Source organism: Anabrus simplex, chromosome 13 (assembly GCF_040414725.1).
Source record: "Anabrus simplex isolate iqAnaSimp1 chromosome 13, ASM4041472v1, whole genome shotgun sequence".
Taxonomy (NCBI): domain Eukaryota; kingdom Metazoa; phylum Arthropoda; class Insecta; order Orthoptera; family Tettigoniidae; genus Anabrus; species Anabrus simplex.
The window spans coordinates 68,471,482-68,615,660 of NC_090277.1; the positions used below are offsets into that span (position 1 = coordinate 68,471,482).

The following is a 144,179-nucleotide window of genomic DNA, read 5'->3' on the forward strand; positions in this document are numbered from 1 at the left end:
CCGATGACACGTTGTCTCAGACACGAGGTACAAGTAGAAGTTCCAATACAAGGAAAATATAGAAAATACGGACGAAATATCCTACCATTAAATCTATCAGACATAAATTAATTCATATTCGTGACGAAATTTACTCAAGAAGCAAAGATGGTGTCGATAACACATGGATAACTCTATCAGAACCCTTCACTGTCAAATTCATGGCCACATGGTCGTTAAGTAAGCACATGTGTCAGTTTTACGACGTATTCGAGCAAAGAAACAACCATAAAATGTGTCAAAATAGCTTACTAAGAAGAAAGAAAGAAAGAACAAAACTACATAGAACAGATATAAATGAGACGTAATCGACTTAACTTATAGAGAAATCTTCATGTCTGGAAGTCTGGGTTCTCAATCAGCCATGCCAGGAAGAAAGAATCTGCATCCCGACGCCGCTGACGATGGTCAAAGGTTTAGAACTTCATGGCGAAGCACTGGTAATCCATGATGTGAGATTCCGTCCTCTTCTGGAAATATTCACGTCCCCGTCTTCCGCGTCCACTCGTAAGAAAGCTGAAACTTACACAAAATGTTTTAGAGTAGGCTCCAAGCACACACGTAACAGTATTTTGGAAATGACACGTACTTAAGGGATTACTATCTGCACATTCGACGTCTGATCACAGCACTGTCCTAAATTATATCCAATTATCGGAGGTGTAGAGCACAGGAGTGAAGCCAGTATTCACGACGTTCCACGCTGAGCGACTGAAGGTGATAGTCCAAGACACGCCAGAGGGTGTGTGAGAACGAGTATTCGTATCACATGACTTAAATATCATGTCTGGTGCACATGCACGGAAGTAAAGTCAATTGAGGGGCTAAATTCTTCTGCTATACGAATCTACAACTTCATCACCATTTTAGCCACAAGGTCGTGCAAATTATTTCAAAATTTCAATTTTTAATTTATATCCTCCAAATGTGCTATTCTTTTATCCAGTTTATTTTACTTTAGTCCTTGAGCCTTCCGTAATTATGCACGTCGCCACCAAAGATATTACAAATATTTCATTCATATCATTCCTCGCAATTACAGGTGACACGCGCTGGCCTCCTTCTTTCACTCGCCAACCTTCATTTTTTTATTTTTATTCCGTTAGCCAGTCGGCCGCTCTCTGCACACAAAAAAACTCGTTCTCGCCCCTGTCCAAGGTCGCGCGCACCCCATCTCGCCGACAAGCAAACACAAGCCGCCCCAACACCTGTTCACTCTGTGGCCTCACGGTCACATCCACCTCTTACTGGGACAAAAATTTTTAAACAAGGTTAAAATTTTTTAGATCGTTTTCATTCCTTAAAATGTGGTCCGTATGCTGTCTACTTCACTGTTTAATTTTTCATGGTATTAATAATTTTCAGGCATCTGTCAGTTGTCTGAATGGTAATCATTCTGCACGACACAAACTGGTATTTCTTCGACAGCCGACCTGGGTCTCTTCTTTTTCCTTTCTTCACTCTTCTGCTTTACGGTAGAGTCTTAGGTTCGAGGCATTGAATATAAATTCCTGTCGTCCATCGAGACTTTGGACTCGGTAGGCGTTGTTGTTATACGACCTTATAACTTTAAATGGTCCAGTATACAAGTCCGCAAACTTGCCGTAAAATCGTTCTGTAGGGCTGGAGACCATCGGTTTTCTCACTAAGACCAGTTCGTTCACTTGTAAAGGTCTGTGGAATCTTTTCCTCGCAACTCTGCGTAATCTGCGGTCAGCCTGTTTACGCAGGTGCTCTGCTGTTATTTCAATGCGCCTTGCTGGAGTCGGTTGTACGTCAGGCGGACATTGTACGATGTTTTCCCAAGGTCGAGAGGGAAACTGCCCGTGTTGAATAAGAACGGGTATCTGGCCTGTAGATTCATGAATGGTATTGTTATGGCAATCCATAAGAATAGGCAGTACTTTTATCCAGTTCCAGTGACATTGTCCAGAGTATATTCTGCAAAACTTAGCGATTTCGGGCATGACCCGCTCGGCTGGGTTACCGGCTGGATATCTGATTGAATTTAAGACGTGTTTGATATCAAGCTGTCTCATGGCTTGTTGGAATTCCTGAGATGTAAATTGAGGACCATGGTCCGATAATAAGAACTCTGGTTTGCCCATCGTAGGTATCACGTTACGTGTAATGCGTCTCAAAATTGACTTGGTGTTACTCTTCTGTATGGCGAAAAGCGACAAGAATTTGGAAAAGACATCTATGGTCACTACTACATGTTTGTTTCCATGGGTAGACCTGGGAAGTGGTCCGAATAGGTCGATTGCGAATACCTTCCTGGGCTGTTCAGGCAATAACGGAATGGGATATTGTTTTAGCAGGCGGTTGTTCGGTTTTACACGTTGGCATGTGTCGCAGGTTCCGATTGTTACTCGTACCATCTCTCTCATCTTCGCCCATGTGAATGTTTCTTGTACAGCAGCCACCACCTTATCTGTCCCAGCATGACCTGTAGTTCGGTGTGTTAACCAAATAATTCCCTTCTGCAATTTTGCAGGAACCACAATCCTTAATTTTGTGTGGTCCGCGTCCACATATTTATGTAGCAGTTTATTGAACATCAGGTAATGAGGTGCTAACTTGTGGATAGCTTCATAGTCTAGATCACCAGCTACCAGCTTCCTTTCAAAGTAATCAATTAGTTTACGAGTAAAGGTGTCTCGTCTCTGCGCCTGTCGAAGATATCCGAGCCTTCTTAGTATTTCTTGATCCTCGTTTATTAGGTCTACATATTGTACAGAAGCGTTATTTTCTTCTGGATTCCGGCTCAGGGCGTCAGCTATGACATTATTTCGTCCATGACAGTGTTCGAATTCAATGTCGAATTGTTGGACAAAGAGAGACCACCGTGAAACACGTTCGTTCGCTATTGTGGTTTTTAACATGAACGTTAAAACCTTATGGTCGGTTCTTAATATCACAGGGTATCCGAAAACAATTTTCTGCCAGTGTCGCAGAGCACAAACTATGGACAGCATCTCTAGCTCAGTAGTGTTATAGTGCAGTTCATGGCTCCGTAGTTTCCTACTATAAAAAGCTAAATACACTTTATTCGTAGGATTGGTAACCTCTTCTTGGAAAAGAACAGCTCCTATTCCTATTGTGGATGCATCCGTCTGGATTATGAATTTAGAATTAAAATCTGGGTAACCCAATTTTATGCTTTCATTGAGTAAAGATTTTATTTTTCTAAAGGCCTCTTCACATTCGTGGTTCCAGCACCATCTGTTGTTTTTATGTAGCAATTTTTGTAATGGCGCTACGGTATCAGTATAGTTAGGACAATGTTCCGAAAAAAATCCACATAAGCCCAGGAATTGCCTTACATGTTTGACCCGTCGCGGCCGCGGAAAATTACTAATGGCCTGAATCTTCGCAGGATTAGGTCTTATCCCTGTACCGTCCACAACGTGACCTAAAAATAAGATCTCAGGTTGGCAAAAGTTAGACTTTTCCAAGTTGATTTTAAAATCAGCGTCTTGCAAGTTGACCAACAGTTTCTCCAACTGTTCCAGATGTTCTTCAATATTTTTACTTGGAAGGATGATATCATCCATGTACCTCACGGTCTGTTCTTTCACCTCATCTGTGAGATTTCTATCTAAGGCCCTCAGCAAAACACATCCTGATGTCTTGATTCCAAATGGAAGTCTGACGAAGACGTAGGTTTGCTGGTCAAAGAGGAAACCTGTTAATAGTTGTGATTTATCATCCAACACTATGTGATGGTATGAAGAAACTATATCAACTCCGGTCAGGTACGAACTACCCTTAAATCGTCGGATCAGGTCTTTCAGGGGCGTAACTTGATTGTGTTCGGGTATGATACGGCCATTTAATAAACGCGCGTCGAGGCACAATCTCAAAGACCCGTTCGGTTTACGAACCACGGCCAGTGGATTAACGAATGGAGTGGTAGCCTTTCGAATAATTCCATTAGCTTCCATTTCTTGAATAATTTTCTTCACTTCCGTGAAGTACTTCTCAGCTATAGGATAAGGTTTACGCTTGTACGGTGTCCAGTCATTGACTAGGAGTGAGTACTTGAAATTTGGGATCTTTCCCGGCTTGTCACTGAAAACACTCTCATATTTTGTCAATAATTCGAGTAATTTTCCCTGATTTTCCTTGGAACATTTGGCTTCGCAGACCTTTCTCCTTACTAGGCTAACGAAATCCTCCTTCGTTTCATCCTCTGCCATTTTCTCCGGTGAGGTAAAAATCCCTTGTTCTATTTCAGTGTTTTCCTCCTGAATTACCTCAGCAACTGAGCTAGCTGGGCTATCTTCGTCTTGATCCGCCTCTATCTCCCTGGCTTTCAGTATATCGTGATGATCAGACAGAAGTGACGTTCGTTCTACTGTATTGGCGTTATATAGATAAATTTCATTTTTTTGCATGTTGATAACGGCATTGTACTCTTTCATAAAGTCAGCTCCCAATATAAGATTAAAATTAATTTTGTTCATGACAACAAATATGTGTGGAAATACAGTGTTACCTAGCTGGAGATCAATGTACACCTGTTCTTTGCATGTAGTGGTTTTGTCCGGAATTATTCCCTTCACTTTAACATTTGAGACCGGTATAGTGTGTATGGCATGTTTGTTTTTCAGTTCCTCACACAAAGCTTTAGAAATGATACTAATGGACGCGCCTGTATCTACGAGAGAGTACACCCTAAGACCGTATAATCGGGTGACTATAATTGGTAGCCCTTTAGACTTATCAAGTTGACATGGTTGTTTTTCCTCGATTAGGTCTTCCGGTTTCACGAACCATGAATCTATTTGAGCAACTGTCCATTCCTTCATATAAGATAAATCGTTAAAGGAGAGTGAAAAAGTCGGTCTTAAATTGACGTTTTTTTTTTCTTGACACTCCGGCGCGTATTGCGGCGCGGAAGGATTTAGCTCCCTAGCCCCCAGCTGTTGATTCCTATGTCGTTGGAACTCTAGGCTCTCGGCTCCCGTCACATCTGGATCGGTGTCTTGATTATGAATGGCGTCTTTCCATTTTGAGCCTTTTTCAGTTTCCTTCCTTAATTCTTCAATGTACCTCATGCTTTCTCGATGACGGTTCTCCATTTCATCTCTGAAATTCCGGTAGTTACGATCCGAATAATATCTAGGTCTATCATAGGGCCTATTCCGTCTGTAGTCCTGTGGTCGATCCCGTATCCTGTAATTTCCCCTTCTTCGGACGTTCTTCGGATCTTCCATCCTGTCCTCTCTGGGTCTCGTTCTTCTCTCTTCCCATCGACGGTCGTACACTCTGGGATGGTTTTTGTACTCTTTAGGTCCACTCTGATTTCCGTTTTCAGGCATTGGAGTCGAATTTCGGTTTTTCGGAGTGTCTATTACGTTGACCTGATACGTATTGCTCCTTTGAGTTTTCGGTAGTGTTGAGACATTCATAGTATGGTCGAGTTGTCTGAGGATAGCCTCAGCCTGCACCGCAGTCTGAACATTGGCAGCAATGAGTAAACGCTGTACTTCCACAGGAAACTGCTTTGTTATCGCTTGGACCAACTCATTTTCAGATGGTGGAGTGTCGAGGTCTTTCATTCGTCGTACTTGATTACAGAAGTAATTAGCGTACTGCGTCTGCCCATCTGTGGAATATTTTCGTGAATACAAATCCAACCGTAGTGCCTGTTGCAAATCCGCTCCCCAGTATCTCTGTAGGAATAAGCGCTTGAAACCTTCATAGTCTTCAAACGTATAACGGAAAGCATGGTACCAGTTGAGCACGTCTCCCTCTAAAAATTTCTCCGCTGTTCGCAGATGTTTTTCAGTAGGGATCTTCTGTTCACGAATATATTCATCAAGGTCCCTAATGAAATTTTTAGGTGTGACCCCGTTTAAATTGTTGAATTTTCTAGGCCTGTCCTCGCTCATTCGGATAAAATTAATGATTTGAGGTACACTTTGTGCCGGTGTAGTACTGAGATTTACTGTAGGTTGTTCAATATGGGTAATATTCTGAGACGATTCAGCTACTGGCGATATTCCTTCTGTTACAGTAGATTTAGCCTGTACGACCTCTTCGACATTACTCTGTCGGTCCATTAATGATGTCACTAAGACCCTAGTGCTCCTATCCTGCAACTTCAAGAATCCTACTTCTTTTTCTAATTTTTGGAGGGCGTCCATATTTTCCTCCATCTTCTGTTTCCCGGACTTGACATCTCCGGCAAGACTAATAATTTGTTCGAGTATCTCCGACTTGTCCTTGTCAATCATGCTCTTGATATCATCGAACTGGAGTGAAATATCTTGTATCTCCATTTGGTTGACTGAGATACTGTCCTTTACGGAACGGAGATCATCGTCGACCTTCTCTTTTATTTTCTTTAAGTCTTCTGTGACCTCTCCTCTAAGATTTTTCACTTGTTCTGACATCTCTTCTTGTGCCGTAGAAATCTCTACCTTTATAACATCTATCTCCTTCCTCACAGATTCAATGTTATTTCTGACTAGGACTACGTCACTCTGAAGAGCGGTGACCTTCCCGGTGATAACCTTATTATCCTCTTTAATCTGGCTCGTCAAAGTAACTACTTGTTCCAGGGTTTTTTTCTGATTTTCCCTGCACTCTAACACGATATTGTCAATCCGACAACTAGTTTCCTCCAGTTTTGCATATAGTTCGTCACGACCCTTTTTCGCCTCTTCCTGTGCCTTCCTATTCTCTTCCTGTATCGCAGCACCCATAATGTTCATTTTTTGACTTATTCGCTCATTACTATCTTCCTGTATTTTCCTACTCTCTTCCTGCATCTTCCTAAATTCCTCTTTATTCTCTCCCTGTGCTCTCCTACACTCTTCCTGTGCTCTCCTACTCTCTTCCTGCATTTTTCTGAGTTCCTCTTTATTCTCCTCCTGTGCTCTCCTACTCTCTACTGTCATAGTCTCTAATAACTTCCTAATCTCCTCGAGATCCATTCTATTATTCATAAAGTGACCTGTGTCAGCAAACGCCGAAATGCAGAAACTTTCCCCCCCAGACATGTTGATTGTGATAAGGCAAATTCAAGTTTCATGAAGAAAATTCCTAACCCTCATTTTTCCATGTGAAACACATAATCTTAAGTAAAATACTCTGAAAATTCCGCGTACTCTGTTAGAATTCTACCTAACTGGGATGGCATTAAATTTGAAATGAACCTGCCGAACCTTGAATAATTAATAATTTGAGCAAGTCAATTTAAACCACGTGGAGAAGCAATTAATCAAGTTCCACGATGGATTAAGCCACTTTTTAAGCCACAAATCGAGCCCCACGGAAGGGACTAGCCACTAAGATGTGCCCGTCATAGTCAGTCGCGAACACGAGACACCCCAGGGGTGCTCAGTTCGGTGGCTGTAGGCTTATAAAATAAATAAATGTGGCAGGATTATCATCGGGTTCATCAAATAAGTGCGTTCCAAGTATAGAACAAATGTGACACTTTTATTCAATTAAATGCAGTATTGGCCATCCTGAAATCTATGATTATGATTATGATCGTTACGTTATGGAATTTAATATGGCTCTTGATGTAACAAACCTAGGCACAAACAAATGGGATGGTACACGGCAGTTGTTTCCCTGACATTCTAACAGAGTATTTACATTGTGAAAAAATTTTTTTCGTCTTTAAAGTTATTAAGTTATTTGCTTAAAGTTGAATTAAACATTTTCATTCAGAAAAATGAGGTCTGGGCCAAGCCTTCATCGACAATCTGGAAAAAATGCAGTAATTGTAAGAACGATTATAATAAAGAAATATCCAAGATTCAAAAGTTAACACTCATAGCAAAAATGAAATTTACAGTCGTTATCTTAACAATAAAATGAAAAGTTGAATTTGCCTTGGTTTTCTCTAAGTTAATCCGAGACGTCGGATATACCTGTTCACGTCGTCTCACATCTCCTTTCGTGAGAATTTATACTGAACGTTAAATATTTTACCAATGATTAAACTAAATAAAACGCCTCCTGGGCTTGCAAACGTAAGTAAATGGGGATAATACCATCCATGTGGAGATCCTGTCCACTATCAATCGATAATATCAGTGTCACATGTTTCAGAATAGAACACATAAAAATAATCCTCTAAATACCAATAAATCACTACTTCTACAGCTAACTACGGAAATTGGTAAGAAGACTGTGAGTACTAAGAAGAAAATATTTACACTATGTACATGTCGACGAGTGTCGATCAACCGTTTTACTCTCCTGTTAACGAACTTATTGAGTTACAGCAAGATTGAGTTATCACATGAGAGCAACAAATTGCATCAACGAATGAGTTGGTATAGTCACGAATCAGATATTATTTAGATATTTCGTCGAAGACCTGTTCTTTAGACCTAAGGCCTTCTCGAACATTCATCTGTACCTTGAGATTGAAATTACTGGATTACTTGAGAAAATCTGGGATATTCCCACGAGTTAAAAAGTACATCGATAAACATGGACTTTCATTTTCTTCATCTGAAGACACTAACATTAGACTACACTGCATTTATCGCGAATAATCCATAAACATGTGAAAAGCTCAGTTTCACGAAGATTCATGCCAATTATTCCATATACTCTACACGTACAGTGTACCACAATGACGACCCTAACTTGTCGCATCCTAATCTCAAATATGTGTAGCCGTGACATATCAGGACCTACCAACGTCTTACAAATACGTAATATCCACTTAAAAGTGTCTCGATGATTAATTACTCCAACTACTTATCACATGCTCCCAATGCACATGTTCACATTAAATTCGTACATAGAATTCGGACTCAATATCCCGATGACACGTTGTCTCAGACACGAGGTACAAGTAGAAGTTCCAATACAAGGAAAATATAGAAAATACGGACGAAATATCCTACCATTAAATCTATCAGACATAAATTAATTCATATTCGTGACGAAATTTACTCAAGAAGCAAAGATGGTGTCGATAACACATGGATAACTCTATCAGAACCCTTCACTGTCAAATTCATGGCCACATGGTCGTTAAGTAAGCACATGTGTCAGTTTTACGACGTATTCGAGCAAAGAAACAACCATAAAATGTGTCAAAATAGCTTACTAAGAAGAAAGAAAGAAAGAACAAAACTACATAGAACAGATATAAATGAGACGTAATCGACTTAACTTATAGAGAAATCTTCATGTCTGGAAGTCTGGGTTCTCAATCAGCCATGCCAGGAAGAAAGAATCTGCATCCCGACGCCGCTGACGATGGTCAAAGGTTTAGAACTTCATGGCGAAGCACTGGTAATCCATGATGTGAGATTCCGTCCTCTTCTGGAAATATTCACGTCCCCGTCTTCCGCGTCCACTCGTAAGAAAGCTGAAACTTACACAAAATGTTTTAGAGTAGGCTCCAAGCACACACGTAACAGTATTTTGGAAATGACACGTACTTAAGGGATTACTATCTGCACATTCGACGTCTGATCACAGCACTGTCCTAAATTATATCCAATTATCGGAGGTGTAGAGCACAGGAGTGAAGCCAGTATTCACGACGTTCCACGCTGAGCGACTGAAGGTGATAGTCCAAGACACGCCAGAGGGTGTGTGAGAACGAGTATTCGTATCACATGACTTAAATATCATGTCTGGTGCACATGCACGGAAGTAAAGTCAATTGAGGGGCTAAATTCTTCTGCTATACGAATCTACAACTTCATCACCATTTTAGCCACAAGGTCGTGCAAATTATTTCAAAATTTCAATTTTTAATTTATATCCTCCAAATGTGCTATTCTTTTATCCAGTTTATTTTACTTTAGTCCTTGAGCCTTCCGTAATTATGCACGTCGCCACCAAAGATATTACAAATATTTCATTCATATCATTCCTCGCAATTACAGGTGACACGCGCTGGCCTCCTTCTTTCACTCGCCAACCTTCATTTTTTTATTTTTATTCCGTTAGCCAGTCGGCCGCTCTCTGCACACACAAAAACTCGTTCTCGCCCCTGTCCAAGGTCGCGCGCACCCCATCTCGCCGACAAGCAAACACAAGCCGCCCCAACACCTGTTCACTCTGTGGCCTCACGGTCACAATACCAACGTCTTCTTTCCATGTTGGGAAGACAGCGAATGTCCGGCTTCGCTTCCCTTGGTCTCTGGAGTCAGAGTCTATTCCAAAATGGCCGACACAAGGCGCTGATGGGCCGGAGCAAGACCAAGGGGAAAGGCGACAAATAGTTCCCACAGTAGCGGTAAGATAGCAGTAACAATCAGAGCTTACATGCCCTCGCAGAATTAAACATTACAAATAATTGTAAGAACACCGTTTAAGCTGTAGGAAAATAATGCCACTGGTTTCTATGCCATAACAGGCTATCCCAAAACGTAGATGGAGGGGAGACTAATGCGAAACCTTGGTTTCAGAAGTAATTCATTCTTTTTATTTCGCATCAACTGACCAAGTGACAATTTTGTCCCTTGGTCATGTGATCCATATTAATGTTATGCTTTTACTTCCGTTTTACATTGGGGATTGTTACTAAGAAAGGGTAATAATCTGGGTAAACAGACGTATAATCAGTTTTATGAGTAATGTTGAACAAAACTTCTGTTTATTATTCTACAATACCATTACCATATATACAAAGAAACATATTATCCATACTATTACTGTACATACTGACATTTTACAGATGGGGGTCACTTATGCCGGTGTATCTACTTGATATCACTAATAACAGAAATTGAAATAAACTTCAGAATGTTCAGTCTGATACAGGAATGGGAAGTATCATCAGCTCCATCTAAGTTCCATCTTCAACAATGAAATCAAGTTGCTGGCAATCGAATCCATCAATGTAGTCTTCAATACCCGGATGACTGCAGAGTTTACGATAAAAATCAGCGACATCTTTTGGAATAACTGACATCAAAGAGCGTATGTCGCTGAGCTTCACTTCTGAAATGGGTTTTCCATTCGGCCACAGAGGTGATAACACATTGCCAAAATAGTGGGTCACACTATTTTGTGAAGGACGACCAACAGCTTTCTTCTTCTCAATGTTTATTTCAACTGGATGTCCTTTATATTCCTTCTTGAAGAAGATGCTAAATGGTTTGCCTTTTTGTAGCTCTATCTCTTTTACTTTCAGCCAGTTTATCTTCTTTCTCAAATTATTTGTCTTCCGAATCACGATATGTTTCTCAAGTAAATCTGTACTTTTAAAATCCTCAGACTTCATTCTGTGAACAATTAAGGGATTCCTCTTCCTACACAATGTCATCACATTGATGTAGTCCTCTGCTGTATACAACCTTTGCTGATGTCCCCGAAATCACTGTCAGTGGGGAGAAAGCTATGTCCTGGAACAAAGAAACGTTGAGTGATTTTTTTTCACTGTGGGATGCTGTTCTAAGACAGCTTTTAACAGCAAAACCATTTTTATATTTCGGTTCTGTCCTCCACAGGAATCTGACCACAAGATGACTTTTCTCAACAGCTGGTAGCTGTTCCATTAAATATTTCATCAGGCATGAGGATACCTCCTGTGACCGTCAGCATGCCTCATCCTCTAACCAGACATAGCAGTGTCCTCTTTTATCCTTACCGCTGCGTATTCCTAAGTTATAAAGCCATAACTGCCTTTTATAAAAGACTGTATTTGTAGGAATTCTAGGCAATGGCAAGGTTTTCTCTAGGTCAAAGCAAAGAACTTCCAGGGTGCCATCTTGTTTTGCCTTCGACATGTCCGATGATCTCATACCCTGCGCAATTTTGGCTTGTGCAAGATGATTTTTAAATTCTCTGCCTCACATCCAGTTGTGTTTTGGATCTGAACTTCCAAGGTGTCACAAACATTACATGTGTCCTTTTTCAGTGGTTTCTTTTTGATGTTGAACTTCGTGAGGAATATCTTCTTATAACTTGCTTTTGATAAAGGATTTGAAACCTCGGCCTTGCACATATCATACATGACATTGACCGTTATTCCAGGGGCAAGAAATTCTGCTTGTGTCTCGCTTCTCCTATAGTGAGATTTGTAACATGGAAACTTCTTTATGTGCTCTATGACTTCATTTAGTTTATTTTTAGGGAGTTTGTTCCTTCCACCAGCCAATCCACAACGATCCACAATGCCCCTTGGTCATTGTATCTTCTTAATTGCCAGATGAACATTTCCACTGGTGATCCTAAATGTTTGCAAGAAGAAACTTTTGCATACTTTGACACTGCGGATGGCGTAAGTTCTTGTGGCTGTTCTTTTGTTGGAGTCCCTTCACTCTCTTCCATTTGACATCTTTTGTTGTTACCATGGCACAAATAAGAGCTGTTTGTGCATCGTGTGATGTAGTTGTATAGAAGCTTTTAAACTCTTCTTTCAATGCATCAATTCCTATCATGTTCAGACATTTACATGAACAAGTGTATTCTCTAAATTCTTTGGGTTCTTTAAGATATCCCCCTGTGTGATTTAGGTTTCATTTTGAACACATTTCATCTTCCTAATTCTTTGATTCTGAAACAGAGATTTTTTTTGCCGACCTTTTCTTGGTCTCCCTTCTCCCAGAGAATCATTGTTTTCAGCTTCCAATATCTGAGATGCTGCATTCATCGGCTGAGGAGTTAACAACGGGTCTGGCTAGCTGCATAATTAGAGATCCTAGAGCCTAAAACATCATGTTCATTAGTAGCATTACTATCATCAGAACTAACGTCTGTATGGGAATGAGAGAAGTGATGTTCGTCCAGTAATACAGGAATGGACTGCTGCTGATCATCAGACTGTGTATTTTCCTGTAAAACAGAAATACTATATTGTGGAGTAAGAATGTATTTCTTCCAAGAAAAACCTTACCCAACTCTGATCTGTCTGTCTGTCAATGCTGTAGGATATGATGGTGTTTCCTGTAAATGAATATTTGCCCCAGTTTGTCCTCTTGAATTTCAGCTTTATCTTCATATTGTGATCTTTCCTACTTTTATAAACGCCACTCAAACTTATTCGTCTACTAATGTCATTCCACGCAATCTCTCCGCTGACAGCTCGGAACATACCACTTATTGCAGGTTATAAACTTCATTTTCCTCGTCCGTATTGAAGATCTACTTGTGATACAATTCCTATAGTTTTGCCAATTGCCAGCTTTTCAATACAATAAAAATATGTTACAAACATACATATTTATTATGATGTTTATATGGTGCATGTTTCGCTCCTTTTCGTGACCATCATCGGCCAAACTATCATTAATCCAAGATTGTTTAAGTCCATAAAACAATTCTTTGGTTCAAAATTACTCTTATAAAACTAATTGACAATCTTATAATATTTTAAAAGTCACACTATAATAAAATTATGTCTTAAGTTAACACTTTTTGTCATGACATGACAATTATCAACTGCAGAAGATATTCAATACTGTCATGAAGCTTTAAGCAACGGGAATCAACAAGACTAGCCAGATTTCAAAGTTTTTTATTTTTAATTTTTATTTTATTCTCATTTTAAACAATTTTTAAAAGATGTTCACCGGATAAGTTTCGGCGATAAAATGTTTAGACTGAAGAAGATTTTAGACAAAAAGTGTTAACTTAAGACATAATTTTATTATAGTGTGACTTTTAAAATATTATAAGATTGTCAATTCGTTTTATAAGAGTAATTTTGAACCAAAGAATTGTTTTATGGACTTACACAATCTTAGATTAATGATAGTTTGGCTGATGATGCTCACGAAAAGGAGCGAAACATGTACCATGTAAACATCATAAATATGTAAGTTTGTAACATATTTTTATTGCATTGAAGAGGTAGCAATTGGCAAAACTATAGGAATTGTATCTCATACCACTTAGTCGAGCGGCTCTTCTTCTTTCTCTCAGTTCTTCCCAGCCCAAAATTTGCAACATTTTTGTAATGGTACTCTTTTGTCGGAAAATCACCAGAACAAATCGAGCTGCTTTTATTTGGATTTTTTTCCAGTTCCTGAATCTGGTAATCCTGGCGAGGGTCCCATACACTGGAACCGTACTCTAGTTGGGTTTTTTTACAGAGATTTATATGACCTTCCCTTTACATCCTTACTATAACCCCTAAATACCCTCATAACCATGTGCAGAGATCGGTACCAGTAGTATAATAGGACAGTTCTGCCGCCGCCTCCTCCTCCGGGCTCCCAGGGGCCCCTCCGCCTCACGGGAGGCCCTCCCAGAGGACCCCTCCGCCTCCGCCTCACGGGTGGCCCTCTCAGAGGCATCCTCCGCCTCCCGAGGAGCCTTCCCAGAGGCCTCCTAAGCCTCCCGAGGGAAATTTGCATTGGTAAACAAAGCCACGTGCTTTTTGACAGCTGTCATCGACAACAACGCATCGCTAACCTCACTGCTGCCATCTTGACGGGCCTAAACCTCAGTGGTACCAACTTAACCTAACTAGCGCGAGATTTGAATTGGTAAACAAATCCACGTGTTTTTGACAGCCACGTGCTTTTTGACAGACAACAACGCATCGCTAACCTCAGTACTGCCATCTTGACGGGCCTAAACCTCAATAATACCAACTTAACCTAACTAGCGCGAGATAAACAAATCCACGTGTTTTTTGACAGCCACGTGCTTTTTTGACAGCTGTCATCCGCCATCTTTAAACTACAGAGCACCGCGCTGCCCTCTTTATCGCAGTAGCTGTAAATTCGTCACCTGTCATCGGCAGTGCTGCCATCTTGGCGGGCCTAAACCTTAGTGCTACCAACTTAACCTCACTAGCGCGAGATAAACAAATCCACGTGCTTTTCTGACAGCTGTCATCCGCCATCTTCAATCTATAGAGCACAGTGCTGCCCTCTTTAGCTGAAATGTGGTGGCGGATAATTTGAAAAATGCTTTTTGACAGCGGCCATCTTTGAGCACCGAGCTGCCCTCTTTAGCTAGATACCTTTGAAATGTGGTGGCAGGCAATTCCACGTGACAGCAGCCATCTTTGAGCACCGTGCTGCCCACTTTGTGGTGGCGGGAAATTCCACGTACTCTACAAACTCACGTGTTTTTTTCTGACAGCTGTCATCCGCCATCTTGCATCACAAACCTCAGTGCTGTACTCTTTAGCTAGATACCTTTGAAATGTGGTGGCGGCAAATTCTACATTCTCTTGTTTGGAAACAAACCTATGCGCTTTTTTGACAGCTACCATCCGCCATCTTTAATCCAGAGAGCACCGTGCTGCCCTCTTTAGCTACTTACCTTTGAAATGTGGTGGCGGCAAATTCTACGCGCTTTACAAACCCATGTGCTTTTCTGACAGCTGACATCCACCATTTTTAATCCAGAGAGAACAGTGTTGCACTCTTTAGTTGAAATGTGGTGGCGGCAAATTCCATGTGCTCTTGTTTGGAAACAAAATTCTACGTGCTCTTCAGCTGTCATCCACCATCTTTAATCAAGAGAGCACCGTGCTGCCCTCTTTGTGGTGGCGGATAATTTGAAAAATTCTTTTTTTTTTTGACAAGCAGCCATCTTTAATCCAGAGAGAACAGTGCTGCCCTCTTTAGCTACTTACCTTTGAGGCGATTAATTTGAAAAATTCTATTTGACAAGCTGCCATCTTTAATGAAAAGAGCATCGTGCTGCTATCTTGCGGGTAATTTTTACGTCACAGCTGTCATCCACCATCTTGCATTGCTAACCTTAGTGCTGCCCTCTTTAGCTACTTACCTTTGAGGCGGACTATTTGAAAAAAATCTATTTGACAAGTTGTCACCCGAAATCTTGCATCGCAAACCTCAGTGCTGCACTCTTTAGTTGAAATGTGGTGGCGGATAATTTGAAATAATCCTTTGGACAAGCAGCCATCTTTAATCAAGAGAGCACCGTGCTGCTATCTTTATTGTAGTAGCGAGCAATTTAAAATATAGATGCTTTTTCTAACAGCTGTCATCCGCCATCTTTAATCTAGAGAGCACCGTGCTGCCCTCTTTGTAGTGGTAGTAAATTCCACGTGCTTTACAAACCCACGTGCTATTTTGACAGCTTTCATCCGCTATCTTTAATCAAGAGAGCGCAGTGCCTCACGCTATGTGGTGGCGGATAATTTGAAAAATTATTTTTGATAAACAGCCATCTTTATTCAACACAGTTACCGCTATCTTACATCGCTTACCTCGGTGCTCCACTCTTTAGTTGAAATGTGGTGGCGGTAAATTCGAACAAGTTTAATCATACATCGGGGGAGCTAGAGTAAGCACGTGCTGCAGTGATGATGTCATCATGCATGTTTAGACTTGTCTGTTTTCTTAAGAGTAAGTCGGTGTAAAGGAATGCAATAAGTACGCATCATAAAAACAAGAGTTTGCATGTGCTGCAGCGATGACGTTATTGTAGGTGCGCATGTTTAAACCCGTTCGTTGACTAAAGGCTTTAGTCTTCGAGAAACAGTGATAGAGAGTAGAGTGCAAACATGACGAAAACATTAAAAGTTGATGTGCAAGGCTTTAAAGTAAACGGAAACAAAGTTGTGTTTAAAGAGGTGGCTGTGTTAGATTGCAGTGTGTTGTGGGCACCAAAACTTGTTAGTTTAGTATTTAGCCCACCGTTCCCTTACTGTTTGCAAACAGATGAAGATAAAAAGCAGACTCAGTGGATTGAAAACAATTTAGGTTTGAAGTGGAAAGAAAAAGGAATACCTTATCGTTTTCTACCTTTAATGATGAATGCACATTTGTCAAGAGCAGATCTTGTTCTTTTAAAGGGTTGTGAAAAGAAAGAATGGTTGCGTGATTTTCTACCATCATCGTGTGAAATTATCGACATGCACGAATTGGGGTGCCCATCATTTAAAACTCTTCCGAAAGAGCATAGTAGAGAAACAAGTAAACAGTCTTTACAACATGTATGCATGCTCTTTGATTGGTTGTGTCGCAGTGCATGCCGGGAAGTGAACAACATATGTAAACTGCAGTGTCGAAATAACCTTAGTGTAAAAGAAACATTTGTAGAGTGAAGACATCATGTCATTTCTAACAGATACTAAGTGTAACGCAGTTGAAAAGGCGATCGTAAAGTTTTATGCATGCAAAAAGAAACTAAACACTTTTACTGAAGAAGAGTTAAATGCATTACCACAGGCATTTTTGGTTAATGTAGCTGCGAATGCTGTAAAGAAGATTTGGGAAAAGGTGCCTCGTGAGTGGACTCAAGATCCTGTTTTGTCAGAGCTTCAAACGTGTAGTTTACATCATGAACACGTGAGTTTAGGTAGAAGACCTTCTGTGAGACAGTGCCGTACATGTCAACTAATTAAACTGTATCACGGACCTAAAACTAACGAGTTGTCTTCGCTTATAAACACTTATCATGGTTGTGGAGAGAGTAAACAAGGAAAAGGTGAAGAAACGTGCTGGGAAAAAGATGAGGAAACATGTTGGGCGTGGACTCATCAATAGAGTGATTGATCTTCTTTTCTTCGTGCTTCATCTCCCCTGCGGCCCTAGAACACGTTCACCTGACACGTAGTTACATGCTGCCTGCGTAGAGTATGTCGTGTAGCTGTTAAAAACTGCTTCGTAAAGTTATGCTGTGTGTGTGTTATTACCTAGTGCTTTAGCTGCTCAGAAGATAGCAGCACTTGTCGTTGTTGGTGCAATAAAACGAAAACTGAGTGACAAAGACCGTAAAATAAACAAAGGATAAAAATGTATATATATATTCTAAAATAAATATGAATTGTCAAAACATATTACAGGTGTTGTTTAATCCTACAGCATGTCCTAGTGACTTAGAAGAAAGGAAACGTAGAGGATTAAAAGAAAACACACACAAGATTTAAAGTACATTCTCTTTATTAATCCATGAATTAAAGCTGTTACTAAAACCAAGCCATTTAACATACAGTTTATTGCCACGACGTCGAATAACACATGCAACTAAATAGTGATCAGGATATTTTGTTTTCTGCAGTTCTTCGATGTAGAATCCTCCTTCAATAGGCTGTCCTCTGAGATCGCGAAGTAAATACGTAACTGGATTAGTAAGCTTAACACTTCTGATTTGAAAAAATTCAGTGCTCCAGTTAGGTGTGTATCCTTTTGCAAAGATAGACTTGTGTTTGCTGAGGCGAACAAAATCACCTTCTTTAAAACGATGGCGATTTGGATCAGCTGTTTTAATTACAAGATGAAAAGCATTTATACGAGGTGTATTCTTTGTAACAAGACGTGGCTTTGTTCCGATAGTGCGATGAGATGTATCGTTGTAGGTAGATAAAAGTCTAGGTAGCAGATCAATCCAACGATATGAACCTTGCGCTGTAAATTCTCGCCACATCATTGTTTTGAGTGTACGATTAAAGCGTTCTACAACACTTGCCTTGAGATTGCTGAACGTAGAGTAGTGTTGAATGTCAAGTAACTTGAGGTAAGAAGAAAAATCCTTGTTGTAAAACTCTTTACCTTGATCAGTTTGAAGAAGCCTTGGGCAGCGTTTCGATTCTTCAACAATATGTTTAAATGTTTCTTTAACTTGAGCTGCTGTTTTAGAACGCACGGGTTGTGCAAAAGCAAACTTCGAGTACACATCGATAACAGTAAGTAGATACTTATACCCCTTATTACTAGAGGCATATGGAATCATTTCTACTAAGTTTGCTTGCCAGAGATCATCTTTTCCTCGTGTAATAACGCGTCTGCGACAGTAGGTGCGACGTGCTGGTTTATGTAACTCATGTGCGATGTTTACCTTTACAGGTGAGATCTTCTCTTGACGAGCCATTACAAAATAATACCGGCATAACGTAGTTCTCTTTCTATTTCTAGAATTTCTGATCCGTGACCAGTGTGACCAGCCTCTTGCGATGCTCTTAAAAGTTGTAATCGTTCAACGAGTAAGTTTGGGTCATTCCAATATCTTACATCCACATACGGCAACAAAGGCTTGTAGATAACATCAAGACGACGTGCAGTCGGAAACAGCTTAGAAATAAACTCACGATACTTGTAACTCTTATTCGCATTTACAGCTTCTGTTCTCTTGTAATTACGTCGTGTTGCGTCAGTAGCAAAAAGTATTGCTTTATATATTTTAAGATCATCTTGTAAAATTATATCCTTGTCAGGTATTCGTGAGAAAAGAAGTTCTAAGAGTCCTTTCGTAGGTTTATAGGTAACACCTTTTACAATGAGTTTGTTGTTATTAATCTTAACATTTGAATTTCCTATCCAGAAACAGTCATCTTCGTAGCGAATACCATAGGTAGTGTCAGTTTGTCCTGTAAAAAGTTTTTCTATATAACGCGCAAAGAGAGATCCATAGGTATCTTGAATAAAAGTTCTAAACTGATTGCGATACTCTGGTGTAATCATAACCTCAGATAAAGATGGTAGATTTTGCGTCGATGTAGTAGGTATTTCAGCAATAACAACTGTAGTTAAAAACTCAACACGCTTAGATGGTGATGTATCATTAAGTTCTTCTTCTTCTACTTCCTTATATTCCTCTTCCTCTTCTTGATCTACATCCTGCTTCTTCTCTTCCTTATCTTGTTCATGCTTTTCTTCTTCTTCTTCTTCATGCTTCTCTTTATGATATGATGTTTGCATAGAAGCAAAACTTGAAGTAGACTGCGGTAATGAATTAGAATTAAAAATTTCTTTGAGTGGTGTACTTAGTTGTGTTCTTAAAAATAAATCCGTGTCTGCTTGAATACGTTTAAGCTCTTTAAATTTCCGTCGAATATTGTTTCGAGCTTGGATGATATGTTTTGTGATCTCCTTGCTAGATGTTAACATGATGATGGTTTTTTAATCAAGTAGTTACTGTAATTCTGTGTTAATGCATATAAAATGATCGAAACCCATGCGATATCGTCCATGCTGTACATCACTTTCTTTATCAATAACTAAAAAGCTGTAACGGTGTAATGACCAACATTTAGCACACATACGTTTAAAGTCATCGAATGTCATATCAGTGTTAACATGATCGTTATACACATGTCGCATGTTGCGCTCATCTTGCCGAAAAAGCACAATAACATTTGCGTTGTCGCATATCAACTGCTTAGGCACACGAGAATAGGTTTGGCACAAATAGATGCAATCAACATATTTATGCCGACCCATACTAAAGAATGCACGAATAACGTTTTGCTGTTCTGTTGCGACATCATCAAAGATCATAAGAGAATTAGGAAGCACATCGTCTGGTGATGGTACTTGCTCATGCCAATTAAATTTAAAATATCTTATTCCATCTTTAACTAGATCGTGCATTACAGTTTGTAGAATAGTATATAGCGGCTGATAGAGTGACTTTGAGAAAACGTAAATATTCTCGAAGCGTACACCATTTACAGAAGTAATAAGTGTGAGTAAAAGATTTGTTTTACCGCATCCCGACGGACCTGATATAATACATCGAACAGTAAAAGGAAACAACGTTCCATGACGTTTTCTTGTAGTTGTACTAGAACTAGGTAAGAGATGTGGTACAATGTCGGTAACAGGTAGTGTGTCTTGCTGCTTTATAATCTTCATGATAACTGAATCATAAAGTGCGTAATAGTAATATATATATTAAACGAAACAAGAGGCAACGGTTAGTTTATGATTTGCTCTTGACTAGTAAAGTCGTGTACAGCATGGTGAAACTACGATATCCAAACGACATGAAGAAGAAGAAGAAAGTAAAAACTGTTGGATGGAAAGATGTTATAAAGGCTGCGCAAAAAGCTATTCGAGGGGAATACAATCCTCGTGTAGCTATTACTAAGGCGTTACGCGCAGCAAGAGCGAGAATTTCTCCAAAGTGCAGAGCAATATTTAGTAAACGTGCACGAATTATTCCTGTACCAAAACGAGGAGGATTTCTTCCTGCGCTGTTTGCTGGCTTAGCAGCTTTAGGGTCATTGCTAGGTGGTGCTAGTGCTGTAGCGAGAACTGTCAAAGCTGTAGAAGAAGCGAAACAACAGTTGAAAGAGAGTGAACGTCATAACAAGACGATGGAGGCAATTGCGTTACGAGGCAAAGGTGTGAACATGAAGCTAGCGCCATACAAGAAAGGGCTTGGTATCTACATTTCTCCAAAAAACGTCTACTGAATGCACTGCCACATCGAGCTCTAACGCATGATGAAGTTTTTACGTTTGCTAAACAAGTAGGAATTCATTATCTTCGAGGAGTGTATATGCGCGATCAACTACCAGCGCGCCCACGTGAACGTGAAAGTGCCGTAATTAACTTGGACGACAGTCGTGGACCTGGAACTCATTACGTTGCTTATGTAAACCGTAAATCTAAAGTATGCTATTTTGATAGCTATGGAGACTTACCTCCTCCTTTTGAGCTCATACGTTATTTCGGAAGCAGTGCAGACATTGTTTACAATAAAAACCGTGTGCAAAACTTTAATACACGCATGTGCGGACGATTATGTCTTATGTTCTTATATCAAACCCAGACAGTAGAGAAAGTGCATTAGTGTCTACGTGATGACGAACAGTGAAAGAACGTTTGCTGTACGTGGAGAAGGACCTGAAACAACCGTCTATTTTAATCCACCAATCGAACTTGGTTATCAGCCGCATAGCCTTGGACTAGTATGGTTTGAAAGCTACAATAAAATCTATAATGTGCGTGATGGTGTAAACAAGTTCTATTACGATGAGTATGTGCTAACACTACCCTCAGGTAGTTATACAGTAGACGATATTCACGACTATATTGAAAGTACGTTAATTGATCAGTTTGGGGAAGATAGTTTTAGTAATCATAATTACAAGTTCTCAATCACTATAAGCAACATTACACATAAATGTGTTATTGAATCATCATTTAAGATTGACTTCAAATCACAACCTGATTCGATTGGACCACTGCTTGGATTTTCATCGAGGGAGCTCCTGCCGAACGTATGTTACGAGTCTGATCAACCTATAAAACTCTTCGATGATTACAATGTGAACATTACTTGTAATATTATTACAGACTTGAATAGTAATCTACAACCTTCGCACGTCCTGCGCGACTTTATTGTTACAGAGGAACGTGGATATACTATTTGTGAGAAACCAGCAGTAGTTCTTTATCATCCTGTGTCTGCAAAACACATTAGCAACATTACTCTTAGACTTGTAAATAAACATAATCAGCTTATTCATTTAGATCAGCACGCGTACGTAGCTTACAAGCTACATCTTAAACCAGTATGAAAACCATCTATAAAACACGGTGTACATTCCGAAGACATACTACATGTGTGCAGAGACTCATCGAGTTAACAGATACCCATAAGCAGATACTCTAAGATTTAGGATATACACTACTACAACAGAATGGAAGAAATGCTACACATTACGAATACAGTAGAAAGTCGTGAAGGTGTAGTACGAAGTGAGCTTCATTCCTATCAACCTTTTACGTTTGGATTAAATAACAATGATGAAATTCATTTTATTATTAATCAGCAAGATGTATACACCTTACCACACGAAAGCTACCTCTATATTGAAGGACGACTAGAAAAGTCGGATGGAAGTGGACCAAGCACTTCAAAACTAAACAACCATGCTCTAGCTTTTCTCTTTTCTGAAGCGCGATATGAAGTAAATAATGTTGAAATAGATCGAATGAAGAATGTTGGTATTACAAGTGCAATGACATTCTAACCTTCTTTCTGTGATGAAGAAAGTAATCTTTTGCGGATGGCTGGCTGGTGTCCAAAAGCTACTAACAACTGGATGATTGATGAGGATGGGACTTTTACGGGTATGTTATCACTGAAACATATTTTTGGATTCGCAGAAGACTTTACACGTATTATAATCAACGCAAAACAAGAGCTTATTCTAATCCGTGATCGAAGTGATTACAATTCTCTTAAAGCAGTAGAAACACCAGTAGAATCGAAAATAACACTGCATCGTATACTGTGGAGGATTCCACATGTAACCTTATCTTATCGTGAAAAACTTCGATTGCTCAAGATTGTAGAAAATGATACACCATTACCTATACGTTTTAGAAGTTGGGACCTGCATGAATATCCTGTGTTACCACCTACAAACAAGCATAGCTGCGCTGTTAAAACATCACGTTTTACTGAGAAGCCCTTGTACATTATTTTAGGATTTCAAACTAATCGTAAATTCAATCACGAAAAAGATAGCTCACTGTTTGATCACTGTAAATTAAGACACGTTAGACTATATCTCAACGGAATTACGTATCCCTACGAAAACATAGACATTGACTTTGAGAAAAATAAGTTTGGGATGCTCTATGACATGTTATGTATATTTTAATCATCGTATTATCAGAAAGAAGATCGTCCGCTATTTACACCTCAAGAATTTAAAAATAAAGCACCGATTGTTGTTATAGACTGCTCTTATCATGACGAATCTATAAAAGAATCTCCAGTTGATATTCGTTTAGAATTTGAAACATCTGAAAACATTCCTGCTAACACAGCAGCCTGTTGTCTTATTATTCATATGAGTGATGTTACCTACCACCCGCTAACGAATATTGCTACGAGACTATAAATAAGAATAGCTCTTTATAGCTCCGACATCATACGCTATGGAACAAAACTGCAAATGTGCATGCTGTTTGCATGCTCATACGCAACATCTTATTTATCTTACACGAGTGAGTGAGGCTATTAAGATGTTCTATAAACATAGATCGTCGATGCCGAAACATCTTATTCAATACTTACCACCAGGATTTTTATCTACGTACGCTGCCTCTTACGTACATAATTTTTGGGGCATCCTTCCTCGACACAGTAAGATGTAGATCGAAGTAGCTTTATGCAGAAATTGTCAACGACATTACAAGCATCGAGGAGGAAATGGTGATGATGATTGGGATGGACCAAATCCGAGGATTGAACACTGTACACAGTGTATGAATGAACTTTCTCTAGTACCTCATGATGATGATGATTCCGAAAAGGAATAACAACAAGGTAAGAAGTATATGATCTTCTCTGTAAAGCATAACATACTTAGTATAATATATTTCTAAATGTTTTGTTTAATTTGAATGTTGCAGGAGGCATTTCAAAAGCATACGTTGTTAAGAAGCATACCAACCTTGTCAGCAGCAAAAACGAACACTGTTGTAGTACATTTGTAAATAAATATTTGATCGCATTCAAAAATGTTGCACTTATTGCATTGCTTTACACCGACTTACTCTTAAGAAAACTATCAGGTCTAAACATGCACAATGACGTCATCACTGCAGCACGTGCTTACTCTAGCTTTCCCGATGCATGTTTAAACTTGTTCGAATTTACCGCCACGACATTTCTTTACACCGACTTATCTTTAGAAAACGGACAAGTCTAAACATGCATGATGACGTCATCACTGCAGCACGTGCTTACTCTAGCTCCCCCGATGTATGATTAAACTTGTTCGAATTTACCGCCACCACTTTTCAACTAAAGAGTGCAGCACCGAGGTAAGCGATGTAAGATAGCGGTAACTGTGTTGAATAAAGATGGCTGTTTCTCAAAAGAATTTTTTAAATTATCCGCTACTACATAGAGTGCGGCACTGCGCTCTCTTGATTAAAGATGGCGGATGACAGCTGTCAAAAAAGCACGTGGGTTTGTAAAGCACGTGGAATTTACTACCACTACAAAGAGGGCAGCACGGTGCTCTCTAGATTAAAGATGGCGGATGGCAGCTGTTAGAAAAAAAGCATCTAGATTTTAAATTGCTCGCTACTACGATAAAGATAGCAGCACGGTGTTCTGTAGTTTAAAGATGGCTGCTTGTCATAAAGGATTTTTTCAAATTATCCGCTACCACATTTCAACTAAAGAGTGCAGCACTGAGGTTTGCGATGCAAGATTTCGGGTGACAGCTTGTCAAATAGATCTTTTTTTCAAATAGTCCGCCTCAGAGGTAAGTAGCTAAAGAGGGCAGCACTAAGGTTAGCAATGCAAGATGGTGGATGACAGCTGTGACGTAAAAATTACCCGCAAGATAGCAGCACGATGCTCTTTTCATTAAAGATGGCAGCTTGTCAAATAGAATTTTTCAAATTAACCGCCTCAAAGGTAAGTAGCTAAAGAGGACAGCACTGTTCTCTCTGGATTAAAGATGGCTGCTTGTCAAAAAAAAATAATTTTTCAAATTATCCGCCACCACAAAGAGGGCAGCACGGTGCTCTCTTGATTAAAGATGGTGGATGACAGCTGAAGAGCACGTAGAATTTTGTTTCCAAACAAGAGCACATGGAATTTGCCGCCACCACATTTCAACTAAAGAGTGCAACACTGTTCTCTCTGGATTAAAGATGGTGGATGTCAGCTGTCAGAAAAGCACATGGGTTTGTAAAGCGCATAGAATTTGCCGCCACCACATTTCAAAGGTAAGTAGCTAAAGAGGGCAGCACGGTGCTCTCTGGATTAAAGATGGCGGATGATAGCTGTCAAAAAAGCGCATAGGTTTGTTTCCAAACAAGAGAATGTAGAATTTGCCGCCACCACATTTCAAAGGTATCTAGCTAAAGAGTACAGCACTGAGGTTTGTGATGCAAGATGGCGGATGACAGCTGTCAGAAAAAAGCACGTGAGTTTGTAGAGTACGTGGAATTTCCCGCCACCACAAAGAGGGCAGCACGGTTCTCAAAGCTGGCTGCTGTCACGTGGAATTGCCTGCCACCACATTTCAAAGGTATCTAGCTAAAGAGGGCAGCTCGGTGCTCAAAGTTGGCTGCTGTCAAAAAGCAGTTTTAAATTATCCGCCACCACATTTCAGCTAAAGAGGGCAGCACTGTGCTCTATAGATTGAAGATGGCGGATGACAGCTGTCAGAAAAGCACGTGGATTTGTTTATCTCGCGCTAGTGAGGTTAAGTTGGTAGCACTAAGGTTTAGGCCCGCCAAGATGGCAGCACTGCCGATGACAGGTGACGAATTTACAGCTACTGCGATAAAGAGGGCAGCGCGGTGCTCTGTAGTTTAAAGATGGCGAATGACAGCTGTCAAAAAAGCACGTGGCTGTCAAAAAACATGTGGATTTGTTTATCTCGCGCTAGTTAGGTTAAGTTGGTATTACTGAGGTTTAGGCCGTCAAGATGGCAGTACTGAGGTTAGCGATGCGTTGTTGTCTGTCAAAAAGCATGTGGCTGTCAAAAAACACGTGGATTTGTTTACCAATTCAAATCTCGTGCTAGTTAGGTTAAGTTGGTACCACTGAGGTTTAGGCCCGTCAAGATGGCAGCAGTGAGGTTAGCGATGCGTTGTTGTCGATGACAGCTGTCAAAAAGCACGTGGCTTTGTTTACCAATTCAAAATTCCCGCGGGAGGCGGAGGAGGCCTCTGGGAAGGCTCCTCGGGAGGCGGAGGAGGCCTCTGGGAGGGCCACCCGTGAGGCGGAGGCGGAGGGGGCCGCTGGGAGGGCCTCCCGTGAGGCGGAGGGGCCCCTGGGTGCCCGGAGGAGGAGGCGGCGGCAGAACTGTCCTATTATACTACTTGTACCCTTTATTTGCAATCCCATTTATGTGATTACCCCAATGAAGATCTTTCCTTATATTAACCCCTAGATACTTACAATGATCCCCAAAAGGAACTTTCACCCCATCAACGCATTAATTAAAACTGAGAGGACTTTTCCTATTTGTGAAACTCACAACCTGACTTTTAACCCCGTTTATCAACATACCATTGCCTGCCGACCATCTCATAACATTTTCGAGGTCACGTTGCAGTTGCTCACAGTCTTGTAACTTATTTATTACTCTACAGAGAATAACATCATCCGCAAAAAGCCTTACCTCTGACTCCACTCCTTTACTCATATCATTTATATATATATAAGAAAACATAAAGGTCCGATAATACTGCCTTGAGGAATTCCCCTCTTAATTATTACAGGGTCAGATAAAACTTCACCTACTCTAATTCTCTGAGTTCATTTTCTAGAAATATAGCAACCCATTCAGTCACTCTTTTGTCTAGTCCAATTGCACTCATTTTTGCCAGTAGTCTCCCATGATCCACCCTATCAAATGCTTTAGACAGGTCAATCGCGGTACAGTCCATTTGACCTCCAGAATCCAAAATATCTGCTCTATCTTGCTGGAATCCTACAAGTTGAGTTTCATTGGAATAACCTTTCCTAAAACCGAACTGCCTTTTATCGAACCAGTTATTAATTTCACAAACATGTCTAATATAATCAGAAAGAATGCCTTCCCAAAGCTTACATACAATGCATGTCAAACCTACTGGCCTGTAATTTTCAGCTTTATGTCTATCAACCCTTCCTTTATACACAGGGGCTACTATAGCAACTCTCCATTCATCTGGTATAGCACCTCCGATCAAACAATAATCAAACAAATAGTTCAGATATGGCACTATATCCCAACCCATTGTCTTTAGTATATCCCCAGAAATCTGATCAATTCCAGCCGCTTTTCTAGTTTTCAACTTTTGTATCTTATTGTAAATGTCATTGTTATCATATGAAAATTTTAATAATACTTTTGCCTTAGTCTTCTCCTCTATCTGGACATTATCCTTGTAACCAACAATCTTTACATACTGCTGACTGAATACTTCTGCCTTTTGAAAATCTTCACATACACACTCCCCTTGTTCATAAATTATTCCTGGAATATCATTCTTGGAACCTGTTTCTGCCTTAAAATACCTATACATACCCTTCCATTTTTCACTAAAATTTTTATGACTGCCAATAATGCTTGCCATCATGTTATCCTTAGCTGCCTTCTTTGCTAGATTCAATTTTCTAGTAAGTTCCTTCAATTTCTCCTTACTTCCACAGTCATTTCTAACTCTATTTCTTTCCAGTCTGCATCTCCTTCTTAGTCTCTTTATTTCTCTATTATAATAAGGTGGGTCTTTACGAATCCTTACCTCCCTTAAAGGTACAAACCTCAACTATTTCTTTAAACTCATCCCAGAGTGTGTTTATATTTTTACTTACCGTTTTCAACCGATCATACTTACTTTTTAGCAACTGCCTCATGCCTGCTTTATCAGCCATATGGTACTGCCTAATAGTCCTACTTTTAAGACCTTCCTTTCTAACACATTTATTTTTAACTATGACAAAAACAGCTTAATGATCACTAATACCATCTGTTACTTCAGTTTCTCTATAGAGCTCATCTGGTTTTTATCAGCACCACATCCAGGATATTTTTCCCTCTGGTTGGTTCCATCACTTTCTGAATCAACTGTACATCCCATATTAACTTATTTGCGATTTGTTGGTCATGCTTCCTGTCGTTCACATTTCCTTCCCAATTGACATCTGGTAAATTCAGATCTCCGGCTGCAATCACATTTCTTTCCATGGCGTTTCCTACATAGCTGATTATCTTATCAAATAATTCTGAATCCTCGTCAGTGCTACCCTTTCCCGGTCTGTACACTCCAAATATATCAAGTTGTCTATTATCTTTAGAAATGAGCCTTACACCTAGAATTTCATGTGTCTCATTTTTAACTTTTTCGTAGCTTACAAATTCTTCTTTCACCAGAATGAATACTCCCCCTCCCACCATTCCTATCCTATCTCTACGATACACACTCCAGTTCTGTGAGAAAATTTCTCAGCCATGATTCAACTCCTATTACAATATCTGGTATATATATATTTATTAAAGTACACAATTCTATTCCTTTCTTTAAAATACTTCTACAGTTCAACACTAACAATTTTATATCATCACTACTTGATTTCCAGTTCCCTGTTCCCTTATCACCACTCCCTAGGCCACCCCGTTTCCCTGAATGTACCTCAGCTGCCATGCTTTACGCGTGTATATATAAAAGAAGCTGAAAGTGTCCTCCTTCCTGGTTATACAGGCATTGTATCTGGTAACCACATTCTGGCTGATGCGGGTGAGTTCTGGTTTAATTCGTAATGTGTGAGGATTTGTTCAATGCATTTTTTCTTTCAGTTTACTCTACAAGTAAAATCACACACTGTTAGATATGGATTACAAGGGGCGGGGGGAATAGACTGGCACTGATTTCTGTCTGCAAACACTTCCGAGAATGTAAGAATGAAATCTTCAGCTGTATGAACAGGGGCTGAATCTTGTTGAAACCACCGACACAAATTTTCTTCTTCCGTTAACTGATGGAAGAATGGTGTCAAAATGTCTCTTCATTTACTGTCGTATTGGAAAAAATATGCACAGTTATTCATCCTGCACTAACAGCACACCGAACACCAATCTTTCTATCATAATGAGCGACTTCATAAACACCATTAGGATTTTTTGCACACCAATAGCGATGATTGTTCACATGACCATTAAGATGAAACCAGAACTTTTACATATGAAACTGCAGTGTTGCAATGATAACTGTCTCTCCATGTTAACAGCTGAGATTCAGAATGGCGACTGATGCTTGTAAGGTCCAGAACTGTGTGCATGTCTCCCGTACTGCAGCTGTAAGAGAGATGCTGTAATGATCCTTCCCAAATCTGGGTGCTGAATACAGTGGAAAGTACTGTTTTTCTCTGTCAAATCACATTTCCTACTTTTGACGGAGGGATCAATATACTACATTCGTAGCCGTATGCTAAATAAAACAAATCTCACAAAGGAAAAGGTGTTGCGCTATTTGAACAGTATAAACCCACAAATAACTGGGTTAAAAATCATACTGGTTAATCAATCAGTGAATGGCGTGAGGGAATAAAAGTAACTGCTGATGTATGCGCTCTTCGATTTATTCCTGCCAGGTCCCAGAACGGAAACCTCTGTCGGCACTGCCGAAGAGAGAAACCCTTCCTCGTGTCTTGGGATCTTGACCTCATGGAGAGATGCTGTGGAACGCCATAATGAGATTCGGTCCTTGACAGCAAATTCGCTCAGAAAAACAGTTATAAGATCGTCGATTAGGTATCCGAACTTGCCGATAACGGTGGGAGGTGGGAAATAAAATAGACCCCACAGTTCATATTGAAATCTCCACAGATATGAACAGACCATAAATATATAAAGATAAATTTGGATTGAAGGACATTAAAGGTACAGGATTAATAGTAGGAGCTTGAGGGACTATTCCTTGATTCATTGTGTATTTTTAGAAAGCAGTTCAATTTAGACATTCAACACTGCAGACTATTTCTTCATTAAGGCCCAGTTTCACTTACTGGAAGGAGGGCACAGAGAGAGGAAATTCTGAGAAGAATTTCTCCTGTATACACTCATACCTATTGGAAGCGAATCTTATCATTTGGACAGCTGATCGTCAAAACCTGCTCTGTCAGTTGTGTGTGAAGCATTGGCTCAGCCAAATGCAACTAATGGATCACATGTTAGCTCTTGCTCTGTTGGTTGAAAATGATGAAAAGGAAGAACAAAGACAAAATTGGAGATTCTAAGTTCATGGCATTAACTTATCTAGAAATTTAAGTTGTGAATCTTCTACATTGCTTCAGTCGTTGTTGAACCCTGAAGGTACATTAAAAACGCATTTTTGAATAAGTATTGTGAAATTTCAACTGCTCAATGGTATTGCTATATAACATAGGACATTTGTCATATAGAAAAATGTACTTTTCAAGTAATTCAGTAGTTTCTTGCAGTCCATTTTTAACACAGTCCAGTTCAAACTTCTCTCAGAAATGTGAACATCCACAGAGGGAGCAAACACAATGTACGACAGGGACTCAACGCGATTGCAAGACACCCGAATACTTTACGAACATAACCGAAATTAAATTCCGGCAGAATAAATATTCTCGCCAAGCAACTTCTCCTCTTCTTCAGCACAGTACGTTTCCCCTCCTGTAGGTATAAGCGTGAGCCACCACGTTTATTATACAGTGAAAGAATATTTTCCTACTTCCGCTCTGAGTCTTCCTTTTTTCTAAGTCAGGGCCTCTCAGGGTGCATGCGCGTGGTGCATGCACTGTGCACGGTGCAAAAGACGACTTCGCTTGGTTGACCAGAGTGCAGACCCCCCACTCCTCGATTTGGAGCAATAGCGCTTACTCTCTCTTTCCTCATGCCTGTCTCGCTCACTCCGCATGTCTCCCTCTTCCTCACTTGCTACGTAGTGCTGCAAATCCGAGTTGAGCCGAGTCGAGCCGAGCTTAGCCGAGTAGCCCAGAGACGAAGCGTTGGTCCGAGTCAAAGCGAGCGGCACCGATGCACAGTGCGCCTCAATATGCATGCATGAGATTTTGGGCGTTTGAGAGGCCCTGTTCTAAGTGTTAGCGGGCCTTTAGCTTTACAAGGTTTCATTTCATTGCTCAGAAATCATTGCTACATGCTGTAACTCTTGTAATTTAAGGACCCAAGAATAATGTAATTAACAGATTCATAATTGAGTGTGAAAGGGAGCTAGCTAACCCACATAGGCATGGAACTGAGATATTCTAAGTTTTTATTTGTCTTTATTATATGTAATTGAGCACATTAATAATCTTTTGGGTTCATAAACAATTATGTATAGCCCAAAAAATATAGAAAAATGAAAATTGTTTTCGTATATCCATTATTTATCTGAAACATGTCAGCTTCATGTTGCCAAATCTGAAAAATGATATTTAAAAACTGGGTTACTTTAAAAAAAATCCAATTTTCTTCAACTACTTTTTTAAATGCAGTTAGGTTCAAATTTACTTCAACGTGGATTTCTTTGATATATGTTGATTCCCATAGGGAATGTGAAATGATTGTCCTGAATGAGTGTAATACCAAAATACTTGGTCTGTTATTGGACATTATTCCAGCTAACTCATTCCTGGTTGAGAGCATTTTGCCCCAGTGTGCTAAGTGTGCCAGCTTGATTAATGAACTTATCACACTGGGACGAAATGCTCTCAACCAGGAATGATTTAGCTGGAAAATTTATAATGTTCAATAACGGACCGACTATATTGGTATTATACGTGAATTTTTTTTTACATTCAAGGTTTACTAATAGCGTTTGGAATTCAAGTTGCACTGACGCTAAGCAGTCATCTGTATCGAAACCTATACTCATTGATATTTGCAACTATTGTGTCTGGTTGAAGAGCACGGTACACGGTATGATGGTTTTCAGGTGGTGGTGGTGGTGATTGTTTTAAGAGGAAGTACAACTAGGCAACCATCCTCTATATAACACTAATCAGAGAGAAAAAATGGAACGGATCCGACACTTCGAAAAATTAAGATATCGGTCAAAGAAAGACAAGGGCCACGAAGGGCGTGAAAATGAAAGACTCCCTAGCCCTCGCAAACCTAATAGCGTCGGGGTCGGAAAAGAACAAGAGTTGACCAAGGGAGGTCGGATAGGATAGGTGAAAGTGTGGTTTTCAGCGATGTAAGGAAACAGGGACATCAAGTCCTTGTGTTTTGCAACAGCAATACCAGCACTCCTCATGAATAAGCTGTGGTGGCATTGAAATCCGTTGATGTTCTGTGTTTCCGAGGTCGTCCAGTACTTTTGTTCCAAACCTCAACTTCCTCCCAAACAGCCAATGGAGCATGTGACTGCAAGCACGGGTGCTATTGGCTACCAGCAGCTGACGTAAAGGCGGGTACTCACTAGGAGGCTGCAACATGCAATGCAACAGTTGCTGCAACTATATTTTTCTAATGAGTACACCTTGAGCTTCGTTGCTGCAACCGTTCGCAGCAAGGCGCGCTGTGATGCATCTGGTTGTCGGTATTCTGGCAAACACGAAGCGGCGCGCAGTGTGTTCGTTGACGTGTTCCAGGCACATTTCGTAGTCAGGGTGCGCAGAGGTCATGGAGTGAACTGAGGAATCCTGTTTAAATTTAATACAATTATATTGCAATTCTACATTAGGCCTATTATGGGACCCTTCAGTGAAATGCCAAATCATTTCAATACCAATAAATCTCACAAAAAAAAAAAAAAGAAATGAAATAAAATAAAATGAACCGTACCTCTAGGCGATCTTTTAATTCGCTGATGATTGCTTGATACACTTGTGGTACAGATTTGCATATGACTACCGAGCGAGTTGGCCGTGCGGTTAGGGGCGCGCAGCTGTGTACTTGCATCCGGGAGATAGTGGGTTCGAATCCCACTGTCGGCTGCTCTGAAGATGGTTTTCTGTGGTTTCCCATTTTCAGACCAGGCAAATGCTGGGGCTGTACCTCAATCAAGGCCACGGCTGCTTCCTTCCCAGTCCTAGCCCTTTCCTATCCCATCGTCGCCATAAGACATATCTGTATCGGTGCAATGTAAAGCGAATAGAAAAAAAATACTTATGACTTGCTTGGATATTCTGAAGAGATACTGCAAGCTGGTTGAGCTGTCACCGGTGGCTAAAAATCTAAAGTAAGTGCCAATTTATCTTGAACAGATATAGCTTTTCTAAATTTTGTGTCCCTTGTTCTTATTTTTGGTTCTATCAAATTTAATAAATGCTCAAAATTGGTCGGTGATATACGAGTGAAATTTTTAAAATATCCACTTATTTCTTGTGATTTCAAATCCAGAAGCAAATTGGAATTAGCTTTACCTTTGTAAAAGTCACCTTGCCACCAACGACAGGGATGTTTATAGTCCTCGATTAGGTAATGCAGCAGAATATACACAGAACTTATGACGATCATACTGAGTGACATTGTTGCATGTGTCACAACGAACGCTGCGTAACTACTGGTGTTTGCATTGAGGTTTGACGAACGTACACATTATACAGGGTTGCAGCAACCGTTGCGTTGCATGTTGCAGCCTCCTAGCGAGTACCCGCCTTAATGTAATCGGAAGTTGTGTTGCTAGTTAATTGCGTGTTTCTTGAACTTTACTTACCTTTCCAACTGCCGCTTGGTTTAGGATGATGATAATGATGTGTGAATTCAGCTCCAATTTTTCAATTTTAAAATTGTAAGTTATATGAACTTGATGCTTACGAGTGTATAGAATAATAGCCATCACTGAATATTGAAGGCAACTCTTCACAAAGAGATTTTTTATATTTTTGACTCACAAGGGTTATCTTTTTGTAAGTTAGAGTTTTTAAACTCAACATAAAACTGATATTAAGGAGTTAATTATATCAGTGTGTTGTACTACATTATATCGCCAAGTTTTTCTCTACCTATTATGCAGCTGATGGTGTCTAAATGAGCGCCGAAACTAGTTCTGCAATAAAATATATGTTGTAAAAACCATCTAACAACATTGTATTTGTATTGAAAAACCAGGGAGTAAAGTATACAGGGAGCTGCCCGCTACACTACTCTGTGGCTATCGCTTGAAGCGAACGGCACGCCCCCCATGGTTACCAAAACATGGCAATTCTTACGTTGTGGATATATACAAACTATAAGACATTTCCTCGGGAGTAGGGAACCTTCGAATCACTCAATTAAGTACAATAGTTTTCAAAATAACACGGCGATTAACTGTAACAAAATTTTATGGCAAACAGACCTATTAATGCTTTTTACTAAGCTCTAAGGAGGCGTTTCTCATGACCCGCAGCCTTAAATCTACTCTCTCGCTTATTGACTCTCGGTACTATTATCCAATATATTAAAACAGGAGATGCAAATCTTCACCAGATATCAGTAAAGATAAGGAGTAGGCTATTAATAACGGCATACCGCAATCTGAATGCTTTAGGGGAATGCGCAATAGATCACCGAATTGGGCTTAGCAACATTACTTACTACATATTTTGGAGTGGTGGTGGTGTTGATTATTGTTTTAATAGGAAGTAAAACCATCCTCTGAAACAAGTGGAAACAATGCAGGACTCAGCTAAGAGTCCCTTGGACTCTAACCCACACTCCGAAAGTTAAGAGCCCCTTAGGCCCTTAATCGCCTTGTACGACACGTAGTGGTGATTATTGTTTTAAGAGGGAATACAACTAGGCAACCATCCTCTATTAACAGTAATTAGGAGGAAAAATGGAAGGGATCTGACATTTCGAAAAATGAAGGTATCGGCCAAGGAAAGACAAGGGCCACGAATGGCGTGAAAATGAAAAACTCCCTAGGCCTTGAGTGCTCAACTACTTTTTTAAATGCAGTTAGGTTCAAATTTACTTCAACGTGGATTTCTTTGATATATGTTGATTCCCATAGGGAATGTGAAATGATTGTCCTGAATGAGTGTAATACCAAAATACTTGGTCTGTTATTGGACATTATTCCAGCTAACTCATTCCTGGTTGAGAGCATTTTGCCCCAGTGTGCTAAGTGTGCCAGCTTGATTAATGAACTTATCACACTGGGACGAAATGCTCTCAACCAGGAATGATTTAGCTGGAAAATTTATAATGTTCAATAACGGACCAACTATATTGGTATTATACGTGAATTTTTTTTTACATTCAAGGTTTACTAATAGCGTTTGGAATTCAAGTTGCACTGACGCTAAGCAGTCATCTGTATCGAAACCTATACTCATTGATATTTGCAACTATTATGTCTGGTTGAAGAGCACGGTACACGGTATGATGGTTTTCAGGTGGTGGTGGTGGTGATTATTGTTTTAAGAGGAAGTACAACTAGGCAACCATCCTCTATATAACACTAATCAGAGAGAAAAAATGGAAGGGATCCGACACTTCGAAAAATGAAGATATCGGTCAAAGAAAGACAAGGGCCACGAAGGGCGTGAAAATGAAAGACTCCCTAGCCCTCGCAAACCTAATAGCGTCGGGGTCGGAAAAGAACAAGAGTTGACCAAGGGAGGTCGGATAGGATAGGTGAAAGTGTGGTTTTCAGGGATGTAAGGAAACAGGGACATCAGGTCCTTGTGTTTTGCAACAGCAATACAAGCACTCCACATGAATAAGCTGTGGTGGCATTGAAATCCGTTGATGTTCTGTGTTTCCGAGGTCGTCCAGTACTTTTGTTCCAAACCTCAACTTCCTCCCAAACAGCCAATGGAGCATGTGACTGCAAGCACGGGTGCTATTGGCTACCAGCAGCTGACGTAAAGGCGGGTACTCACTAGGAGGCTGCAACATGCAATGCAACAGTTGCTGCAACTATATTTTTCTAATGAGTACACCTTGAGCTTCGTTGCTGCAACCGTTCGCAGCAAGGCGCGCTGGGATCCATCTGGTTGTCGGTATTCTGGCAAACACGAAGCGGCGCGCAGTGTGTTCGTTGACGTGTTCCAGGCACATTTCGTAGTCAGGGTGCGCAGAGGTCATGGAGTGAACTGAGGAATCCTGTTTAAATTTAATAGAATTATATTGCAATTCTACATTAGGCCTATTATGGGACCCTTCAGTGAAATGCCAAATCATTTCAATACCAATAAATCTCACAAAAAAAATAAATAATAATAATAATAATGAAATGAAATAAAATAAAATGAACCGTACCTCTAGGCGATCTTTTAATTCGCTGATGATTGCTTGATACACTTGTGGTACAGATTTGCATATGACTACCGAGCGAGTTGGCCGTGCGGTTAGGGGCGCGCAGCTGTGTACTTGCATCCGGGAGATAGTGGGTTCGAATCCCACTGTCGGCTGCTCTGAAGATGGTTTTCTGTGGTTTCCCATTTTCAGACCAGGCAAATGCTGGGGCTGTACCTCAATCAAGGCCACGGCTGCTTCCTTCCCAGTCCTAGCCCTTTCCTATCCCATCGTTGCCATAAGACATATCTGTATCGGTGCGATGTAAAGCGAATATAAAAAAAAAATACTTATGACTTGCTTGGATATTCTGAAGAGATACTGCAAGCTGGTTGAGCTGTCACCGGTGGCTAAAAATCTAAAGTAAGTGCCAATTTATCTTGAACAGATATAGCTTTTCTAAATTTTGTGTCCCTTGTTCTTATTTTTGGTTCTATCAAATTTAATAAATGCTCAAAATTGGTCGGTGATATACGAGTGAAATTTTTAAAATATCCACTTATTTCTTGTGATTTCAAATCCAGAAGCAAATTGGAATTAGCTTTACCTTTGTAGAAGTCACCTTGCCACCAACGACAGGGATGTTTATAGTCCTCGATTAGGTAATGCAGCAGAATATACACAGAACTTATGACGATCATACTGAGTGACATTGTTGCATGTGTCACAACGAACGCTGCGTAACTACTGGTGTTTGCATTGAGGTTTGACGAACGTACACATTATACAGGGTTGCAGCAACCGTTGCGTTGCATGTTGCAGCCTCCTAGCGAGTACCCGCCTTAATGTAATCGGAAGTTGTGTTGCTAGTTAATTGCGTGTTTCTTGAACTTTACTTACCTTTCCAACTGCCGCTTGGTTTAGAATGATGATAATGATGACTGAATTCAGCTCCAATTTTTCAATTTTAAAATTGTAAGTTATATGAACTTGATGCTTACGAGTGTATAGAATAATAGCCATCACTGAATATTGAAGGCAACTCTTCACAAAGATATTTTTTATATTTTTGACTCACAAGGGTTATCTTGTTGTAAGTTAGAGTTTTTAAACTCAACATAAAACTGATATTAAGGAGTTAATTATATCAGTGTGTTGTACTACATTATATCGCCAAGTTTTTCTCTACCTATTATGCAGCTGATGGTGTCTAAATGAGCGCCGAAACTAGTTCTGCAATAAAATATATGTTGTAAAAACCATCTAACAACATTGTATTTGTATTGAAAAACCAGGGAGTAAAGTATATAGGGAGCTGCCCGCTACACTACTCTGTGGCTATCGCGTGAAGCCAACGGCACGCCCCCCATGGTTACCAAAACATGGCAATTCTTACGTTGTGGATACATACAAACTAAGACATTTTCTTGGGAGTAGGGAAACTTATCGCTCAATTAAGTACAATAGTTTTCAAAATAACACGGCGATTAACTGTAACAAAATTTTATGGCAAACAGACTTATTAATGCTTTTTACTAAGCTCTAAGGAAGCGTTTCTCATGACCCGCAGCCTTAAATCTCCTCTCTCGCTTGTTGACTCTCGGTACTATTATCCAATATATTAAAACAGGAGATGCAAATCTTCACCAGATATCAGTAAAGATAAGGAGTAGGCTATTAATAACGGCATACCGCAATCTGAATGCTTTAGGGGAATGCGCAATAGATCACCGAATTGGGCTTAGCAACATTACTTACTACATATTTTGGAGTGGTGGTGGTGTTGATTATTGTTTTAATAGGAAGTAAAACCATCCTCTGAAACAAGTGAAAACAATGCAGGACTCAGCTAAGAGTCCCTTGGACTCTAACCCACACTCCGAAAGTTAAGAGCCCCTTAGGCCCTTAATCGCCTTGTACGACACGTAGTGGTGATTATTGTTTTAAGAGGGAATACAACTAGGCAACCATCCTCTATTAACAGTAATTAGGAGGAAAAATGGAAGGGATCTGACATTTCGAAAAATGAAGGTATCGGCCAAGGAAAGACAAGGGCCACGAATGGCGTGAAAATGAAAAACTCCCTAGGCCTTGAGTGCTCAACTACTTTTTTAAATGCAGTTAGGTTCAAATTTACTTCAACGTGGATTTCTTTGATATATGTTGATTCCCATAGGGAATGTGAAATGATTGTCCTGAATGAGTGTAATACCAAAATACTTGGTCTGTTATTGGACATTATTCCAGCTAACTCATTCCTGGTTGAGAGCATTTTGCCCCAGTGTGCTAAGTGTGCCAGCTTGATTAATGAACTTATCACACTGGGACGAAATGCTCTCAACCAGGAATGATTTAGCTGGAAAATTTATAATGTTCAATAACGGACCGACTATATTGGTATTATACGTGAATTTTTTTTTACATTCAAGGTTTACTAATAGCGTTTGGAATTCAAGTTGCACTGACGCTAAGCAGTCATCTGTATCGAAACCTATACTCATTGATATTTGCAACTATTGTGTCTGGTTGAAGAGCACGGTACACGGTATGATGGTTTTCAGGTGGTGGTGGTGGTGATTATTGTTTTAAGACGAAGTACAACTAGGCAACCATCCTCCATATAACACTAATCAGAGAGAAAAAATGGAAGGGATCCGACACTTCGAAAAATGAAGATATCGGTCAAAGAAAGACAAGGGCCACGAAGGGCGTGAAAATGAAAGACTCCCTAGCCTTCGCAAACCTAATAGCGTCGGGGTCGGAAAAGAACAAGAGTTGACCAAGGGAGGTCGGATAGGATAGGTGAAAGTGTGGTTTTCAGGGATGTAAGGAAACAGGGACATCAGGTCCTTGTGTTTTGCAACAGCAATACAAGCACTCCACATGAATAAGCTGTGGTGGCATTGAAATCCGTTGATGTTCTGTGTTTCCGAGGTCGTCCAGTACTTTTGTTCCAAACCTCAACTTCCTCCCAAACAGCCAATGGAGCATGTGACTGCAAGCACGGGTGCTATTGGCTACCAGCAGCTGACGTAAAGGCGGGTACTCACTAGGAGGCTGCAACATGCAATGCAACAGTTGCTGCAACTATATTTTTCTAATGAGTACACCTTGAGCTTCGTTGCTGCAACCGTTCGCAGCAAGGCGTGCTGTGATCCATCTGGTTGTCGGTATTCTGGCAAACACGAAGCGGCGCGCAGTGTGTTCGTTGACGTGTTCCAGGCACATTTCGTAGTCAGGGTGCGCAGAGGTCATGGAGTGAACTGAGGAATCCTGTTTAAATTTAATAGAATTATATTGCAATTCTACATTAGGCCTATGAAATGAAATGTCGTATGGCTTTTAGTGCCGGGATATCCCAGGACGGGTTCGGCTCGCCAGGTGCAGGTCTTTCTATTTGACACCCGTAGGTGACCTGCGCGTCGTGATGAGGATGAAATGATGATGAAGACAACACATACACCCAGCCCCCGTGCCATTGGAAGTAACCAATTAAGGTTAAAATCCCCGACCCGGCCGGGAATCGAACCCGGGACCCTCTGAACCGAAGGCCAGTACGCTGACCGTTCAGCCAACGAGTCGGACATTAGGCCTATTATGGGACCCTTCAGTGAAATGCCAAATCATTTCAATACCTATAAATCTCACAAAAAAAAAAAAAAAAAATAATAATGAAATGAAATAAAATAAAATGAACCGTACCTCTAGGCGATCTTTTAATTCGCTGATGATTGCTTGATACACTTGTGGTACAGATTTGCATATGACTACCGAGCGAGTTGGCCGTGCGGTTAGGGGCGCGCAGCTGTGTACTTGCATCCGGGAGATAGTGGGTTCGAATCCCACTGTCGGCTGCTCTGAAGATGGTTTTCTGTGGTTTCCCATTTTCAGACCAGGCAAATGCTGGGGCTGTACCTCAATCAAGGCCACGGCTGCTTCCTTCCCAGTCTTAGCCCTTTCCTATCCCATCGTTGCCATAAGACATATCTGTATCGGTGCGATGTAAAGCGAATTAAAAAAAAATACTTATGACTTGCTTGGATATTCTGAAGAGATACTGCAAGCTGGTTGAGCTGTCACCGGTGGCTAAAAATCTAAAGTAAGTGCCAATTTATCTTGAACAGATATAGCTTTTCTAAATTTTGTGTCCCTTGTTCTTATTTTTGGTTCTATCAAATTTAATAAATGCTCAAAATTGGTCGGTGATATACGAGTGAATTTTTTAAAATATCCACTTATTTCTTGTGATTTCAAATCCAGAAGCAAATTGGAATTAGCTTTACCTTTGTAAAAGTCACCTTGCCACCAACGACAGGGATGTTTGTAGTCCTCGATTGGGTAATGCAGCAGAATATACACAGAACTTATGACGATCATACTGAGTGACATTGTTGCATGTGTCACAACGAACGCTGCGTAACTACTGGTGTTTGCATTGAGGTTTGACGAACGTACACATTATACAGGGTTGCAGCAACCGTTGCGTTGCATGTTGCAGCCTCCTAGCGAGTACCCGCCTTAATGTAATCGGAAGTTGTGTTGCTAGTTAATTGCATGTTTCTTGAACTTTACTTACCTTTCCAACTGCCGCTTGGTTTAGGATGATGATAATGATGACTGAATTCAGCTCCAATTTTTCAATTTTAAAATTGTAAGTTATATGAACTCGATACTTACGAGTGTATAGAATAATAGCCATCACTGAATATTGAAGGCAACTCTTCACAAAGAGATTTTTTATATTTTTGACTCACAAGGGTTATCTTTTTGTAAGTTAGAGTTTTTAAACTCAACATAAAACTGATATTAAGGAGTTAATTATATCAGTGTGTTGTACTACATTATATCGCCAAGTTTTTCTCTACCTATTATGCAGCTGATGGTGTCTAAATGAGCGCCGAAACTAGTTCTGCAATAAAATATATGTTGTAAAAACCATCTAACAACATTGTATTTGTATTGAAAAACCAGGGAGTAAAGTATACAGGGAGCTGCCCGCTACACTACTCTGTGGCTATCGCTTGAAGCGAACGGCACGCCCCCCATGGTTACCAAAACATGGCAATTCTTACGTTGTGGATACATACAAACTAAGACATTTTCTTGGGAGTAGGGAAACTTATCGCTCAATTAAGTACAATAGTTTTCAAAATAACACGGCGATTAACTGTAACAAAATTTTATGGCAAACAGACTTATTAATGCTTTTTACTAAGCTCTAAGGAAGCGTTTCTCATGACCCGCAGCCTTAAATCTCCTCTCTCGCTTGTTGACTCTCGGTACTATTATCCAATATATTAAAACAGGAGATGCAAATCTTCACCAGATATCAGTAAAGATAAGGAGTAGGCTATTAATAACGGCATACCGCAATCTGAATGCTTTAGGGGAATGCGCAATAGATCACCGAATTGGGCTTAGCAACATTACTTACTACATATTTTGGAGTGGTGGTGGTGTTGATTATTGTTTTAACAGGAAGTAAAACCATCCTCTGAAACAAGTGAAAACAATGCAGGACTCAGCTAAGAGTCCCTTGGACTCTAACCCACACTCCGAAAGTTAAGAGCCCCTTAGGCCCTTAATCGCCTTGTACGACACGTAATGGTGATTATTGTTTTAAGAGGGAATACAACTAGGCAACCATCCTCTATTAACAGTAATTAGGAGGAAAAATGGAAGGGATCTGACATTTCGAAAAATGAAGGTATCGGCCAAGGAAAGACAAGGGCCACGAATGGCGTGAAAATGAAAAACTCCCTAGGCCTTGAGTGCTCTAATTCTGTAGGTAAAAAGGGAATGCTTCAAAAATAGTACCGTAGGTACTGCATTCTCCTTCAAAACAAATTTATTCATGGACCGAGCAAACAATTCCGGTTTGAAATGTGCTGAACATGTTCTGGTGTAAGGAGAGAGTATCCAATTTTCCATTCTAATGGCCTTAATCCACTCTGCTCTCCTTCTTTCATGAACAGGAAAGGTCAGGAAAAATTGACGATAAACAACAAGTCTAACCTAAAAATTCTTCTGAGACTCCGTAATACTAGCACAATAACAATGGAGGTAATATAATATACTGCTCTACATATCACAAGCCATACTTAGAATCTTACCTATGAAATGTTATTCCAGGAATATTTTTTGATTTCCGATTCGCACGACCGTATGCACAACACGACATTGTAAGAGCTAAAAACATCAACTAAATATTAGTAGGCCTATCTCTTTTACGTTTTAGCGTGTCGTACAGTGTTTGCATCTGAAAATTCCTGCAATTACAATTTGCGTTCACCGTATTCACGTCAATGAGCTGTGGTAGATTTCTTCTTCTTGACATTTGGTTGGGCTTGGTATTTGACTAACACCCAGTTCCAATACTTTTGAGACCGAAACGCTTCACAACACTTAACTACTAAAAATAAAAAATAAAAACCATGGCACTACAGCCCTTGAAGGGCCTTGGCTTACCAAGCGACCGCTGCTCAGCCCGAAGGCCTGCAGATTACGATGTGTTGTGTGGTCAGCACGACGAATCCTCTCGACCGTTATTCTTGGTTTTCGAGACCGGGGACGCTATCTCACCATCAGATAGCTCCTCAATTCTAATCACATAGGCTGAGTGGACCTCGAACCAACCCTCAGGTCCAGGTAAAAATCCCTGACCTGGCCAGGAATCATTTGTCATCCCCGTGGGTGGGGGCGGTAGAATAACACCCACGGTATCCCCTGCCTGTCGTAAGAGGCGACTAAAAGGTGCCCCAGGGGATCTGAACTTTGGCGCGTGGGTTGGTGACCACGGGGTCCTCAGCTGAGTCCTGGCTTTGCTTCCACTTACTTGTGCAGGCTCCACACTTTCATCTATCCTATCTGACCTCACTTGGTCAACTCTTGTTCTTTTCCGACCCCGACACTATTAGGTTTGCGAGGGCTAGGGAGTCTTTCATTTTCACGCCCTTCGTGGCCCTTGTCTTTCTTTGACCGATATCTTCATTTTTCGAAGTGTCAGTTCCCTTCCATTTTTCCCTCTGATTAGTGTTATATAGAGGATGGTTGCCTAGTTGTACTTCCTCTTAAAACAATAATCACCACCACCACCACCACTGAGAGCCAGGCACGCTACCCCTACACCACAGGGCCGGCTCTATTAACTACTATTTATGATGATTAATAAACTGTGATAGATTTGGCTATCAAAAAACAGCATGCATTCTCGTGCCTATTTACAACCACGCCCCCTATGTAGACCACTGTAATTGGGCTTCACTCTCAGAGCTCCAAGGCATCTCCCTGAATTCTTTACTCCCTGTGAAAAAAGGTGGAACGTACAAGATTTTTAATTCGATTGTGACATTACTCCTTTGTCGGAAATAGCCCGTCTGGTGGCCATGATTTTTAAGGCGTTGAAGTCTAAATGGTCTGACACCATGGTTAGCCGGTTCGAGTCCCGTTGGTCAAAAAAATGTCACCATCAGAATGTCGGCCAGCAGGATAGGGGAGTTGGTGGTATACAATTTCGAATCACTAGATTGCGTGCCAGAAGCCTGGATTAAATTCCAAACCTCTCCGCAGTGCTCGTTTGGAGCAAGGGCATATGACGGTATCAATGGTGATTCGTTTGTCGGATGGAGACGTTAAGCCTTGAGCAGACCTCTTGGTGCTATTCGACAGGAGTAGGCTATGTGCCAGCAGCAAGTTTCCCCGTCTCCCTTCCTACTATCATATATCACGTCATTCATTTCATCTCATTAACTCCAAACAACAGATCAGATGTAAGGAAAAAAATATCTAATTCCCTCCATGGGAACTTAGAATTTCCATTCTCATTAACTCCTCTAATGAGGTTGGCGTCAGGAAGGGCATCCGGTTATAAAAAACTGGGACAAGGGTTGGACAAACAACAACACTCCTTTGTCAGAAATCACAGAGAACAAATTGTGCTGCTTTCTTTTGGATCTTCTCCAGTTCTTGTAACAAATAGTCCTGGTGTAGGCCCCGTACACTGGAACCATTTGAACAACCCACTGGATGTAAATAAATCACAAAAATTGTAAACATTTCATCTAGAGTTGTGTAACTTTTATTTGACATGAAATCTGTTTATTACAACGATTTTGTACTAATTAGAGGAAAGTAAAATAGTTAATTTAAAATAAGAGCTTGAAAAACAAAACATTTGATTGTATAATATGGATTTCTTGACATTTTACTTGAAATATTTGATAAACAATTGAGAAATACAGTGAAGAAGAATGAAAGTTTTATTCGTCAGGGAGGCCATAGAAGAGTTACCAGGTTTAGTGGAGTCACCTTTTTTGAATGGGGTGTCGTCACTATTGCACTCGTCGCTTCCACAGGAGTATTCTTTACCTGGCACCGGTGTAGAATCGCTAGGTTTTGGAAGGTCACTAGGAAGCCCGCACCCACGGACTACCAATTCTTAAACAGATAAGAAAAGAACTTGGTAACCTTCAGAATCACAGCTTAAACAAATAAGAAAAAAACTTGGTAACCTTCAGAAACAAACAATATATATTAATCCTAGAAGGACGAAGCATGGGTCTGAGAGGCCTGCAACTAAAGTATGGTGATGCATCAAATATAAACCGGAATTCAGAACTAGCAGCTCTGGTAGGGAACGGAAATGGGAGGGGCCTTGAGAAGATGCTAGTGGGGATGTCTGGAGTAGGGTCTTGATGCATCACACACTACAGAGCGACTGCTTGCGGAAGGCTCTATGCACAGTTTGGGGAAGCAACTCTTTCAAAGACCAAAGTATATGAATGTCACAAACAATTTTTGGCAGGACGGAAAGTAGAGGAAAATGAGCCCCACCATTTGCATCACTGCAAACAACATTCGTACTGTACATGAATTTATTGACTAAGATCAGCACACAAAAGTTTCTGAATTTGCTTTATTCATAGGAATAAGCTTTGGAAGTGTTGAAGCCATCATGAAATATGAACACAACCTTTGGAAATTTGTTTTGTCAGATGGGTTCCTCCTCTCCTCGCTCAGGAACAAAAAATTTGCGCCAGGAAGTTTGTCAGAGTCATCTGAATTTCTACGAGGAGGAAGGATATGATTTAGACCACTGAAAGAAAAACCGGGAGGAATGTGATTTCATGATGATGCAGCAGTACGTGTGCAAACAGTAGCAGTGATTTGCGGAGGGGGGGGGGGGATTCTGCCACCCCCACACTTTGTGGAGAAAAGTCTAGGAATTATTTTTTGAAAAGCTATTTTTAAAACAATGTTGTCTATTACCTAATTCTTTCCTTTAATTTCTCAAATATTTAAAAAAATACTTAGCAGAAATATGCACAAAATGTCATCCGATCCAGCTGACCGATTTTTCAGCGCCACTCTAGCTGAGGCGGTAAAGGCATGCTCGTATCACCCGGTAGAACAAGGCTTTGATTCCCCATCAGGAAGTATAAAAATTTAAGAAGCGAGTTTTCCACTTTTGGATATGCACATGGCCCCGAGGTTCACTCAGCCTACACTGAAAATGAGTACTTCACCCCACCAAGAGCCAAGGTTATGGATAGGGGAAGCCTTTACTTTCCACCACTCCAAGGGCCTTCATGGCCGTTATGAAGATGACTTTGCTTTGTTTTTACAGCAAGTAGTACAGACTAGTGTAAAAGCATGCAGAAGCACGATTGGTATGTAGGCCTAATGGCACAAAATCTTAGTTGCACTCATGTGTAATTGTTCCTTTGGTGAAAATTTTATTGTATAGAGTTGAATCGAAATCCCCCCAGAAATATCACTGCAGTTAAGTTGATAGACTTAAGTTTTATTTCTCTGTCAAAATTTACTCAGAGAGCATAAAAACTTACCATTTTGTAGCTATTTTGTTTATATTTTGTTATCTATCCCCCACTATATTCCCCAGACCTCCATTTTTTTGTTTTCTATATATTTTTGTGCCCCCCCACTTTCTAACTCCCAATTGCAGCTACTGTGTGCAAATGGCTGCACACATGTTCTCCTTCTTTCTTTGATGACAGCATCAAAAAATTGCCAATCTGATGACAAAAATCCATGTCAGATTTGGGAAACTATGTAAAAAAAAATAATAAAAAAATGAGGTGCATGTTTTGTATTTGTTGGTGGAGACAGTGGGTCCATTTATTATAAAGAACCACCTCGTGCATCTGTTTGCATTTTGAATCCTTAAAAGTTACGCTAAAGACAAGTGGTGTAATGTTAGGTCAAAGCAGGCAGGCCTAGGCCTTCAAGGGGCCCTGCAGACTACTCACAAAAAATAATAATATACGAAGCATGCTTTTTTTAAAGTAAGTCATCATTTTCATTGCAGAGGTCCAGTTTTGTGGGTACTGTTAAAGAGCCTCTTCCACTTCTTCCTATCCATATACAAGTAGGGGCCGATGACCTAGATGTTAGGCAGGCCCCTTTAAACAACAAGCATCTCATATATAACTTGTCATGGAGAACATCATCCACTGTCCATCCTCTGGTAACTAGATCAACCTTGATCATGTCCATCCATCAGGTTTTAGGTCTTTGTGCAGGTCTTTTCCGCTTCACCTGTCTTTCCAAATTTATTCTGGCTGTTCTTGTAGGCTCCATCCTCACCACATGCCCATACCACCATAGTCTGGATGTGCCGATTTGGTCTATTCTATTCCGGCTTCTTTCCTCACCACCTCATTTCTTAACCTGTCCATTTTAGTCTTCTGGTTGGTAGATCTAAATAATTTTGTCTCTGATGCTTGCAGTCTTGATGAATCTCTATTTGTGAGGGTGCACGCTTCGACACCATAGGTTAATAATGGTATGAAATAGCTGTTCAACATCATCAGTTTGGCCGGTTTTGGAATCATGGAATCATGTCAACCCATAGAAGTGTTCTTACTTGTTCGTAAAATTCTGATCCCTTTTGCTCTCTGTTTGTAATTTCCTTTCCGACCAAATTATCACTCGAGATTACACTTCCAAGGTAAGGCAAATTATCCGCACACTCTAGCTGGTAGTCTCCTAGTTTTACACTTGCTGGATGCCCATCTCTGTTGACAGCCATTAACACTGTGTCTTGGTCTTGCTGATGTTGAGGTTATATTCCTGGAACTGGGATTTCCACATGTTAAGTCTGGCCTGTACTTCCCTCTTCTGTTTCACCCCAAATCAAGATATCAAGATATCATCAGCAAAGGCCACTGCATTCAGTTCACCTAACTTTTCCTTGACATTCTTCATTATATCGTCCATATCAGTGATGAACAGTGATTAGGACAGTGCACTTCCTTGCTGAACTCCACTCTTGGTCTCAAACCATGATGATCAACCTTCCCCAATTAATTACAGTCTTTTGTAGTCAATCCCAACTGTATTGTGTTATCTTATGGCTCTGTCTCTTCATGAACCAATTGTTTTTCACCACCAACCCATTTCTCATACAGAATGTTCACCTATATTTCTTCCACTATATCCATGAGGTCCCATTACATCCTCATATCCTGTTTTATCTGTTCCAATCTATGCATTCAGATCTCCCATAATGATTACTCTCTCTTTACTAATAACTTTTTTCCAAATCAACAAGAAACTGGTTCTTATCCTCTTGACAGCATCCAGTTTGAGGTGCATACACCTGTACCAAAGTTAGTTTTCCGTTCCCTAAATGCACAGTCACCTTTATTATTCTGTTGCTAACATACTAAAATACCGGTATCAGCGACTCCTTCTAGATCTTAACTCATGATCAAACCAACACCATTTCTCATCTCTCTGTCATTTCCATGTCAATACAGTGTATACTGTTTTTTTAACTTCTTCATTTCTTTCCCTCTCTATTTGGTTTCACTTATCGTTCCACGATGCAATTTTATTTGACGTAAATAAATATCACACGAGAACACGTTCACTTCCTTATATAACTTACTTTATTTACACTGTACGTCAAAACACACAACTATACACGGTAGCAAATGACACTATATACAACACTCAATAGTGGAGTACCCTGAAGTCGATTCTGTCAAGTACAGATATCAACAACAATGACGCGCGCACTATAACATACTCTCTCTTGAATTCCCCGCCGAGAACTCACTCACTCGAGTCCAATGGTCTGACTGACTCCGCCTCGGAGCCCAACAGTCACTCCATCACTTGCCTGAGTCCCAAGAACCAAGATCTGTAACTTAGAACTGGCACTGCCTTCGTGAAGTACAGGCCATACTGTAGCAAGCTCGGGAAAGCAATCAGCTGATCCTTCGGGGGGGGGGGGTTAGCAGGTCAGTTAGTTGAATTACATGTGAATTCTTTGCTGTTTTATTGAAATTTATAACGTTGGCTACGTGTTTACTCCAATATAAATCAGACTGAGGCGTTGTCGACTGTATTATTAAGTGAAAAGTCCTGAATTAGTGAAGAAAACTTAGTGTGAGCGTGTAATCATGCGAGGCTATAGGTTAAGAATATCGCTCTGCCGTGCTTTAATTTTGTAGTTTATTTGTGTAATGTTATATCCCTAGTGTAAGATGAATTGAGTTAGTGCATTCAGCGTTTTATCTACCTCGATGTGTATATAATTGAATTAAGGTTATCAGTGAGAGAAATCGCCATGCTATGTGCCTGGCTGCAAAGCAAATTATAAACGAGGAGAGTACTCTCCAGTATTTGTGTTTCCTTCTGATGAAGAAAGAGTTAGGTTATGGAAGAAGGCTATTCCTAGGGAAAAATTAATAGTTAATCACCAAACAGTTGTGTGCATCAACCAATTTTCTGAAGACTAAATTCTGAGGGAAATAATAGTGTCTCATCCAGATGGTGAGTTAAAATTTCTCATTATATCAAGAACATGGGTAACATTAGATATATTTTTATGTAATCAGACTTACGGCTTATTTGAAATCGGTGTATCTGTATATTTAAGTACAATTTATGCATTTTACCATTTTAGGTAGAAATGTATTGCGAAATAACTCTGCTGAGATTTTTCCTATCAATTTTCATATCATAGGCAATGGAACAGGGTTATTCCATGAAAATTGAATATGAAAATAATTGCATAGATATTATTTGCTGTTTAAAATACTACTTTTCTGAAATAGTAACTGAATTTCATGACAGTGACAGTAAATGTTTGGCTATTGTTGGAGGTTAGCTTACTCGTAACCTTTCTTGTAGGTACTGAATTGGTGGTACAGAAATAATTTACATTTGTAGCATATTATATTGGTAATTGGTTGCTTGTTGTCTATCAATGTGTATGATGTGAATGTTCCAGTTGACTAGAAAATGGATAGAAACGCAAGAATATGTCCCAAAGTGTTAGCCTGTACTCACGGAAACGAACGGATATACGCGAGAAATAGAACGTTACGTTACGTTGTATGTCAGAACTAACAAATATTTAAGAATAGTTTTTGGTTTTATAAGGTGTTATTTATAGTTTCTTAAATAATTTAAACAAGTGTGTAATTCAAGCGGAGCGGATGCGTATCGCCTCCAAGTCCCACCCAAAGCGTGACGTCATCAGAGCTACAGTACGGCCTAGAGATCACGAAGGCAGTGGAACTGAGAACTGCCTTCACTGACTGACAGCTCGATATTTATACCATTCGATCAACCATCTAGAATGATCGACCTCTGGAAGGATCCTTACAACACTCATGGAACACACTCAAAACATCGATCGACCAGCTAGTCGAATGGGTACCCGCACTTTCTCCGCTATTTAAAAATACACATGGAAATATCTACAACATTCGTAATGCTTCTACATGTATCTGGATAATAAAACCTTGCTGGATAATAAAACCTTACTTTAAGTTTCCAGAACCTTTCAGATATACCAAATATAGTACAGTAAGTCTAATATACGAACATTATGGAATTTTCTACAGCTTTCGACTCTATACATTTTTAGGTTATACAATACGTATTTGAGGTTATACAATTTTATACTACATATATACAGAGAAACCATATACTAGTCATGTTTAACATTTAATAAAAGATGATTTGGCATTAAATAAACTATGATTAAAATATATTAAACATAATAATTGAAGGTTTTACGTCAGTTACGATGTACCTACGACACACTCAGCCCCATTATCATTAATGTTCTCCTTTGCATGAGGTCCACTAGTTCTTCACATTTTCCTGTGAGACTGAGTAAGTTGATGGTCCCAATCGGTGTTAGTCTCCTCCGGGATTTTTGCATTTTTGCAAAATACTGTCTATCATCAGGCCATAAACCATCATCCCTGACATGAGTCTGCTCATGCTGGCACCTTATTTAGTTGTTAAATGCATTCCGAGGCTCTTATGTGTTTTGAAAGCAACTACAAGTAAGCTCTTTTACTGGCTTACTAGGCCTAACGTAATTGAGGATTTTCTTTTGGAGTTTACTCCCTTAGACTCTGAGGATTTCTCCTCATTCCACAAGGCAGTGGGTTCCATCTGTACTACCCCCAGAGGAATGGGTTGCCTCCTCCGCCAGCTCCACCGTACCGAATCATATTCTCCGCCTTTCCTGCTGTTGAGGTCTTTATCCTTTACCCTGAGCTGGGATCACTTACCAGATGTTACACACAGGGTCAATGTGCTCTGGGATTCACATAGGCATGGGTGCCACTCCCTCGAGCAAGGCTGCCTCTAAGAGGGTCCCTACCTGTTAAGCACGGGTGGCCCAGATTGGTTGCGCAGTAGAAGTTAGTTTTCCCTCGTCCTGCGCGTGACGTCATCACAGGAGCACCGCGACTGTGTAGCATACAACCGCACGTGTATCTCATTTCGTTGTTTATATATGTCTGTCTTACAAAGAAAGGATTTCCACGTAATAACTATACGTATTTTTTTCCCCGTATATTGCTGTTGGTTTATATAGTGGCCTGCTGTATTTTGCATAGTATGTGTGTCGTAGTTCGTTTCTGTGAGATCTCTCTTAAGTTGCTGTGTTTCGTGCAGTGAGGTGCACTTATTTTCTTTTCGTTAGTTGCGTAAACAGTGTAATAGTAGCTGGAGTGAAATCTATGTGTTCATAGTACAGTATCGTTGCGATAGAAAACCGTGCCGTTAATGATTCACCGCAATCTACAGCGACACCTGATTGTTCAGCAGAGGGATTTCGGTATCTCGCCGGCTACATCGCCTACCGTGAAAGAAAATATGATAGGTCAATGTGAAGTCCCACTGGGGAAATGCTTTCCATTTCTTCTGGTACAGCCCCTGTGGGGAGGTCTACTCGTTCCATGGTAAACCAAATAAAGGAATTTGAGTTAATTTTTACGGACACTCACGGAGGTGATGAACTGTGACGCATACCTAATATTATACGCAAAGTGTGTCAAATAATTAGCAGTAAATTCCCCACTGTACCACCAGAAATAGTAAAAATGTATGTTAAAACGAGAATATTTATACGCATAAGACAAATGAACATTCGGGCAAGAACTGAAAAATCCATAGCAGCTCATCGGTGAAAGGCACGACAGTGGATTTCATCTTCAAAAGCAACCACTTCATGACATCTAATCTCACAGGTAGGACTGTGTTCTAATGAAGTGTTCTCCTGTTCTTCCTTATTGTTTAATTTTTCAAAAGTAGACTATATATACGGAGCCTCCGTGGCTCAGACGGCAGCGCGTCGGTCGGCTTTTCACCACTGGATACCGTGGTTCAAATCCCGGTCACTCCATGTGAGTTTTGTGCTGGTCAAAACGGAGGCGGCACAGGTTTTTCTCCGAGTACTCCGGGTTTCCCTGTCATCTTTCATCCCAGCAACACTCTCCATTATCATTTCATAGCATTTATCAGTCATTAATAAATCACTTTGGGAGTGGCGACCCATTGTAATAATAATAACGTTCATTCATTACATCCCTGACCCGGTCAAAGACTGAAAAACAGGTTGTAGGTTTTCCAGGACTATCTATGCATGGTTTCGAATATGAACTTACTTCTGCTGCTGTTATGTGTTAAGCTTTAAACTCGATACCTGCGGAAGTGAGTCTGTATATCGTACGTTAGCATACGGTAGTTCTGCTGTAAAGATTTAATATTACAAACATTTCATATCTCTAAATATTTATGTTTACAGATTTGAGAGCGCGTAACCTTCTTTAAACTAAATAGAGGAACTTGGAAATGTTAATAAATTTCAAGCGTTGGTCAGTGTGCCGTCACGTTACATTTACGCCTTATTCGTAATAGAAATAATGAAAAGTTACTATGCTGTACTCTTTTTTCAATCTTATAACAGCAGTAATCTTTATGTCTGGTCTGCAATTAGTTCTGATAAACTGTAATGTTTGCTGATATGAGATTCCTACTGATTTGCGCGCTCTGGGCTCGGCTGCTTTGCTCCTACTGTGACGTCATTTCGTTAACCAATAGCAGCTCGTCTCGCGTTGGGCCCAACCTTTAGTAGTGTTTAAGAACCTTGCCTGTTAAGTAAGTACCGTTTTTGAATATGGACATTGCAGTACTTTGGTCGTCATTCACAGCATGCGCGCTCAGTACGTACATCTATAGGCTCCGTGCGCTGATGGGAGAAATGGACCACTGTGCTGCGAGTGGCAAACATCGTAAGTTAATGCGTTTCACCGCGCACATATCAGTTGTCTCACCGCGTACTGCCATAACCGACTAAATAATAACAGTGGGGTTTCAGAGTGTTTTATGCAACAACAATTGGCCACATTATTCCAAACTTGCAGAAAGTGGGCATGTAATAAATTAACAAGAAAAACAGTTTGCAGGAAATAGCAACAGAGCAATAACTGCAAATGTGATTAGAAAGAAACATTGGTTCCCTTGTCGTGTTCTATGAACAGGACAGGCTGAGGACTTGGGTTCGAATATCAGATTGACCTTGATATAAAACACTTTCTGACACCATTAATTTCTTACTCTAATTTATTTAAACAGATTATCAAATATACCCTTCCAATAATATTACATCACACCTGTAATTATTCTCTTCTCAATATTACTTTTAAATAACCAGTTTATCAGTCTCTGACTTCTTTGGAAAATGCACACACTTCTATGATTCACTATACAACATTTATAAAATTCCCTTCAGTCTTTAAAGTCTCTTAACTAGTTGATACTTATCTCGGGTTTTGAAGCTTCTTTCTTCTTGCTTCTCTCTTGAATCCTCGTTGTGGTGTTCCTCTGAATCTTCCCTGATGGTTTCCGGACACGAACACAGAACTCTAAGGTGAATGCTAACTGAAGCTACATTCTCCTTCGAACACTCAGTGAGTTCTCTATGTACTGTCTCTGTACTTTACCCTGTGGGACACTGCTAACCAGCTCTACTGCTTGACAGTTTTAATTGCTGCCTTATTTGAATAACTTCTTATACTGCTGTCTTTACTAACTGGTGGCAGGCTCAACTACTGCCTAATCTGACTAACTTCATATACTGCTATCTTCACTGACTTTATTCTACAGAGTCTCTTCTCTGCCAAGTGATCTAGTATCCGTCCCTTCCCAAGAGAACGTTCCTTTCCAATGTTAATAGAATAACTGCCTGAATGACACCAGAATTACGACCAACAGAATGACCACAGAATCACACAGAATGGCCAAGAATCACAGAATGACCCAGAATGACTGAATGATGCAGAATGACCGAATGACCTAGAGGCTCCCTTGTCACTCTCCTTTATCATTTCTCTGAGCTTCTGGAACAAGTCATCCCCTACTACTATGTTCCCTCACATCCCTGATCTGTTAGTTTTCTATTGGTTACTTCAAGTGTGGTCCCACCCGTCTCATTGATGTACATGTGACTGGTGACCTTCCAGAGATTATTTCTAGAAATAATTATTGCACCACAGCGTGCGTTCTTATTTTTACAGGGCACCTTGCTACGTGACCAACAACAGGTTTGCTTTTCCTGGTCCACCCACTAAAAGCTTCTAACTATGACCTTGTAGTCTGTTTACTTGTTTCTCTGACCAATATTCTGATTGCACAAGTTTGCCTCATTCTCAGCTCACTGAAATGTTCCAAGTTGAGACTAGCTTTAAGAAATGCTTTTAATTATAATTGTAATTCTGCACTTATTCACTGCACTGATATTTTATTACACTTAATCATTCACTTCCACTGTTTCCTGCTGTATCTTCCCTTTATATATTACACTTAAACTATTCGTGATTATTAGGGATTTCTGACTGGGAGGTCACGGATCGAATCTCGTTCGATGCGCTCGCCCCATAATTTCCCACGGAAGGACGTGTTGCGAATCAAATCCTACCATTTCACTATAGAGGCAGAACAACAAGAAAGAGAGACTTACAAAACTATAATTAAGATTTAAGGAGTGCTACAAGAAGACTTATGCGCTCTGAAACATGAAAATGGAAGCTTAAAGGACAGAATAAAGAAACTGGAAGATAAAGAAGACATTGGAGAAGAAAGATCGCCGTGGACGGAAGTGACGCGTAGCCATTTTAGGCCTAATTTTAAACATATGGGAGGAACTACGTACAACTCAAAACCGGGAAAAAACTCTTTGCAGTGCCAAAATCGATTTCAGTTATTGCAACAAGTTCCAGAAGAAGACACACCAAGTTTTCCAAATAATTTTAAATCCAGTGGAGGTAACCTACAGAAGAAGAAAACCAGCCGAAAGTCAAGATCGCCAAAGATTCATCTCTACGCAGACGGTCAAGAGCGGGGTATGGCAGAAGGCATCAATGATGAGCTGCAGAATCCAGAAACTGAGGTTTTAGGACTAATAAAACCAGGTGCCAAAACTGAAGACGTCCTTTCAAGTTGTGATCCTGTGTTAGAGAAGGACAACTACGTGGTGATTGTGAGTGGTACAAATGACATTGCTGCAAATGAAGGTGAGGAACTAATTACGATCCTCAGAGGTACTATTTCCAAACTACCTGACTCAAAAGTAATTGTAGTTAATGTGCTCGTATAAATTCTCAATTCATTGCGGTGTCTATGATGTTAACCTCTCGTTACGGCATGTGGTGCGTGGGCTCATCAGAATTTAAAGAGAATGGTATATCTGTATCATTCGTGCCCATAGTAACAAGGAAATGCATTTTTTATTTTTCCTTCATGTCTGTCTGTATGTATGTATGTATGTACGTACGTATATCATGAGAAAATGGCTGAAGAGAATTTAATGAAAATCGGTATGTAAAGCCGGGGTATTATGCACTACAATCTAGGCTACAAATCATTTTATTCATCCTGAGTGAAATGGTAGTTTAGGTGCGGCCTAAAATTTAATTCTCAAATATTCTTAATTAGTGGTTCTAATACCAATATAAATGGTCCGTTATTGGACATTATAAATCTTCCAGCTATCTAATTCCTGGTGGCCTCCAGGTATGCACTAGTCTTGGTAGGTGTGCTATTTACCAACTGATGAGCCCAACTTAGCACACTGAGGCAAAACGCTGGCAGGCAGGAATGTAAGCTACCGGTACTGAAAGTTTTTGTACATTTGCAGCCAATAAAGTCGATTGTTAAACCTGAAAGATATTCATGTACAGATTTGTCATCAGGTAATATAAATCACTTAACTTCCGCCTTCCTCAAATTATTTGATTTTCAATTTTATTTTTTTGTCTTTAAGCAATCATATCTTTGGTTCTAATTGAGGTATGGAGTTCATTTTGGCCTAAGAACACTCAGTTGATCAATCTCTTTCATTTCAGCTCTTAAATATTCTAATTGGTTGATTCTGAGGAAAGTTATGAGTGTACAACAATTTGACGTCTCATTTCTTCAACATTTTTTTTTTCATTTAAGCAATCATATCTTTCATTCTAATTGAGGTACGCAGTTCGTTTTGGTCTAAAAAAATTAGTGGATCAGGTGCTTTCTTTAGAGGTAATAACTACTTCAATGGGTAAATTCTGAGTACATTTGTCTCCATGATGAAGATCTTTGAAGGACTTTTTAACAGTTCGGCGCGTAGTGTTGTTCCAAGGAACGTTTAATTCAATTTCTTTGTGTGATGTATTTTCAAGTGTTTTGTTGACGTAATATTACATTCTATTACTGTTGTAAACAAGGTTGGGTTTACAAAACACAACTTCTTTATTTGCTTCACATGTAAAATTACAATATTTACACTAACAAAACTGAAAGTTATCTCGAAGCAAAATGAACTATGAATTTGGAGAAAGAGTCTGTCTTTTGTACATTATATACACGTTGGAGTATTCACATTCACTACTATCTCGGAAAGATAGTCCTTGTGACATGAAAAGTTCTTGATAGTCGAAAACTATCAGAAGCACTGACGTAAATATCTCAGAGAGTCCTTCCTTGTTGAAGTGTCTGAGTTAATTAACGTAAGCTCAATGACTGAAGAGTTCCTACCTAGCGAAACTAAGTTGATAATGGGAGCTTGCATTAGCTAGGGAATGATAGTGGCATATAATGGTAAGACTAGACATGGACAGCGGAACAGGCAAGAGGAGCGGTGACCCGAGGTGAGACCTCTTACTGCCAGAAATTCAGTCCACCTGGCCGAAGCACATTTTCAAGAGGAGTAGCCTCCGTGCTCGACGTAGGGTGTATTCTGGAGCTGGACACCGGGGTAAGTGGGCGTCTGGACAGGCTAGGAGCTCCTTTTTATAGCACACACGACGTTCCAGGCACGCGCACTGAGGGCTGCGCGTCGAGGCTCGAAGAATAACACACTGGCACGCGTGTAGCTGGCTGGCGGATCGAGAAGGGAGCGACGGACATACAACAATTACCACAGCAGATCATGTGATTTATTTCATTAACTCGAAATTTTGCAAATACATCCGAGAGGATAGTAACGAACAACACCATACTTTGTACATTGCGGGCGGAGTAATATAATAATGAATTTAGACACTGTTGTTGTTAACATGGAATTATTGTTTAATCATGTTAACTGGCGATACTTTTTGTCATGGTAAGGTATAAAAACATGTGGTTCCTATCGACAAGGAAAATAGTGAAGATGATTATAAAAATCAGAGAAAATAAGAATAAGAAGAATTGAAGAATAAGACAAGAGGGAGCCAAGAAAGAATGAAGAACTGCCTTTACATTAGATGCTCTAATATCCCAGAGTTGGAAGAAAACTACATGTTAAGGCCCACAATATCGAAAGCTCATAAAGCTGTTCAACATTAACATTACATTGGGCACTGTTGTGATGTGATTTGTGCCTTCTGTTGCGACTCATCTCCGATAAGATGGGATTGCTGCTGTGTCCCGAATAAAAGAGCATGCCTGATTATTGGTGGAAAGTAGCTAATGTCGCGGCCATCAAATTAGGCGGGCGAGGAAAACTGCGCTGTCGTCAGATATGGGAACGGCAAAGCGACAGATGGTCGAGAGTTGCTTACCTCCGAGCACAGATTGGCAACGCTGATCGTGCAGTGCTGTCTACCTCAAGCCCATTCACTCCAGCCACCTTACCCGAGTCATTCCCTGTCATGCAGCTGTTGAGCTCGCAGTGCAGTTAAGGATGGATAGTGAATGTGAACTGATTTGGGCTCAAATCAAGAGAGAAGTGGCAGAGAGAAACAAGACATTCAAAATAAAGGACGTAGAAAAACTCACGTCAGAAGCCATCGACCGTGTGACTGCTGCAGATTGAGAAAAGTGCTTCAACCACGCAGAAAATCCTCAAACAGATGATAGGGCCAAGGAAATAATAAGGGACGAAAGAATGGTACCATTTATCATCAGTGTAATTGCTGACTCGACAGATAGTGAGATGAGTGATGACAGTGACTGCCATGAAGCTAGAAACGGATTTTTACTTCATTGTAAATTAATTTAAACCTATTCTTCAAAGTAATGTTTTTTTCTATATTACTCAGAACAATATACAGTATTCACATATTTAAAGTTATGATGTAATAAAAGTGATACAGATTAATATGTAATACGAAAGTATTTACGGCGTCCTGCAGCCTGTGCTGGCGCGCGCACCCCGAACTGTCTCAGCAAGCGACATTTACATGATCGTTTTCCGGGCGATTTTCCAGGAAAATTAGAAGACTGACCAAAATATGTTTCAGACAAAATATGTAAGTCAGGCGATTTTTTACATTTTTCCCGCAGACACAATTTTATTGGCTGAAGAAATAAAAACTTGGTCGCTTACTGAAATTTTCAATACATGATGATATGGATTGAAATTTACTCGTTCAAGATTTTATTTTTAAGAATTATTTAAAGTGGTTTGTATGGAAAATACACTTACGAATATGGAAATTGCAACACCATGAAGACATTGGTCATTTGTATTGATTTTCAAGATATGGAACGATGCCATGTAGGTAAATAAACGATCAAAGTTTCAGACCCATTGGATTGTTGCTACAGGTCCTCCCACGTGATTGGTTGGGGAGGAATCAACTCCAGTATACAGACTCTGGTGTAGCGTAGTTGACTTGCAGTCTGTGCAGTGAAGTGTTCCCCATCAAACATGCCTCAACGACAGATGAGAGCATGCTATCAACTGTCGCCGTGTGAGAGGGCTCGGATAATTGGGCTGTGTGAGGGTGGATTATAGCTAAGGACTGTCGCTGCACGTATTGGCCGAAAGGCATCTACGGTACAACGTGTATGGCAGCAGTGGTCAAATGAAGGTGCCCACATTCGTACCCTGGCAAAGGCCCAGCGCGACAGACAACTGTGAGAGAGGATCGCTGCATCATTCGGATGGCCCGGCTGGAATGGTGGTGGTGATTTTTGTTTTAATAGGAAGTACAACGAGGTAATCATCCTCTCTGAACAAATTAGTGGAAAAGAAATTTAAAATATAAAACAAAATTATTATTCAACGAAGGAATTTTGAAACGCAGTACAAAATAAAACAAAATACAATTATAGAATTAGGCCGAAAAGATTACTAGCGTATCAAAAGGGAACGTACGTTCCCTGAGTAAAAGTACACTTGTAATTTATATACCCTTGATAAGTCCACTGTCGCACATAAAGCGGATGACGAGATCAGCAGTAGTCGCGTCATCGGCTAGTATGCGTTCGAGTGTTTCCTGCAGGCCGAGGCTCCGTCTTAGGCCAGAGAGATTGGCGCACTCTGTGAGGATGTGGGCCACGGTGAATTCGGCACCACAAGAACACACTGGGGGGTTGGGTCTTCCCTCTTCAGGAGATAAGAGTGCGTGGATCGTAAATGACCTATCCTCAGCCTGCATAGTACTATGGCCTCTCTCCGTGAAGGTCGGAAAGAGGACCGCCACACGGTAGTTGTCATCTTAATTGCTCTCAGCTTGTTGGGAGTTCTGATATCTAGCCACTCCGATTCCCAGGACGCCAAGATGGTTCGACGTAGCTGAGAACAAATATCCTTAGCAGGTACATTGACTGGTCTTGGAGGTAAAAGTACAGTTTCCTTTGCAGCTTCATCCGCAAGTTCGTTTCCCGCAATCCCAATGTGGATTAGAAGCCACGCGAAAGTGATTCTGGTGCCAGCATCCCATAACCTGGCTAGAAGGTCATGTATCTGCTGCACCAGTGGGTGTTGCGAGAAACAGGTTTCAATAGACTGCAGAGGCTTAACGAATCGGTACATATAAGAAAGTGGCTTTTATCGTCTCGCAGTGCAAACTGCAGAGCTTCTAAGATATCATAAAGCTCTGTAGTATACACGCTACATACTTTAGGGAGCGAGATCTTCGTGCTCATATCATTAACGACGAAAGAGCAACCAACATTATCTCCGATTTTAGAACCATCCGTGAAAATAAGTCTCGCAGCCGGATATTGGTGAACGAAGTCCTGGAAATACCTCCGATGAACGGAGGAATCCGTGTTCACCTTGGGTCCACGCAGCAGATCTAGACGTATATCTGGTCGCGGAACCGACCACGGAGGTACCTCGCTAAGAGTTCGTTCAAGACAACCACCGATATCAATGTTCAAGTCATGACACAAGCTATCAATCCGAAACCCAACCGGCCGTGTGGCATTCGGCCGGTCTTGGCACCGCTGGTGGTATTGAGTACGATTGATGCATTGATAGCTTGGATGTAGCAGCATTTCACGAATTTTGGCAGCGTACGTGAGAAGTAACTGCTGCCTCCTTATTCGTAAAGATGGAACTCCCGCTTCAGCGAGTAGGCTGGGAATGGGGCTAGTACGGAAAGCACCCGTTGCCAGCCTTACTCCACTATGGTGAATACTGTCTAAAAGGCTCAGCGTAGATTTTGATGCTGAGCCATAAGCCGCACTTCCATAGTCAATCCGGGAGAGGATCGTAGCCGTGTAAAATCGTAGCAGTACCGCACGGTCAGCCCCCCACGAAGTGCCGCTGAGAAACTTAAGCATGTTAAGTCTCTTCATGCAGGCAACCTTCAACTGACGGATGTGGGGCTGCCACGTAAGTCTCTTATCAAAATGGAGACCCAGGAATCTGCAGGTGTCAACCACTGGTAAGATACTGTTTCGCAAGCGGAGCTCTGGTTCGGGATGCACAGGCCGACGTCGACAGAAGTGTACAACAGAAGTTTTCGCTGCTGAAAATCGAAAACCGTGTTGCAGGGCCCATCTGTCGACTCGGTTAATAGCTTGCTGTAGCTGTCTTTCAGCAAACGCCACCCTTCCGGAGCTGTAATGTAGAGCTAAGTAGTCTACATACAGCGAAGGAACGACTGCGGGCCCAGCAGCGGCAACTATGCCGTTGATGGCGATTGCGAACAGCGTGACACTCAGTACCGATCCCTGAGGTACTACATTATCCTGAACGTGATATTGAGAAAATGCATTCCCTACTCGGACTCGAAAGAGACGGAGGGACATGAAGTTCTCAATAAACGTTGGCAAATTTCCCCGAAATCCCCACTGGTGTAGAGTGGAGAGAATCCCATATCGCCAGGAAGTTTCGTAAGCTTTCTCCAGGTCAAAAAACACGGCGACTAGGTGTTCCTTGCGGAGAAAGGCCTCCTGTATGGCGCTCTCCAGTCTGACCAGATGATCAGTGGCAGACCGATGAGAGCAAAAATCACACTGGTAGTTAGATAAGAGACCCTCCTTTTCCATGGCCCACACAAGACGCAGGTTAACCATCCTTTCAAATAGCTTACAGAGGCCATTAGTAAGGCATATTAGCCTATAACTATCCAGAAATTTTGGATCCTTACCTGGCTTGGGAATTGGTATCACAATTCCCTCGCGCCATTGAGATGGAAACACTCCCTCACTCCATATTCTGTTGAACAGGATGAGGATATCCTTGAGACATCTCTCACTCAAATGCTTAAGCATTTGATGCTTAAGCATTTGATTATGGATTTTGCCCGGTCCAGGAGCTGTATCCCTGCATAGCGCGAGTGCACTTCGCAACTCCCACTCCGTGAAGGGCACGTTGTAGTGATGCGAAGCACTGGAGGCGAAAGAGAGATGGTGTGCCTCTGCTTCGCGCTTAATTTGTAGAAATGCAGGGTCGTATCTCGCAGAGCTGGACGTATCTGCGAAATGTGACGCGATGTGGTCAGCAATGACAGAAGGAATCGTAACTAGATCTCCATTAATGGAGATTCCGGGTACTGAGGGCACTTTCTGTAAACCGACAATACGGCGGAGTTTCGTCCACACTTGTGATGACGGAGTATGTGCCGTCATAGAAGACACATACTTTTCCCACGTAGCTTTCTTACTTTCTCGAATCAAAAAACTGGCCTTCGCGCGCAGGCGCTTGAATGTGATATTATTGGCCATCGTAGGATTCCAACGATAATGCTTAAAAGCCTGTCGGCGATCACGTATTGCTGCTGCAATTTCGTCCATCCACCATGGGACCTGTTTCCGGCGACGAATGTCGGACGAGGAAGGAATTGTTTCCTCTGCAGCAGCCAAAATTCCCGTAGTAATGGAAGAGACGTGGTCGTCAACAGACTCCAGCATATCATCGGACATCACTGCGCGTTTTGAAAATTCTGGCCAGTTTGCCCGCCGAAGTAACCAGCGCTTGGGTACTTCGGACTGTCAAGTGAGATAGAATCATCGGGAAGTGGTCACTATCACAGAGGTCATCGTGTACTTGCCATCGTAACAGGGGAACTAGCGCACGGCTGCACAACGTGACATCCAGGTGTGAGAATGTGCCATGTGCGCTGCTGAAGTGTGTCGGTTCCCCTGTATTAAGCACACAAAGATCAAACAGATTGATCAGTCGCTCGAGCATCCTCCCCCTAGCACAGGAAGACGGAGAACCCCATAGTATGTTACGGGCGTTCACATCTCCCAGCATGAGGAAAGGAGGAGGCAACTGAGCGATCAAATCTTGTAGTGCATACGTTTCAAGATCGTAGTCCGGTGGAAAGTACACGTTGCACACCACTGTCATTACTGGCAACGGAGTGCGAACTGCAACTGCATCTAGCTGAGTACGGAGCGGTACTTCTTCGCTGAAGATGTCGGAGTGAACTAGGGTACAAACGCCCCCAGTTGCCCCGCCATCCACAGCTACTCTGTCTTTGGAATAAAGACGATATCCTCGCATACTCGTGTCGTGTCCAGGTCTCAAACGAGATTCCTGTAGACAGACTATGGAGGCCGCATAGACGGATATCAATTGACGTAACTCAGCTAGGCGACAGTGATAACTACTGCAGTTCCACTGCAATAGTGCCACTGTGTGGATAGGTAGCGTTAGGAAATTAGGACAATTGCTTGCCCTTCTTTCTATCAGCTACCTGCCAATTTCCGCCGTCTTTGTCGGTATCCGTTATGTCATCGTCACCATCTACAATAATAATGGCTTCAGTCTCCATTGTGTCCCCAGCTGGGGGTGACTTGGAGGCTGAGCCCTCCGTAGATGGCGTGCTCTCTGATTTTGAATGGTGGGCCTTCTTCCTGGGAGAACTGAGTTCCCCAAAAAGGGACCGAACATGAGACCGTCGGGGCCTCACGTTTTTACCCGCTGTTTCCTTATTCTTTGGAGAACCGGCAGATTGGCTGCCGGTCTTCTTCCGGATCCTGTGATCCCCGATGGGGTTGGAGAAGACTTCTCCAACTTCTTAGGGGAGCGCTGTGGCTTCCCTTTCTCCTCCTTATTGATCTGTGCTTTGGTAGGAAGGCTGGAAGAAGGTTTTCCGGCCATATTCGGGGAAGTCGTTCCCCCCGCACTTGAACTAGAGGACTTTCCACACGAAGGTGTCTGGGAAGTGTTCTTTCCAGCATTTTTTGGCAATAACTTGCTTACCGATGCTTTTGTTGGGATTTGTTCTCTCTTTTCTTGGTTACTGGTGCTGTGAGGAACTGTCTGCTTGCTAGTTGATGGTTTCTCCGGAGCGGTTGCTACAAAACTTGTTGGTGTTATTGGTACTTTCGCTGCCTTCTCAGCAAAGGAGGCGGAGAATTCAGGAGGGGCCATTGATTTAAATTTCCTCCGGGCATCTGGATAAGATAGTTTATCCAGTGTCTTAATCTCCTGGATCTTCTTTTCTTCCTTGAATATAGGATATTTCTTGGATCGCGGGGCATGCTCACCTGTGCAGTTTACACACACGGGTGGTGGTGTGCATTCTACACCGGTATGTGCCCCTTTTCCACATTCCCCACAAGTTGCTGAGCCTTGGCAGCGCGGTGATGTGTGACCAAACCGTGGCAGTTGTAACAGCGCATAGGCGCTGGAATACACGGTCGAACTGTCAGGGTAGACATTGAAACTTTAATTCGTTCGGGCAGTGTCTGTTTGTCAAAGGTGAGTATGAAAGCACCTGTGTCGTGAAGATTAGCTCCGACACGCCTCTTGAGCCTCTTGACGACGGAAACTCCCCGACGTGCAAGGCTTCGGATGAGATCATCATCAGATGCTTTGACTAAGTCCCTGTGAAAGATGACTCCTTTAATGGAGTTCAGGGACTTATACTTTTCCACTTTAACAGGTACTGGTCCGAGCATTGTAGCTTCCAGTAACCTCTTACTCTGTACAACCGTATTAGTCTTGATAAGTACGGAGCCATCTCGTAGCTTCCGCATCTCATCAACCTCTCCACCAACAATATCCTCCACAGCATTACTGATTAGAAACGGATTTTCTGGAAGGAAGCTCTGTTCCCCCTGTGGGTGGGGGGCGGTAGAATAACACCCACGGTATCCCCTGCCTGTCGTAAGAGGCGACTAAAAGGGGCCCCAGGGGTTCTGAACTTTGGAGCGTGGATTGGCGACCACGGGGCCCTTAGCTGAGTCCTGGCATTGCTTCCACTTACTTGTGCCAGGCTCCTCACTTTCATCTATCCTATCCGACCTACCTTGGTCAACTCTTGTTCTTTTCCGACCCCGACGCTATTAGGTTTGCGAGGGCTAGGGAGTCCTTCATTTTCACGCCCTTCGTGGCCCTTGTCTTCCTTTGGACGATATCTTCATTTTTCGAAGTGTCGGATCCCTTCCATTTTTCCTTCTGATTAGTGTTATATAGAGGATGGTTGCCTAGTTGTACTTCCTCTTAAAACAATAATCACCACCACCACCACCACCACCACCAGGAAGCTCTGTCCATCGACTCTGGAGGCAACCAGGAATCGAGGCAGATTTTCCTCAGACGTTTCCCTATTGAACAAATCATCAGCTCTGTTGAAGCGTTTACGTTTCTTTGCGGTACAATTTAAAGACGCAGTTTTAAGGCCTGCAGCCTTCGAAGAATTAAAACCAAAATCAAACTCAAAAGCCATACATGTCCCACGAGTACCCGGGATATAAAAGGTCGACCTTCGGCAGAGCCCTGACGTACCGAAGGCAAGGCTATATACTCCAGAGGGCGCCCGGTATCTGGAGGGGGGTCGCTAGGAACTACTCTCCCAGTAGCCATTCATCACCTCGCCACGACCCGAAACTTGTGATTGGGTTGGGCCGCTAAGAACTACTCTCCCAGTAGCCATGCATCACCTCGCCACGACCCGAAACTTGCGATTGGGGGAGGATAAAACCTCCATACTATCCTATTCTACCCGAGGCAGAGAGGTTGGCTGGACAGGAAGAGGAAAGAAATTTAAGAACGTGAGTATAGAAGGGTAGAAATAGTTATGAAATCTAAAGAGCACAGACACCTCTCAGGCAACTCGGGGAACACCTTGTTAGTCTGGCCCTACACCGAGGCCAATCCAGCATGGGTAACCCTAAGCTGGCACAGCCCTCGGGATCATCAAGCACACAAGCCCCCACACCGACGTCAAGGTCATGGTGTCCCTAGAGGGGGCCTCACCATTGATAGTGATCAACTGTCGATACGGATCCATAATGAAACTTATTACTGCCCGCGCGCGCGCGCGTGTGTGTGTGTGTGACAAAAACACGCACACACACCGGATCACTGTGCATGCATTGCCATCTTCAGCTCAGTATGTGGAACCACTGCAGTGAAACTCGCAGTTTTTAATCACTGTAACAAACTCTGAAATTTCAGAAATGTGGCTGTGATTAACCTCTCCAGGATACTTTAATAATAGCTGTACATGAAAAAAAATAATAATAATAATACTGTGTGCACTAAGTTCCAGAGTACAGTATTTACTAGCATCCAAATCTCACTTTTGGTGTTTGGGCCATTTCTGGGAGAAAATAAGTACAGTCTCCTCTTAAATCAATGACAGTGAAAATGTGTAATACTTACCTCTACCATTAGTATGTTTGAAGAGTTTAGCAGAACATTCAGTCTTGCCACTACAAGCTTTAGCTTCATTTGTACCCTTCTGGAAGGGTACGTTACACCAAGTTTCAGTATCTCCAGTGCAGGTATAACATTTCGGCTCGGTACCTGAAAATTGGAAAAACACAGAGACTTAGTAGTAGTAGTAGTGGTGGTGTTAGTAGTAGTAGGTTTTGTCTTCTATTTTGCTTAACGTCGCACCGACACAGATATGTTTTATGGCGACGATGGGATCGGAAAGGTCTAGGAAGTGGAAGGAAGCGGCCGTGGCCTTAATTAAGGTACAGCCCCGGCATTTGCCTGGCGTGAAAATGGAAAACCATCTTCAGGGCTGCCCACAGTGGGGCTCGAACCCACTATCTCCCAATTACTGGATACTGGCCGCACTTAAGCGACTGCAGCTATCGAGCTCAGTACCGGTACTAGTACTAGTAGTAGTAGTAGTAGTAGTTACATAAAAAGCTTAACCTCTTCAGATGGTGGTGGTGATGATTATTGTTTTGAGAGGCAGTACAACTGGGTAACCTCTATTAACACTAATCAGAGGAAAAAAATGGAAGGTGACCAGTACTTCTAAGACCAAAGGTATCGGCCAAAGAAAGACCAGCACCACAAAGGGCGTGAAAATGAAAGGCCCTAGGATTCGCAAACCTAATACCGTCTGGGTTGGAAAAGAACAAGATATGACAAAGGAAGATTGGATAGGGTAGATGAAAGTGAGGAACCTGGCACAATGAGTAGAAGCAGTACCAGGACTCAGCTAAGGGCCCTGTGGTCACCAAAACATGCTTCCAAATTAAAAGCACCTGGAGCCCCTTTTAGTCATCTCTTAGATTAGGCAGGGGATACCATGGATCTTATTCTACTGCCCCAACCCACAGGGGATTTGGCTAGAATATGGTGAGGCGTCGGTGAAACGAGACAATCAGTTAGGTGATGGTGGTGGTGGTGAATATATATATATATATATATATATATTTTTGCTAGTTGCTTTACGTAGCACCGCCAGAGATAGGTCTTATGGCGACGATGGGATAGGAACGGCCGAGGAGTTGGAAGGAAGCGGCCGTGGCCTTAAGGTACAGCCCTAGCATCTGCCTGGTGCGAAAATGGGAAACCACGGAAAACCATCTTCAGGGCTGCCGACAGTGGGATTCGAACCCACTATCTCCCGGATGCAAGCTCACATCCGCGTGCCCCTCACCGCACGGCCAACTCGCCCGGTGATTATTGTTTCAAGAGGAAGTAAAATTAGGCAACCATCCTCTATGTAACACTAATCAGAGAGAAAACATTAAAGAGATCTGACACTTCAAAAAACGAAGGTATCAGTATCAGCTAAAGAAAGACAAGGGCCATGAAGGGCATGAAAATGAAAGACTCTTATCTTTTTTATAATCTGTTTTCACGTCGCACAGGCACAGATCTTATGGCGACGAAGGGATAGGAAAGGCCTAATAGTGGGAAGTAAGCAGCTGTGGCCTTAATTAATGTACAGCCCCAGCATTTGCCTGGTGTGAAAATGCGAAACCATGGAAAACTATATTCAGGGCTGCTGGTAGTGGGGTTTGAACTCACTATCTCCCGGATGCAAGTTCACAGTTGCACGCCAAGTAATGATAGACTCCCTAGGCCTCCATACGTAATACCAGCAGGGTTGGAAAAGAACAAGAGTTGACCAAGGCACAGGATAGATGAAAGTTAGAAGCTTGGTACAAGTAAGTGAAAGCAATGCCAGGTCTCGGCTAAGAGCCCCGTAGTCGCCAACCCATACTCCCAAGTTGAGAGCCGCTGGAGCCTATTTTAGCCGCCTATTATGGCAGGTAGAGGATACCATGGGTGTTACTCTGCAGCCCTCACCTACAGGGGGTGACACTCAGTTCCTTCATGAACAAACAACTCTTAATTGTACCTTAATTCACCTAATGAATACTTATCAATTGTTATTCACTAGAGTTGAATAAAAATACTGTAGTGAAAATCCTCAGCCTGTTTCCAGTCATTCGACCAGGTGAGGAACGGAATGAAGGAAGCTCTCATCTAGTGGCGAGGATAGGAATAATGCCGACAGACAACGCCTGTCGCACTCCTCTGGGGCAATGATTAATGACTGACAGATGAAATGAAATGGTATTGGATAGTGTCACTGGAATGAGAGATGACAGGGAAAACTGGAGTATCTGAAGAAAATCCTATCCCATCTCTGCTTTGTCCAGCACAAAGCTCACACGGAGTGACTGGGGTTTGAACCGTGGAACCTAGCAGTGAGAGTCCAGTGCACTGCTGCCTGAGCCACAGAAGCTCAATAAAAATACTGTAGTATTTAACAAAATTAAAACAAAATTATTAAAATAACTGGTGGACTTGTGCTGCTCCGTACTATTCATTATAAATAGGTCAGATAACTCGTCTTGATATGCCTTTAGCAGTCATATTGTTTTGCCTGCTCTTTTGAATGATTTTATGAACATTTAATAAGAAGCACATTATGGTATATGCACAGTTTACAGTCAGAAATCATTCATTCTGACATCATCATGTCATCTGTTTGGAAATATCTATCCATATATTCACTTTTTTATCTTGCAGTTCTTGAAGTCAAGCTTGGTATTGTGTTGTAGAATGGTATTTTTAATTGCAGTTCTTCTATATAGAATGGTTGTCTTGTGAGCTCATAGGTTAGTCTCGAAGTAGTGTTTTTTTTTTTTTTACCAGGCAGAGAACTTTTTTATGATACATGGCTTTCACTCTTTCTAGTGTAGCTAGATTATCCTTCGATAGGTGTTCCCAGATAACGATTAAAGCATATGTCATGATGGGGTCTGTTTGTACGTAGACTTTTTTCTCGTAGGGGAATGTAAGTTATTAGGAACGTTCTGCCATCCATTTAATATATTAGGAGCTGGGAAAGGTTAGAGAATCAAAGAGTATCTAGTAGAGAATAGTATTTTTCCGTGATCAGAGGAAGTGTGTACTCTCTGGCTTGACATGAAGTAATCAAACATGGCTGCATATAATGACATTACTAATGATTAAAATCGTATATATCAGAATATTAATGAAAGTGTTAGTCGCTCAGCAACCTGCTAAGTACAGAATGTACTGTGGGTAAGGGTAGGCCTTCGCCTGCAATTAATGGAGTGATCATTTAATGATTTGATTTTATGATGACACAAAGTTGGCTGAACTTAAGAGACCTATCAGTGTCTAATGATTCACTGGTACGTAATTCCGGAGAGAATAAAACGAAAATGAGCAAATGGTCCAGTAGAACGGACGGACGGATTAGCCAAAGCTGCTTTTGGTAAACTCTTAATATATAGATATGAAACTCAATTGCATTTAACAAGTAAACCTTCCCTCCTTTGATACCGATTTGTCAGACACATACATATTTTTTGAAAGCTTATTATCACAAGTAGAAAAACATGAAATTTTATGGGCAGAAGGACAAGCATTTAAGAGCAGTAAGACTCACAAAGTATCAGTAAAGTGTTGGAAACATGACACCAAAAGTTTCTAAAATGCTTTTTTCATGTATTTATAGGAACTAATAATATGGTGAGAAGGTGATCTCAATATAAAGGAAGAAACAACTCGTTGAAAAGAAACAATAAACGTTGGGATGTTGAAAATGTGACTTCAAATGAAATCTACTGTATTATGAGAGACCATCAATGTGAGATTCATCAAATAAATAGTGAGACAGGAAAAAAAGAGTTCAGAATGGACACATTTACAAAAGCACACCCTTACACTTTGCACACCCATCATTTGTCGATTAATTATTACGGGATTATGTCTATCAATACACACTTTAATGATACGTTGTGGGTGATGATGTGATGTTGCTGTAAAGTACTAAGATATTGTATGTCTTCTTCTTACAGCGCAGATGGATCCTAAAGTCATTGTAGCTGCCTTGGTCTCCCAATTCAGAACAAGCAATCGATCTCCGAACATCCAGAAATCGGAGATGATAAAACACATAACTACTCTCCTGGAAAATGATATGGAAATTGTGGAAGAGATCCGGACATTAGGATTTGCTGGAAGCGATGGAGAGGAATGGGATGAGGAAATAGACTTTGGAGATCATACTGCCGATGTGGAACTGCAATGCTTGTTGCAGCAGTCGCTTCCCTCTACTTCGAGTTCATCGTCATCTGAGTATGTGCCTTCGCCCAAAAAGCGAAAGCATGATGGTCCAGCAAATATGACAGAAGGGAACTGGACTGCTTACAAGCAGCGCGCTTAGGTGTACTGGACCACATATCCTATGATAGGCGAACCTCGGAAGAAACGTCTGTTGCATGCGTCAGTAATGAAACAGTTCAAGAAAATTAAAAACATGAACATTCTGTACAAACGGAGAAAAAAATTAATACGCCCTCAATCCAAAAAATCAATCAGGCTGTTTTGCAGAAATTCAAAGAAAAGGAAACAGAAGGAGCAATTATTCTCAACCAGACATTGCGACTGAGGTCCATGCAACTTAAGATAGTGATGGATCCGCAAAATACAGTCGATTTTAAAGCTTCTGATTCCAGGGTATATTGCTTCAAGAAGTGGAATAACATTGTTGACAGAGCAATAACCCACAAAGTTGGCAGGAATTGGTAGGATAAGGAGGCGAACTTGTCACAGGCGAGTGATGATTTTATTGCAAAGATTCGCAACGGCATCGTTACAGAAAACTTTCCATCGACACATGTCTTCAATGCTTACCAGAGTAGATTTGACGAAGAGTTACATGGCCATTGAACCTTGCAAACCAGGGGAACAACAGTTGTTCGTACTGTTGTTGGATCAGTCTCTGGAATACAGCACAGTTTAATGATTATGCCTGTGATTAAAATGGAAGGAAAATTACTGCGGCCAACGTATGTGCTTGTATCCGAGCCATCTGGAAAATTCCCACAGTCAAACCGGCAGGTCATCTGAATATAAGGTCGTATACTGGAAAAACAGCAAACATTTTGAAAGCAGACATTAAACGGTTCTATTGTGACGTATTTTGGCCAAGTATACCTGATGACAGGAAGAAAATTCTGCTTTTAGCGGATTCATGGTGTTCTAACGAAGATCATGCATTGTCTGCTTCCGAAGTACATGATGGTAAACTCCTACAAAAAAGAACTGGTACCTGAAGGATGTACGAGGAAGATTCAGTCTCTAGATATTCATTTTTTTAGACAACACACATCTTTTGTTCGTTACAAAACGGATGCAAACATTATTGAGACACAGGAGCACATTTGGCATTGCAGTAGCTGTCTGGCTCTGCAGTCATTTTCCCTATATCAGTTCAGTGCTCCTCATTTAAAAAACTTGATTAAGTATGCTTTTTATAAGGGCGGATACTTGGACGACGAACCTAGAATGTGGACTGCGCCAATTGATTACTGCTTCGATTCAGTGACAAATGATGCATGTGCAAAATGTGCGGCTGTTGCTTTTGTAAAATGTGCCCATTGTGAACTGTCTTTCTGCCCATCTCACTGTTTATTTGATGAATTGCACTAATTGTCTCCCATAATAGATTTTGTTTGAAGTCAATAAAAAGTCACATTTTCAACATCCCAACTTTTATTGTTTCTTTTTAACGAGGTGTTTCCTCCTTTATATTGAGATCTCCACCTTCTTACCATACTGTTAGTTCATATAAATATGTGAAACGAGCATTTTACTAACTTTTGGTGTCATGTTTCCAACACTTTACTGATACATTTTGGGTCCTATAGCTCTTAAATGCTTGTCCCTCTGCCCCTAAGATTTCATATTTTTCTACTGTAACATAAGCTTTCAGAAAATATATGGGTTTCCGGCAAATTGGTATCAAATGAGTGAAGGTTTACTTGTGAGTAAAAATAACTACCACATTTGACATGGTAAAATGGTCGAAAATGTGGACAATTCTCATAGAAATGGGGACACCGAGACACCTGGTTCACTTGATCCAGAAACTGTACTCTTCAAACACAGCAACGGTACAAGTCAATGGCACCCTCTCAGATGTCTTCTCACCTTTCACTGGTGTGAGACAGGGGTGCAGTCTTCCCTTCTCCTATTCAACATCTACAGTGAGTACATTATGAGGGAAGTATTTGAAGACTGGAATGGTGGCACTATAGTTCGAGGCAGACAGGTAAGTCATCTTCGGTTTGCATGACTACACCTTCATAATTTCAAACCATCATCATGAGCTAGAGACTATGAACAGAGGATAGAAGAACATTGCAGAATGTATGTATGTCCAGTCCTTGTCCCGTTCCTCTGGGGGGTCGGGTATGAAGTGAGATGAATCTTCGTAGTGAGATTTTATGACCAGATGCCCTTCCCGATGTCAACCTCGTCAGAGGAGTTCATGGATGAGATGAAATGAATAACGTGATATATGATAGTAGGAAGGGAGAGGGTGAAACCCGGTGCCGGCACATAGCCTACTCCTGTCGAATATCACCAATTGTCCCCATCCGACGGACGAATCACCATCAACAGCGTCATATGCCCTCACTCCATATGAGCACTGCGGAGAGGTTTGGAATTTAATCCAGGCTTTTAGCACGCAATCTAGTGATTAGAAATTGTATAGGGTAAACCATATAGTAATTGGCCACCTTACAGTTATTGGCCAATACTGATTTAAAGTTCAATTACAAGGCAGTTGTAGCATTTAAAGTCTGATTTTTGTCACCAGATGGTAGACCTATCCTTTATTCTCCATGAGCATGGAACTTTTTCCCTCCATTATCTGCGAGAGTTCAAAATGGTGGCACTCAACTGGCACAGTGTTTAATATTGTGATATTTCTTGTGAATTTCTTTAGTGTCAGGACTTATTTGAAATATCTCTGATAGTGTTTTGATACTGTCCTACACTCCAGGCAAGGTTACTGAGGTGAGTTAAGTTAATAACCAATGAGTTAATGTGATAATTTATAAGAATCATTGCAGTGTGTACCATTCACGTGGGTGGCCAATAACTGTAACTGAAAAAATTGCATTACATAGCTAATGGCCACCCCGGCCAATAGCTGTGTTTTGGGAGTCTATAAAAATCGTACTTTTTATGCGGTAGACAAGCTTCTTATATGATCAGAATATCAATATTCCTTGGTTTTTGTAATAAAAGCAACCTATACAGTTAATGGCCACCCGGCCAATAACTGTTTTGGGTGTGATCCGTTACTGTAACAATTTTTGATTGGTACTTTGTAGGTAATTTCAAAAATGCCTAAACTTCCAAAATACGATCCTGCTGCTATGGAAGCAGCAATAGCGGAAATACACAATGATCCTGAAAAATCTCTGAGAGCCGTGGCGAAAAAATATGGCCTACCACGAACCAGTCTACAATTTAAATTGAAAAACCCTGCTCACAAAGATTCTTTTGGTCCATCACCAGTTCTCACGAAGGAAGAGGATACTTTAGTCAGGTTAGCCTAAGATGATTCAAAATGTGTAACATGAAGTAGAGAGATACATAGTTTGCATGCATTATTGTGATGGTTCCTAACAATGGAAAGGAAATTTAATATTTCTAGGTGGATTCTCGAAATGGAAAGGAAAGGTTTTCCGAGAAAGAGAGAAGACATAATTTCCAGCGTACAGAATTTTTTTACATTAAATCCACGGCCGAACCCTTTCAGGAACAACCACCCAGGTGAAGGCTGGCTGAAGGTAATAATATATTCGTAGAACTTTTGATTAGTATCCATGTAACTGTAAATTCTTCTGAAAATATTGAGTTCCCTTTCTTGTTTATAGGCTTTCCTGCGTCGTCATCCTCAAATAACAGAGCGAACTAGTGAGTCAGTAACAGCAGCAAGTTCACATGTCTCGGAAAGTGATGTTAGGAAGTGGTTTTCCGAAGTAAAGGAGTATATTAAAGAGAAAAATCTTGAAGAGGCTATGAAAGACCCATCTAGAGTCTTCAACGGAAATGAAACAGGTTTCCAAATATGTCCCTCAACGGGTCGAGTGCTAGTGAAGAAGGGAGCAAAAAATGTATATTCGGTACAGGAGGGACCTTCTAAGGAGAACATAACTGTTATGTCCACCTTTTCGGCCAGTGGGAAAATATGTCGCCCAATGATTGTCTATCCCTATAAAAGAATTCCTGAAAAGGTTTCGGAATCTGTTCCCAAGGAATGGGGAATCGCTCGAAGCGACAGTGGGTGGATGACTTCCGAGGTATTTTTTGAAAATATAGCAAAAGTGTTTCACCCCTTTCTTGTGTCTGAAGGTATAACACTGCCAGTAGCATTGTTTGTTGACGGACATAAATCACACCTAACTTATCAATTAAGTGTCTTGTCCCGTGATTTACAGATTGAAATAATAGCATTGTATCCAAATGCTACCCGCATCTTACAACCTGCAGATGTTGCTGTGTTTCGGCCCCTGAAAGTATGCTGGCGAAAGGCAGTGCATGATTGGTATTCTAATAATCTAGGTGAGGTTCTAAACAAATTGTCATTTGCTCCTCTGTTGAAGAAGGTACTTGAGTCTGCTGCTAAACCTGAAACCCTGGCGAAAGGTTTTGAAGTATGTGGTATTTGTCCTTTAAATCCTGATGCAGTGGATTACTCCAAATGTCTGGGGAAATCTAATGGGACAGATTCCCTGCAATGATGAAAATATCTCAAATGTAGTTATGAATTATGGGACGGTTCTGCGAGAAAGCAGCGAAGATTTTCACTCTTTGTTCCGAATATGGAAATATCTCAAGAAAGAGAAGAACTTCAGGCGAATGTCAGGCGCTGAATCAAGCAGCGCAGCAAGTGGCATGATTCATTGTAACAGCCACTCATCCAATATGAAGGATATTGATTGCCAATCCACTAGTGGGACTCCTGAGAGAAACGGGGCAGGAAATATCATTAGCAATGTGACCCCAAATAATGCCTCACAGAACAGCCAAATAAGAGCAGAAACTAGCAATATCTCCAGCAAGAGAATGTACACAGGAGAGGAGGAAAAGGGTTCAACCAGCACGACTACCTCAGTAATCAAAAGAGCCCGTTTAGACCATATGGAGGAATTTCTTGTTTGGCCTGAAACTCCTAAGCGTAAGGGAAAGAAGATCACAGACAGACAGCCATTTGCTGTGACATCAAAAAAATATCAAGACATGTTTCAGAAGAAGCGCCTTGCTAAACTTGCAGCAGAGGAAGAGAAAGAACAACGAAAAAGGAAACGTGCAGAACTGAAAGGAGAAAAGGAATGCAAGGAACGCGACAGATGCACAATTAAAAGGAAATTATTTGCATCTGCCATGGCAAAGTCAAAAATGGGAGGGAAATACGTTGTGACGATTGCCGCAGTTCATTTCACGAAAAATGTGTACCTAACAACCACAAAAATCATATTCCCCTGGCTGAGGATGGGTTCCTTTGCCATTTCTGCTACAATATGAAATCAGCCATTGAAATTGAAGATTTCACTGACAATAGTGTGCATGATGATGGTGAACTATATAACCTAGTAAAACGTGTGTTCCAAGAAAAGTACGATACACTGTTATATAGGAGTTTATAGATTGTTCAATAAACCCAAGATACAACGTCACCAGTAGAAGTATAGAGTGGCCAATTACTGTACCACATGTGGACAATTACTGTCAGAAGTGGCCAATAACTATACAATTTTACAAACTTATAAATAATTTAATGTATAAATTTGTAATATTATTTTATCACAAGAGTCTTAGTCCTCCTTGTATTAGAAATAAATATCTATCCCAAAAATTTGTTTAAAAATTTATTTACTGCCATTCATGAATTTTATTGAATAACAAACTTCAAATTATCCTTAAGTGGCCAATAACTGTATAGTTTACCCTACCACCACCTCCCCTACCCTGCGGCCAACATTCTGATGGAGAAAAGTTTTTCGACCAACGGGACTCGAACCGGCTAACCTCGGTGTCAGACTGTTTAGACTTCAGCACCTTAAAGATCATGGCCACCAGGCGGGCTAGTTAATAGCAGAGATGGAAGCGAGAAAAATTAAATTTAAAGAATATCGTAGAGGGCAAGGTACTTGGGAAGTAACAGCCATGCTGCATCATTAATGGCTAAAGGGGCTTAGCCCCACCAGATTTTCGGACATAAAAGAGTTTAGAAATTTATATTTTAGTTAATTAATTAATGAGACCAAATAAATATCTGTGTACCACTCTTTTGAAGTAATTAATGATATGAGAAAATGAAAGTATGGTTGTGTTACATGTTTTCTTGGTGCTCACAGTGAGTATTGGAAACTGTTTTGAAGATTAGTGAAACTTTGAGGGAGTGAAAGCTGTATCGACAAGGCGTAGCCCTTAGAGCAGTGTGATTAACTAATCTCATAAAAATGAGCTTCAAGGTCCGACTCCTTGGCTTCAGTTCAGAAGGCCCCAGGTTCGATTCCGGGCCGGTGGTGGTGGTGGTGGTGATTTTTGTTTTAAGAGGAAGTACAACGAGGTAATCATTCTCTCTGAACAAATAAGTGGAAAAGAAATTTAAAATATAAAACAAAATTATTTATTCAACGAAGGAATTTTGAAACGCAGTACAAAATAAAACAAAATACAATTATAGAATTAGGCCGAAAAGATACTAGCGTATCAAAAGGGAACGTATGTTCCCTGAGTAAAAGTACACTTGTAATTTATATACCCTTGATAAGTCCACTGTCGCACATAAAGCGGATGACGAGATCAGCAGTAGTCGCGTCATCGGCTAGTATGAGTTCGAGTGTTTCCTGCAGGCCAAGGCTCCATCTTAGGCCAGAGAGATCGGCGCACTCTGTGAGGATGTGGGCCACGGTGAAGTCGGCACCACAAGAACACACTGGGGGGGGGGGGGTTCCCTCTTCTGGAGATAAGAGTGCGTGGATCGTAAATGACCTATCATCAGCCCGCATAGTACTATGGCCACACGGCAGTTGTCTTCCTAATTGCTCTCAGCTTGTTCGGATATCTAGTCACTCCGATTCCCAGAACGCCAAAATGGTTCGACCTAGCTGAGAACAAATATCCTTAACAGGTACATTGACTGGTCTTGGAGGTTAAAGTACAGCTTCCTTTGCAGCTTCATCCGCATGTTTGTTTCCCGGAATCCCAACGTGGCTTGGAAGCCACGCGAAAGTGATTCTGGTGCCAGCATCCTATAACCTGGCCGGGTTGGGGATTTTTACCTATGTATAATTAATTCCTCGGGCTTGGGACTGGTTAGTCTTTACACACTCTTCTTCATATAATTATACCACTACTCAACGATATCTACATACAACCCTTCAAGGCTACATACGAACTAACAAAGGAAACTTTCTTTACAGAGGAACTCCGAATGGATCACGCTGGATCTACAAGACTATACACCAAGCTACTTCAAGAACTTACCGCAAAGGTTACGGAGGCCCCAATTGATTTCTGCGACATGATAGCAGTGACATTAGCAGGTAAGGTTGTATTCTGCCCGAAGGGAGGCCCGAACCTCCACAGAGGTGTGCCAGTTTACGTACGGTAGGGTGGCCAGTTCCTTTCAGTTCCTCCATTCCCTTATCCCCCACCAACAGCGCGTGGCAAACCATCCAAATCTTGACTGCGCCCAATGTTGCTTAACTTTGGAGATCTCACGAGATCCAGTGTTTCAACATGGCTACAGCCATTGGCATACTTACTAGGAATCATTGCTTACGTTATTATCCAAGACTGGGAAATGAGCCATGAGAAGTAGGGTCACAGAATTTAGTTTTCAGTTCTCCTGCTGGGATCGCCTTTCTAAGACAAGTTTTGAATGTCTTCTTATGTTCAGCATGAATCTTGTGACAAGTGCTTGTGAAAATTCGCTAATATATAGCTAATTATGTTACTTACGGAGAAACCACATGTTCTGAATGGTGCTTATGGTCCATTTTTGTTACAGTGAAATAATCCGTCAATATGATGTTAACATGTCTTGTTGGAAACTTGTTTACACCAGTATCTTGATGTTATGAGTCATCGTAGTGTGGATCCACAGTCAAAACGAATTTCACCCCCGGAGGCCCGGGTTCGATTCCCGGCTCTGCCACGAAATTTGAAAAGTGGTACGAGGGCTGGAACGGGGTCCACTCAGCCTCGGAACGTCAACTGAGTAGAGGTGGGCTCAGCCATCCTGGAAGTGGTTTTCTGTGGTTTCCCACTTCTCCTCCAGGCAAATGCCGGGCTAACTTAAGGCCACGGCCGCTTCTTTCTCTCTTATTTGTCCATCCCTTCCAATCTTCCCATCCCCCCCACAAGGCCCCTGCTCAGCATAGCAGGTGAGGACACCTGGGCGAGGTACTGGTCATTCTCCCCAGTTGTATCCCCTGACCTGATGTCTGACGCTCCAGGACACTGCCCTTGGTGCAGTAGAGGTGGGATCCCTCGCCGAGTCGAGGGAAAAACCAACCCTGGAGCGTAAACAGATTAAGAAAGAAAGAAAAGCTAATACTTAAAAAAGTAGTCTTTGTAATGGGTCTCCAGTTCACAGTCACCATTTGAATCTCACATCACACCCAGCCTAATTAGCTTTAACACTTTTCTGTTCAAAGGTTTGTTGTGTATAAAGTGCAACAATATAACACAGGAATCCTGTAATGTGTAGAAAGACCTTTGAAAAGAATGCAGAGCAATTTATTAGAAAGCTTGACTTCAATACCAACAGAATCTCTCTCTACAGTACATAAGCCATGCCAAGAAGCTTATCCAAATTCCTGTCATAGACCAGCTTTGATTTTATTGCCATCTCGTCTATGATGAGTGAAACAACGTTTTTCATTATCGTGCTGTAAAGAGTTATTTTCTGCAATCAAACGACCTCGTACCAAAAAAGGAATTCCTATCTCTCCTCAGGAATAGCCAATGTAAGATTCTTAAAAAATTTTGGTGTGCTAGGTGCAAAATATTAAGAGATTTTAGGAACCTGTAGCCTGTGGATGACCTGTAATATGCAAACCTTTGTAGTATTCTCTCTGAATGTACACTTCTGTTTACAAAAAGCCTGTCTGCTCAATTAAGAAATTTGCTTTCAAATCACCTTGTTCAGCTAATTCTTTAATTGTATTTATTTTACTCTCAAGTCCATGCTTATTTTTTTCATTTTTGAGTTCATTCATCCTCTCTTTTAAAGTGGCAATACTATTTGTCTGCTTCACTGTAAGTGCTATTTGTTTTCTACACTTTGTAACTATTATTTTCAGTTCCAAACCTACTTTAGTGATGTCACTGCCTTCGTAATATACAAGACGTACTGTAGAAAGTGCGCCAAGCCAATGAGCTGATCAATTGAGGCGAGCTAAGCGAATGGTACGAATTGTACTTGTGAATGTAATCCATAAGGATTGGGGGCATTCTTAGGATAATTCTGACCGTTGAGAGACAAAAATTTATATTAAAGTATATTGCATGTTTTTTCTTTAAATTTATCACATCAGAATTTACATAAACAGCTGTTATTAAGATAATGAGACCTCATAGTTTAGGTCAGGCATTGTATCTTCACGTGATGAGTAATGTAAATTAAAGGAACGTAATACTTCTCGTGTAATTTATTAATTTAGTTGTTATCGTATAGCACGTTTTTGTGGAAATATAATGTGCTACAAATTTAAATACAGTGTCTGATAGTTCGCATTTGCCACAATGCTAAGTACTTGTGCGTACCACGGTGAAAATACAACTATACAAGTAAATAGACATTAATATTTTCATTTTCTTCGTATGGGGGCAGGTTACTGTTATGAAAGTCTGGCTCCATGGCTAAATGGTTAGTGTGCTGGCCTTTGGTCACAGGGGTCCCGGTTTCAATTCCCGGCATAATCGGTTCATTTCGCTAGCACGGGGGCCATGTTTGTTTCCTTCCCACTCCCAGCACTTTTCTGCAGCTATCAGGAAAGATAGCGCTGACCAGGAGGGGAGGGGATCAAATGAGGTGGGTAGGGTTGAGGCTCTGGTCATGGGGGATTCCATCGTTAGACACGTGGGGAAAGTGTGTGGAGGAAAGGGAACCAGGGTAGAATGTTATCCAGGAATTAGGTTGAGGCAGATGTTGAGGAAAGTAGAAGAGAGGGAGGAGGGGAAGGAGAAGGTGGTAGTGTTTCACGTTGGTACCAACAACGTAAGGCAAGCTGACATAAGTACCAACATAGTTGGAGATGTGTGGGATCTGGTAAATGCAGCACGGGTGAAGTTTAAGAAAGCGGAGATTGTTATTAGTGGAATACTGTGTAGGAGGGATACTGACTGGAGGGTGATTGGGGATTTAACTGAGACTATGGAGTGGGTATGTGGGAAACTGGGAGTGAAATTTCTAGATCCTAATGGGTGGGTAGGAGATAGGGATCTGCGCTCGGATGGCCTTCATTTAAACCGCAGTGGTACGTATAAGTTAGGAAATTTGTTTGGAAGGGTAATAGGGAGGTACATTCAGGGAAACGGGATGGCCTAGGGAGCGGTGATAAGGGAACAGGGAACTGGAAATCAAGTAGTGATGACATAAAATTGTTAGTGTTGAACTGTAGAAGTATTGTAAAGAAAGGAATAGAATTAAGTAATTTAATAGATATATATTTACCAGATATTGTAATAGGAGTTGAATCATGGCTGAGAAATGATATAATGGATGCAGAAATTTTCTCACGGCACTGGAGTGTGTATCGTAGAGATAGGATAGGAAAGGTGGGAGGGGGAGTTTTCATTCTGGTGAAAGAAGAATTTGTAAGCTACGAAAAAGTTAAAGATGAGACACATGAAATTCTAGGTGTAAGGCTCATTTCTAAAGATAATAGGCAACTTGATATATTTGGAGTGTACAGATCGGGAAAGGGTAGCACTGATGCGGATTCGGAATTATTTGATAGGTTAGTCAGCTATGTGGGAAACGACATGGAAAGAAATGTGATTGTAGCGGGAGATCTGAATTTGCCAGATGTCAATTGGGAAGGAAATGCGAACGACAGGAAGCATGGCCAAAAAAATGGCAAATAAGTTAATATGGGAAGGACAGCTGATTCAGAAAGTGATGGAACCAACCAGAGGGAAAAATATTTTGGATGTGGTGCTGATAAAACCAGATGAGCTCTATAGGGAAACTGAAGTAATAGATGGTATTAGTGATCATGAAGCTGTTTTTGTGGTAGTTAAAAATAAATGTGATAAAAAGGAAGGTCTTAAAAGTAGGACTGTTAGGCAGTACCATGTGGCTGATAAAGCAGGTATGAGGCAGTTTCTAAAAAGTAACTATGATCGGTGGAAAACGGTAAATAAAAATGTAAACAGACTCTGGGATGGGTTTAAAGAAATTGTTGAGGAATGCGAAAACAGGTTTGTACCTTTAAGGGTGGTAAGGAATGGTAAAGACCCACCTTATTATAACAGAGAAATAAAGAGACTAAGAAGGAGGTGCAGACTGGAAAGAAGAGTTAGAAATGGCTGTGGAAGTAAGGAGAAATTGAAGGAACTTACTAGAAAATTGAATCTAGCAAAGAAGGCAGCTAAGGATAACATGATGGCAAGCATTATTGGCAGTCATAAAAATTTTAGTGAAAAATGGAAGGGTATGTATAGGTATTTTAAGGCAGAAACAGGTTCCAAGAAGGACATTCCAGGAATAATTAATGAACAAGGGGAGTGTGTATGTGAGGATCTTCAAAAGGCAGAAGTATTCAGTCAGCAGTATGTAAAGATTGTTGGTTACAAGGATAATGTCGAAATAGAGGAAGAGACTAAGGCCAAAGAAGTAATAAAATTTACATATGATAACAATGACATTTACAATAAGATACAAAAGTTGAAATCTAGAAAAGCGGCTGGAATTGATCAGATTTCTGGGGATATACTGAAGACAATGGGTTGGGATATAGTACCATATCTGAAGTACTTATTTGATTATTGTTTGGCCAAAGGAGCTATACCAGATGAATGGAGAGTTGCTATAGTAGCCCCTCTGTATAAAGGTAAGGGTGATAGACATAAAGCTGAAAATTACAGGCCAGTAAGTTTGACATGCATTGTATGTAAGCTTTGGGAAGGCATACTTTCTGATTATATTAGACATGTTTGTGAAATTAATAACTGGTTCGATAGAAGGCAATTCGGTTTTAGGAAAGATTATTCCACTGAAGCTCAACTTGTAGGATGCCAGCAAGATATAGCAGATATCTTGGATTCTGGAGGTCAAATGGACTGTATCGCGATTGACATGTCTAAAGCATTTGATAGGGTGGATCATGGGAGACTACTGGCAAAAATGAGTGCAATTGGACTAGACAAAAGAGTGACTGAATGGGTTGCTATATTTCTAGAAAATAGATCTCAGAGAGTCAGAGTAGGTGAAGCTTTGTCTGACCCCGTAATAGTTGAGAGGGGAGTTCCTCAGGGCAGTGTTATCGGACCTTTATGTTTTCTTATATATATAAATGATATGATTAAAAGAATGGAATCGGAGGTAAGGCTTTTTGCGGATGATATTCTCTATAGAGTGATAAATAAGTTACAAGATTGTGAGCAACTGCAACGTGACCTCGAAAATATTGTGAGATGGACAGCAGGCAATGGTATGTTGATAAACGGGGCTAAAAGTCAGGTTGTGAGTTTCACAAATAGGAAAAGTCCTCTCAGTTTTAATTACTGCGTTGATGGGGTGAAAGTTCCTTTTGGGGATCATTGTAAGTATCTAGGTGTTAATATAAGGAAAGATCTTCACTGGGGTAATCTCATAAATGGGATTGTAAATAAAGGGTACCGATCTCTGCACATGGTTATGAGGGTGTTTAGGGGTTGTAGTAAGGATGTAAAGGAGAGTGCATATAAGTCTCTGGTAAGACCCCAACTAGAGTATGGTTCCAGTGTATGGGACCCTCACCAGGATTACCTGATTCAAGAACTGGAAAAAATCCAAAGAAAAGCAGCTCGATTTCTTCTGGGTGATTTCCGACAAAAGAGTAGCGTTACTAAAATGTTGCAATGTTTGGGTTGGGAAGAATTGAGAGAAAGAAGAAGAGCTGCTCGACTAAGTGGTATGTTCCGAGCTGTCAGCGGAGAGATGGCGTGGATTGACATTAGTAGACGAATAGGTGGCGTTTATAAAAGTAGGAAAGATCACAATATGAAGATAAAGTTGGAATTCAAGAGGACAAACTGGGGCAAATATTCATTTATAGGAAGGGGAGTTAGGGATTGGAATAACTTACCAAGGGAGATGTTCAATAAATTTCCAATTTCTTCGAAATCATTTCGGAAAAGGCTAGGAAAGCAACAGATAGGGAATCTGCCACCTGGGCGACTGCCTTAAATGCAGATCAGTATTGATTGATTGACAAATTTTCAATTTTGCGACATGTCGAAAATATGGTGTTTTCTTTAAAATCTAGCGACATTTGGTGATTTTATAATAAAATTTCAATTTTAAAAAATAACCACGGTCGTAAGACGTATAACTTAGTAAAATATTATGACATTATTTTATATGCATTATTGACCTTATTATTAAGGTGAATAATAGCTCGGTCGACATCATTCGGTACTTGTAACTGGAAAAGTTAGAAGAAATCATGCGAGGAGCCCAGCTGCCAGTGCCAATGTCGCTGTGTTGATTAAAGATAGTGCGCTGGACTTTTGAGTTGGGACTGTTTGGTAGTGTCTACTTCTTAATTTATGTTAAAATTTTTAATTACAGAGTTAGTATAGTTGTGGACAAAGTATAAACAGCGATTTAGAGACGAATGGCTTAAGGATGATAGGTATAAGAAGTGGTTACTAAAAGTAGAAGGAAATGCCACCAAAGGCTTTTTGCAAATACTGTAAAACTCAACAAGGTGCTGTATTAGGAGATACTGAAAAACATAGGAACACTGCTAAACACATCAAGGCAGCCGAACCCTTTAGTTCTAATAGGCAGAAAACTTTAAATTTTAAACCAGTTAATCTTGAGACAAATTTAGTGGAAGGAAGAACGGTACTTTTCATAGCAGAACATTGCTCGGTTCAAGTGTTTGACCATTTTCGCGAGTTGTATAAAGTAAATTTTCCCGATAGCAAAGAGATTAATAATTTGAAGTTGCATCGTACAAAATGCACTGCTATCATACAAAACGTGTTAGCTCCTCATTTTGTAAAGGACTTGATAGATGATTTACATGAAAGTGAAAACGGGTATAGTTTGTTGTTGGATGAAACGAATGAGATTTCAGTTACCAAGTTACTAGGCATTCTTATAAGATACTATTCAAAAAGTAAAAGAGAGATTGTCGTGACATATCTACAGTTAGTAGAATTGTCAGAATGTAGAGCTGATGATATAGTTGAGGCTTTGGAGAAATGTCTGTGTAATAAAGGTTTGGATTTGACTACATTACAAGCAATAGGAACAGACAATGAGTCTGTTATGGTAGGCATAAATCATGGTGTTTATGTAAAGTTAAAGGCTAAAATGCCAAATCTACAATTAATCAGATGCGTTTGTCACTCTCTACAATTGACAGTTTCACATGCATCAAGGTGTTTGCCGAGAAACTTAGATTTCCTCATAAGGGAAAGTTACAATTGGTTTTCACAATCATCTCTATGGCAGGTAGTATACAAAGAATTATACGAGACAATAAATGAAACTGATAAATCAAGACACAATAAATGAAGGCGACTCTCCCTTGAAATTAGTACAGTTAAGCCAAACTCGGTGACTGCCCATCGAATGTACAGTGACAAGAATAATGCAACAGTGGATCGAGTTAAAAACTCACTTTGAAATCCCTTGTCTTAAAGATAACTTTTTTTGCTAGATGCTTTACGTCGCACCGGCACAGATAGGTCTTACGGCGACGATGGGACAGGAAAGGCCGAGGAATGGGAAGGAAGCGGCCGTGGCCTTAATTAAGGTACAGCCCCAGAGTTAAAGATCGCTGTTATACAGCCGATATCTTATATTCAACGTATCGCGACCCTCAGAATTACTTGTAGGCTACTTGTCTTTTCTGAAGCCAATTTTGGGTGAAGTGCAGACCGTAAATAAGAAGTTCGAAAGTCGAAACCAAGATCCTACAAAATTATTAGGTGACCTAATCCTTCTCCTTAAGTCACTATGCACCAAGGTTCTACTAAGCAGTGTCAAAGTAGATGTCCCGAAAATAGAAATTAATAATCATCTGGACCCAAAGCCCTACCTAGGTTATGATTTAGAAACTAAAGTATCATCGTCCTCCCTTTCTGAAGACCAACAGAAACAACTACGCGATAGAAGCATGCAATTCATTGTTGAATTTATCCAACAACTGAGGCAAAGATTACCTGAAAATATAGGGATCCTTGAAAAAATGCCTCTCTTTTCACATAAAAATTGTTTAAGGCCTTTTAAGTTGCAAATTATTGATATAGCACAACTCTTTTATGCTTACAATAATGTTGTTGTGGCAGTAGAAAACCAGTGGAGAAATCTGCATCATATCCAGTGGACTGAAGTTAAGGACACTGTGAATTTTTGGGCAGAAGTTCATTTGTACAGTGATTCAACTGGAGAAAACCCTTTCAGCGAACTTGCAAATTTAGCTATATCGTCTCTAAACTAAACTATAACTAAAAATAAACTGAGAAATACAATGTCAATTCAAACTCTCCATTCGGTCATGTGTGTAAAATTAGGATTGAATAGGGCAGGGAAATGCTGTTATACATACGATCTACCGAAAGAAGTACTGCAGAAAATAGGCACATTAGAGTCATACAACTATCCTGACCAAGTACCCTCAACTTCTACAGATCAGCCATAAATAAACAAATATAGTACAGTTTTTTAAATCCTTGTACCTATAGAGTTTGCAATTAAATAGACTTATGTTAGGATTACGATAATTGATAAAACGCAGTGAACATTTTATTATTATAACAGTGCTAGTGTTTTATCGTGACTTGTATTCATATGGCTATAATATAGGCTAGACTTATCTTCGCAAGAGGACACCAGAGGCAGAACAGCACAATTGAAAGGAGGTAAGTGTAATTTTAATGCCTTCTCTTACTAAATCTGGATAATTTATAGAGTTTTCAAATCCAGATCTGGTGATTTTCAAATCCATATCTAGTGATAATGAGTATCTAGGAGTTGGCAACCGTGCCAGCGAGCCCTATATTTCCCAGCCTAGTATAATAACGTAAGCAACGCTATGAACTGAGACATATAGACACCCGTTTCGCAGTTTACACGGGTTCTACCATAGGCTTTACAAAACTGAAGCGTTACATTCGCCCATACCTGAATGCATTTGAATACCTTGCGAAAAGGGTACCGGTACCATGCTCTCGTGTGTACGCCTACTAAAAGGTTATCGAAACTGAACGAATTTCGTCAAGAGTAATTTGCTGTCCAATCCACATTGTTTTCCCTCGCCATACTACACTACGCAGTACCGTACTACCGTATGAAAACACACTGTCCACCTAGGGTTGACATCGTAAAAGGTATCCAGACATAAAACTGTAACAAGTAACATCAAGTACCGACCACAATAAGTTGGAGAAAAGAAAGAAAAGAAAACGTACTTCAAGATGTTAGTCATAACTTTCACATCTTATCAAATGAAGGGGGAAAATCTTTAACAGTACCAATAATCGAACATTTTGGGACGTGTTCTCTTTACTAGTCAAAGCATGGAGGTTCATTCTGTCCCAATTAAAATGTAAAAAGTTTAATCAATGAAAGAGAAATAAATTTCCACAAAATTTTGCATGAAGTGGTAGTATGGATGAACACCGTGAACACGAGGAGTAATATGCCTAACATCTTCTCCATAATCTTATTAGATTATTTTATCTTTTACCGTAAATAGTAAACTTAGAAAACAATAATCACTATACGTCTAGTGGTGGCGAATTTAAAATATTAACTAGTGGAAATAGAAATTCAATTTAGTAAGTACAAAAATGTGCTGCAGTTGAAAAATGCGTTCAAAGTTAAATCAAGGACAAATGTACAAGTGCTAATTAGCGATAAATTGTAACTCAATGTCTGAATAAATGTTGGAATACTTCATGCAAATATGTAAGAAATATTTAAATTAAAGATGGGACAATTCATTTCTACACATAAGTTTATCGCAACAATTTCTAGTCAATACTACACTAATGAAAAGCTAGAAGTGCTAAGATTGCTCTTACCGGTACTCGTATGGATGAACACCGTTAACACGAGGAGTAATATGCCGAACATCTTCTCCATAATCTTATTAGATTATAGTATCTTTTACCGTAAATAGTAAAACACGTAGGCTAAAATTAGTTATAGTTTCACTTTCGTAGGCTAAAATCAGCAATACACTGTAATATTTCCTTGAAATGATGAGCAGAATATTTCTCTCGCTCCGCACGTTATGAAAGTTAAGAATGCATTAAAAAACATTCAACTATCATCCAATGTACATTACTGTTTCAGCAGGCCTAGATTACTGTCTCTGAGCCACCGCCATCTCAATCTCTATATACTGCCTATTCTGTGCCGCCAGAAATGCGTTTACAGCGACATGGCAGATGGCAGCACTTACCGCACCCACAGCACATGTTGGTTAAATGAGAGATGGTCCGCAACGCCAATATAAAGTGAAAAATAATCCTTAACATGTTACTAATTGAGAAGAAAATGCACGTACAGAAACTAACTTTTGACATTTGAGCTTGGCTTTAGATATAGAAACGTAAAATATATAAAATCTTACCAGTTACAGTAGATATATTACTATCATCCCACTGTTGCATTGTACAAACATTTCAGAATTTTCTCGACACGGAGCGCCTTTTCAGTCCTTTTTATTATTGTTATTGTTATTTACCAGCAGTGGACGCAACAAAATTTCAATCACTCGCTGATCCCTTGTTCATGACCAGATTTCAGGATACGTTTTATAGTACATATTGCAGCGCGTGCGCCAGACATGTCATTACATCCACCTCCCAATGTCACTGCGCTAAACAGTTTTTACTGCGTCTCCAGAAAGTCATGTAGTGATAACTTAAAGTAACCCATTTTGTAACAGATAAGACACACATTCCACTATAGATTTCACAGTTAGCGAGACAGCATCTGCCGTCTCATTAGTCATACACTTCAGTTTTCTACGTTTTGATTCGAACTGAACTATTTCATCGTACTCATTGAAATCATCATTCAACCATTGTAAATATTTTATCTGCCGGTGAATAGAAATGCACACAACCTGGATTGTTTTGCCGAATGTGCTAAGTTCTGGCAAGGACGTAGTGGAATGTGAAAAATTTGTTAAGCGATTCCATGAAGCGCACCGTCGATTCCGCGTATGAAAAGTCTAAAACATGTGTTTATAAACGAGCATGGTTTTCTTTCATGAAGCGAATAGCAGCAGCGAGTGTTAGGGAAATATTTATACAGCAGAACAGTAATCTTTACCAAATTCCTCTGTTTATTCATAATACCGAACAGGCTTCGATGTCAAGTCTCTCTGCAGGTGATAAACTTCTCCCACATATTTGGAGGTGATGATGCCATTGCTGTCATTTCACTGTCTAGGAAATGGGACTTCACATTTGTCAAATGGTAATACTGAAATCTGAAAAGAAGTTTATGACTAAGATAACATGGATGAGTCACACAGGAAGTAGGTATCAGGAATAGAGAACTTCTTTTGAAAGTCCGTTTACAACAAAACACAACAGTTTATTCGCGAGAGCAGGAGATTTTTCAATATCAATGCCGCATACACCTTTAACATTGACCACGCAAACAAACTTGTCACTGGTTCGGTCGTAGAGGAGCCGTACCTAATTAGGCATTGAATCGGCAATCTCTGTTGGTCTAAGTGTTTTACATTAAGTTCTAAGTATTTTCTTCAGTAACTGGGAAATCCCGACAAACACTATCAACATTTTCCATTTAGGCTACCTGTCCAGAGTACTTTGTGACGGAGCTGACACTAGACCAGGAGTTCTGCCATATTCGTAACCGTTTGGGATACTATTCCCCACGCCACACAGTACCGTGCGATTTGTTCTGACCACGCGGATTTTGTCTTGCTAAAATTATGGGTTTGACTTTAAAGATAAACGGTCTTTTATTAATTATATTTAGCTGCTTCCTTTACTTTATTCAGACGATCAATTTCTGAGTTGTCTCAGGATTTTCTCCGTAGTTTTTAAACTTCATTATGGTTAGTCATCAGCTGTTATCTCAGACTCAGAATTCTCGATTGGAGCCTCTAATGTCTGATTTTCTGATAACTGCTGTCATTCTTACTCGTTAGAATACTGACTTGGATTGAGACATCGTTGTTCACATGAATTTCGTACTCGTCATCCAATGTATTGCCTGCGGTTGAAGACCTTATTTCATCAGAGATTTCTTCCTAAGAATTATCTTGTTGCTGTCTAGTCTCTCGTGGAGCTACTTTTCTGGCTAGGAGGTAATGGGGATAATTCGAAGACGCTCTCTGGCTTCAATATATTTTTCTTTTAGTTTTATCTTGTATCTCATCTCTAAAATTCAGGCTACAAACACGAGAAAAATCGGATAGAATCCATTGACTACTCTTGGTTGATCATTGCCTTGATAGCGTTAAGCCTGTTTTCCCAAAGTTCTTTATTGTGGGGATTTCAGGAATCCTCATACCTGCAGAATTTGGATTTGTTGCTATGATATCCAGAGAGGAACACAACAATTCATCATTTTACGACCAGAGACACACACATAAATGCTCGATGCAAACGCACTGGAACACAACAAAGTGGGTACGGAGATAAGTTGGGTGCGTTAACTGGCGGCCCTAGTGGAGGTTTGTGACACTAAGAGCTCACGCTGAGGCTGAGAAGCATGTTAACCTCATAGCATACAGCAGGCAGTATGTAGCCTTGAGACGGCGGTGCTCTGAGCAAATTTCGACCTCACTTATTTAATTGCACCGAGAAGATATATTTTACATTTGGGAACCATACTTATGGACCTAAAAACACTGTTCCTAAATGGTAAGTAAAATGCGTATCAACGAATACGCAGTCGAGATTCCTGTACGAGTTCTCTAAATAACCACTTTGTTGTAGACTATATTGAGGAGTTGAATCCGTCAACCACTGTTATTCACAAGGCAGAGTGATACACTTCTCGAAGAAAGGAATATGAACGGGATATAGGGCCTACAAGTTACGACTGAAATTTTAAGCCACATCTGATAGAGCGAAATGGACTAAAGCATTATGAACTACCTACCACATGTGATCACAAGAATAACAGTCTGCGGATTCCATCATAAATTATTATGTGCGACACAGCGATTTCACGAAGCGAATGGCAACTGTGCGTACATTTTGAGAAGTAGGCATCTCTCTGAGGAGAGTAACAAATGCCAAATAACCTGCACATTCAGTTACAGAAATGGTCGTTTGGATTCCAAGAAAATAAGACAATTAGTGAGAGATCAGGAATTCCAAAAACGGTGTCAGCTTTCTCAAAAGGGAAAAGGTGTTATTTAAAGAAAACCTTTCACCGAACAGTTGGATAACACACTATGATGGTCTTGTCTTGCAGTAACCATCGTGATGCTCTAAATAAGAATGTATTGCAGCCGAACGACCAAAGAAAGATAACATCTGTGTTTGTCCCGTTTTCTCTACGGGGTCGGGCATGAGGAGAGATGAATCTGTCGTGTCGGGTTTTTATGACCGGATGCCCTTCCTGGCGTCAACCGCATCAGAGGAGTTAATGAGATGAAATGAATGACGCGATACATATATGATAGTAGGGATAGCCTACTTCTGTCGAATAGCACCAAGAGGTCTGCTCAAGGCTTAACGTCTCCATTCGACGGAAGAATCACCATCAACAGCGTCATATGCCCTCAATCCCTATGAGCACTGCGGAGAGGTTTGGAATTTAATCCAGGCTTTTGGCATGCAATCTAATGATTAGAAATTGTATACCACCAACTCTCCTAAGTAGTATAATTGGATGGTTCGGGCACCTCCTCCCGCGGGAAATTTGAATTTTGGCGGGAGATTTGAATTTGTAAACAAAGCCACGTGCTTTTTGACAGCTGTCATCGACAACAACGCATCGCTAACCTCACTGCTGCCATCTTGACGGGGCTAAACCTCAGTAGTGCCAACTTAACCTAACTAGCGTGAGGTAAACAAAGCCACGTGTTTTTTGACAGCCACGTGCTTTTTGACAGACAACAACGCATCGCTAACCTCAGTACTGCCATCTTGACGGGCCTAAACCTCAGTAGTGCCAACTTAACCTAACTAGTGCGAGGTAAACAAAGCCACGTGTTTTTTGACAGCCACGTGCTTTTTGACAGACAACAACGCATCACTAACCCTTAGTACTGCCATCTTGACGGGCCTAAACCTTAGTGTTACCAACTTAACCTAACTAGCGCGTGGTAAACAAAGCCACGTGCTTTTTGACAGCCACGTGCTTTTTTGACAGCTGTCATCCGCCATCTTTAAACTACAGAGCACTGTGCTGCCCTCTTTATCGTAGTAGATGTAAATTCGTCACCTGTCATCGGCAGTGCTGCCATCTTGGCGGGCCCAAACCTTAGTGCTACCAACTTAACCTCACTAGCGTGAGATAAACAAAGCCACGTGCAGCTGTCACCAGCCATCTTTAATCTATAGAGCGCAGTGCTGCCCTCTTTGTGGTGGCGGATAATTTGAAAAATGCTTTTTTGACAGCAGCCATCTTTAATCACCGTGCTGACCTCTATGTGGCGGCGGTAAATTCCACGTGCTTTACAAACCTATATGCTTTTCTGACAGCTGTCATCCGCCATCTTTAATCCAGAGAGAACAGTGCTGCCCTCTATGTGGTGGCGGCAAATTCCACGTGCTCTTGTTTGGAAACAAATCAACATGCTTTTTTTTGACAGCTGTCAACCGCCATCTTTAATCACAGTGCTGCCCCCTCTTTAGCTACTTACCTTTGACAGCTGTCATCCGCCATCTTTAATCCAGAGAGAACAGTGCTGCCCTCTATGTGGTGGCGGCAAATTCCACGTGCTCTTGTTTGGAAACAAATCAACATGCTTTTTTGACAGCAGCCATCTTTAATCACCGTGCTGCCCTCTTTGTGGCGGTGGCAAATTCCACGTGCTTTACAAACCTATATGCTTTTCTGACAGCTGTCATCCGCCATCTTTAATCCAGAGAGAACAGTGCTGCCCTCTATGTGGTGGCGGCAAATTCCACGTGCTCTTGTTTGGAAACAAATCAACATGCTTTTTTGACACCTGTCAACCGCCATCTTTAATCACCGTGCTGCCCCCTCTTTAGCTACTCACCTTTGAAATGTGGTGGCGGTAAATTTTACGTGCTTTACAAACCTATATGCTTTTCTGTCAGCTGTCATCCGCCATCTTTAAGCTGTAAATCCCCGATTCTCATGTTAAAAGAGCATCTAGTTGTAAAACAGATTCTTAATCCGAGTTCTTTGACGTCAGGAAGGGCAACCGGTCGAAAACAATAGTGTATGATGTAAGAGGCTAGATACTGCTAGTTTTGCGTCAGGAAGGGCAACTCAAAAAATTTTTGCGATTTAAAAATCTTAGTTTTGCGTCAGGAAGGGCATCCGGCTGTAAAACAATAGTTCGTGATACAGCGATTTAAAATCTAAGAAGAGCATCTAGCTGTAAATCCCCGATTCTCGTGTTAGAAGTTGTAAAACAGTTTCTTAATCCGAGTTCTTTGACGTTAGGAAGGGCAACCGGTCGAAAACAATAGTGTATGATGTAAGAGGCTAGATACTGCTAGTTTTGCGTCAGGAAGGGCAACTAGTCTTAAAACAAATTCTTGCGATTTAAAATCATAGTTTTGCGTCAGGAAGGGCATCCAGCTGTAAAACAATAGTTCGTGATACAGCGATTTAAAATCTAAGAAGAGCATCTAGCTGTAAATCCCCGATTCTCGTGTTAGAAGTTGTAAAACAGATTCTTAATCCCAGTTCTTTGACGTCAGGAAGGGCAACCGGTCGAAAACAATAGTGTATGATGTAAGAGGCTAGATACAGCTTTTTAAAATCCTAGAAGGGTATCCTGTTGTAAAACGGATTCTTGTGATTTAAAATCTCGCGTCAGGAAGGGCAACCGGTCGGAAAACGAATTCTTGCGATTTAAACTCCTGCGTCAGGAGGAGTCACTCGGCTTTAAAACATATTTTTAATCCCGGCCCTGCTACGTTAGGAACCATCTAGCTGTAAAAGCAGGAGCTTCAAACATTTGCAGTTTTATGCTCTAGGAACGGGTTACATTTTCTGTTCTACTGCATAGAACACTATCTTAGAAGTTGTATCGGCGCAGTCATTCAGAGCGAGGTGCGGAATGCATGTGTTAGCTGAAATTGTACACTTATCTTCCGGCTACACTAACCTTCAACAAAGGCACGGTGTGCTGATGAGCGACTTGTAACTCACCGTGTAAGCTCCTAACATGATTGTACGGAGAGGTTAAAACACACAGTGCCAGCATATAGCCCACTCCTATCGAAAGAGCCTGCACGACGCCGGCATGTGGGCTTCTCCTGTTGAAGGAGCCTGCACAAGGTTTAACAACTGCCATCAACAGCCCTTACTTAATGCTAGCTTTTTTTTTTGCACACCCGCCTCTTAGATCATACACCATAGTTTTACGACCGGTTACCCTTCCTGACTAGGATTTTAAATCGCAGTATACGCGATAAATTTGTTATAGCGGGTTTTATAACTAGATGTCCCGGTACCGGCACATAGCCTACTCCTACCGAAGAAGCCTGCACACAGCTTAACGCCTCCATCCGACAAATGAATCACCCTCAACACTCTTGTACTCACAATCATTTTCGAAGGAGTCTGCATAAGGTTTAACGTCCCCATCAACAGCCCTTACTTAATGCTAGCTTTTTTGCACACCCCGCCTCTTAGATCATACACCATAGTTTTACGACCAGTTGCCCTTCCTGACTAGAATTTTAAATCGCAGTATACGTGATAAATTTGTTATAGCGGGTTTTATACCTAGATATTCCGGTACCGGCATATAGCCTACTCCTACCGAAGAAGCCCGCACAAGGCTTATTGCCTCCATCCGACAGATGAATCACCCTCAACACTCCTGTACTCACAATCATTTTCGAAGGAGTCTGCACAAGGTTTAACGTCCCCCTATCAACAGCCCTTACTTAATGCAGTCTTTTTTGCACACCCCGCCTCTTAGATCATACACCATAGTTTTACGACCGGCTACCCTTCCTGACTAGGATTTTAAATCGCAGTATACGCGATAAATTTGTTGTAGCGGGTTTTATAACTAGATATCCCAGTGCCGGCACATAGCCTTCTCCTACCGAAGAAGCCTGCACACAGCTTAACGCCTCCATCCGACAAATGAATCACCCTCAACACTCTTCAATCATTCCCGCTACTTCGGGAGATAGCAGGTTCGAACTCCTACTGTCGGAAGCCGTAAAAAAGTAGCAAATGCTAGGCGAGGGACCTGCGCGATCGTCATAACGTGTAATACATGATCTAGCTAAATGTAGTTTTAGCTCAATACCTTTAAGTACCTACAGGTAAGGAATACCGCGGATGTAGCTTAGTACCTTCCCGTTTAAGTCCAGAAGTCGAGGATCGCGCGCTAACATTCCAAGGCTCGATCCGCTGCAGAACTCTTAAATTCTGACACCTCGGCATCAACAGGAGGTTCGATTCCGGCTTAAATACGTCAGCCTGCGGGACTTCAGGAGAGCTCTTGTTGCATAAACACTTCGTTCCGACTGTACTGCAGTTGTCAGCGATTTTCACATCCGCTTGGTAACAAGCAGCATATTTACTCGCTGCAGTCTGCGTGAAGCGCTCACAGTTCTCTGTATACGTTTATCACGCACACATCTCCCGTCTAAGTACTGTCTGCTGTGAATATTATTCTTCAGCCTTTATCTTAAGGTAAGGTAGAACTGTTAGTTACTGTTCGCAAAGCAACTTCTATGCTAGGTAATAGACATCTACATTCATATATGTTTGTTCTTTTCTTTTTTCTTAGGTACCGTTCGAGTTACAGGCTTGAAAGTACGCATTTTATTCATCCGAGTAACAGTCTGCAGCACGTGCATTTTTAAGGTATGTTTTCGAACTTTGAGTTGTAAAGATAGCTAGGTTAACTGATGTACCCTACACTACATTCATATATGTTTGTTCTTTTCTTTTAGGTACGACCAGAATATTATCATTCGAGTTACAGGCTTGAAAGTACGCATTTTATTTATCCGAGTAACAGTCTGCAGCACGTGCATTTTTAAGGTATGATTTCGAACTTTGAGTTGTAAAGATGGCTAGGTTAACTGATGTACCCTACACTACATGCATATATGTTTGTTCTTTTCTTTTAGGCACGACCAGAATATTATCATTCGAGTTACAGGCTTGAAAGTACGCATTTTATTCATCCGAGTAACAGTCTGCAGTGCGAAGATTTTAAGGTATGTCTGACCTCTATTCGTTGAAACTTGGTTTCTTCCGAACATCGTAACTTTAAGCTAATTATAAATAGTTGTTCTCTTCAATCCTCATGCTATAGACGAGGTTAATCTTATAATTTCAAACACGCACACATAGCTATGTCTGTCCTCAACAGGCTGAAACTTGGTTTCTTCTAAAACATCGTAACTTTAGTCTATTGATAAATAGTCGTTCTCTTCAATCCTCATGCTATAGACGAGGTTAATTTTATAATTTCAAACACGCACATAGCTATGTCTGCCCTCAACAGGCTGAAACTTGGTTTCTTCTAAAACATCGTAACTTTACGCTAATCATAAATAGTTGTTCTCTTCAATCCTCATGCTATAGACGAGGTTAATCTTATAATTTCAAACACGCACACATAGCTATGTCTGACCTCAACAGGCTGAAACTTGGTTTCTTCCGAACATCGTAACTTTAGTCTATTGATATATAGTTATTTTCTTTAATCTGCATGTCATAGAAGAGGTTAATCTTATAATTTCAAACTCATAGCAATGTCCGACCTCTATACATTGAAACTCGGTTTCTTCCGAACATCTTAACTTTAAGCTAATCATAAATAGTTGTTCTCTTCAATCCTCATGCTATAGACGAGGTTAATCTTATAATTTCAAACTCACAGCAATGTCCGACCTCTATACATTGAAACTTGTTTTCTTCCGAACATCGTAACTTCCGCCTAATCTCTATTGGTCGTTCTCTTTTCAGATGTTCCCCTGCTGTGAGGAATGTAATGTAACGTTTACAAGGCGTGATAACTTCATGCGCCATATGAAATCAAAACACCCTAGCATAACATCTGCTTTATGTAAAGTTTGTAGTGTGTATTTCGCTAACGTAGAGCGATACGAGGCTCACTTAGTAGAGGTACACCAAATATCTACTTGCCCTCAGGTAGTAGTAGGGAAAAAGCATGCAGCTACTGATGTAGCTATAGAAAGTACTAGTAGTAAAAAACCTAGAAAAATTCATGAACTTCAAACTATTCACTGCGAGCACTGTAACACTGATGTACGATCTTCGCATTTTCAGGGACACTTACGGAGTAATGCACATAAAAATAATGCGTGTAGAAGTGGTAGTAACGCAAACATCGAGGAAATTAATACAGCATTTAAAAGTAGGATTGCTAGTTACAGAATTCGCACCAGTCAAAAGGTTCAGAGCACTTCAAACTTTTTAAATTACGTTCAACCGGATGTACAACAGCTTCTTGCTAAATCTTTGTCCAATCATAATTTATTTAAAGTTAATTTTGAACTTTTCGCCTTGTACATTAAAAGCACGGATGAATCCGAAATAACGGACATTAAATCATTTAATACGAAGAATTTTGTCATAAGTGAGTCGACTAATTTTGGTGATGTACTTAGGGATGTCTCTAACATTATTTCAACTAAGAGCGAGGAATTTCAGGTGGTGGTGGTGGTGATTATTGTTTTAAGAGGAAGTACAACTAGGCAACCATCCTCTATATAACACTAATCAGAGAGAAAAATTGAAGGGGTCCGACACTTCGAAAAATGAAGGTATCGGCCAAAGGAAGACAAGGGCCACGAAGGGCGTGAAAATGAAAGACTCCCTAGCCCTCGCAAACCTAATAGCGTCGGGGTCGGAAAAGAACAAGAGTTGACCAAGAGAGGTCGGATAGGATAGATGAAAGTGAGGAGCCTGGCAGAGGAATTTCAGGAAAAGGAATCAGGGTGGGCTTTAGTTGAGATAATGTATCTAGAAGTTAACATCAATAAGTACAATCCCATGCGAGGTTCATCGTACATCGAGCTGCCGACATGGATTCAGCGAAAAGAAGCTGTTGTAAACATCCAAAACAATGACAAAGCATGTTTTGCATGGGCGGTGATGTCGGCTTTAAATCCTGTGAAACGGAATGTAGCGAATAGAACATCATCGTATCCACACTATTCAACGCAACTAAATTTCGATAGTATAGAATTTCCTGTGCAGATAAAGGATATTAAGCGCTTTGAGGAACTAAATAACATTAGCATTAATGTGTATGGTGTAGAGAAAAAGTCTGTAGTAGGTCCTCTGTATTATACATGTCATAAGAAGAGTACTCATGTTAATTTACTCTATATTGAAAACAGTAGGAATAGCCACTTTTGCTGGATTAAACATCTGAGTAGACTTGTTGGTAGTCAGTTGTCAAAAGATAAGTGTAACAAGTGGTTATGTGATGGATGCTTGCAGTATTTTAGAACTGAAGATCAGTTAACGAAGCATTCCAAGAATGACTGCAATCATGTACGTACAGAGATACCTTCTACAGGCAATAATGTTTTAAAATTTACAAATTTTCACAAGCAGATGTGGGTACCGTTCGTGATTTATGCAGACTTTGAAGCCATCCTCACGCCATGCAACACATGCTTACCTAATCCTGACAACTCTTTCACTAATACTACGCACATGCATGTCCCGTATAGCTTCGCGTATTACATCAAGTGTAGTTACGATAGTACGCTTAACAATTTAGAGCTGTATCGAGGACATGATGCTGCTAAAGTATTTTTAGAAAGACTTGAAAGTGATGCAGTTCGTCTTGGTCGTATTCTAAATAGTAATATTCCTATGAAGCCACTCACCGAAATTCAGTTAAATGATCATGAACGTGCTACAAAGTGTAGCATTTGTGATGGGGAATTTTCCGAAAATGACCCTAAAGTTTTTGATCATGATCATTTAACTGGTTTCTACAGATGTGCCGCTCATTATAGCTGTAATCTTAAGTATAGAGTTCCTAAATTTATCCCTGTAATTTTTCATAACTTATCTGGTTACGACTCTCAATTCATCATTTCACAATTTGGAGCTTCAGATGAAAAGGTAGATATAATCTCTCAGAATAAAGAGCGGTACATTGCGTTTGCAAAGTCTGTAAAAGTAGATGCTGAGCATTCTATAAAACTGAGATTCCTTAACTCGTTTCGCTTTATGGCGAGTAGCCTCGATAAACTTTCTAGTCATTTACAACCTGAACAATTTACGGAAATTCGACGCGTTTTTCCCGAAGAAGCGCAGTTTAATTTACTTCGGCGTAAGGGTGTTTTTGTTATGAATATCTCGACTGCTTAGAACGCCTCGAAGAACGTGCCTTACCATCGAAACAATCCTTTTACAGCTCGCTGAATTCAGCAGATATTAGTGATGATGACTATTTACATGCACAACATATCTGGGAGCAGTTCTACATTCAAACGCTGGGTGAATACTCCGATTTATATTTAAAGACGGATGTACTTTTGTTAGCTGATGTTTTTGAAAATTTTCGCTGTGTTTGCAAGAAAACCTACAGCGTTGACCCATGTCAGTATTTTACTGCGCCTGGTTTAAGTTGGGACGCGATGTTAAAACACACGCAGGTGAATTTGGAACTGCTAACTGATATTGATATGGTGCACTTTATAAAATCATCTATTCGAGGTGGTCTAAGTCAGTGCAGCGGGCGGTATTCTCAGGCAAATAATAAGTACATGCCGAGTTTCGATTCTAGTCAGGAATCTCAGTATATCGTTTACCTCGAAGCTAATAATCAGTATGGGTGGGCGATGAGTCAGCATCTACCGGTGAGTGGTTTCCGCTGGCTAACGCAGTGCGAAATTGATGCTTTACAGCTACACGCCCTAGGCGATGAAGCTGATAACGGCTATTTCCTCGAAGTTGACTTACAGTATCCTAAAGAGTTACACACTTCTCATAATGACCTACCGTTCTGCCCTGAAAATATGAAGCCCCCGTACATCGCATCAACGACGAAAATGCTCATTGCTAATTTGTGCGATAAATCTAAGTATATCATTCATTACCGAAATTTAAAACAGTGTTTGCAGCATGGTTTGAAGTTATCCAAAATTCATCGCGTACTAAAATTTAATCAGTCACCGTGGCTAAAGCCATATATCGATCTGAACAATAATTTAAGAACGAATGCGGTTAACGAGTTTGAAAAAGATTTCTACAAGCTCATGAATAACAGTGTGTTTGGTAAGACTATGGAAAATGTTGACAAACGCGTTGATGTAAAATTGATTACAAACTGGGATAATATTAAGAAAAGGTATGGTGCTAACTATTTAATTAAACCAAATTTCCACGGCTGCACCATCATACATGAGAATTTAGTTATTATACAGATGAATCGTGTTAAGGTTAAGTATGACAAACCTACCTACGTCGGCTTTGCAGTACTTGAATTGGCTACAAACACTCATGTATGAATTCCATTACGATTATATGATGAAGAAGTACGCGCATAATGCGCAATTGCTCTACACAGATACCGATTCGTTTATTTATCAAATCAAAACTGATGACTATTACAATGATATAAAGCCAGACTTGGGTAGGTTTGATACAAGTAACTATCCTGCAAATAATCAATATCATCTACCGCTAGTGAACAAAAAGGTTCTAGGTAAAATGAAAGATGAATGTGCTGGGAATATTATCGATTCATTTGTAGGTACTAAATCCAAGTCATATTGCATAAAACTCTTAAATGAATTACAAATAAAGAGATTGAAGGGGTTAAAAAGAATGTCGTTCAGAATCAGCTAAGTTTTGAAAACTATAACAATTGCATTAAAAGTAATCCACCTGTTTTGCATAAGCAAATGTCTGTCATTAGAAGCAAGAAGCACCAGTTGTACACTCATTTAATTAGTAAGGTAGCCCTTAATAATGTTGATTGTAAACGGTTTGTCATTCCAAATTCTACCAACACGCTAGCCTGGGGGCATAGTAGTATTGATAGGTACTACTTTATATAAAGCAGATGTGTGTGTAAACATTATGCTAGAGGTGTGTACTTACGTTACGCTGTCTTACATCACAATTCACTGTACATATTGTAGGGAGAGGTACGCTGAGAGAGTAGTACGGCAAGTTTAAACTTGTACATTCAAGAATTGCATCGAGAAGTACGCAAACATCACTAGGGTAAAACGATTCGAGATAAAACTTGTACATACAAGATGTAAATAAATAATGTAGAATTGGCATATTCTTTTATTTTAGGTTAGGTATTACCTTCCTCCCGCTCCTTATTTGCAAGATAGAGGTTTTGTTTATTACTCAAAGAAGAAAAGCAAGAAAGAAGGTGTTGAGCAGATTCGTAAGTATGTTATTGTCTAGCTCATGTTGAGAAGAGAATTTTTTTCTAAACAGTGTTTGATTGCAATGCAGTGTTCAACAACATCGAACTATAAACGGTAGTATGTGTTCAAGTCTAAACTTGCAATACTCATGCTTTTGCAATGCACGTTCGATAGAGATGTAGCTTGATAGAGGAAGAAGAGCAGTTAGTAAGTATGTTGAGAAGATATTTTGTTTTTCTTTCTAAACAGTGCTCGATTCTAGTTATACAATGCAGTGTTCAACAACATCGAACACTAGTATGCAGTTCAAGTTGTAATAAGTTTTGAACAGTAGTATGTGTGTGTGTTCAAGTCTGGAATTTGCCGCCACCACATAGAGGGCAGCACTGTTCTCTCTGGATTAAAGATGGCGGATGACAGCTGTCAGAAAAGCATATAGGTTTGTAAAGCACGTGGAATTTGCCACCGCCACAAAGAGGGCAGCACGGTGATTAAAGATGGCTGCTGTCAAAAAAGCATGTTGATTTGTTTCCAAACAAGAGCACGTGGAATTTGCCGCCACCACATAGAGGGCAGCACTGTTCTCTCTGGATTAAAGATGGCGGATGACAGCTGTCAAAGGTAAGTAGCTAAAGAGGGGGCAGCACGGTGATTAAAGATGGCGGTTGACAGCTGTCAAAAAAAAAAGCATGTTGATTTGTTTCCAAACAAGAGCACGTGGAATTTGCCGCCACAACATAGACGGCAGCACTGTTCTCTCTGGATTAAAGATGGCGGATGACAGCTGTCAGAAAAGCATATAGGTTTGTAAAGCAAGTGGAATTTACCGCCGCCACATAGAGGGCAGCACGGTGATTAAAGATGGCTGCTGTCAAAAAAGCATTTTTCAAATTATCCGCCACCACAAAGAGGGCAGCACTGCGCTCTATAGATTAAAGATGGCTGGTGACAGCTGCACGTGGCTTTGTTTATCTCACGCTAGTGAGGTTAAGTTGGTAGCACTAAGGTTTAGGCCCGCCAAGATGGCAGCACTGCCGATGACAGGTGACGAATTTACATCTACTACGATAAAGAGGGCAGCACAATGCTCTGTAGTTTAAAGATGGCGGATGACAGCTGTCAAAAAAGCACGTGGCTGTCAAAAAGCACGTGGCTTTGTTTACCACGCGCTAGTTAGGTTAAGTTGGTAACACTAAGGTTTAGGCCCGTCAAGATGGCAGTACTGAGGTTAGTGATGCGTTGTTGTCTGTCAAAAAGCACGTGGCTATCAAAAACACGTGGCTTTGTTTACCTCGCACTAGTTAGGTTAAGTTGGCACTACTGAGGTTTAGGCCCGTCAAGATGGCAGTACTGAGGTTAGTGATGCGTTGTTGTCTGTCAAAAAGCACGTGGCTATCAAAAACACGTGGCTTTGTTTACCTCGCACTAGTTAGGTTAAGTTGGCACTACAGAGGTTTAGGCCCGTCAAGATGGCAGCAGTGAGGTTAGCGATGCGTTGTTGTCGATGACAGCTGTCAAAAAGCACGTGGCTTTGTTTACAAATTCAAATCTCGCGCCAAAATTCAAATCTCCCGCCAAAATTCAAATTTTCCTCGGGAGGAGGCGCCCGAACCCGCTTATTATACTACTCTCCTACACAGCCGGCCAACATACGGATGGTGAATTCTTTTTTTTTTTCGACCAAAGGGATTCGAACCAGCTAACCACGGTGTTGGACCGTTTTAACTTCAGCATTTTAACGATCATGGCCACCAGGTGGGCTTAAAGAAAGATAATAACATCTGCAGAACACTTATTACATCTTACTATAATGTGTTAATGACGTTCTTTTTGTGCCTCCACTGCGAACCATGTGACCTTGCCGCGGTGGGGAGGCTTGCGTGTCCCAATGAAGCAGATAGCTGAGCCGCAGGTGCAACCATATCGGATGGGTATCTGTTGAGAGACCAGACTAAGGAATGGTTCATCGAAAGGGGGTAGCAGCCTTTCGGAAGTTGCAAGGGTGGCAGTCTAGATGGTTGACTGATATGACCTTGTAATAATACTCAACATGGCTTAGCTGTATTGATACTGCTAAACGGCTAGAAGCAACCGGAAACTACAGCTGTAACTAACTCCCAAGGACATGCAGCTCTCTCTGTATGAATGATGTATTGATGATGGCTTCCTCCCGGGTAAAATATTGCGGAGGTAAACTAGTCCCCCTTTCGGATCTCCGTGTGGGGACTACACGAGAGGGGGCGATCATCAGGAAGATGGATACTGACATTCTGCTAGTCGGAGCGTGGAATGTTACAAGTTTGAATCGTTGTGGTAGATTAGAGAATCTGAAAAGGGAGATGGATAGATTAAAGTTAGATGTAGTTAGTATAAGTGAAGTACGTTGGCAGGAAGAACAGGATTTTTGGTCAGGTTACTACCGAATTATCAACTCAAAATCAAACAGGGGAAATCCAGGAGTTGGTTTATTAATGAATAAGAAAATAGGACAGCAGGTAAGCTACTACGACCAGCATAGTGAAAGAATTATTGTCGTCAAGATAGACACCAAACCAACGCCCACCACAATAGTGCAGGTCTATATGCCTACTAGCTCAGCGGATGATGAGGAAGTCGAAAGAATATATGAAGAGATAGAAGATTTAATACAATATGTAAAAGGTGACGAGAATCTAATTGTGATGGGAGACTGGAATGCAGTCGTAGGCCAAAGAAGAGAAGGCAATACAGTAGGAGAATTCAGATTGGGAAAAAGGAACGAAAGAGGAAGTCGGCTGGTTGAATTCTGCACTTATCATAATTTAGTCCTTGCCAATACTTGGTCCAAACACCACAAACGACGGTTGTATACATGGACGAGACCTGGAGACACTGGAAGGTATCAAATAGACTTCATTATGATTAGCCAGAGATTCAGAAACCAGGTATTGGATTGCAAAACTTTCCCAGGAGCAGACGTGGACTCTGACCACAACTTGTTGGTCATGAAATGCCATCTTAAGCTGAAGAAATTGAAGAAAGGAAAGATTGCAAAAAGATGGGATCTAGACAAGCTGAAAGAAAAGAGTGTGAGGGATTGTTTCAAAGAACATGTTGCAACTGGACTAAATGAAAAGGCTGAAGGAAACACAATAGAGGAAGAGTGGATAGTCATGAAAAATGAAATCAGAAGTGCTGCTGAAGAAATGTTAGGAGAAAGAAAAGATCAACTAAGAATCAGTGGATAACTCAGGAGATACTAGACCTGATTGATCAACGACGAAAATACAAGAATGCTAGAAATGAAGAGGGCAGAAAAGAATACAGGCGATTAAAGAATCAAGTGGATAGAAAGTGCAAGGTAGCTAAGGAAGAATGGCTGAAGAAGAAGTGCAAGGATGTCGAAGGTTGTATGGTCCTAGGAAAGATAGACGCTACATACAGGAAAATCAAGGAAACCTTTGGAGAAAGGAAATCTAAGTGTATGAATATTAAGATTTCAGATGGAAGGCCACTTCTAGGGAAAGAAGACAAAGCAGAAAAATGGCAGGAACATATCCAACAGTTGTATCAAGGTAAAGATGTAGAGAATTTGGTTCTGGAACAAGAAGAGGCTGTTAATTATGATGAAATGGGAGACCCAATTTTGAGGTCAGAGTTTGACAGAGCTGTGAGTGACCTAAATAGGAACAAGGCACCTGGAATTGATGACATATCCTCTGAATTACTGACTGCCTTAGGAGAAACCAGCATGGCAAGGTTATTCCATTTAGTGTGTAGGATGTATGAGACAGGAGAAGTCCCATCCGATTTTCGTCAGAATGTTGTTATACCTATTCCCAAGAAAGCCGGTGCTGACAGGTCTGAAAACTACCGCACCATTAGTTTAGTATCTCATGCCTGCAAAATTTTAACACGTATTATTTACAGAAGAATGGAAAAACAAGTTGAAGCTGAGTTGGGAGAAGATCAGTTTGGTTTCAGAAGAAATGTAGGAACACGTGAAGCAATTCTGACTTTACGTCTGATCTTCGAGGATCGAATCAAGAAAGACAAGCCCACGTATATGGCATTCGTAGATCTCGAAAAGGCATTCGATAATGTTGACTGGACCAAGCTATTTACGATTCTGAATGTGATTGGGATCAGATACCGAGAACGAAGAATTATCTACAATCTGTATAAAAATCAGTCTGCAGTAACAAGAATCGAGGGCTCTGAAAAAGAAGCAGCAATCCAGAAAGGAGTGAGGCAAGGCTGCAGTTTGTCCCTCCTTTTCAATGTTTACATAGAACAGGCAGTAAAGGAAATCAAAGAAGAATTTGGAAAGGGGATCACAATCCACGGAGAGGAAATCAAAACCTTGAGATTTGCCGATGATATTCTTATTTTATCTGAGACTGCAGAAGATCTCGAGAAGTTGCTGAATGGTATGGACGAATCTTGGAAAAGGAATACAAGATGAAAATAAATAAGTCCAAAATAAAAGTAATGGAGTGTAGTCGAACAAAGGCAGGTGATGCAGTAAATATTAAATTAGGAAATGAAGTCTTAAAGGAAGTGGATGAATATTGTTACTTGGGTATCAAAATAACTAACGATGGCAGAAGGAGGACATAAAATGCAGATTAGCACAAGCAAGGAAGAGCTTTCTTAAGAAAAGAAATTTGCTCAAATCAAACATTAAGTACTCATCCCGAGGTGGTGCAGCTCTTTTCAAGCACACCCCCATTGGAGGTGAGCTGCGTGTACCATTTGAACCACATACCAGCCCTCCTGCCATTCTTAAATTGCTGGCAGTACCGTGAATCGAACCCGGGCCCCCGAGGACGGCAGCTAATAACACTAACCGTTACGCTACGGAGGCGGACAATTCAAACATTGATATTGGAATTAGAAAGATGTTTTTGAAGACTTTTGTGTGGAGCGTGGCATTGTATGGAAGTGAAGCATGGACGATGACTAGCTCAGAAAGAAAGAGAATAGAAGCTTTTGAAATGTGGTGTTACAGAAGGATGCTGAAGGTGAGATGGATAGATCGGATCACGAATGAAGAGATACTGAATCGAATTGGCGAGAGGAGATCGATTTGGCTAAATTTGACGAGAAGAAGAGATAGAATGATAGGACACATCTTAAGACACCCAGGACTTGTTCAGCTAGTTTTTGAAGAAGTGTTGGTGGTAAGAATGGTAGGGGTAGACCAAGGTATGAATATGACAAGCAGATTAGAGCAGATGTAGGATGCAATAGTTACGTAGAAATGAAAATGTTAGCACAGGATAGGGTGACATGGAGTGCTACATCAAACCAGTCTATGGACTGATGTCTCAAACAACAACAACAACAACTTTTTGTGCACATTGTTAGGTGATATCCGTGATGCTCTAAGAGATGACGTCACCAGGCGAGCTGGCCGTGCGGTTAGGGGCTCACATCTGTGAGCTCGCATCCGGGAGATAGTGGGTTCGAATCCCACTGTCGGCAGCCCTGAGGATGGTTTTCCGTGCTTTCCCATGTACACACCAGGCAAATGCTGCGGCTGTATATTAATTAAGGCCACGGCCGTTCCCTTCCTATTTTCTAGGCCTTTCCTGTCCCATCCTCGCCATAAGAGGTAAAGAAAATTGAAAAAAAAAAGATGACCACTAACGTCGCAGCCGTGACACTTCATAGGGAGCGTCCCAAGCAGTTCCGAGATGGGTCCCTCAATCTCCGCCAACTAGTGAAATCTAAAATTCCCTTTTAGAGGGTTAATTTAGAAGGCAGTGGTTGGCATTACACATGCTGTTGCAGGGAGTAAAGAATACAGGGAGATGCCTTGGAGCTCTGAGAGTGAAGGCCAATGACAGTGGTCTACATAGGGGGCGTGGTCGTAAATAGGCGCGAGAACGCATGCTGTTTTTTGATAGTCAAATCTATCACAGCTCTTTGACGTGAATACGGTGAACACAGATTGTAATTGTGGGAATTTTCAGATGCAAACACTGTACGTCACGCTAAAACGTAAAAGAGATAGGCCTACTAATATTTAGTTGCTGTTTTAGCTCATACAATGTCGTGTTGTGCATACGGTCGTGCGAATCGGAAATCAAAAAATATTCCTCGAATGACATTTCATAGGTAAGATTCTAAGTATGGCTTGTGATATGTAGAGCAGTATATTATATTACCTCCATTGTTATTGTGCTAGTATTACGGAGTCTCAGAAGAATGTTTAGGTTAGACATTTTGTTTATTGTCAATTTTTCCTCAGCTTTCCTGTTCATGAAAAAAGGGGAGCAGAGTGGATTAAGGCCATTAGAATGGAAAATTGGACACACTCTCCTTACACCAGAATATGTTCAGCCCATTTCGAACCGGAATTGTTTGATCGGTACATGAATAAATTTATTCTGAAGGAGAATGCAGTACCTACGGTACTATTTTTGAAGCATTCCCCCTTTTTTTTTTTTTTTTTTTTTTTTTTTTTTTTTTTTTTTTTTTTTTGTGGGCGAAGATGTAAAGTAGTGACATTGCTTGATTAGAAACGCGACTTTTCTTCGAAGGGACATGCCTATAACTCGAAGAAGTTACCAAAATAATGAAGATGAAGGACAGAGAATATGATGTGCAATTACTTAAAGCTGATCCAATTTCCTCTGATTTTGCAGACGTTGCTTGTGTACAAATAACTTCTTCAAGAACGTCTTAGGCAGACTACTGTTGTTTATGTATTGACGTATTTTGCTGCTTACTTTTATAAAAACACGTATTGCTAATGAAAGGCTCCAGGGGCTCTCAACTTGGGAGCGTGGGTTGGCGACCACGGGGCCCTTAGCAAGGTCCTGGCATTGCTTCCACTTACTTGCACCAGGATCCTTATTTTCATCTACCCTGTCCGACCTCTCTTGATCAAGTCTTGTTCTTTTCCGACCCCGACAGTATTAGGGAGTCTTTCATTTTCACGCCCTTCGCGGCCTTTGGCTTTCTTTGGCCGACACCATTTTCGAAGCGTAGGGTCCCTTCCATTTTTTCTTTATGATTAGTGTTATATAGAGGACTAACTGATTAACCCGTGCTTCGTTGCGGAATTCTTGATTAGGTAGTGTACACGTTGTGAGTAAGATTGTATTAAATTGCATAGTTCTTAACATTACTCCAGAAACGCGACGGGGAATTCACCATACGTCTTTTCTCATGGAAGACTGGTTTAGGGAATTTTCATGTTAATGGTAGGCCCTGTTGCCTACCATCAGTTACAATCAAGTTGTAGAATTTTCATTATAATGGCAGACACTCACTCTCCATATGCCTTTTTACAACATCAGAAAGAGTGGTTTTCCCAACTGAAATCAACACATATTATAATGGCGTCAGTAGGAATGTTGCGATTAAATGAAAAACCACACATTTTCTCACTTTTAACGAACTGTACTACGCTTCCACTCTGTTATTATTCTGTTAAGTTTGCACACTGAGCATTCCAATCAGCGCCTCAGAGTAGGGGTCGAATAGCTGGAATACTGTGATGAACCAGTGTGTTACGTACCAGCAGTACCGGTATCAGAAAATGTATGAACCAGAGGAATGGCATGCTAAAGAAGAAAGTTATACAACTCCCTAGCTACTTCCCGCCAATATTCAGACAGGCTGTCATACTAGGTACGCAGCAGTAGCCCCATCTGTCGAAGATGAGTGGCAGCATAAACGACAAAGAACATCACAACAAACTATGGTCCATGTAATGTTATTGTTGATCGATTTCATGAGCTTTCGATATTGTAGGCCCCCAGATTTAGTTTCCTTCCAGTCTGAAATACTACTATTACCGTCGTCGGTACGGTAAAACTGAATAAAACATAAATGATCGGAAATGGTATTCTCTATAACTTTTTTACGTAGTACTTTTCGATACGACCAAGAACATACAAAAAATTATATATTAGGCGCCTTCCCCTGAACTACCATTTCGTCCAGGGTGAATAAAATTATTTAGAGCCTAAACTGTAGTTTCTTATTCCCCGACTCTACAGACCGATTTTCATTAAATTCTGTTTATCCATTATCTTGTGGCTCGGTGATGATATGGACTTAGCAACAAAATTACAAATTAACGAATATCTCTGTTATCATATTCGATACGGCAAGAATGTATAAGACATAAATGATCGGAAATTTAATTCTATATAACTTTAGGTATGTAGTAATTATCGATAGGACCGCTAATAGCATACATATTTGAGAATTAAATTTTAGGCCTTCCCCTAAACTGCCATTTCACTCAGCGTTAATAAAATTATTTACGGCCTAGATTGTAGTGACTTATTCTCAGCCTTTACATACCGATTTTTATTAAATTTTCTTCAGCCGTTTTCTCATGATGCGTGTACATACATACAGACAGAAATTACGGAAAACGAAAAAGTGCATTTCCTCGTTACTGTGGACACGAACGTTACAGACATACAATTCTTTTTAAATTCTCAGCTATGTACAGACAAAACTCTTATTTTATATATAGACTAGCTGATGTACCCGCGCTTCGCTACGGGATTTTCAAAAAGACTGACCTTGTGGTTTTTGTAACTGAAGTAAACAAAGGCCATTACAAAAACGTCAGTAGGAAAGTAGCGATGTTATAATAATAATAATAATAATAATAATAATAATAATAATAATAATAATAATAATAATAATAATAATAATTTCGTGTGGCTATTTCTAGCCGGGTGCAGCCCTTGTAAGGCAGACCCTCCGAAGAGGATGGGCAGCATCTGCCATGTGTAGGTAACTGCGTGTTATTGTGGTGCAGGATAGTGTTGTGTGTGAATTGCAGGGATGTTGTGGACAGCACGAACACCCAGTCCCCGAGCCAAGGGAATTAACCATTTAAGGTCAAAATCTCCGACCCGGCCGGGAATCAAACCCGGGACCTCTGGACCAAAGATCAGCACGCTATTCATTTAGCCATGGAGCCGGACAATGTTATCGTATAAAATACTCGATCAAATGAAAAACCGCACACTTTCTCACTTCTAACGAACAGTAGGCCTACTACGGTGCCGATCTATCAGTCCGAAGTTCCAGAGCTGGAATGACCAGGCTACAGACAGCCGTGAACACTCCTCTGCCATAATTCTCTTAAATATGCTAATTGCTAATTCCAATCAGTGCCTCAGAGTACGGATTGAACAGCTCGAATGCTATGATGAACCAGTGTGTTATGTACCAGTAGTATCAGAAAATTTATGAACCAGAGGAATAGCATGCTAAAGAAGAAAGTTATCCAACTCCCCAGCTACTTTCCGCTAATATTCAGGCAGACTGTTACACGCAGTACGACCGGGCGAGTTGGCCGTGTGGTTAGGGGCGCGCCGCTGTGAGCTTGCATCCAGTGGATTCGAACCCCACTGTCGGCAACCCTGAAGAAGGTATTCCGTGGCTTCCCATTTTCACACCAGGCAAATGCTGGGGCTGTATCTTAATTAAGGTCAAGGCCGCTTCCTTCACACTCCTAGTCCTTTCCTATCCCATCGTCGCCATAAGACCTATCTGTGTCGGTGCGACGTAAGGCAATTTTCATCCAAACTATCGTAGATATGTGGCAACAGAAGACACAAAGCCCACCACAACAAACAATAGTCAATGTAATGTTATTGTTGATCAATGCTACGCGCTTTCAATATTGTAGGCCTTCACATTTAGTTTTCTTCCGACTCTGAAATACCACTCGTATCATAGTCGGTACAATAACATTGAATAAAACATAAATGGTCGGAAATTGTATTTTCTATAACTTTTGTTATGTAGCACTTTTCGATAGGACCAATAACATAGGTATTTAAAAATTAAAATTTAGGCGTCTTCCCCTAAACTACAATTTCATACAGGGCGCATAAAACTGTTTATAGTTTAGACTGTAGTTTCTTATTCCCCGATTCTATATACCAACTTTCATTACATTCTGTTAACCCATTTTCTCGTGGCTCGGCGTTGATATGGACTTGGCAACAAAAATACAAATTCCTGAATATCTGTGTTATCAAAGCCGGTGCGACAACAATGTATGACATAAATGATCGGAAATTTAATTCTATATAACTTTGGTTATGTAGTATTTATCGATAGGACCACTAATAATATAAATATTTGATGATTAAATTGTAGGTCTTCCCCTAAACTACCATTTCACTCAGCGTGAGTAAAATGATTTATAGCCTAGATTGTAGGGGCTCATCCCCCGACTTCACATACCGATTTTCATTAAATTCTCTTCAGCCGTTTTCTTGTGATGCGTGTACATACATACATACATACATACATACATACAGACAGATAGACAGACAGACAGAAATTACGGAAAATTAAAAAGTGCATGTCCTTGTTGCTATGGACATGAACGATACAGAAATACAATTCTTTTGAAATTCTGAGCAATGTACAGACAAAACTCTTATTTTATATATATATATGGTTGCGTAGTTGTATTTCCTCTTAAAACAATAATGGCCATCACCACTTACAAATGAAACGACTCAATTACAAAAAACAGGCTACGAACGCCTGTTGATTCTATACAAAACGTAGTTACCAAAATAATCTGGCTCATTGTGGTTAATTACATCAGAACTGCAAAATCGTCAAATTAAAACCCCTCAAAAACCTACCACATACGGCAAACTTTAACCGCGCCCTGTAACAGTGCTTCGGCTAATTTCGGAACTGCTCGATGTAACTCGTGTCTATCGCTGGTCCAGTCGCCAGCAATTCCTGGGCTATGTTTTCCCTGCTCCTCACAGCCCCTCGCATTGTGCACCCTCCATACGTCTCACTGCCCCGCTAACGTAGTCCTGAAATTGAACCTCTCCGCTGGTTCCGAAGAGCAACAGAGTGTTGATGTCAAAAATACCGCTACGCGCGTGGATATGCAGAGCTTATTAAAGGAACAGGCTGTAATATACCATTTTACATAGACTTATTAATTTCTAGGGGGTTCACTGAACCACTGAACATATAGCACGCACCGCCACTGTATGATAGCCTTAAATAATAACAACAATGGATTATATTATTGAACCTATGGTTCGGTTTGAATCGCACGTTAAACAGCCCAATGAAGTACTCGAGGGAAAGAAGAGCATCTATGCACCAACTACCCCTTCTACAGACGTAAATACGGACTGGATAACATCGAGGCATCATGATCGGTGCAAGAGGAACAATCCCTAAGTTCTTCGAAGAATTCCGCTCAGGATTCAAACTGTCAGAGTCGTTGGGGGGGGGGGGGGCAATGATTAACATGAACACAGGCATCTGAAATGATGAACAACTACAAATGCAAACATTCCTATATATTAATAATATTCACAAACGAAGAGGAAAGAAACAACACAATACAGCTTGATTCTCAAATACATTTTTGAACGAGTCCTATGTATGGAGTTTTCAATAATGTTCACAAGTACACTCAACTCTCTATTAACCGGGATAATGTAGGGTTAAGGCTTCCCGGATAAGTAAAATTGCGATTAACCTGCAAAAAGTTTAAAACAGAAAAGGCGTACTGAAAGTACAGTTTAAAATAATAATAAATGATACTACTGTATTATTTATTAACTTATCACGTTTAATAAATAGAAAAATAAATAGCACTATCCGCTGAAACTAATAAGGCAAAGAAAAGCATTCAGACTGCCTAACTTAACTGTTTCTGAAAATAATCAGTCATTGTTTTCTGCTTTTGTACCGAGAAACATGTTTTCGTTATTTTGCTTCTCAAGTTTCTCGAAACAAGTTTTTCGATGATGAGAGCATCACCCTGGCAATATTTTCCCGACTCTTTGTAATTCTGTATTACTGTAACTCCTAAAACTCGTGCATTTTTAGTGTTTTTGATACAGCGGTTAAGCCGCAACTCGGTTAATCCGATTACGGTAAATCAAGAGCTGAGTGTAAACAGAAAAATAAAACTTGGTTTATAAATATTTTGAAGGAATGTACGAAGCTATCAAAAATGATCACAAGTAAAAAATCTAGAACTTGCTTCATAGATACAAATTGTTCATTTCATGATACGTAATGTGAAAAGCTCTACCACCAGATCTACCGCCTGAACTGACTACATTGGGAAATGTAGTTCTCTGAAGGAATGCCCGATTTCTCAATGCATTTCTTGGTATAAAATCACCGCCACCTTCTCCAGATTTAACGCTTTAGTAGCCTCCTTGTGCAGAAGGTACAATGAATTTAATCTCTCCCGTGCTGTAGTGGTACGGAAATAAGCCATAAGTCTTTTAATGCCTAAAAGAAACCTCTCAGCTGTTCAAGTTGTCACGGAAATTGTCATCACGATTTTTAAAAAACTGAACAATTCTGAGAGCAAATACGTAAGATAACAATGGCGTATGGCCTCCGGGGAGGCCCGGTGGAGGCCTATTTCTAGTAGACGACGTATAGGCGACCTGCATGTCTGTGAGGATGGGGCCCTGCCTAATATTATCTCTGTCCCCGAGACAGATGAATTAACAAATCAAGGTTAAAATCCCCGACCTGGCCGAGAATCGAACCCAGGACTCTTTGGACCAAAGGCCATGGTGCTAACCATTTAGCCATTGAGCCGGACATCCGCAAGATGAACGTTCTTGAAGTGACTGGTATGTCCTCTAAGTTATCAATTTTTTTCTTTCACTCATTCATTCATATATTCATTTATTTCAATTAATTCCAACGAGCCCGCAGGCTTATAAATGGGAATTGTACAGGACATTACATACTGACGAGCACTTACATATCTAAATATAGTTTATATATATAAAATTATTAATAAATGGTCGGGCATATAAACACATACAATATAACATATGAACTATTCACATCATGACTGTATTTACAGAGTATTTATATTTACATTACATAAGAGTTGCAGAGTTGCAAGAATAGATCCGGACACCTTGCAAGATATCCTGAAACTAGAGCGAGGATCAGCCGTTGTTTTACGTACGGTACGAACAACTCAAAAACGTACTCCAAAATGGTAAGTTAACGTAGCGACAAGAATCTACTAGCAGTGCTCAATGGGGCCATACATAATTCTCCATATTTGTACTGCTTGAATGAAAGGAAGACACTTAAGATTGTGATGCGCGGGTATATTTCCCTGTAGATGCCTCAGTATTGGGAATGTCACCGTGTGTTGACAAATGTCAAGACATGAAGAAAGGGGCAATTAGCAAGGGATTACTCAGTAGGGGGCCGGAACGTGAACACCGAGATAACGGGGGCACGTCCAGAAACAGTTACAAGCTTACAACATCGTGTCAGCTTTTGCATATCGGTTCCAGGAAACAACAACGTCCTATGGATCCTCGGGTTGTACCGTGGTTGAGAGATGTGCTGTGTTCAAGTTGTAGCGTTGGGAAGACTGTGACAGGATAGTGAGCTGCACGTTAGTTCCTCATTTTGTGCCATATAAGAAACTTTTTTGAAGAGGGGCCGTTTTGTCACTGAGAAGCCAACACTATGTGCACCCTCGGTAAGTTATGAAAAAGGTTTTTTATTCTTACAGTAGCAAGACAATCGCGGATGGGTGTCTAAGTTCGATAGGTAGGTCTATATATTTTGTCAAATGCCCGGGGACTGATTGGAACCTCAAATGGCACCATCAAAAGTGCGGGTAACTATTTTGTGTTTGGCGGGCGTGATAACTCAGTTCCAATGGTTCTATCTTCTCATCAGGACGGCCCAGGCTTGAATCGCAGTCGATACATGAAACATTTTTAAAATGGGAAGTCACGTTCTATTGATACGGATTCTATTTAAAAACTAGATCCCGTCCCTTACCTTTCCTTATACTTTTGAACCAGAACCGCATCATTTATGGTGAGTCTTTTGAGTATCCAACCATTCTTCCGACTTACCTTGTACCTAAAATGGTGAGTGGATGCAGTGGCGTACCCACAAAATAATTTCAGTGGGTGGGGTGTAAGTCCAGGCCAATAGTGTGGATACAACGTTTCCTTGGAAGGGGTTGTGAAAAGATTTTTTATTTTTTATTTGCTTTACGTCGCAGTAAGTCTTATGGCGACGATGGGAAAGGAAAGGGCTGAGAATGGGAAGAAGCGGCCGTGGCCTTAATTAAGGTACAGCCCCGGCATTTGCCGGGTGTGAAAATGGGAAACCACAGAAAACCATCTTTAGGGCTGCCGACAGTGGCGTTTGAACCCACTATCACCCGGATGCAAGCAAACAGCTGTGCGCCCCTAACCGCACGGCCAACTCGCCCGGTGGATATGAAAAGAAAGCCTGTCCTACCGATGCGGTGACGGACCTTCAGTTGATATTGTTGGTTTTGATTGTTACCATGTACAATCATAGCTTCTGTACTCTTAACATAAACGGGCTGCATTATTTAAACTGTTCGTAAAATTGATAATATCGTTCTTCGTTTGTGAGGAAGTAGAATCTTCATTTAATTTGTCTTCTAAAAGAAGGAACCACTTTGGTACTACAACCCATGAAGGTGACTACCTTCCAGGCCGTAGATATTTCGATTACGGGAGACTCAAGGAAAACTCTACTGCACCCAAAAACAAGGCTGTATCCTCCCCACCCCATGCTTTTCTTAACTCTGTCAGTGACGGGAATCGAATGCAGGATGCCTTAAGTCAAATTCGATAATAAGGAGATCTAAAAGACACCAGCCGGCCCCACGGTGTAGGGGTAGCGTGTCTGCATCTTACCGGAGGCCACAGGTTCGATTCCCGGCCAGGTCAGGGACTTTTCCTGGATCTGAGGGCTGGTTCGAGGTACACTCAAGCCCACGTGTTTATAATTGAGGAGCTATCTGACGGTGAGATGGCGCCCCCGGTCTAAAAAGCCAGGAATAACGGCGGAGAGGATTCGCCGTGCTGACCACACGACACCTCGTAATCTGCAGGCTTCCGGGCTGAACAGCCGTCGCTTGCTAGGCGATGGCGCTTCGGGGCTGTTACGTCATGGAGTTTGGTTTGGAAAAGTGAACAGCGAAGGAAGCGCCACCCCAGCAAGACTCCTTAGCTTCCAGCTAGTTCTTCTGTCCGGCCTCGTGCATTTAGGACAGTAAGAAAACGTACGACCGAGCTCGATAGCTGCAGTCGCTTAAGTGCGGCCAGTATCCAGTAATCGGGAGATAGTGGGTTCGAACCCCACTGTCGTCAGCCCTGTAGATGGTTTTCCGTGGTTTCCCATATTTACACCAGGCAAATGCTGGGGTTGTACCTTAATTAAGGCCACGGCCGCTTCCTTCCCATTCCTAGGCCTTTTCCATCCCATCGTCGCCATCAGACATGTCTGTGTCGGTGCGACGTAAAGGAACTAGCAAAAAAATAAGAAAAAAGAAAACGTACGACTTAATATTGCTCCTCATAAAACCTTTGTAAAAAGACTGACTGCATCTATTTATAACAATAATCACAAACGCCTACTTTTCATGTGGCTCAGTTGGTTGAGTCGCTGTCCTTCTGAGTCTGAGTTCGCAGGTTCAAATCCCGGATTGGATCGGTAACCCATAAAACGGTGTTGAAATGGCAACAGCTCAGTGTCGTTGGTTTCTGGCACGTTAATAAAAATTATACATACGAATTTAGCGTCTCAAAACTCTAACTTTATAATACTATATTCTGTATCCCAGGTTTGCGTGGAAAAGTAATTAACAATTTACTTTACGTCGCACCGACACAGATAGGTCTTATGGCGTCTACATAATTTAATAGAATTGAAAATAAATTTTAATAAATTACTTACTAAATTAATATTAGAACTAATTAATAGTAAAAATCTGAAAAATAGCTAATCCTCAGGAACGCAAACATTCATACTTCAACCATTCAGTCAGCTGTCCTCAGCAGGTAGTCTCGGCAGGTGACCTTAAATCGTGATTTTAAAAAAGCTAGTTTCTCCGACCTGAACTGGCAGGGAATTCCATAATCTGGCGACAGTCACCACAAATGATCTATTAATTTTATATGTGCGGTGCAGTGGAATAGAAAGAATGAATCTAGAACGTGTATTTAAGTTGTGAAGTGATGATAAAAAGATGAATTTAGAAGAAATATACATTGGCTTGGCTGACTTACAGCTACCACTCTGATCACCATCGTTAAAGTGTGTAGCTGCCGACGTTTATCAGACATCAGCCATGAGACAGCCTTATAATATGGGGTGATACGAACATCGTACCCGATATTATAAATAAATCGCAGGCAGGAATTCAATGCTCGTTGAAGTTGAAGTGTTTCTTCTCTCGTCATGTCAACTAAAACAACGTCACAATAATCAAGAATAGGGAGAATGAGTGTCTGTGTTAGTTTGGCCTGTAGCTCAAATGGAAATACATCCCTCTTTTTACGTATTTCTTTCATGTGATCACACCAATCAACTGTTTCATTCATCATTACGCCGGGATTTTTGACCGTTTTACTATAGGGAATAATGTTACCATTCAGTAGGATAGGCGGGATTACGACATTGTTTGAGCAGCTCAGTAATTTTCGTGATCCAATTATGATTGTTTGAGATTTTGTGGAGTTTAGTATAAGAGAATTTCGTTGTGCATATACACTGAGTCATCGGAGGTCATTGTTAATATCTTGTCTTGCAGTGTCGATATGTTATTTCCTGTCACGTATGGTATGTCATTGATATAAATACAGAAAATTAGGGGCCGTAGAATACTGCCCTGTGGGGCAACACTAAGTTTCATTTTCCATTTAGAGGCCTTGTTGTTTACTGTTACACGCTGTTGACGGTTACTCAAATAAGAACTAAAAACATCAAGCGCAGCTAGGTCGAAATTTAGCAGTTCCATTTTCTTTATCATAGTCGGAATTATTATGGTGTCAACGGGGCTACTGAAGTAAGAAGGATACGTATAGTGAGCAGTCGTTTGTCCATAGCGTTTCTAATGTCTTCAGTAACCTTCAAAAGTGCTGTCGCGGTACTGTGACCATTCTCAAATCCAGATTGCAAAGGGTCCAAAAGAGCATTTTTATTTAGGTATTCCAGAACTTTCTAGTATACTAAACGTTCAATGTCTTAAGAAAGCGCAGGGAGTATAGACATAGGACGATAGTCAGAGGGTGATTGTGGGTCTAAACTCTTAGGTACCGATATAAAATTGGCTGTTTTCCAGACAGTAGGGAAAGTACCGTTTAGTAAACAGTTGTTCAGTATGTGCGTCAGTAAAGGCGAGATAGCACCCATAATGTTATGTATAAAATTAATAAGAATATCATCTACACCTGTAGTATTTGATTTAATCGAGTACAAAGCCTTTTTAACCTGATTTTCTTTGACACTGTGAAATGTGAATGGTGGATTGGCTGGAGGGGAGGGCGGTGAGTCGGTGCAGTTAATTTGGATAGGTTGAATATTTATTCTAGTAAAGTAATCGTTCAGTTCGTCAAGTGGAATGTCAGGTGTTGTCTGTCTCTGTTGATGTTTTCCTATTCCCAGAGCTCTAAGTTGGTCCCATGCGCGATTAGAATGTAAGTTGTTAGCTAAATTCCGAAAATATATACATTTTTTATATTTCTGATTAACTGCTTTGTGCGATTTCTTAAGATGCGGTAAGATTCGAAGTCTGTGTCATCTAGGGTTTGTTTATAATGTCGAAATAACGAGTCACGGTGGGCCATCATTCTCTTGCCTTCACACGCGCGCACGTGTGTGTCTGTGTGCATTTCTTTGCCGCATTATTTGTATAAAATGTCACTTCTTAATTGCTTATCACATGACCATTATTATAATAACATTACCGTATTAATTCTAAACCAGAATATTGCATCATTACTCAAACTGTTTACTCTGGCATTCATTTCACTTGTACTCGGAATATATGAAATGCTGCAGTTATGTTGGGTTGGGGGTAACAGAGGTAGCCGGGGAACGAGGGATTGTCGCCCAAGGAGTCCAGACACCCCAGGAGTTTTAACGAATGTACTTTTATTTAGCATTTTATACATAATGTACATTAATATTAGCTTCCGGAGTCCGACTCATTGGCTGAATGATCAGTGTTGAGGCCTTCGGTTCAGACGGTCCCGGGCTCGATTCCCGGCTGGGTCAGGGATTTTAATTGCGTCTGATTAATTCTTCTGGTTGGGGACTGGGTGTTTGTCCCAACATATTCATATTCAGAGAACATACTACACTACCAACCACCAAAAAAGCACACAACACTGATTACATCCCTCTATATAGGGTTGGCGTCGGGAAGGACATCCGGCCGTGAAACAGGGCCAAATCCACATGTGCGACACAGCTCGCACCCGCGACCCCACAGATGTGGGAAAAGCGGTGGAAGAAGAAGAATAAAATTAATATTAGCTTCCGTAATCCGCACGAATCCACCACTCTTACTTGGATCCAAGGACACTCATCTCCTTTTTCTGTATTCTACACCACCTAAACTATGGAAGTTTGGACACCAAACAAAATAAAATTCTGGATGAATGCCCCCCCCCCAAACTGAAATCTTGGCTACGCTACTGACTTAAATGACAACCGGTATTTTGTTTTAAACATCATTGTATATTTCCCACCCGAGGGGTGTAGAAGCAAAACTCACATTCTCCATTTTTTTTTTCAATATTGAGTTCTGTGTGAAGGCGTGTTCTCTACCTTAACGAGCATCGTTTCCAATGAAAAACTTGTAGCGAAAGTAACATTTTACTTGTATAAAATCATTCTGAAATTCAGGATTTGTTGCAAAACTCACATTATCCACTTCCCAACACGAAGCAAAAGTCACACTCTCCGGTTACACCAATCGTGTTGCTGAACTTGTTTCTGAGTGCATTGTGGGTATCCCATGTTTACATTAGGTTACAGGTTATGTCATATTGTTAGGTGAAGGCTTCGGCAGTACATCAGTTGGTAAGTTAGGATAAATAGTTCCCCAAAATAAGGGTTACATATGGAAGAAAGTGTGAAACCATGTTCTCCAGAGGAAAGAGGTCGGAAGAGGAGTAGAGATCAATCTAACTGGAAAAGAAACAAGGCTAAACAAATGACGTGAGTTGGATGTGCACTTTCTTGCTTTGGAGGTGGATTATTAAGAGAAGGTTTCACAATACTATGTTTTCGTATTTACATGTTTTGAATTTATTTTCTTTCAGATATTCTTCGAAGAGGTTACCCAAGTTTCCAGAATGCAATCACAGTCAGGGAGCCTTCTTATGTCGTACAATTGGAGCTCAAGACCTTCGCAGGTTTCACGAGAGATTCTATTCTCATAAGGACAAAGTTTCCCAAGACAACTTTGTTTTGAAATTTACGGAGTCCGTAGGCACGAAGAGAAAGAGGCCCACCACAGGAAGATACAATGTTCAGTCTTGCAGGACAAAATATTTCATTCCAAACCATAAGGGAGACAGAATTCCTGTATGTTTGAAGACATTTATGGGTGTGATTAACATTTCAAGATTTCGCATTAACACAGTGTTAAAACATTTTAGAAATACTGGCGGCTTGGCTAAAGAAAAGGAGGAGGTGACCGCGTAAGTTTTAAGTATACAGCAAACAGAAATAATGTTATGAAGTTTCTGAATTCATTGACATGTTCAGAGCCTCATTACTGTTCTGGGCGTTCAAGACGGCGTTACCTCTCATCCGAGCTCAGTATCATGAAATTGTGGCGGATGTACAACAACTGTGCTGCGTACCAACTGAAAGTGAAACAGTGGCTTTTTAGAGACATTTTCAATAAGAAGTACAATCTTGGGTTTGGAACTCCACGGGTCGATGTATGTTCAACTTGTTTACAGTTAAATGGGAAAATTAAAACTGCACAAAAGCAAACATTGATGGCTGAGAAAACCGTCCATAAGAGAAGATCTGAGGCTTTCTATAGACTTCTTCAAGAAAAAGATGATCCAAGCCTTCTGATATTAAGTTTTGATTGTCAACGAAACCTACCCCTTCCGAAATTACCTGACCAATCAACGTATTATAGCAGGCAGATCTATTTGTACAATTTTACAGTTGTAAAAGGTCACTCTAAAAGCAAGTTGACCAGAGAAAATGTTACATCTTATATTTGGCTTGAAAATGAATTCCGAAAAGGGGCGATGAAGTATCATCATGTTTATTTCATGCTTTACGCAACACAGACATGTCAGAAACGTTAACAACTGTGCGCTTGGTGTGTGACGGTTGTGGGGGACAAAACAAGAATGCCATTGTAGTATCAATGGTCAGCTACTGGCTCGTAAATTTCTCCCCCAAACATATCAAAGAAGTCCAACTAGTATTCCCTGTTACCGGACACAGATTCATCCCCCCCTGACCGTGTCTTTGGTAATATTGAAAAGGAGGTACGCAAGCACAAAAACATAATCAGTTCACAGGAATACATGGACATGATAGGAAATTATGCAACAGTGGTAAGACTTGGAGAAGAAGGCTGTCCAAATTGTGACTGGAAAAGTGAAAAGGACCACTTCACAAAACCTCCAAATAAATGGCAATTTCGTTTACAAGCAAGTAAGCGCATCTTCGTCAAAAAGCGTGGCACAAAAGCTGTAGTACGGGGTGAGAGCTGTTACAATTTACGACTACAGGGATATTCTTCCGTAATGAAACCAACTAAGGCTATTGTCATTATGAATCCACCAGAAATTCGGAAATCCAACAGTCTAAGTATGGAAAAGAAACGTGATGTCAACGCTCTTTTGGGAAAGCACTATGGTGAAGAATGGCGGAGTATTCCAACTTTGACCTTTTACAAAGACATTGTAGATGGAAATACAGATGTCAATGAGGATGAACAAGAAGACAATGTTCCTCATTGCCAGCCACAGGAAGAAGCTCCGCATCTGTTCATTTAAATAGTTTAAGAACTGTCAGTGTATCTTTTCCGCTAGGAAATGAAGTGATTCAGAACTGATTTGCTTTGTGGGAATGTAGGTCATTCATGTTAACATCTTGAGGTACAATACTATTATTCCTTGTCAATAAACATGTATTTTCCCTATGCATTACTGTTTAATATACTGTATTTTTATTATTATCCTCCAAGTATCCGTTTTTCTTTTATTTATTTTCTTCTGTTCACTGTTTGAATCCTGTTTCTTAGCTTCATATAGCATAAGTTACTAAATGTTAAAATATTTGTACCAAAACTTACATTATCCACAGCCTAGTGATGCATAACTCACATTATCCCAAAACGTGGAGCAAAACTCACATTCTCCAAACTTAAAATGTAATTTTCCGCCTTCACGTTTACTTTCCACAAGAAAAGATGCTCTCCAGCACTTATCACATTCAAGATGTAAATAGAAACGTACATAGCAAAATTCGTCCAGGTGTGTACATCTGAGAGTTTTTTCAGCTTTACCGTAAATCATGAAAAGTGGAGATTGTGAGTTTTGCATCTACACCCCTCAGAATCTTTTTTTGAATGTTGCCGACGCTGATGCTGATTTTACCCCCACAGGGATGCTAGTAAATATTTGGATTGCAGAGAACTAACGACTTATAAAGCATTCCTCTGTGACGCAAAAAAAGATCAGGCTGCATCATCTTCATGGAGTTGTAAAATTTTGTCTATGTTGACCTCACTCCCAAGCAGAAACTGTCGATTTCAAGTAAGAATTTGTAATATGGTGTGTCAAGACGAGGAGCCAAACGATTAACATTGGTTAATAGTCCGCCTCTGTGGTGAAATGATTAATGTGATTAGCTGCCCGCCCCCCGGGAGGCCCGGGATTGATTCCCGGCTCTGCCACGAAATTTGAAAAGTGGTACGAGGACTGGAAGAGGGTCAATTCGGCCTCGAGAGGTCATCTGAGCAGAGGGGGTTTGATCTTCAGCTCAGCTATTCTCGAAGTGGTTTTCCATCTTTTCCCACTTATTCTCCAAGCAAATGCCTGGATGGTATCTAATTTAAGGCCCCTCTTCCTTGCCTATCCCTCCCAATATTCCCATCCCCCACAAGGTCTCTGTTCATCCCCTGGCGAGGTACTGGTCCTCCTTCCCAGCGGTAACCCCGACCAAATGTCTTACGCTCCAGGGCACTGCCCTAGTGGCGGAAACGGTGGGGTCCCTTGCTGAGTCCGGGGAAAAAACCAACCTAGGAGGGTAAACGGATTAAATAAATAATCTATGATTGCAAAGAATGGACATCTGTACACACATGCACAGAAATGGTGTCCGATATTAAACAAAGCATGGCGTCCTCCCCCCACTCCTCGCTTAACGCATTTCTACAGGTACAAGACTGTTGTGTTTGAAATGGACATGGTAGTGGATGTATAGCAATACACTCACTGTGCCTTTAGCAAACTCCCTTCACCTATTTTGTGGTACTGGAGTGGCCTTCAACACTACCCCTTCACTCCCTCCCGTCCATTGAAGTACTGGAGTGGGGCAGTGTTGATTGTTTATGTCGGGACACCTCTCCGGTGCACGCGCGTACCTTTCTTCAACTGAATCAAACCTGTTCTTTTTACTTACTTTTTACACGGTTCGAAATGAATTCTCGATTGATCGTACGACATGGTTGGTGATTGTGAGTAGGAGCGCTGACTCCGGGGAGCTACGGTACTCGAGCACCCGCCCCCTCCCCCCCCCCCCGAAATTGTATGGGAAGTATTTAGTGCCCACCCATATATAGGGAGAAGAAAGATTAAATATTAAAAACAGAAAGATAATAACAGAAGCTAAAGAAGGAAAGAAAGAGGAAGAGGGGAAACCAATTTTTTTGTCGTACGAGGGTGAATCTAAAAGTTACACCAGCTCGCCGCGAGAGCACGCCATGTGTCGTGACCGTGGCCATTGCGGAGCAAACTACAGTAAATGCTGACACGTTAGATAGGAAGGTTAGTGTGGCATCCATCCCCCCGTGTTGTATGTGCAGAGAGGCTAGGCTCAATGGCGCGTCAACTGGATGTTCATTCCAAATTGGAGGTGCGTGCAATGATCAGATTTCTATGGGCTCAAAGGCTCAGTTGTACGGACATTCATCGTTAAATCACTGCTGTATATGGTGAGCGTGCAATTTCTCGCCCAGGTATTGTAAATTGGTGCTTAGTCCACCTTTCCGAGCTGTCGGCGGAGAGATGGCGTGGAATGACATTAGTAGACGAATAAGTTTGAGTGGCGTTTATAAAAGTAGGAAAGATATGAAGATAAATTTGGAATTCAAGAGGACAAACTGGGGCAAATATTCATTTATAGGAAGATTGGAATAACTTACCAAGGGAGACGTTCACTAAATTTCCAATTTCTTTGAAATCATTTAGGAAAAGGCTAAGAAAACAATAGATAGGGAATCTACCAGCTAGGCGACTGCTGAGTCCAAGATGTGGGCTACCACTAGACTTAGGTTACCCCTTGACGATGGTTGGTTTAGTGAATGCCAAGACTGCGTTTTGAGCTGCAACGAAGAACAGTTACCTTATGGATAATACAGGATAAACAGGGGCATAATTATCCGTACTACATGGCCTGAAGAGAAAAGAGAAAAGGTTGCACATAACCGGCCATTAACAAAAGGCAAGAGGCGAAATCCAACACTCCTTATAGAAATTAATAAAAACCTAAGTAGGCTTATGGCCCAAAGATACAGAGGTTATTCCCATACTACACGAGGATGACTAAAGGAGGAGCCTTTAGAGCCAAGACGGGATTTACAAAATTTAGAGTTTGAAAACTTTCGTCACCCAATGGCAAGGTTGAATGGGAGTCGGCAGAGGGTCATCACTCTTCTTTCCATTACATTACATATTTCCCGGTAGGGAATAGGAACAGAGTCCTCAAACTTCGCCGAAAATCCTACATTTAAACCACCAGTTCACAACATTACATTAAAAGAAAACGGCTTAAACCTTCCCCTCAAACTAACCGCAGGGGCTATCAAATGTTTAGGAAAAATCCTTCATTACCTTGTATCCCTGGATATTCTTCAAGCAGGCCGCGCCCCTTTCTCCTAGACCTCCGTCAAGTCACACTCCCAGGCACTGGAGCAATTCAGACAAGACGGCCCTAAAGTGCCCTCCTTATGTAGTTCCGTAAGGGGAAGCTTCCCGATTCAATTGAACCACACTTTGCTGATAGGCTGGATTCCTGTACACAACCCCGGTTTTGATTGGCTAGAGAAGATATTTACAAGTATCTGATAGATTACATTAGAGGAGGAACCAGCTGAAGTGTCGACAACTTCGGTACATTAAAAAAGTAGTCTTCAGAAAAAGGTTTACTAATAACAAAACTTAAATTTCCTAAGATCTAGGTCCGTTTTTAGTGCGCGAGGGTGAGCTAGCAAATCGACGTTAGAGCCATCTGACTGTAGAAGACGAAATTCTTTGAGAGTTTAAATGTTCAAGTCCGTTGGCATAGATGGTCGTAGACAAGGCGCGCAATTTAAATAGCCTGGAATCCCTGATACTATTATTATTATTATGTCCGACTCGCTGGCTGAATGGTCAGCATACTGGCCTTCGGTTCAGAGGGTCCCGGGTTCGATTCCCGGCCGGGTCTGGTATTTTAACCTTAATTGGTTAATTCCAATGGCACGGGGGCTGGGTGTGTGTGTTGTCTTCAATCATCATTTCATCCTCATCACGACGCGCAGGTCGCCTACGGGTGTCAAATAGAAAGACCTGCACCTGGCGAGCCGAACCCGTCCTGGGATATCCCGGCACTAAAAGCCATACGACATTTCATTTCATTTTATTATTATTATTATTATTATTATTATTATTATTATTATTATTATTTTCATATACACAAAACACATCACACTACCATCCACCAGAGAAACATGTACCGTAATACTAACGATGTCCCACCACACAGCGTTGGCGTCAGGAAGGATATTCAGCCGTAAAACTAGACCTAACTACGGTACGGGCTGACTACTTAATTTAGTAATAGGACAGGAATAGTAATGTTACTTCCCCGCCGTGGGTGGGACCGGTGGAGTACACTCACTGTATCTCTAGCCTGTCGTAAAAGGCGACTGAAAGGGGTCCCAGAGGCATCCATTTTTGTAGCATTTTTGAGCCTGACGTTGCTTCCAGTTATTTGTGTCAGGCTACTCGCTTCCATATTTCTTATCCGACCTCCCTTGGTCAACTGTTCTTTTTCTGTCCCGACGGTGTTAGTTTTCCTAGGCCTGGGGAGTCTTTCATTTTCAAGCCTTTTATGGTGCTTGTATTTCCTTGGCCAATACATTCATCTAAGCATTGCTGGAACTTTTCATATTTTGCTTAGGATGGTTGCCCAGTTATACTTCCCCTTGAGTCAATAGAAACTTAATAAACTGCATTCCTTCAGACCATTTACAAACGAAACTGACCAATTAAAAGATGATGTACCGGTACATGAAATGAAGGCATTAGTGTAAGTAACCATCAAACACACACTTTCCACTACTACTACTACTACTACTACTACTACTACTACTACTACTACTACTACTACTACTACTAAAATTGTTTCATTCCTCCCCAGAAAGGGGAAGCGAGCCTCTTAGACGGTGACGCCGTCTCTCAGGCCGTGAGATTTGTGACGGTGAAGGAGATGCTCGGAGAAGCTGAGGGGTTTGGCGGCCATGGTCTTTACTACGAACTGTCCCGGCATTCACCTTAGTGCAGGAGAATGGAAAACCACTGAAAACCATTCTCAGGACAGCCGACGGTTGGGGCCAACCGTGAGATCCAGCCCTGTCCCGTCTTCCGAATGCAGAGGCGTAGAGCCACAGGAAAGCCGTGGCCACCCCTCCTCTGCTCGGCTGGGCGGTCAAAGTGCAGAGCTGTTAGACCAAGGACCAGCCGTGGCCACTTGAGAGCCGAGACCCAATTTACTTGAAATACGGTATACTGGTGATTCAAATTTTGCACAATGAGTAATAATAATAATAATAATAATAATAATAATAATAATAATAATAATAATAATAATAATAATAATAATAATAATAATAATAATAATAATCAGTCTAGCTCGAGCGGTCGAGGAGGGCGGTCGTGTAGAGTAGTGCGTGCGGTGAATATGGTTGGCATCGAGCAATACCGGGCCGCTATTGGCAAATGGCAGGCGAAACGGAAGGAGGAGAACAAGAATGGATTGGTGATAAGTAAGGACGGATTAAAAATGAGTGAAACGGTGCTGGTAGTGGCAGTGGTAGTGGTGCTACTGGTTATTGGGGGGGTGGAATTAAACCCATGCCCAGATACCAGTGGAAAATATAACACAGAGGATTTGGCCGCACTCAGGGTGGTTGTGAGTGAAGTCATGCAGGAGAAATGACAGTGGGAGAAAGTGCAGGAAATAAAGGACATGATGGAGGAGCAGAGAAAGGAGATAGGCAACATGAAGAAATGGCTGGAAACGAGGACGGAGGAATCAAGCAGAAGAGTTGATAATAATGAGAAAGAAATTGAGTTATTGAGAGGGGAAGTGAAATATTTGAAAGAGGAGATGATGAGGATGAAGAAAGAAGGGGAGGAGTACAAGCAGGAGAGATAGAAGAAAGCCATATTTATATATGGAGTTGAGGAAGATGTGAGGGAGGACAAGTTGGAACTGATAAGCAAGGTGATCGAAGTTATACGTGATACAATGAAGATAAATTTCAGTAGTGATGACATAGACGATGTAGAAAGAATTGGTAAAACTAAAGGTCGGAGGCCAATTAGGGTAAAATTTTTATCTACCCTAATGGCAGAAATTGTGGTAGGTAACAGTAAGAATTTACAGGGACAGAAAATAAGGGTGAAAAGAGACATGGGAAGAGAAGGAAGTGAAAATATGAGGATCTTGAATAGGCACCTATGGAGAGCGAGGAACCAGGGGCTAAAGGCCCGAATAAGAGGTCTGAGGTTGGAGGTGACACGGGCGATGGGTTAGAGTACATTCAGTGACGAAGCTAAAGGAGATGGACGAAAACGAGAGGGTTGAGGGTGGTGAGATGACAAGGCAAGATGGGAAGAAGAAAGAAGAAAAGAAGAGGAGGAGAGACGTGGCAGGAGAGGAGAGCATCTCAGAAGAGAATGGGCAGTGCAGCCGGGAGACAGAAGATCAAGATAGTGAAGTGGACGGTGAGAGTGAGCAGCAAGAAACTGGGAGAGTAGAGTGTAGTGTTGCAGTGAGCAAGAAAGGACAAGGGAAGGTGGATTCAGAAGTCCAAAATAGTGAGGGGGTGAGTGGGGGTGAGCAGCAAGAATCGGTGAGAGCAGGGTGCAGTGGTGTAGTGAACAAGAAAGGACAAGAGGAGACAGATCGACAGAAAGGTAAAAAAATTATGAGTAAAGTCAGAAGTAGGAGCTTAAAAGACATATGGGGAAAAGTACGTAAAGGGATGGAAGATACAAAGGACATGGAACGGTATAGGTTGGTTAAAGAAGGAGGAATGGAGATGAGGGATGAGAGGTCGATAACTACTAGAAGTAAGAATAGAGGGGGAGACCTAGAAGGGAGGGAGGGAAAGTTATAACTATATTGGAAAATAGGATGTGTGAATATTGAGGGACTAAGGAACAAATTAGGAAACAAGAAAGTTCGGGAAGTAATTGAAAGTTTTGATGTTGTGGCACTCTTGGAGACGTGGCTAGAAGCAGGGAGGGAGATTTCATGGAACGGGTTTGTGATAAAATATAAATATAGAAGAAAAGAGAGGAATAAGGGACGAGCACCAGGAGGGATGATAGTTCTAATTAGGGAAGAAATTAGTGAAAGAGTAGAGGATATAGAGACCGATATGATGGAAACCATATGGTTGAGATTGAATATGGGAGGGGGTGAGGGAAGGAGGAAGAAAATAAATCTAGCTTTTGTTTACTGCCACCCTAGTAATTCAGCATATGCAAATAAATATTTTTTTGAAGAGTTATTGGTAGATATTGGTAGGATAAGGGGAATGTTTCCAGGTGATGAGGATATGTTGTTATTCGGGGTTTGGAACGCGAGAATAGGGGAACAGAGCCCAGTTTATAGTAGGGAGGATGGAATGTGTTTGTTGGAAAGTAGGAGTGAGGACAAAATTACAAATAGTTATGGAGAGAAGTTCCTAGAGATGTGTGCTGTGGGAAATTTGTATATTCTGAATGGGTGGATAGAGGGTGACAGGACGGGGAAATTGACATATGTTACTGAGAAGGGTGGTAGTGTGATAGATATGGTTTTAAGTTCGGAAGGGATGATTGAGGAAGTTGTAAGAATGGAAATAAGAGACTGGATTGAATCACACCATTTCCCGGTGATGGTTATGCTGAAAAGGGGGGAAGAGAAGTGTACAATGAAGGAAGATGAGACAAATGATAAACGAGGGAGTGGTTATAAGTATAAATGGACAGAGAAGGTGGGCCGGGATTGGAATAGGGTAGTAAAAGAGGAGTTACAACTTCTGAAATATGGGTGGGAAGGGGCGTTTGAAGAGAATAATACTGATAAAGCCTTGGAATTGCTGCTACATCCAATAAAGAGAATAGCGCAGAAGGCGAAAGCTAGAAGGGGAAATAAGAAAGAGGGAGAAGAATGGTTTAATAGGGAGTGTGAAGGAATGCGGAGGAAGGTGATGGACGCGTTAGGAGAATATAGAAGGAAAGGTGGGAGCCAAGAAAGGGAGTTTTTCTGTAGATTGAGGAAGGAGTATAAAAAGAAAATTTGTGAGACAAAAAAGACGTGGTTAGAGGAACAAATGGAAGCCATAAATAATGACTGCAAGACAAATAATTTTGAGAGAGTTTGGGATAAGATTAATAAAATTATTAAGGGTGGAAGGAATATAGAGAAAACGAGTATTGAGGAAGTGCAATGGGTCACTTTGAGGAATTACTAGGGAAAAAGGGGGATGAAAGATGGAGAGGTTCGGGAGAAGAAGTAATTTGGAGGAATAGGAGAGTGGTAATTTATGACCTGGTTAAAGAAATCACAAGGGAGGAAATCCTGAGAGTGATAAGCAGAGCCAGAGCGAAGTCGGCCGGGGGGTGTAATGGTATAAATAACAAGTTTTGGAAGGAAATTAGCAAAAATGAGATAATGATAGAGGGCATGGTTAAACTATTCAATAGGATATTTGAGGGAGGTAATTACCCTAAGGAATGGAAAACAGGAATTATATGCCCTATATACAAGGGGAAGGGTAGTAGGAACAATGTGAACAGTTATAGAGGTATATCTCTGTTGGATTCTTTGAGTAAAATATATACTGGGGTGTTAGCGAACAGAATAAGCAGGTGGGCGGAAGAAAATGAAATTTTGACAGATTACCAAGGGGGGATTTAGGAAAAAGAAAAGAACAGTGTATAATATAATGATAGTAAAGACTATTCTAGAAAAGTATAAGAATGTGGCTAGAAGTACGGTTTATGTAGCAGCAATAGATTTTGAGAAAGCTTTTGACAAGGTGAATAGAGAGGCCCTATTAGAGAAATTAGGCAGGCTAGGGATTTCGGAGAAGATGTTGAGGGCAGTGGAAAGAATATATAGGGTTGTCAGGTTTTGTATAAAATTGGGAGAAGGGAGACTGAGTGGACCATTAGAGTCCAAGGTGGGTTTAAAACAAGGATGCAAGTTATCGCCAATACTGTTTATTTTATTTATCAACGATATTTTAGAAGGGTTTGGGGCAGAAAATTGGGCTGTGCCAGTGATTAATGGTTTATAAGTACCAGGACTGATATTTGCGGATGATGTGTTATTGATGACGATAACTTCAGGGGCGATGAATAGGGCCTTAAAATCAGTGACGCTATTTGCGAGGAAATGGGGATTGAGAATTAATGGAAATAAGTCTAAAATATTAGTAGTCCAGGTGGACAAAAGAAGAAAGATAGAAGGTAATTGGGTGATTCAGGGAGAAAGATTGGAACAGGTAAGGAAATTGGAATATCTAGGAGTTATTTTTAATGATAAAGGAACTTGGAATGACCAGATCAAAAGGGTGAAATATAGAGGTTTAGCAGCCTTAGCCTCAGTCAGAAATTTGCTAGTCAAATACCCGGGGATCAGTTATAAAACACTGAGGCTAGTGTTCAGGTCGGTAATCTTTGGGAGGGTATTATACGGCGCAGAAGTTTGGGGACTGGATGAGAAAAGAGAGGAACTAAGAAGGATTGTTAGTAGTTTTGCTAAGTTAGTAATGGGCTTACCGAGGTGTACAGCAAATGTAGGGGCGGAATTAATGTGTGGGGAGGATTTGGAATCAGAGGGTGTGAAAAGAATAGTTAGATACTGGATGAATTTAAAAAGACAGGAAGGTGGGAGGGTATTACAGGCAGCGTATGCACAGCAATGTAAGAGCATGTATAAGGGTGGATGGTTAGAAAAAATAAAGGGATATTTGGAGAGGATAGGATTAGGACACCTGTGGGGGGAGGTTTGGTCGAAGACAGAAGTGAGAGGGATGAATATACTGGAAAGGAGAATTAGAGATATCCATAGGCAGAAATTATTGGGGGAAAGCAGACTAAGAAACTCGCTGACTGTTTTGACGAAAATAGAGGAGATAGCAGGGTTGAATATTAGATACGTCGATAGGTCAAAACGGTATGGGATGATGTGGTGGCTTTTAGGTTTGCAAAGGAATACAGGGTGGATACAGGGGAGGGATAAGACAAGGTGTGTACTTTGCGGAGATGTGAATGATGATTTTCACTTGCTAAGAGACTGTGAGGTAACGAGGGGGTTAAGACATGGATTATTGAGTGCCGAGCATCGGGAAATATTGGGGAGAGGGGATGAGAACGCAATCCTGAGATGGATTATTAAACAATGGGAAAAAGGGGGTGAATTGAACAGGTATTTATGTGCGACAAAAAAGGCCTGCGAGAGTAAAATGAAGGAGAGTGAGTTAGAGGGTGGGCAGGGGAATAGGGGGGTGGAATAGTTATGTATATAAGGGAAGGGGATAGTATGATAAAATTCTAATGGATTAGGGAATATAGGGACCGAGTACTTAGTTATGTGGAGTTGGGTAATGATACAGGATTGCATGGTCTGTTTGTTTTAAAGTTAGCTGGAATGCAAGTGCTGAAATGCTGAGTGTTGTTGTTTGATTTATTGATTAGGTGTAGGTCAGGAACAATAATGTGACGAAAGTACAGAGCACAATAAGGACACTGGATGAATATGTTTGAACATTGAGTGAGTGACTGCTACAGCTAATGACTGCTAACATTCTTCTTCTTCTTCTTCTTCTTCTTCTTCTTCTTCTTCTTCTTCTTCTTCTTCTTCTTATTATTATTATTATTATTATTATTATTTATTATTTATTTTACTCTACATGTGAACATGTATAGGGGCGGAGTCGCCTGTTATGTTCAATAAATGTATGTATGTATGCTATTTTCGTAATACAGTTACTGTTAATGTTAATGTTCTTTCAATAATAATAATAATAATAATAATAATAATAATAATAATTTCGTGTGGCTATTTCTAGCCGAGTGCATCCCTTGTAAGGAAGACCCTCCGATGAGGGTGGGTGGCATCTGCCATAGGTAGGTAACTGCGTGTTATTGCGGTGGAGGATAGAGTTGGTTGTGGTGTGTGAGTTGCAGGGATGTTGGGGACAGCACAAACACCCAGCCCCATTGGAATTAACCAAGGAAGGTTAAAATCCACGACCCGGCCGGGAATCGAACCCAAGACGCTCACCATTCTGCCAACGAGTCGGACACAATGAATGATGATAGAATTACATAGATAATAATAGTTTGTATGTAGATACGTTAATAAGCTTTTAGGTTTTTCTTTTTTTTTTCACAGAGAACTTTGCTCTGCGTCTTCAAAATATAAGCTCGTCTGTTCACGTGTAAGACTTCTCTAAAAATGAATGAAGGTTTGAATCGCTTGAAATTAAGAATGCTTTTCCGTTGTCTATATTAAGTGGGACCCTCGTTCTCCACTAGGTATTTTTAAAAATAGCTCCCTGTGTGCGGCGTGAACCATCTCGTGATGAGGAGAATACGAATTTGGAAAAATCGGAAAGAAATGATAATAGTGAAAGGACGAGGAAGAGAACTACCTATATAAATTCTTAATGGCTAGCAACTACGTATTACGTAGGTGACAGACAGTGTCCCTGTTGAAATACGTATTTCCACAGCTTCCCGTATAATCTCAGACCTGTAGTGTTTAGCGTGGGTAAGACCTCGAACATCTGATCGGCGGATGCAGGATGAGTTGCCCACAAGTCGCCACGGTTGGTCCGTGGTCCGGCAGCTCTGCATTCTGACCGGCCAACTGAGCAGAGGAGGGGTGCCCACGGCTCTACCGTGGCTCTACGCCTCTGAATTCGGGAGACGGAGAAGGGCTGGTCCCCACCTTCGGCTGACTTGAAAGTTGTTTTCCGTGGTTTTCCATTCTCCTGCACTAAGGTGAATGCCGACACATTTCCTAGTATAGGCAACGAAAGCCTACCCCCTCACTTTCTCCAAGCATCTGCTGTTCTGAGAGACGGCGTGACCGTCTAAAAGGCTCACATTCTTCTTCAAGGGAGGAATGGAAACATGTTAGTAGTAGTGGAATATCTTGGAACGCGACATCATGATCCGTTGATAGGGCGTGCTCAGCTCTTGCTGACTTTGTCTGGCTGGTTGAGACGGATATTACGTTGGTGTTCCTTGATACGAGTACCAATGGAACCGCAATGTTTGGCCAATGTATATCTTGCCGCAAGTACAGGGAATTTTGTACACCCCAGGGTGTATTTTGTATGGCTTATTACTAAGATTGGTGGAGCCTTTGTAAGGTAGACCCTTCAGCGATGACGGGTACCATGTGTTATAAGTACGATGTACCTTTTAAAAATAAGGAAACGAGATCTCGTAAGGAGAAACTTCATTTTACAGGCAGATAAATGAATACATGGCAGTACACATTGTTATTCAACATACTCACTATTTTTATCCAAGCTCTTGTTCCTCTACATCAAGACATCGATATTGGCAAGACAGAAATATCCTTCCAGTTTCTGAAGCCACGTCATGACGTTCATCCCCATGCTTTATCAAAGACCCAAGAGATGGAAGTCACTGGAGGCCTTGTCGGACGGTCATCGCTCAGCCGATCTCGACAATGTTTGCCCATGGTTTGCCTTTTTCTAGGCGAGATAATAGGGAGCAAGGGCTGATGATGCGTAATACATAGCCTCTCTCAGCCAAATGTCAAACCCAACCTTCTCGTGCTGCTCCCTGTTATCACAGACTGGGTAAATGACGTCCGAGTACCGGCGGTATAACTGAAGTATACACTGTTAAGAAGAGGAGAGGAAATGCTCTTTCTTCAGTATATACACCAATATCCATGTAAGGGCCAGTGCCTTGGCCTTAAGGTGGCAGCCCCACCAAGGCACTCGGAGTTTATGGGCCAATAACTCGTAAGCTCTTAAATAAAATTATTAAAGAAACAAAGATGAAAATTAGCCGGACGGATAAAAAGCTGACGACCTTTAGCGCGAAACAGGTAACACGATTTGGATGTTGGAATGTTCGTACAATGAGAGAACCTGGGAAGCTGAAACAGATCATAAGAGAAATGGAGAATTACCGACTGGATTTTCTTGATTTAAGTGAAGTGAGGATGACTTTGGAGAAATGAAGTGCCGGAATGGAATGACCCTCTTGTACTCAGGGCAAGAACATGGAGAGATTGCAGGGGACGGTGTTGGCCTGTTACTGAGCAAGAGAGCAAAGCAGGGACTTCTGGAATGGCACCCTATATCAGAGCGAATTATCACAGCTCGTTTTCAGAATAACATACGCAATATCTGCGTAGTGCAGTGAAGAGACAGTGAAGCAGGAATTCTATGCAGCAAATTCAGGCGTTTTAAAGAAAATAAAACGGAAAGAAGTTGTCATGCTCATGGGAGACTTTAACGCAAAAGTGGGAAAAGATAATGAAGGAGTGGAACACATTATGGAAAAGCATGGGCTTGGTGAGCGGAACGAGAACGGTGAATTATTCCTTAAATTGTGTACAGAACATGATCTGGTTATTGGAGGGACGCTTTTCCCACATAAAGTCACATGGGTGTCGCCCGACCAACGCACAGAGAATCAAATTGATCATGTGGCAGTAAGTCGTAAATGGAGGGGCTCGCTTCACGATGTGAGAAATAAGAGAGGAGCGGATGTTGGATCTGATCGTCACTTGGTGATGGCTTGGTTTAAGTTTAAGATATCAGCAAAGACATGAATTTTCCAGAGGCGAAGTAGACTTTATGACATTGGCAAGCTGAAGAAGGAACCGATAGTAGAAAACTTTAAGTTACAGTTGAAAAACCGGTCTGAAGTCCTAGATCTAGAAGCAATGGAAGGAGTAGAGGAAACATGGGAAGCCATTAAAAAGACTAACAGAGACCTGCGAAGAGGCATTAGGTCATAGAGAGTTGCTGAAGAAAGACTGGATGTCAGAAAAGACATGGGAGAAGATTAAACAGCGGAGGGAAACGAAGCAACTTATCCTCACCTCTAGGACATGGCACATTAAAAGAGAACTTGAGAAGAAATACAGTGAGTTAGACAGACAAGTAAAGAGGAGTGCTCGCAATGACCGACGTAGGCAGGTCGAAGAATACGCAAGTCAAGCCGAAATAGCCGCAAATAAAGGTGATGTGAAGGAACTGTATTAGATAACGAGGACATTATCCAAGAGGAGTTATAGGCAGAAGCGTCCCATTCGTAGTAAAGGAGGGACTATGCTCACTGGAGAACATGAACAATTAGCTAGATGGAAAGAGCATTTTGAGTAAATACTCAACAGAGGAATTGATCAGGTAGATGAAGTCGAAGAAGAGGAATGGGACAGTGATGCTCGCATCCGTGTTGATGAGCCTTCGATAGAAAAGATTAGAAAAGCACTTAAACAGATCAAAAGCGGGAAGTCTCCTAGGCTAGACAACATTCCACCTGAAGCATTAAATGATGAAATAGATGTAACAGCTGCAGCATTACATATCTTATTCAAGAAAATTTGGCAAGAGGAAAAGATGCCAAAGGAATGGAAGAACGGGCTCATAGTTAAGCTGCCTAAAAAGGGAGACATAAGTAACTGCAAAAACTGGTGAGGAATTACATTACTATCTGTTCCCAGTAAGGTAATCACCCGTATTAAAACAACAACTGAGCAGAAGCTAAGGAAGGAGCAGGCTGGCTTCCAAGAGAGTCGTAGTTGTGTAGACTTGATCAACACTCTCCGGATCATCATTGAGCAGAGTTGTGAATGGAACTAATACGTATATGCTCTTTGTTGACTTTGAGAAGGCTTTCGACTCAGTCGACAGGGACGTCATGTAGCGCCTGCTACTGAAGTATGGAATTCCACGGAAGATAGTCAACCTAATTAAGGAGACATACAATGGCTATGAGTGCCGGGTGGTACATGAAGGCAAGCTAACAGAACCATTTGGAGTGACCTCCGGAGTTAGGCAAGGGTGTGTGTGTCCTGTCGCCTATCATCTTTCTTCTGGTGATAGATGATATCATGAGGAAGTGTACGCAGAAAAGAAGGGGTTTACAGTGAGGGCTGCTAGAGAGACTGGAAGATCTGGACTACGCAGACGATATTTGCTTGCTGACACACACCTTTCAGCATATGAAAGAGAAATTCAAAGAACGAGAAACTGAGGTACGATGAGAGTTATTATGTGTGGTGATGGTTCAAATAACAAAACGGAAATACTTCTTGGCAGAGGTATGTGTAGACTCCAGCAGAGTTAGTGATGCAGGTAAACAGTAACTTCAATTCATAATCTCCTCCCGAAATCAGCGATGAACCTGAACCGCTTCCGGAAAATGAACAAGTTGACGTTAGACTTAGTCGAAAATTGTATTAACGGGACAGCTAAATCTTACTCATTTAATTGGGAAATAGTTAATATGATATTCCCACCCTCTTCTTCGCCCAATGTTCGTCATCCAGGTAAAAGAAATTTTACGATCCGATCATACCCTATAGATTCTTGGGTGCATTTCTCGAAGCAGATACATTTCTTCATATATTGAAATAGACTGTTGGTTATGCCTCTTTCCTTGGCATACTTTTTCTGAGTGGATATGTACCCCTACCACGAATAAGAATGTCTCAGTTCCACTGTCAGTTATAGAATCTGAAATTACGTGTTTTGGCTACTAAATATAATTATAATTAAACAGAACAATGACAATTATTGCTTTTTGTGTCATTATAAATCTCATTTCTAAAAGGTACAGTACGTAAACTGTAAGTCTGTAGAAATAAATTGTTGCTAAGATTGATGTTCAGAATATCGTCTCCCTGTTTCCCGAGCAAGTGCTTAGCGGTTCGTTAACGACCCATGTGCTTATATGGCTTCTAAACAAGTAAATATGGTTTTGTTCATTTCTACATGAATAATGGGTCATACTAAGTGTTTATATATACAAGTTATCAATATCACAAGAAGAAAATAATTTGGGCAAAAATGGGTTCCTTTCCTCACATTCAACACTTTACACTTCTGCCATTTACATAATACACGCTGGTTTCCTCACATATGGTGCAAGGAGGGGCAAAAGATCTTCATAGGTCGACGCCCCGAACAAATAGCCTTTAAAAAAATTAAAGGAGGAGCGTAGTTTCGCGCAATAATAGCGACAAGTTATGAATTCCTGTGAAAATGCTCGTTCTTTCCTCCCGTCTGAAGTTCACACTACGCGCTTGTCATTCAATGATTGTACGTAAGAATGCTATCTCTAATATCATCCAATAATAAAGGTATAAACTGAGTGGCCTAGTTTCTCACATTAATAGCGACAAGTTATAAATTCCTGTACAAATGCTCGTACATTTCTCCCGTACCAACTTCACACTACGCGCTTGTAATTCAATCGGAAATTCTGTTACATAATTATTATGTTTGTCCGTAAGAATGCTATCTGTAATATCGCCAAATAACTAAAGTATTAACGGATGGGCGTAGTACTCACATTAATAGCGACAAGTTATAAATTCCTGTGCAAATGCTCGTTCATTTCTCCCATACCAAGTTTAAACTACGCGCTTGTTATTCAATCGGAGGTTCTCCGGAGGCACAGATTCAAAAACACCCGGAACCTCCGCTCCGTAAACAGCGCTATTTAATAGCACACTCTGTGCCGTGGTTCTATATAATGGTTCACTGATAATTACAGTTGGATGGTTCTTCTCTTCGCTGGCTGTAGCCTATGTGCGGTTGGTTCTACATTAAGTTCAATTTTCTTTTAAAGTTTAGCTTCATTTCCCACTTCTGTAGCCTTATGTGGTCTTCCTGTATGGAATGTGTTTGTTTGTGTCCGGGAAAAGCTTGAAATATGGATTTAATGGCATTCGAAAGTAGGATTTATAGTGCTGTGTTTACACTCATCTGAGTCCTTAAAATGCCGACTGAAAAAAGTGGAATGAACACAGGTTTCCACAGAAATCCCAGACTATTTTCTTGACGAGAAATTGCCAAACACCATTTAGTTTTAACTTCCTCGTCTTTCGGAAATCTGTGAAATAAAATAGCACGTCCTTTCAGATCTTTGGTATACAGCCAGGAACACTACAGTACACCATGTTTTTTTAAAGAATTATCCGATGTTCGCATTACGTAAATACGGTCATTAATTTCATTCGCTAAATTATAATAACCCGCACTTGCACAAGAAAACTCAAAGTACAAAAATACGTCTTGATATGCTCGTGAATGTTTGAATGAGTATACTTCGCCCACGCAATTTTATGGCTAAGAAGAGCGCACCTAGCGGAAAAACGATGCGTTTTACGAGCTCGTGCGGGAACCAGTTTCACGATCAGCGAGCAGGGTTGCCAATCTGGTGATTTTGTCCCCAGATCTGGTGTTTTCAGGAAGTCATATGGTGACAAATTTTGAATTTTGCGACATGTCGAAAATATGGTGTTTTTCTTTAAAATCTAGTGACATATTTGGAGATTTTATAATAAAATGTCAATTTTAAAAAATAACTATGGTCGTAAGACGTATAACTTAGTAAAATATTATGACATTATTTTATATCATATAACATTATGATATTAACATGTTTACGTAAGCGTCTCGCTTGAAAATAACTTCGATCATATATTAATGCTCTAAGGAAAATAAAACCAGCGCCATTGTCGCGCGAGCAAGAGCGCGGGATTTTTAGCAGCATGAATGATGTATTTCCATGCATTATTGACTTTATTATCAAGGTGAATAATAGCTCGGTCGACATAATTCGGTACTTGTAACTGGAAAGTTAGAATTAATCATGCGAGGAGCCCAGCTGCCAGTGCCAATGTCGCTGTGTTGATTAAAGATAGTGCGCTGGACTTTTGAGTTGGGACTGTTTGGTAGTGTCTACTTCTTAATTTATGTTAAAATTTTTAATTACAGAGTTAGTATAGTTGTGGACAAAGTATAAACAGCGATTTAGAGACGAATGGCTTAAGGATGAGAGGTATAAGAAGTGGTCACTAAAAGTAGAAGGAAATGCCACCAAAGGCTTTTTGCAAATACTGTAAAACTCAACAAGGTGCTGTATTAGGAGATACTGAAAAACATAGGAACACTGCTAAACACATCAAGGCAGCCGAACCCTTTAGTTCGAATAGGCAGAAAACTTTAAATTTTAAACCAGTTAATCTTGAGACAAATTTAGTAGAAGGAAGAACTGCACTTTTCATAGCAGAACATTGCTCGGTTCAAGTGGTTGACCATTTTCGCGAGTTGTAGAAAGTAAATTTTCCCGATAGCAAAGAGATTAATAATTTGAAGTTGCATCGTACAAAATGCACTGCTATCATACAAAACGTGTTAGCTCCCCATTTTGAAAAGGACGTGATAGATGATTTACATGAAAGTGAAAACGGGTATAGTTTGTTGTTGGATGAAACGAATGATATTTCAGTTACCAAGTTACTAGGCATTGTTATAAGATACTATTCATAAAGTAAAAGAGAGATTGTCGTGACATATCTGCAGTTAGTAGAATTGTCAGAATGTAGAGCTGATGATGTAGTTGAGGCTTTGGAGAAATGTCTGTGTAATAAAGGTTTGGATTTGACTACTGTTATGGTAGGCATAAATCATGGTGTTTATGTAAAGTTAAAGGCTAAAATGCCAAATCTACAATTAATCAGATGCGTTTGACACTCTCTACAATTGACAGTTTCACATGCATCAGGATGTTTGCCGAGAAACTTAGATTTCCTCATAAGGGTAAGATACAATTGGTTTTCACAATCATCTCTATGGCAGGTAGTATACAAAGGACTATACGAGACAATAAATGAAACTCATAAATCAAGACACAATAAATGAAGGCGACTCTTCCTTGAAATTAGTACAGTTAAGCCAAACTCGGTGGCTGCCCATCGAATGTACAGTCACAAGAATAATGCAACAGTGGACCGAGTTAAAAACTCACTTTGAAATCCCTTGTCTTAAAGATAACTTTTTTTTGCTAGTTGCTTTACGTCGCACCGACACAGATAGGTCTTATGGCGACGATGGGACAGGAAAGGCCGAGGAATGGGAAGGAAGCGGCCGTGGCCTTAATTAAGGTACAGCCCCAGAGTTAAAGATCGCTGTTATACAGCCGATATTTTATATTCAATGTATCACGACCCTCAGAATTACTTGTACTTGTCTTTTCTGAAGCCAGTTTTGGGTGAAGTGCAGACCGTAAATAAGAAGTTCGAAAGTCGAAACCAAGATGCTACAAAATTATTAGGTGACCTAATCCTTCTCTTTAAGTCATTATGCACCAAGGTTCTACTACCCAGTGTCAAAGTAGATGTCCCGAAAATAGAAATTAATAATCATCTGGACCCAAAGTCCTACCCAGGTTATGATTTAGAAACTAAAGTATCATCGTCCTCCCTTTCTGAAGACCAACAGAAACAACTACGCGATAGATGCATACAATTCATTGTTGAACTTATCCAACAACTGAGGCGAAGATTACCTGAAAATATAGGGATCCTTGAAAAAATGCCTCTCTTTTCACCTAAAAATTGTTTAAGGCCTTTTAAGTTTTATAGCACAACTCTTTTATGCTTACAATAATGTTATTGTGGCAGTAGAAAACCAGTGGAGAAATCTGCATCATATCCAGTGGACTGAATTTTTTGGCAGAAGTTGATTTGTACAGTGATTCAACTGGAGAAAACCCTTTCAGCAAACTTGCAAATTTAGCTATATCGTCTCTCGTACCGGTACTTCCTCATTCAAATGCGGATGTAGAACGAGTGTTCAGCCAAGTCAATATGACTAAAAATAAACTGAGAAATACAATGTCAATTCAAACTCTCCATTCCGTCATGTGTGTAAAATTAGGATTGAATAGGGCAGGGAAATGCTGTTATACATACGATCTACCGAAAGAAGTACTGCAGAAAATAGGCACATTAGAGTCATACAACTATCCCGGCCAAGTACCTTCAACTTCTACAGATCAGCCATAAATAAACAAATATACTACAGTTTTTTAATTTGTGTATAGAGTTTGCAATTAAATAGACTTATGTTAGGATTACGATAATTGATAAAACGCAGTGAACATTTTATTATTATAACAGTGCTAGTGCTTTATTGTGACTTTTATTCAATTGATCATATGGCTATAATATAGGCTAGACCTATCTTCGCAAGAGGACACCAGAGGCAGAACAGCACAATTGAAAGGAGGTAAGTGTAATTTTAATGCCTTCTCTTACTAAATCTGGATAATTTATAGAGTTTTCAAATCCAGATCTGGTGATTTTCAAATCCATATCTAGTGATAATGAGGGTTACGTGAACGCTAGTGCTACCTGGGATTTGAGACTTTATTTGAGTAAATCAATGATAACCTTTCACATTGTGACAAATATTACAGTGATATTTCGTGGATCACTAGCGTTCACGTAACCTCACTAGCGTTCACGTAACCGATAATGAGTATCTACGAGTTGGCAACCGTGCCAGCGAGCCCTGTATTTCCCAGCCTTGTATAATAACGTAAACAACGCTAAGAACTGAGACATATAGACACCCGTTTCACAGTTTACACGGATTCTACCATAGGCTTTACAAAACTGAAGCGTTCCAATCGCCCATACCTGAATGCATTTGAATACCTTGCGAAAAGGGTACCGGTACCATGCTCTCGTGTGTAGGCCTACTAAAAGGTTATCGAAACTGAACGAATTTCGTCAAGAGTAATTTCCTGTCCAATCCACATTGTTTTCCCTCGCCATACTACACTACGCAGTACCGTACTACCGTATGAAAACACACTGTCCACCTAGGGTTGGCATCGTAAAAGGTATCCAGACATAAAACTGTAACAAGTAACATTAAGTACCGACCCGAATAAGTTGGAGAAAAGAAGGAAAGAAAGAAAGAAAGAAAGAAAACGTACTTCAAGATGTTTTAGTCATAAATTTCACATCTTATCAAATGAAGGGGGGAAATCTTTTACAGTACCAATAATCGAACATAGGACTTTGTTTGGGACGTGGTCTCTTTACTAGTTAAGGCATGGAGGTTTATTCTGTCCCAATTAAAATGTAAAAAGTTTAATCAATGAAAGAGAAATAAATTTCCACAAAATTTTGCATGAAGTGGTAGTATGGATGAACACCGTGAACACGAGGAGTAATATGCCTAACATCTTCTCCATAATCTTATTAGATTATAGTATCTTTTACCGTAAATAGTAAACTTAGAAAACAATAATCACTATACGTCAAGTGGTGGCGAATTTAAAATATTAACTAGTAGAAATAAAAATTCAATTCAGTAAGTACCTACAAAAATGTGCTGCAGTTGGAAGACACAGTTTGTTGAAAAATGCGTTCAAAGTTAAATCAAGGACAAATGTACAAGTGCTAATTAGCGATAAATTGTAACTCAATGTCTGAATAAATGTTGGAATACTTCAAACAAATATGTAAGAATTATTTAAATTAAGGATAGGGACAATTCATTTCTACACATAAGTTTATCGCAACAATTTCTCGTCAATACTACACTAATGAAAAGCTAGAAGTGCTAAGATTGCTCTTACCGGTACTCGTATGGATGAACACCGTTAACACGAGGAGTAATATGCCGAACATCTTCTCCATAATCTTATTAGATTATAGTATCTGTTACCGTAAATAGTAAAACACGTAGGCTAAAATTAGTTATAGTTTCACTTTCGTAGGCTAAAATCAGCAATACACTGTAATATTTCCTTGAAATGATGAGCAGAATATTTCTCTCGCTCCGCACGTTATGAAAGTTAAGAATGCATTAAAAAACATTCAACTATCATCCAATGTACATTACTGTTTCAGCAGGCCTAGATTACTGTCTCTGAGCCACCGCCGTCTCAATCTCTATATACTGCCTATTCTGTGCCGCCAGAATTGCGTTTACAGCCACATTGCAGATGGCAGCACTTACCGCACCCACAGCACATGTTGCTTAAATGAGAGATGGTCCGTAACGCCAATATAAAATGAAAAATAATCTTTAACATGTTACTAATTGAGAAGAAAATGCACGTACAGAAACTAACATTTGACATTTGAACTTGGCTTAAGATATAGAAGCGTAAAATATATAAAATCTTACCAGTTACAGTAGATATATTAGTATCATCCCACTGTTGCATGGTACCGATACAAACATTTCAGAATTTTCTCGACACGGAGCACCTTTTCAGTCCTTTTATTATTGTTATTGTTATTTACCAGCAGTGGACGCAAAAAAAATTCTATCACTCGCTGATCCTTTGTTCATGACCAGATTTCAGGATACGTTTTATAGTACATACCGGTACTAGCTGATGTACCCGTGCTTCGCTACGGAACGTCAGTAGGAATGTAGCGATTGAAAGCAATGTTATCATATAAAATACTGGATGAAATGAAAAACCGCACACTTTCTCACTTTCAACGAACAGTACTGCGGTGCCGATCCAACAGTCCAAAGTTCCAGAGCTGGAATAACCAGGTCACAGACTGCCATGAACACTCCTCTGTCATTATTCCGTTAAATATGCACACTACTCATTCCAATCAGTGCCTCGGAGTAGGCACTGAATAGCTCGAATACTATGATGAACCAGTGCGTTACGTACCAGTAATATCAGAAAATGTATGAACCAGAAGAATGGCATGCTAAAGAAGAAAGTTATCTAACTCCCCAGCTACTTCCCGCCAATACACAGCCACGCTGTTACAGTCGGTACGACCAGGAGAGTTTGCCGTGTGGTTAGGGGCGCGCAGCTGTGAGGTTGCATCCGGGAGATAGTGGATTCGAACCCCACTGCCGGCATCCCTGAAGATGGTATTCCGTGGTTTCCCATTTTCACACCAGTCACACCAGAATGTACCTTATTTAAAGCCAAGGCCGCTTCCTTCACACCCCTATTTATTTCCTACCCCATCGTTGCCACAAGACCTACCTGTGTCGGTGCGACGTCAAGCAAATTAAAAAAACCTCGGTGCGCTGCAGTAATCCTATCTATCGGGGATGAGTGGAAACAGAAGACAAAAAGCACATCACAACACACAATGTTCAATGTAATGTTATTGTTGATAAAGTTTATGAGCTTTCCATATTGCAGGCCTTCACATTAGTTTTCTTTCGACTCTGTGATATATATATTTTGCTAGGGTCTTTACGTCGCACCGACACAGATAGGT

At 40.8% G+C, this 144,179-nt stretch overlaps 1 protein-coding gene across 1 annotated transcript; it reads right to left on the reverse strand.

The window, feature by feature from the left end:
- Positions 1-44,376: 44,376 nt before the first annotated feature.
- On the reverse strand, positions 44,377-87,345 carry LOC137502930 (uncharacterized). The gene is made up of 3 exons (XM_068230138.1): positions 87,096-87,345; positions 65,904-66,047; positions 44,377-44,743 (listed from the first exon to the last, which is right to left on the reverse strand). Exons 1-3 carry the CDS (start codon positions 87,154-87,156, stop codon positions 44,511-44,513), a joined length of 438 nt encoding a protein of 145 aa, XP_068086239.1. The 5' UTR covers positions 87,157-87,345; the 3' UTR covers positions 44,377-44,510.
- Positions 87,346-144,179: the final 56,834 nt, after the last annotated feature.

Excerpts from the sequence above, each read along its gene's own strand:
- LOC137502930 (XM_068230138.1), bottom strand. The coding sequence starts at position 87,156 with ATGGAGAAGATGTTCGGCATATTACTCCTCGTGTTAACGGTGTTCATC. Across the intron at positions 66,048-87,095 it reads GTTCATCCATACGAGTACCG|GTACCGAGCCGAAATGTTAT; the intron begins GTAAGAGCAATC and ends TCCAATTTTCAG. Across the intron at positions 44,744-65,903 it reads CAAACATACTAATGGTAGAG|AATTGGTAGTCCGTGGGTGC; the intron begins GTAAGTATTACA and ends TATCTGTTTAAG.